This window comes from Hemitrygon akajei, chromosome 5, assembly GCF_048418815.1.
Source record: "Hemitrygon akajei chromosome 5, sHemAka1.3, whole genome shotgun sequence".
NCBI lineage: Eukaryota > Metazoa > Chordata > Chondrichthyes > Myliobatiformes > Dasyatidae > Hemitrygon > Hemitrygon akajei.
In genome coordinates this window covers 118,618,946-118,763,124 of record NC_133128.1, presented here as the reverse complement: position 1 = coordinate 118,763,124, position 144,179 = coordinate 118,618,946, and the positions used below count along the sequence as shown (strand labels likewise).

The 144,179-nt window shown below is 49.9% G+C and overlaps 1 protein-coding gene across 2 annotated transcripts; it reads left to right on the top strand.

Annotated features, from left to right (window-relative positions):
* The first annotated feature begins 47,825 nt into the window (after positions 1-47,825).
* Positions 47,826-120,173, top strand: LOC140728107 (uncharacterized). Of its 2 annotated transcripts, none has more exons than XM_073046306.1 (13): positions 47,826-48,159; positions 66,166-66,238; positions 74,671-74,777; positions 76,352-76,477; positions 79,538-79,644; positions 81,953-82,096; positions 85,019-85,144; positions 89,650-89,707; positions 91,345-93,309; positions 106,012-106,109; positions 106,923-107,057; positions 116,230-116,357; positions 118,819-120,173. In XM_073046306.1, the coding sequence occupies exons 2-12, from the start codon at positions 66,187-66,189 to the stop codon at positions 116,339-116,341; spliced, it is 3,030 nt and encodes a 1,009-aa protein (XP_072902407.1). In that variant the 5' UTR covers positions 47,826-48,159; positions 66,166-66,186; the 3' UTR covers positions 116,342-116,357; positions 118,819-120,173. The 2 variants fall into 2 exon arrangements, with proteins under 2 accessions (XP_072902407.1, XP_072902406.1); XM_073046305.1 differs by having other exon boundaries at positions 105,985-106,109.
* Positions 120,174-144,179: the final 24,006 nt, after the last annotated feature.

Genomic DNA, 144,179 nt, shown 5'->3' with positions numbered 1-144,179 from the left:
GGACACCGAGCCGGGACTCGAACCTTGGACACGGAGCTGGGACTCGAACCTTGGACACGGAGCTGGGACTCGAACCTTGGACACGGAGCCGGGACTCGAACCTTGGACACTGAGCCGGGACTCGAACCTAGGACTCGGAGCTGGGACTCGAACCTTGGACACTTAGCAGGGTCTCGAACCTTGGACACGAAGCCGGGACTCGAACCTTGGACACGGAGCCGGGACTCGAACCTTGGACTCGGAGCCGGGACTCGAACCTTGGACTCGGAGCCGGGACTTGAAGCTTGGACTCGGAGCCGGGATTCGAACCTTGGACACTAATCCGGGACTTGAACCTTGGACTCGGAGCCGAGACTCAAACCTTGGACTCGGAGCCGGGACTCGAACCTTGGACTCGGAGCCGAGACTCGAACCTTGGACACGGAGCCAGGACTCGAACCTTGGACTCGGAGCCTGGACACGAACCTTGGACACGGAGCCGGGACTCGAACATTGGACACGGAGCCGGGACTCGAACCTTGGACTCGGAGCCGGGACTCGAACCTTGGACTCGGAGCCGGGAATCGAACCTTGGACTCGGAGCCAGGACTCGAACCTTGGACACGGAGCCGGGACTCGAACCTTGGACACGGAGCCGGGACTCGAACCTTGGACACCGAGCCGGGACTCGAACCTTGGACACGGAGCCAGGACACGAACCTTGGACTCGGAGCCGGGACTCGAAACTTGGACAAGGAGCCGGGTCTCGAACCTTGGAATCGGAGCCGGGACTCGAACCTTGGACACTGAGCCGGAACGCGAACCTTGGACACTGAGCCGGGACTCGAACCTTGGACACTGAGCCGGGACTCGAACGTTGGACACCGAGCCGGGACTCGAACCTTGGACACGGAGCTGGGACTCGAACGTTGGACACCGAGCCGGGACTCGAACCTTGGACACGGAGCTGGGACTCGAACCTTGGACACCGAGCCGGGACTCGAACCTTGGACACGGAGCCGGGACTCGAACCTTGGACACGGAGCTGGGACTCGAACCTTGGACTCGGAGCCGGGACTCGAACCTTGGACACTGAGCCGGGACTCGAACGTTGGACACCGAGCCGTGACTCGAACCTTGGACACGGAGCTGGGACTCGAACGTTGGACACCGAGCCGGGACTCGAACCTTGGACACGGAGCTGGGACTCGAACCTTGGACACCGAGCCGGGACTCGAACCTTGGACACGGAGCCGGGACTCGAACTTTGGACAGGGAGCTGGGACTCGAACCTTGGACTCGGAGCCGTGACACGAACCTTGGACTCGGAGCCGGGACTCGAAACTTGGATAAGGAGCCGGGTCTCGAACCTTGGAATCGGAGCCGGGACTCGAACCTTGGACACTGAACTGGGACGCGAACCTTGGACACTGAGCCGGGACTCGAACCTTGGACACTGAGCCGGGAATCGAACGTTGGACACCGAGCCGGGACTCGAACCTTGGACACGGAGCTGGGACTCGAACGTTGGACACCGAGCCGGGACTCGAACCTTGGACACGGAGCTGGGACTCGAACCTTGGACACCGAGCCGGGACTCGAACCTTGGACACGGAGCTGGGACTCGAACCTTGGACACGGAGCTGGGACTCGAACCTTGGACACGGAGCCGGGACTCGAACCTTGGACACTGAGCCGGGACTCGAACCTAGGACTCGGAGCCGGGACTCGAACCTTGGACACTTAGCTGGGTCTCGAACCTTGGACACGAAGCCGGGACTCGAACCTTGGACACGGAGCCGGGACTCGAACCTTGGACACGGAGCCGGGACTCGAACCTTGGACTCGGAGCCGGGACTCGAACCTTGGACTCGGAGCCGGGACTTGAAGCTTGGACTCGGAGCCGGGATTCGAACCTTGGACACTAATCCGGGACTTGAACCTTGGACTCGGAGCCGAGACTCAAACCTTGGACTCGGAGCCGGGACTCGAACCTTGGACTCGGAGCCGAGACTCGAACCTTGGACACCGAGCCGGGTCTCGAACCTTGGAATCGGAGCCAGGACTCGAACCTTGGACACTGAGCCGGGACGCGAACCTTGGACACTGAGCCGGGACTCGAACCTTGGACACTGAGCCGGGACTCGAACGTTGGACACCGAGCCGGGACTCGAACCTTGGACACGGAGCTGGGACTCGAACATTGGACACCGAGCCGGGACTCGAACCTTGGACACGGAGCTGGGACACGAACCTTGGACACCGAGCCGGGACTCGAACCTTGGACACGGAGCTGGGACTCGAACCTTGGACACGGAGCTGGGACTCGAACCTTGGACACGGAGCCGGGACTCGAACCTTGGACACTGAGCCGGGACTCGAACCTAGGACTCGGAGCCGGGACTCGAACCTTGGACACTTAGCCGGGTCTCGAACCTTGGACACGAATCCGGGACTCGAACCTTGGACACGGAGCCGGGACTCGAACCTTGGACACGGAGCCGGGACTCGAACCTTGGACTCGGAGCCGGGACTCGAACCTTGGACTCGGAGCCGGGACTTGAAGCTTGGACTCGGAGCTGGGATTCGAACCTTGGACACTAATCCGGGACTTGAACCTTGGACTCGGAGCCGAGACTCAAACCTTGGACTCGGAGCCGGGACTCGAACCTTGGACTCGGAGCCGAGACTCGAACCTTGGACACGGAGCCAGGACTCGAACCTTGGACTCGGAGCCTGGACACGAACCTTTGACACGGAGCCGGGACTCGAACATTGGACACGGAGCCGGGACTCGAACCTTGGACTCGGAGCCGGGACTCGAACCTTGGACTCGGAGCCGGGAATCGAACCTTGGACTCGGAGCCAGGACTCGAACCTTGGACACGGAGCCGGGACTCGAACCTTGGACACGGAGCCGGGACTCGAACCTTGGACACCGAGCCGGGACTCGAACCTTGGACACGGAGCCAGGACACGAACCTTGGACTCGGAGCCGGGACTCGAAACTTGGACTTGGAGCCGGGTCTCGAACCTTGGAATCGGAGCCGGGACTCGAACCTTGGACACTGAGCCGGGACGCGAACCTTGGACACTGAGCCGGGACTCGAACCTTGGACTCGGAGCCGGGACTCGAACCTTGGACACTGAGCCGGGACTCGAACGTTGGACACCGAGCCGGGACTCGAACCTTGGACACGGAGCTGGGACTCGAACCTTGGACACCGAGCCGGGACTCGAACCTTGGACACGGAGCTGGGAATCGAACCTTGGACACGGAGCTGGGACTCGAACCTTGGACTCGGAGCCGGGACTCGAACCTTGGACACTGAGCCGTGACTCGAACGTTGGACACCGAGCCGGGACTCGAACCTTGGACACGGAGCTGGGACTCGAACGTTGGACACCGAGCCGGGACTCGAACCTTGGACACGGAGCTGGGACTCGAACCTTGGACACCGAGCCGGGACTCGAACCTTGGACACGGAGCTGGGACTCGAATGTTGGACACCGAGCTGGGACTCGAACCTTGGACACCGAGCCGGGACTCGAACCTTGGACACGGAGCCGGGACTCGAACCTTGGACACGGAGCTGGGACTCGAACCTTGGACTCGGAGCCGGGACTCGAACCTTGGACACTGAGCCGGGACTCGAACGTTGGACACCGAGCCGGGACTCGAACCTTGGACACGGAGTTGTGACTCGAACCTTGGACACGGAGTTGTGACTCGAACGTTGGACACCGAGCCGGGACTCGAACCTTGGACACGGAGCTGGGACTCGAACCTTGGACACCGAGCCGGGACTCGAACCTTGGACACGGAGCTGGGACTCGAACCTTGGACACGGAGCTGGGACTCGAACCTTGGACTCGGAGCCGGGACTCGAACCTTGGACACTGAGCCGGGACTCGAACGTTGGACACCGAGCCGGGACTCGAACCTTGGACACGGAGCTGGGACTCGAACGTTGGACACCGAGCCGGGACTCGAACCTTGGAGCTGGGACTCGAACCTTGGACACCGAGCCGGGACTCGAACCTTGGACACGGAGCTGGGACTCGAAAGTTGGACACCGAGCCGGGACTCGAACCTTGGACACGGAGCTGGGACTCGAACCTTGGACACCGAGCTGGGACTCGAACCTTGGACACGGAGCTGGGACTCGAACCTTGGACACGGAGCTGGGACTCGAACCTTGGACTCGGAGCCGGGACTCGAACCTTGGACACTGAGCCGGGAATCGAACCTTGGACTCGGAGCCGAGACTCGAACCTTGGACACGGAGCCAGGACTCGAACCTTGGACTCGGAGCCAGGACACGAACCTTGGACTCGGAGCCGGGACTTGAGACTTGGACAAGGAGCCGGGTCTCGAACCTTGGACACGGAGCTGGGACTCGAACGTTGGACACCGAGCCGCGACTCGAACCTTGGACACGGAGCTGGGACTCGAACCTTGGACACCGAGCCGGGACTCGAACCTTGGACACGGAGCCGGGACTCGAACCTTGGACACGGAGCTGGGACTCGAACCTTGGACTCGGAGCCGGGACTCGAACCTTGGACACTGAGCCGGGACTCGAACGTTGGACACCGAGCCGGGACTCGAACCTTGGACACGGAGTTGTGACTCGAACGTTGGACACCGAGCCGGGACTCGAACCTTGGACACTGAGCCGGGACTCGAACCTTGGACTCGGAGCCGGGACTCGAACCTTGGACACTGAGCCGGGACTCGAACGTTGGACACCGAGCCGGGACTCGAACCTTGGACACGGAGCTGGGACTCGAACGTTGGACACCGAGCCGGGACTCGAACCTTGGACACGGAGCTGGGACTCGAACCTTGGACACCGAGCCGGGACTCGAACCTTGGACACGGAGCCGGGACTCGAACCTTGGACACGGAGCTGGGACTCGAACCTTGGACTCGGAGCCGGGACTCGAACCTTGGACACTGAGCCGGGACTCGAACTTTGGACACCGAGCCGGGACTCGAACCTTGGACACGGAGTTGTGACTCGAACGTTGGACACCGAGCCGGGACTCGAACCTTGGACACGGAGCTGGGACTCGAACCTTGGACACCGAGCCAGGACTCGAACCTTGGACACGGAGCTGGGACTCGAACCTTGGACACGGAGCTGGGACTCGAACCTTGGACTCGGAGCCGGGACTCGAACCTTGGACACTGAGCCGGGACTCGAACGTTGGACACCGAGCCGGGACTCGAACCTTGGACACGGAGCTGGGACTCGAACGTTGGACACCGAGCCGGGACTCGAACCTTGGACACGGAGCTGGGACTCGAACCTTGGACACCGAGCCGGGACTCGAACCTTGGACACGGAGCTGGGACTCGAACGTTGGACACCGAGCCGGGACTCGAACCTTGGACACGGAGCTGGGACTCGAACCTTGGACACCGAGCCGGGACTCGAACCTTGGACACGGAGCTGGGACTCGAACCTTGGACACGGAGCTGGGACTCGAACCTTGGACTCGGAGCCGGGACTCGAACCTTGGACACTGAGCCGGGACTCGAACCTTGGACTCGGAGCCGAGACTCGAACCTTGGACACGGAGCCAGGACTCGAACCTTGGACTCGGAGCCAGGACACGAACCTTGGACTCGGAGCCGGGACTTGAGACTTGGACAAGGAGCCGGGTCTCGAACCTTGGACACGGAGCTGGGACTCGAACGTTGGACACCGAGCCGGGACTCGAACCTTGGACACGGAGCTGGGACTCGAACCTTGGACACCGAGCCGGGACTCGAACCTTGGACACGGAGCCGGGACTCGAACCTTGGACACGGAGCTGGGACTCGAACCTTGGACTCGGTGCCGGGACTCGAACCTTGGACACTGAGCCGGGACTCGAACGTTGGACACCGAGCCGGGACTCGAACCTTGGACACGGAGTTGTGACTCGAACGTTGGACACCGAGCCGGGACTCGAACCTTGGACACGGAGCTGGGACTCGAACCTTGGACACGGAGCTGGGACTCGAACCTTGGACTCGGAGCCGGGACTCGAACCTTGGACACTGAGCCGTGACTCGAACGTTGGACACCGAGCCGGGACTCGAACCTTGGACACGGAGCTGGGACTCGAACCTTGGACACCGAGCCGGGACTCGAACCTTGGACACGGAGCTGGGAATCGAACCTTGGACACGGAGCTGGGACTCGAACCTTGGACTCGGAGCCGGGACTCGAACCTTGGACACTGAGCCGTGACTCGAACGTTGGACACCGAGCCGGGACTCGAACCTTGGACACGGAGCTGGGACTCGAACGTTGGACACCGAGCCGGGACTCGAACCTTGGACACGGAGCTGGGACTCGAACCTTGGACACCGAGCCGGGACTCGAACCTTGGACACGGAGCTGGGACTCGAATGTTGGACACCGAGCTGGGACTCGAACCTTGGACACCGAGCCGGGACTCGAACCTTGGACACGGAGCCGGGACTCGAACCTTGGACACGGAGCTGGGACTCGAACCTTGGACTCGGAGCCGGGACTCGAACCTTGGACACTGAGCCGGGACTCGAACGTTGGACACCGAGCCGGGACTCGAACCTTGGACACGGAGTTGTGACTCGAACGTTGGACACCGAGCCGGGACTCGAACCTTGGACACTGAGCCGGGACTCGAACCTTGGACTCGGAGCCGGGACTCGAACCTTGGACACTGAGCCGGGACTCGAACTTTGGACACCGAGCCGGGACTCGAACCTTGGACACGGAGCTGGGACTCGAACGTTGGACACCGAGCCGGGACTCGAACCTTGGACACGGAGCTGGGACTCGAACCTTGGACACCGAGCCGGGACTCGAACCTTGGACACGGAGCCGGGACTCGAACCTTGGACACGGAGCTGGGACTCGAACCTTGGACTCGGAGCCGGGACTCGAACCTTGGACACTGAGCCGTGACTCGAACGTTGGACACCGAGCCGGGACTCGAACCTTGGACTCGGTGCCGGGACTCGAACCTTGGACACTGAGCCGGGACTCGAACGTTGGACACCGAGCCGGGACTCGAACCTTGGACACGGAGTTGTGACTCGAACGTTGGACACCGAGCCGGGACTCGAACCTTGGACACGGAGCTGGGACTCGAACCTTGGACACGGAGCTGGGACTCGAACCTTGGACTCGGAGCCGGGACTCGAACCTTGGACACTGAGCCGTGACTCGAACGTTGGACACCGAGCCGGGACTCGAACCTTGGACACGGAGCTGGGACTCGAACCTTGGACACCGAGCCGGGACTCGAACCTTGGACACGGAGCTGGGAATCGAACCTTGGACACGGAGCTGGGACTCGAACCTTGGACTCGGAGCCGGGACTCGAACCTTGGACACTGAGCCGTGACTCGAACGTTGGACACCGAGCCGGGACTCGAACCTTGGACACGGAGCTGGGACTCGAACGTTGGACACCGAGCCGGGACTCGAACCTTGGACACGGAGCTGGGACTCGAACCTTGGACACCGAGCCGGGACTCGAACCTTGGACACGGAGCTGGGACTCGAATGTTGGACACGGAGCTGGGACTCGAACCTTGGACACCGAGCCGGGACTCGAACCTTGGACACGGAGCCGGGACTCGAACCTTGGACACGGAGCTGGGACTCGAACCTTGGACTCGGAGCCGGGACTCGAACCTTGGACACTGAGCCGGGACTCGAACGTTGGACACCGAGCCGGGACTCGAACCTTGGACACGGAGTTGTGACTCGAACGTTGGACACCGAGCCGGGACTCGAACCTTGGACACTGAGCCGGGACTCGAACCTTGGACTCGGAGCCGGGACTCGAACCTTGGACACTGAGCCGGGACTCGAACGTTGGACACCGAGCCGGGACTCGAACCTTGGACACGGAGCTGGGACTCGAACGTTGGACACCGAGCCGGGACTCGAACCTTGGACACGGAGCTGGGACTCGAACCTTGGACACCGAGCCGGGACTCGAACCTTGGACACGGAGCCGGGACTCGAACCTTGGACACGGAGCTGGGACTCGAACCTTGGACTCGGAGCCGGGACTCGAACCTTGGACACTGAGCCGTGACTCGAACGTTGGACACCGAGCCGGGACTCGAACCTTGGACACGGAGCTGGGACTCGAACCTTGGACACCGAGCCGGGACTCGAACCTTGGACACGGAGCTGGGACTCGAACCTTGGACACGGAGCTGGGACTCGAACCTTGGACTCGGAGCCGGGACTCGAACCTTGGACACTGAGCCGTGACTCGAACGTTGGACACCGAGCCGGGACTCGAACCTTGGACACGGAGCTGGGACTCGAACGTTGGACACCGAGCCGGGACTCGAACCTTGGACACGGAGCTGGGACTTGAACCTTGGACACCGAGCCGGGACTCGAACCTTGGACACGGAGCTGGGACTCGAATGTTGGACACTGAGCTGGGACTCGAACCTTGGACACCGAGCCGGGACTCGAACCTTGGACACGGAGCTGGGACTCGAACGTTGGACACCGAGCCGGGACTCGAACCTTGGAGCTGGGACTCGAACCTTGGACACCGAGCCGGGACTCGAACCTTGGACACGGAGCTGGGACTCGAACGTTGGACACCGAGCCGGGACTCGAACCTTGGACACGGAGCTGGGACTCGAACCTTGGACACCGAGCTGGGACTCGAACCTTGGACACGGAGCTGGGACTCGAACCTTGGACACGGAGCTGGGACTCGAACCTTGGACTCGGAGCCGGGACTCGAACCTTGGACACTGAGCCGGGAATCGAATCTTGGACTCGGAGCCGAGACTCGAACCTTGGACACGGAGCCAGGACTCGAACCTTGGACTCGGAGCCAGGACACGAACCTTGGACTCGGAGCCGGGACTTGAGACTTGGACAAGGAGCCGGGTCTCGAACCTTGGACACGGAGCTGGGACTCGAACGTTGGACACCGAGCCGCGACTCGAACCTTGGACACGGAGCTGGGACTCGAACCTTGGACACCGAGCCGGGACTCGAACCTTGGACACGGAGCCGGGACTCGAACCTTGGACACGGAGCTGGGACTCGAACCTTGGTCTCGGAGCCGGGACTCCAACCTTGGACACTGAGCCGGGACTCGAACGTTGGACACCGAGCCGGGACTCGAACCTTGGACACGGAGTTGTGACTCGAACGTTGGACACCGAGCCGGGACTCGAACCTTGGACACTGAGCCGGGACTCGAACCTTGGACTCGGAGCCGGGACTCGAACCTTGGACACTGAGCCGGGACTCGAACGTTGGACACCGAGCCGGGACTCGAACCTTGGACACGGAGCTGGGACTCGAACGTTGGACACCGAGCCGGGACTCGAACCTTGGACACGGAGCTGGGACTCGAACCTTGGACACCGAGCCGGGACTCGAACCTTGGACACGGAGCCGGGACTCGAACCTTGGACACGGAGCTGGGACTCGAACCTTGGACTCGGAGCCGGGACTCGAACCTTGGACACTGAGCCGGGACTCGAACGTTGGACACCGAGCCGAGACTCGAACCTTGGACACGGAGTTGTGACTCGAACGTTGGACACCGAGCCGGGACTCGAACCTTGGACACGGAGCTGGGACTCGAACCTTGGACACCGAGCCGGGACTCGAACCTTGGACACGGAGCTGGGACTCGAACCTTGGACACGGAGCTGGGACTCGAACCTTGGACTCGGAGCCGGGACTCGAACCTTGGACACTGAGCCGGGACTCGAACGTTGGACACCGAGCCGGGACTCGAACCTTGGACACGGAGCTGGGACTCGAACGTTGGACACCGAGCCGGGACTCGAACCTTGGACACGGAGCTGGGACTAGAACCTTGGACACCGAGCCGGGACTCGAACCTTGGACACGGAGCTGGGACTCGAACGTTGGACACCGAGCCGGGACTCGAACCTTGGACACGGAGCTGGGACTCGAACCTTGGACACCGAGCCGGGACTCGAACCTTGGACACGGAGCTGGGACTCGAACCTTGGACACGGAGCTGGGACTCGAACCTTGGACTCGGAGCCGGGACTCGAACCTTGGACACTGAGCCGGGACTCGAACCTTGGACACTGAGCCGTGACTCGAACGTTGGACACCGAGCCGGGACTCGAACCTTGGACACGGAGCTGGGACTCGAACCTTGGACACCGAGCCGGGACTCGAACCTTGGACACGGAGCTGGGACTCGAACCTTGGACACGGAGCTGGGACTCGAACCTTGGACTCGGAGCCGGGACTCGAACCTTGGACACTGAGCCGTGACTCGAACGTTGGACACCGAGCCGGGACTCGAACCTTGGACACGGAGCTGGGACTCGAACGTTGGACACCGAGCCGGGACTCGAACCTTGGACACGGAGCTGGGACTCGAACCTTGGACACCGAGCCGGGACTCGAACCTTGGACACGGAGCTGGGACTCGAATGTTGGACACCGAGCTGGGACTCGAACCTTGGACACCGAGCCGGGACTCGAACCTTGGACACGGAGCCGGGACTCGAACCTTGGACACGGAGCTGGGACTCGAACCTTGGACTCGGAGCCGGGACTCGAACCTTGGACACTGAGCCGGGACTCGAACGTTGGACACCGAGCCGGGACTCGAACCTTGGACACGGAGTTGTGACTCGAACGTTGGACACCGAGCCGGGACTCGAACCTTGGACACTGAGCCGGGACTCGAACCTTGGACTCGGAGCCGGGACTCGAACCTTGGACACTGAGCCGGGACTCGAACGTTGGACCCCGAGCCGGGACTCGAACCTTGGACACGGAGCTGGGACTCGAACGTTGGACACCGAGCCGGGACTCGAACCTTGGACACGGAGCTGGGACTCGAACCTTGGACACCGAGCCGGGACTCGAACCTTGGACACGGAGCCGGGACTCGAACCTTGGACACGGAGCTGGGACTCGAACCTTGGACTCGGAGCCGGGACTCGAACCTTGGACACTGAGCCGTGACTCGAACGTTGGACACCGAGCCGGGACTCGAACCTTGGACACGGAGCTGGGACTCGAACCTTGGACACCGAGCCGGGACTCGAACCTTGGACACGGAGCTGGGACTCGAACCTTGGACACGGAGCTGGGACTCGAACCTTGGACTCGGAGCCGGGACTCGAACCTTGGACACTGAGCCGTGACTCGAACGTTGGACACCGAGCCGGGACTCGAACCTTGGACACGGAGCTGGGACTCGAACGTTGGACACCGAGCCGGGACTCGAACCTTGGACACGGAGCTGGGACTCGAACCTTGGACACCGAGCCGGGACTCGAACCTTGGACACGGAGCTGGGACTCGAATGTTGGACACCGAGCTGGGACTCGAACCTTGGACACCGAGCCGGGACTCGAACCTTGGACACGGAGCCGGGACTCGAATCTTGGACACGGAGCTGGGACTCGAACCTTGGACTCGGAGCCGGGACTCGAACCTTGGACACTGAGCCGGGACTCGAACGTTGGACACCGAGCCGGGACTCGAACCTTGGACACGGAGTTGTGACTCGAACGTTGGACACCGAGCCGGGACTCGAACCTTGGACACTGAGCCGGGACTCGAACCTTGGACTCGGAGCCGGGACTCGAACCTTGGACACTGAGCCGGGACTCGAACGTTGGACACCGAGCCGGGACTCGAACCTTGGACACGGAGCTGGGACTCGAACGTTGGACACCGAGCCGGGACTCGAACCTTGGACACGGAGCTGGGACTCGAACCTTGGACACCGAGCCGGGACTCGAACCTTGGACACGGAGCCGGGACTCGAACCTTGGACACGGAGCTGGGACTCGAACCTTGGACTCGGAGCCGGGACTCGAACCTTGGACACTGAGCCGGGACTCGAACGTTGGACACCGAGCCGGGACTCGAACCTTGGACACGGAGTTGTGACTCGAACGTTGGACACCGAGCCGGGACTCGAACCTTGGACACGGAGCTGGGACTCGAACCTTTGACACCGAGCCGGTACTCGAACCTTGGACACGGAGCTGGGACTCGAACCTTGGACACGGAGCTGGGACTCGAACCTTGGACTCGGAGCCGGGACTCGAACCTTGGACACTGAGCCGGGACTCGAACGTTGGACACGGAGCTGGGACTCGAACGTTGGACACCGAGCTGGGACTCGAACCTTGGACACGAAGCCGGGACTCGAACCTTGGACACGGAGCTGGGACTCGAACCTTGGACACCGAGCCGGGACTCGAACCTTGGACACGGAGCTGGGACTCGAACGTTGGACAACGAGCCGGGACTCGAACCTTGGACACGGAGCTGGGACTCGAACCTTGGACACGGAGCTGGGACTCGAACCTTGGACTCGGAGCCGGGACTCGAACCTTGGACACTGAGCCGGGACTCGAACCTTGGACTCGGAGCCGAGACTCGAACCTTGGACACGGAGCCAGGACTCGAACCTTGGACTCGGAGCCAGGACACGAACCTTGGACTCGGAGCCGGGACTTGAGACTTGGACAAGGAGCCGGGTCTCGAACCTTGGACACGGAGCTGGGACTCGAACGTTGGACACCGAGCCGGGACTCGAACCTTGGACACGGAGCTGGGACTCGAACCTTGGACACCGAGCCGGGACTCGAACCTTGGACACGGAGCCGGGACTCGAACCTTGGACACGGAGCTGGGACTCGAACCTTGGACTCGGAGCCGGGACTCGAACCTTGGACACTGAGCCGGGACTCGAACGTTGGACACCGAGCCGGGACTCGAACCTTGGACACGGAGTTGTGACTCGATCGTTGGACACCGAGCCGGGACTCGAACCTTGGACACGGAGCTGGGACTCGAACCTTGGACACCGAGCCGGGACTCGAACCTTGGACACGGAGCTGGGACTCGAACCTTGGACACGGAGCTGGGACTCGAACCTTGGACTCGGAGCCGGGACTCGAACCTTGGACACTGAGCCGTGACTCGAACGTTGGACACCGAGCCGGGACTCGAACCTTGGACACTGAGCCGGGACTCGAACGTTGGACACCGAGCCGGGACTCGAACCTTGGACACGGAGTTGTGACTCGAACGTTGGACACCGAGCCGGGACTCGAACCTTGGACACGGAGCTGGGACTCGAACCTTGGACACCGAGCCGGGACTCGAACCTTGGACACGGAGCTGGGACTCGAACCTTGGACACGGAGCTGGGACTCGAACCTTGGACTCGGAGCCGGGACTCGAACCTTGGACACTGAGCCGTGACTTGAACGTTGGACACCGAGCCGGGACTCGAACCTTGGACACGGAGCTGGGACTCGAACGTTGGACACCGAGCCGGGACTCGAACCTTGGACACGGAGCTGGGACTCGAACCTTGCACACCGAGCCGGGACTCGAACCTTGGACACGGAGCTGGGACTCGAACGTTGGACACCGAGCTGGGACTCGAACCTTGGACACCGAGCCGGGACTCGAACCTTGGACACGGAGCCGGGACTCGAACCTTGGACACGGAGCTGGGACTCGAACCTTGGACTCGGAGCCGGGACTCGAACCTTGGACACTGAGCCGGGACTCGAACGTTGGACACCGAGCCGGGACTCGAACCTTGGACACGGAGTTGTGACTCGAACGTTGGACACCGAGCCGGGACTCGAACCTTGGACACTGAGCCGGGACTCGAACCTTGGACTCGGAGCCGGGACTCGAACCTTGGACACTGAGCCGGGACTCGAACGTTGGACACCGATCCGGGACTCGAACCTTGGACACGGAGCTGGGACACGAACGTTGGACACCGAGCCGGGACTCGAACCTTGGACACGGAGCTGGGACTCGAACCTTGGACACCGAGCCGGGACTCGAACCTTGGACACGGAGCCGGGACTCGAACCTTGGACACGGAGCTGGGACTCGAACCTTGGACTCGGAGCCGGGACTCGAACCTTGGACACTGAGCCGGGACTCGAACGTTGGACACCGAGCCGGGACTCGAACCTTGGACACGGAGTTGTGACTCGAACGTTGGACACCGAGCCGGGACTCGAACCTTGGACACGGAGCTGGGACTCGAACCTTGGACACCGAGCCGGGACTCGAACCTTGGACACGGAGCCGGGACTCGAACCTTGGACACGGAGCTGGGACTCGAACCTTGGACTCGGAGCCGGGACTCGAACCTTGGACACTGAGCCGTGACTCGAACGTTGGACACCGAGCCGGGACTCGAACCTTGGACACGGAGCTGGGACTCGAACCTTGGACACCGAGCCGGGACTCGAACCTTGGACACGGAGCTGGGACTCGAACCTTGGACACGGAGCTGGGACTCGAACCTTGGACTCGGAGCCGGGACTCGAACCTTGGACACTGAGCCGTGACTCGAACGTTGGACACCGAGCCGGGACTCGAACCTTGGACACGGAGCTGGGACTCGAACGTTGGACACCGAGCCGGGACTCGAACCTTGGACACGGAGCTGGGACTCGAACCTTGGACACCGAGCCGGGACTCGAACCTTGGACACGGAGCTGGGACTCGAATGTTGGACACCGAGCTGGGACTCGAACCTTGGACACCGAGCCGGGACTCGAACCTTGGACACGGAGCCGGGACTCGAATCTTGGACACGGAGCTGGGACTCGAACCTTGGACTCGGAGCCGGGACTCGAACCTTGGACACTGAGCCGGGACTCGAACGTTGGACACCGAGCCGGGACTCGAACCTTGGACACGGAGTTGTGACTCGAACGTTGGACACCGAGCCGGGACTCGAACCTTGGACACTGAGCCGGGACTCGAACCTTGGACTCGGAGCCGGGACTCGAACCTTGGACACTGAGCCGTGACTCGAACGTTGGACACCGAGCCGGGACTCGAACCTTGGACACTGAGCCGGGACTCGAACGTTGGACACCGAGCCGGGACTCGAACCTTGGACACGGAGTTGTGACTCGAACGTTGGACACCGAGCCGGGACTCGAACCTTGGACACGGAGCTGGGACTCGAACCTTGGACACCGAGCCGGGACTCGAACCTTGGACACGGAGCTGGGACTCGAACCTTGGACACGGAGCTGGGACTCGAACCTTGGACTCGGAGCCGGGACTCGAACCTTGGACACTGAGCCGTGACTTGAACGTTGGACACCGCGCCGGGACTCGAACCTTGGACACGGAGCTGGGACTCGAACGTTGGACACCGAGCCGGGACTCGAACCTTGGACACGGAGCTGGGACTCGAACCTTGCACACCGAGCCGGGACTCGAACCTTGGACACGGAGCTGGGACTCGAACGTTGGACACCGAGCTGGGACTCGAACCTTGGACACCGAGCCGGGACTCGAACCTTGGACACGGAGCCGGGACTCGAACCTTGGACACGGAGCTGGGACTCGAACCTTGGACTCGGAGCCGGGACTCGAACCTTGGACACTGAGCCGGGACTCGAACGTTGGACACCGAGCCGGGACTCGAACCTTGGACACGGAGTTGTGACTCGAACGTTGGACACCGAGCCGGGACTCGAACCTTGGACACTGAGCCGGGACTCGAACCTTGGACTCGGAGCCGGGACTCGAACCTTGGACACTGAGCCGGGACTCGAACGTTGGACACCGATCCGGGACTCGAACCTTGGACACGGAGCTGGGACACGAACGTTGGACACCGAGCCGGGACTCGAACCTTGGACACGGAGCTGGGACTCGAACCTTGGACACCGAGCCGGGACTCGAACCTTGGACACGGAGCCGGGACTCGAACCTTGGACACGGAGCTGGGACTCGAACCTTGGACTCGGAGCCGGGACTCGAACCTTGGACACTGAGCCGGGACTCGAACGTTGGACACCGAGCCGGGACTCGAACCTTGGACACGGAGTTGTGACTCGAACGTTGGACACCGAGCCGGGACTCGAACCTTGGACACGGAGCTGGGACTCGAACCTTGGACACCGAGCCGGGACTCGAACCTTGGACACGGAGCCGGGACTCGAACCTTGGACACGGAGCTGGGACTCGAACCTTGGACTCGGAGCCGGGACTCGAACCTTGGACACTGAGCCGTGACTCGAACGTTGGACACCGAGCCGGGACTCGAACCTTGGACACGGAGCTGGGACTCGAACCTTGGACACCGAGCCGGGACTCGAACCTTGGACACGGAGCTGGGACTCGAACCTTGGACACGGAGCTGGGACTCGAACCTTGGACTCGGAGCCGGGACTCGAACCTTGGACACTGAGCCGTGACTCGAACGTTGGACACCGAGCCGGGACTCGAACCTTGGACACGGAGCTGGGACTCGAACGTTGGACACCGAGCCGGGACTCGAACCTTGGACACGGAGCTGGGACTCGAACCTTGGACACCGAGCCGGGACTCGAACCTTGGACACGGAGCTGGGACTCGAATGTTGGACACCGAGCTGGGACTCGAACCTTGGACACCGAGCCGGGACTCGAACCTTGGACACGGAGCCGGGACTCGAATCTTGGACACGGAGCTGGGACTCGAACCTTGGACTCGGAGCCGGGACTCGAACCTTGGACACTGAGCCGGGACTCGAACGTTGGACACCGAGCCGGGACTCGAACCTTGGACACGGAGTTGTGACTCGAACGTTGGACACCGAGCCGGGACTCGAACCTTGGACACTGAGCCGGGACTCGAACCTTGGACTCGGAGCCGGGACTCGAACCTTGGACACTGAGCCGGGACTCGAACGTTGGACACCGAGCCGGGACTCGAACCTTGGACACGGAGCTGGGACTCGAACGTTGGACACCGAGCCGGGACTCGAACCTTGGACACGGAGCTGGGACTCGAACCTTGGACACCGAGCCGGGACTCGAACCTTGGACACGGAGCCGGGACTCGAACCTTGGACACGGAGCTGGGACTCGAACCTTGGACTCGGAGCCGGGACTCGAACCTTGGACACTGAGCCGGGACTCGAACGTTGGACACCGAGCCGGGACTCGAACCTTGGACACGGAGTTGTGACTCGAACGTTGGACACCGAGCCGGGACTCGAACCTTGGACACGGAGCTGGGACTCGAACGTTGGACACCGAGCCGGGACTCGAACCTTGGACACGGAGCTGGGACTCGAACCTTGGACACCGAGCCGGGACTCGAACCTTGGACACGGAGCTGGGACTCGAATGTTGGACACCGAGCTGGGACTCGAACCTTGGACACCGAGCCGGGACTCGAACCTTGGACACGGAGCCGGGACTCGAATCTTGGACACGGAGCTGGGACTCGAACCTTGGACTCGGAGCCGGGACTCGAACCTTGGACACTGAGCCGGGACTCGAACGTTGGACACCGAGCCGGGACTCGAACCTTGGACACGGAGTTGTGACTCGAACGTTGGACACCGAGCCGGGACTCGAACCTTGGACACCGAGCCGGGACTCGAACCTTGGACACGGAGTTGTGACTCGATCGTTGGACACCGAGCCGGGACTCGAACCTTGGACACGGAGCTGGGACTCGAACCTTGGACACCGAGCCGGGACTCGAACCTTGGACACGGAGCTGGGACTCGAACCTTGGACACGGAGCTGGGACTCGAACCTTGGACTCGGAGCCGGGACTCGAACCTTGGACACTGAGCCGTGACTCGAACGTTGGACACCGAGCCGGGACTCGAACCTTGGACACTGAGCCGGGACTCGAACGTTGGACACCGAGCCGGGACTCGAACCTTGGACACGGAGTTGTGACTCGAACGTTGGACACCGAGCCGGGACTCGAACCTTGGACACGGAGCTGGGACTCGAACCTTGGACACCGAGCCGGGACTCGAACCTTGGACACGGAGCTGGGACTCGAACCTTGGACACGGAGCTGGGACTCGAACCTTGGACTCGGAGCCGGGACTCGAACCTTGGACACTGAGCCGTGACTTGAACGTTGGACACCGAGCCGGGACTCGAACCTTGGACACGGAGCTGGGACTCGAACGTTGGACACCGAGCCGGGACTCGAACCTTGGACACGGAGCTGGGACTCGAACCTTGCACACCGAGCCGGGACTCGAACCTTGGACACGGAGCTGGGACTCGAACGTTGGACACCGAGCTGGGACTCGAACCTTGGACACCGAGCCGGGACTCGAACCTTGGACACGGAGCCGGGACTCGAACCTTGGACACGGAGCTGGGACTCGAACCTTGGACTCGGAGCCGGGACTCGAACCTTGGACACTGAGCCGGGACTCGAACGTTGGACACCGAGCCGGGACTCGAACCTTGGACACGGAGTTGTGACTCGAACGTTGGACACCGAGCCGGGACTCGAACCTTGGACACTGAGCCGGGACTCGAACCTTGGACTCGGAGCCGGGACTCGAACCTTGGACACTGAGCCGGGACTCGAACGTTGGACACCGATCCGGGACTCGAACCTTGGACACGGAGCTGGGACACGAACGTTGGACACCGAGCCGGGACTCGAACCTTGGACACGGAGCTGGGACTCGAACCTTGGACACCGAGCCGGGACTCGAACCTTGGACACGGAGCCGGGACTCGAACCTTGGACACGGAGCTGGGACTCGAACCTTGGACTCGGAGCCGGGACTCGAACCTTGGACACTGAGCCGGGACTCGAACGTTGGACACCGAGCCGGGACTCGAACCTTGGACACGGAGTTGTGACTCGAACGTTGGACACCGAGCCGGGACTCGAACCTTGGACACTGAGCCGGGACTCGAACCTTGGACACTGAGCCGGGACTCGAACCTTGGACTCGGAGCCGGGACTCAAACCTTGGACACTGAGCCGGGACTCGAACGTTGGACACCGATCCGGGACTCGAACCTTGGACACGGAGCTGGGACACGAACGTTGGACACCGAGCCGGGACTCGAACCTTGGACACGGAGCTGGGACTCGAAACTTGGACACCGAGCCGGGACTCGAACCTTGGACACGGAGCCGGGACTCGAACCTTGGACACGGAGCTGGGACTCGAACCTTGGACTCGGAGCCGGGACTCGAACCTTGGACACTGAGCCGGGACTCGAACGTTGGACACCGAGCCGGGACTCGAACCTTGGACACGGAGTTGTGACTCGAACATTGGACACCGAGCCGGGACTCGAACCTTGGACACGGAGCTGGGACTCGAACCTTGGACACCGAGCCGGGACTCGAACCTTGGACACGGAGCTGGGACTCGAACCTTGGACACGGAGCTGGGACTCGAACCTTGGACTCGGAGCCGGGACTCGAACCTTGGACACTGAGCCGGGACTCGAACGTTGGACACCGAGCCGGGACTCGAACCTTGGACACGGAGCTGGGACTCGAACGTTGGACACCGAGCCGGGACTCGAACCTTGGACACGGAGCTGGGACTCGAACCTTGGACACCGAGCCGGGACTCGAACCTTGGACACGGAGCTGGGACTCGAACGTTGGACACCGAGCCGGGACTCGAACCTTGGACACGGAGCTGGGACTCGAACCTTGGACACCGAGCCGGGACTCAAACCTTGGACACGGAGCTGGGACTCGAACCTTGGACACGGAGCTGGGACTCGAACCTTGGACTCGGAGCCGGGACTCGAACCTTGGACACTGAGCCGGGACTCGAACCTTGGACTCGGAGCCGAGACTCGAACCTTGGACACGGAGCCAGGACTCGAACCTTGGACTCGGAGCCAGGACACGAACCTTGGACTCGGAGCCGGGACTTGAGACTTGGACAAGGAGCCGGGTCTCGAACCTTGGACACGGAGCTGGGACTCGAACGTTGGACACCGAGCCGGGACTCGAACCTTGGACACGGAGCTGGGACTCGAACCTTGGACACCGAGCCGGGACTCGAACCTTGGACACGGAGCCGGGACTCGAACCTTGGACACGGAGCTGGGACTCGAACCTTGGACTCGGAGCCGGGACTCGAACCTTGGACACTGAGCCGGGACTCGAACGTTGGACACCGAGCCGGGACTCGAACCTTGGACACGGAGTTGTGACTCGAACGTTGGACACCGAGCCGGGACTCGAACCTTGGACACGGAGCTGGGACTCGAACCTTGGACACCGAGCCGGGACTCGAACCTTGGACACGGAGCTGGGACTCGAACCTTGGACACGGAGCTGGGACTCGAACCTTGGACTCGGAGCCGGGACTCGAACCTTGGACACTGAGCCGTGACTCGAACGTTGGACACCGAGCCGGGACTCGAACCTTGGACACGGAGCTGGGACTCGAACGTTGGACACCGAGCCGGGACTCGAACCTTGGACACGGAGCTGGGACTCGAACCTTGGACACCGAGCCGGGACTCGAACCTTGGACACGGAGCTTGGACTCGAACGTTGGACACCGAGCCGGGACTCGAACCTTGGACACGGAGCTGGGACTCGAACCTTGGACACGGAGCTGGGACTCGAACGTTGGAGACCGAGCCGGGACTCGAACCTTGGACACGGAGCTGGGACTCGAACGTTGGACACCGAGCCGGGACTCGAACCTTGGACACGGAGCTGGGACTCGAACCTTGGACACCGAGCCGGGACTCAAACCTTGGACACGGAGCTGGGACTCGAACCTTGGACACGGAGCTGGGACTCGAACCTTGGACACCGAGCCGGGACTCGAACCTTGGACACGGTGCTGGGACTCGAACGTTGGACACCGAGCTGGGACTCGAACCTTGGACACCGAGCCGGGACTCGAACCTTGGACACGGAGCCGGGACTCGAACCTTGGACACGGAGCTGGGACTCGAACCTTGGACTCGGAGCCGGGACTCGAACCTTGGACACTGAGCCGGGACTCGAACGTTGGACACCGAGCCGGGACTCGAACCTTGGACACGGAGTTGTGACTCGAACGTTGGACACCGAGCCGGGACTCGAACCTTGGACACTGAGCCGGGACTCGAACCTTGGACTCGGAGCCGGGACTCAAACCTTGGACACTGAGCCGGGACTCGAACGTTGGACACCGATCCGGGACTCGAACCTTGGACACGGAGCTGGGACACGAACGTTGGACACCGAGCCGGGACTCGAACCTTGGACACGGAGCTGGGACTCGAACCTTGGACACCGAGCCGGGACTCGAACCTTGGACACGGAGCCGGGACTCGAACCTTGGACACGGAGCTGGGACTCGAACCTTGGACTCGGAGCCGGGACTCGAACCTTGGACACTGAGCCGGGACTCGAACGTTGGACACTGAGCCGGGACTCGAACGTTGGACACCGAGCCGGGACTCGAACCTTGGACACGGAGTTGTGACTCGAACGTTGGACACCGAGCCGGGACTCGAACCTTGGACACGGAGCTGGGACTCGAACCTTGGACACCGAGCCGGGACTCGAACCTTGGACACGGAGCTGGGACTCGAACCTTGGACACGGAGCTGGGACTCGAACCTTGGACTCGGAGCCGGGACTCGAACCTTGGACACTGAGCCGGGACTCGAACGTTGGACACCGAGCCGGGACTCGAACCTTGGACACGGAGCTGGGACTCGAACGTTGGACACCGAGCCGGGACTCGAACCTTGGACACGGAGCTGGGACTCGAACCTTGGACACCGAGCCGGGACTCGAACCTTGGACACGGAGCTGGGACTCGAACGTTGGACACCGAGCCGGGACTCGAACCTTGGACACGGAGCTGGGACTCGAACCTTGGACACCGAGCCGGGACTCAAACCTTGGACACGGAGCTGGGACTCGAACCTTGGACACGGAGCTGGGACTCGAACCTTGGACTCGGAGCCGGGACTCGAACCTTGGACACTGAGCCGGGACTCGAACCTTGGACTCGGAGCCGAGACTCGAACCTTGGACACGGAGCCAGGACTCGAACCTTGGACTCGGAGCCAGGACACGAACCTTGGACTCGGAGCCGGGACTTGAGACTTGGACAAGGAGCCGGGTCTCGAACCTTGGACACGGAGCTGGGACTCGAACGTTGGACACCGAGCCGGGACTCGAACCTTGGACACGGAGCTGGGACTCGAACCTTGGACACCGAGCCGGGACTCGAACCTTGGACACGGAGCCGGGACTCGAACCTTGGACACGGAGCTGGGACTCGAACCTTGGACTCGGAGCCGGGACTCGAACCTTGGACACTGAGCCGGGACTCGAACGTTGGACACCGAGCCGGGACTCGAACCTTGGACACGGAGTTGTGACTCGAACGTTGGACACCGAGCCGGGACTCGAACCTTGGACACGGAGCTGGGACTCGAACCTTGGACACCGAGCCGGGACTCGAACCTTGGACACGGAGCTGGGACTCGAACCTTGGACACGGAGCTGGGACTTGAACCTTGGACTCGGAGCCGGGACTCGAACCTTGGACACTGAGCCGTGACTCGAACGTTGGACACCGAGCCGGGACTCGAACCTTGGACACGGAGCTGGGACTCGAACGTTGGACACCGAGCCGGGACTCGAACCTTGGACACGGAGCTGGGACTCGAACCTTGGACACCGAGCCGGGACTCGAACCTTGGACACGGAGCTTGGACTCGAACGTTGGACACCGAGCCGGGACTCGAACCTTGGACACGGAGCTGGGACTCGAACCTTGGACACGGAGCTGGGACTCGAACGTTGGAGACCGAGCCGGGACTCGAACCTTGGACACGGAGCTGGGACTCGAACGTTGGACACCGAGCCGGGACTCGAACCTTGGACACGGAGCTGGGACTCGAACCTTGGACACCGAGCCGGGACTCAAACCTTGGACACGGAGCTGGGACTCGAACCTTGGACACGGAGCTGGGACTCGAACCTTGGACACCGAGCCGGGACTCGAACCTTGGACACGGAGCTGGGACTCGAACGTTGGACACCGAGCTGGGACTCGAACCTTGGACACCGAGCCGGGACTCGAACCTTGGACACGGAGCCGGGACTCGAACCTTGGACACGGAGCTGGGACTCGAACCTTGGACTCGGAGCCGGGACTCGAACCTTGGACACTGAGCCGGGACTCGAACGTTGGACACCGAGCCGGGACTCGAACCTTGGACACGGAGTTGTGACTCGAACGTTGGACACCGAGCCGGGACTCGAACCTTGGACACTGAGCCGGGACTCGAACCTTGGACTCGGAGCCGGGACTCAAACCTTGGACACTGAGCCGGGACTCGAACGTTGGACACCGATCCGGGACTCGAACCTTGGACACGGAGCTGGGACACGAACGTTGGACACCGAGCCGGGACTCGAACCTTGGACACGGAGCTGGGACTCGAACCTTGGACACCGAGCCGGGACTCGAACCTTGGACACGGAGCCGGGACTCGAACCTTGGACACGGAGCTGGGACTCGAACCTTGGACTCGGAGCCGGGACTCGAACCTTGGACACTGAGCCGGGACTCGAACGTTGGACACCGAGCCGGGACTCGAACCTTGGACACGGAGTTGTGACTCGAACGTTGGACACCGAGCCGGGACTCGAACCTTGGACACGGAGCTGGGACTCGAACCTTGGACACCGAGCCGGGACTCGAACCTTGGACACGGAGCTGGGACTCGAACCTTGGACACGGAGCTGGGACTCGAACCTTGGACTCGGAGCCGGGACTCGAACCTTGGACACTGAGCCGGGACTCGAACGTTGGACACCGAGCCGGGACTCGAACCTTGGACACGGAGCTGGGACTCGAACGTTGGACACCGAGCCGGGACTCGAACCTTGGACACGGAGCTGGGACTCGAACCTTGGACACCGAGCCGGGACTCGAACCTTGGACACGGAGCTGGGACTCGAACGTTGGACACCGAGCCGGGACTCGAACCTTGGACACGGAGCTGGGACTCGAACCTTGGACACCGAGCCGGGACTCAAACCTTGGACACGGAGCTGGGACTCGAACCTTGGACACGGAGCTGGGACTCGAACCTTGGACTCGGAGCCGGGACTCGAACCTTGGACACTGAGCCGGGACTCGAACCTTGGACTCGGAGCCGAGACTCGAACCTTGGACACGGAGCCAGGACTCGAACCTTGGACTCGGAGCCAGGACACGAACCTTGGACTCGGAGCCGGGACTTGAGACTTGGACAAGGAGCCGGGTCTCGAACCTTGGACACGGAGCTGGGACTCGAACGTTGGACACCGAGCCGGGACTCGAACCTTGGACACGGAGCTGGGACTCGAACCTTGGACACCGAGCCGGGACTCGAACCTTGGACACGGAGCCGGGACTCGAACCTTGGACACGGAGCTGGGACTCGAACCTTGGACTCGGAGCCGGGACTCGAACCTTGGACACTGAGCCGGGACTCGAACGTTGGACACCGAGCCGGGACTCGAACCTTGGACACGGAGTTGTGACTCGAACGTTGGACACCGAGCCGGGACTCGAACCTTGGACACGGAGCTGGGACTCGAACCTTGGACACCGAGCCGGGACTCGAACCTTGGACACGGAGCTGGGACTCGAACCTTGGACACGGAGCTGGGACTCGAACCTTGGACTCGGAGCCGGGACTCGAACCTTGGACACTGAGCCGTGACTCGAACGTTGGACACCGAGCCGGGACTCGAACCTTGGACACGGAGCTGGGACTCGAACGTTGGACACCGAGCCGGGACTCGAACCTTGGACACGGAGCTGGGACTCGAACCTTGGACACCGAGCCGGGACTCGAACCTTGGACACGGAGCTGGGACTCGAACGTTGGACACCGAGCCGGGACTCGAACCTTGGACACGGAGCTGGGACTCGAACCTTGGACACGGAGCTGGGACTCGAACCTTGGACTCGGAGCCGGGACACTCGAACCCTAACCCTAACCCTAACCCTAACTTTGGATATGGTTCTATAACTCTTTCCTGATGGTGATAGGAAGAAGGGAGTATGCCCTGTATGGTGGTGGGTGGTGGTGGGGGTGTGGTTCTTCCTACCAAGGGAAACCCTTTGCATGAATGGTAGTGATGCTTCGCTACCAGATAAACTCAACGCTTTCTATGGCCGCTTTGGAAAGCAGAATGTAACTACAGCTGTGAAGATCCCTGCTGCACCTGATGACCCTGTGATCTCTGTCTCAGAGGCCGATGTTAGGCTGTCTTTAGAGAGGGTGAACCCTCGCAAAGTGGAAGGTCCTGTTGGAGTACCTGGTAAGGCTCTGAAAGCCTGTACCAACCAACTGGGGGGAGTATTCGAGGACATTTTCAACCTCTCACTGCTATGGGTGAAAATTCACACTTGCTTCAAAAAGGCAACAATTATACCAGTGCCTAAGAAGAATAATGTGAGCTGCCTTAATGACTATCGCCCGGTAGCACTCACATCTACAGTGATGAAATGCTTTGAGAGGTTGGTCATGACTAGACTGAACTCCTGCCTCAGCTAGGACCCGGACCCATTGCGATTTGCCTATCACCACAATAGGTCAATGGCAGATGCAATATCAATGGCTCTCCACACAGCTTTAGAGCACCTCGACAACACAAACACCTACGTCAGGATGCTGCTCGTCAACTATAGATCAGCATTTAATACAATCAGTCCCACAATCCTGATTTAGAAGTTATAGAACCTGGTCCTCTGTACCTCTCTCTGCAATTGGTTCCGCAACTTCCTAACTGGAAGACCGCAATCTGTGTGGATTGGTAATAACATCTCCCCCTCGCTGATGATCAACACTGGTGCACCTCAGGGGTGTGTGCTTAGCCCACTGCTCCACTCTCTATATACACAATTGTGTGGCTAGGCATAGCTCAAATACAATCTATAAATTTGCTGATGATACAACCATTGTTGGTAGAATCTCAGGTGGTGACGAGAGGGTGTACAGGAGTGAGATATGCCAACTAGTGGAGTGGTGCCGCAGCAACAACCTGGCACTCAATGTCAGTAAGATGAAAGAGCTGATTGTGGGCTTCAGGAAGGGTAAGACGACGGAACAAATACCAATCCTCATTGAGAGATCAGAAATGGGGAGAGTGAGCAGATTCAGGTTCCTGGTCCCAACATATCGATGCAGTTATAACGAAGGCAAGACAGCTTCATTAGGAGTTTGAAAAGATTTGGTATGTCAACTTCCATAGATGTGTTGTGGAGAGCATTCTGACAGGCTGCACCACTGTCTGATATGGAGGGGCCAATGCACAGGACCAAAAGAAGCTGTAGAGGGTTGTAAATCTAGTCAGCTCCATTTTAGGTACTAGCCTACAAAGTACCCAGGACATCTTTAGCAAGCAGTGTCTCAGAAAGGCAGCGTCCATTATTAAGGACCTCCAGCACCCAGGACATGCCCTTTTCTCACTGTTACCATCAGGTAGGAGGTACAGAAGCCTGAAGGCACACACTCAGCGATTCAGGAACAGCTTCTTACCCTCTGCCTTCTGATTCCTAAATGGACATTGAACCCTTGAACACTACCTCAGTTATTTTATATATATAATTTCTGTTTTTTGCATGATTTTAATCTATTTAATATACATATTCTGTAATTGATTTACTTATTTGTTTATGTTTACTTTTTTTTCTTCTATACTATGTATTGCATTGAACTGCTGCTGCTAAGTTAACAAGTTTCAGGACAGATGCCGGTGATAATAAACCGGATTCTGACTCTGATGGTGGATGCTGCTCTCTCGTGGCAGTGCTCCGTGTAACTGTTCCAAAACCTGGTGGTGTGGGACCTGAGGCTCCTGTACCTCCTGCCTGATGGAGAGAGTATAGCCCGGACGGTGGTGGTGGGAGAGTGGTTGATGGTGGATGCTGCTCTCTCGTGGCAGCGCTCTGTGTAAATGTGCTGAGGAGGGCTTTGTCCGAGATGGACTGGGCTGTATCCGTCACTTCCTGTAGATTTTTCCGATCCTGGGCATTGGTGAGGTAAACAGATCGGATACCCTCCATGATGTAAGTTTGTCAAAGTTTTTGGTGCTGTGCTGAAACTACATATGCAGTGCCACTGCTGTAATTCTACGACACAACACTTACGTGCTGGTCCCAGGACAGAACATCTGATATAACACCAAGAATTTTAAGTTACTGAACCTCTGCACCTCTGACCCCTGATGAGGACTGGCTCATGGTCCTCAGATTTCTTCCTCTTGAAGGCAATAATCAGCCCATTGTTTTGCTGATGTTGAGTGAGAGGTTGTTGGTGCGACACCATTCAATCAGATTTTCAATCTCCCTCAGAACAAGGATAATAAACAGAATCAGGACAGTAATTGTGGGCCAAAGGGCCTGTATTGTGCTGTAGGTTTTCTAAATAATAAATCTAACAAGGATTTCCGGAGAAATCTGTTGAGTGGAGACGTTGGAACATGATCCCTCGGGGAGTGATGGATGTAGTTGCTCTAGAAGGGAAGATGGCTAAAATCAGTCCATTCAGCCCTTTGACCCTGCTCTATCATCACTTTGATCATGTCTGATATTCTGTCTCAATATCATATTTCTAGTTTCTCCCTCAGCCCGTTTATATGCAGAGTTGTGGACACAGTGCAGCACATCACAGGAACCAGTCTCCCCTCCACAGATTCTGTCTACACTCCTCACTGCCTCAGTAATGCCGCCAACATAATCTACCCACGCTGGACAATTTCTCTTCTCCCCTCTCTCATCAGACAGGGTACAAACGCCTGAAAGCACATATCACCAGGTTCAAGAACAGCTTCCCCCCTGCTGTTATAAGACTATTGACCAGTTACATAGAACGCAGAGCATAGAACATTACAGCACAGTACAGGCCATTCGGCCCACAATGTAGTGCCACCCTTTTAACCTACTATAAGATCAATCTAACCTTTTCCACTCTTGACCTCAAAATCTAACCTCTCATGGCCTTGCACTTTATGATCTATCTACACCGCACTTTCTCTGCAGCTGTTACACTTTATTCTGCATTCTGTTATCGTTTTACCTTGTTCTATCTCAATGCACTGTGTAATGATCTGATCTGTATGGACAGTATGCAAGACAAGGCTGTCACGGCATCTTGGGAAATGTGACAATATTAAACCAATACCAATTCCAGTTTATTCCTGGTTGGATTCCTGTCTGTGAAGCTATGAGTCCATTTGAGGCTGGAGGCCAAGGATGGCCTGTAGTGGGGTTGGAGGACTGTGGATGTTCATGGGAGGAATGGGCTTTGTTTTGCTGTTGTTGCCTTGTTGCTTGTCATCTCTGTTCTGTTGAGCTCTGTGTTGTTCACCCAGCGCTGTGGGCATGCTGCTTTGGTGCCAGAACGTGTGGGGTCCTGTGAGTCCGGGGCCAAGGACTGGGGGTTGGAGGTCTGCAGACAGTCTGTCCTGAGGTTGGGGGTCTGTTTGTGTGTGTGACGGAGGGGTGTGAAAGGAGCTTGTTGTGTTGTTTTTGCTTGTGTAGTTCTGCTGAACATGGTAGGCATGCTATGTTGATGCTGGGTTGTGTGGTAAGGTTTGCAGGCTGCCCCCAGCACATCCTTCAGTTATGTTGGTTGTTAATATTATTGATGCATTCACTATATGCTTTGACATACACGTGGCAAATAAATGAATTTGAATCCAAGTCTGACTCTGAATCGGAATCTGAATCCAGGGTAACAGCAGATTTCAGACTTGCTGTGGAATGGCTGTCCCACCCTGTGAGCTTCTAGACTCACTGGTGTCCTCCCCCCCCCCCCACCCCCACGACTCCCACCTCACCCTTGGCACAGTGCAATGACCATACACCTCCTGACACTGTATTCCATTTGCTATTCCTTTGCCCATTCTCCCAAACTGTCTAAGTCATTCAGTCGCCCCTCCACCTATCTTCGTATTGTCTGCAAACTTGGCCACAAAGCCATGAATTCCATCATCCAAATCATTGACGTATAACCTAATAATAATCCGTCCCAACACAGACCCCTGTGGAACACCCCTAGTCACTGGCAGCCAACCAGAAGAGGCTCCCTTTACTCCCACTCTTTGTCTCCTGCCAATCAGACCCTGCTTTATTCATGCTAGAATCTTTCCTGTAACACCTCATAGTTTTTTGAGCAACCTCGTGTGTGTCACCTTGTGAAATGCCTTAGGAAACCCAAACATTATCCGATTCTCCTTTGTCTATCCTGCTTCTTGTTTCTTCATAGAATTCCAATAGATTTGTCAGGCAAGATTTTCTCTTGGGGAAACCATAGAGACTACAGCCTATTCTATCATGTACCTCCAAGTACCCCGAAACCTCATCCTTAACAATCGACTCCAACATCTTCCCAACCTCTGAGGTCAGACTAACTGGCCTATAGTCTCTTTTATTCTGCCTCCCTCCCTTCTTGAAGAGTGGAGTGATATTTGCAATTTTCCGGTCTTGCGGAACCATTCTAGAATCTAGTGATTCTTGAAAGATCATTCCTACTGCCTCCATAATCTCTTCAGCCACCTCTTTCAGAACCTTGGGTCGTACAACATCTGGTCCAGGTGACTTATCTACCTTCAGACCTTTCAGTTTCATAAAATGGTGTAGAGGAAGCTTCACTCTTTGTTTGATCCTGGGAGTGTTTGATGGGATAGTGTTAGGATAGCGTTGAGAGAGCTTCACTGTGTTTGATTCCCAGGTGTTTATGACGGGACATTGTAGGGGGAGCTTCAATCTGTGTCTGACCTTTTTTTTTTAACAAAATATCTTTATTACAAATTCAGTGCTTCAAATATATACAAAAACCAGTGACTAACATAATTACAACACAACTGCTAGACAAATTACATCAAAATAAAATGTTTCGATCTTTATCAATGATGGCACGAAACCCTACGGAGCCCAACGGTCCCGGAATGGCACTATGGTCCCTGTGGACAGCATGTGCTCACTGTCAATAGTTACCCGGGCACGGACATACCCCCAAATATTGCCAGGCAGTCTGCCTTGGCAGATCCTTTCGCCACCCATTTACAGGACCCACAGATAACTGTTTCAGCCAGCCCCAGGAGCAAGTTGACAAGTCAAGTCAAGTCAAGTCACTTTTTATTGTCAATTCGACCATAACTGCTGGTACAGTACATAGTGAAAACGAGACAACGTTTTTCAGGACCATGGTGTTACATAACACAATACAAAAACTAGACTGAACTACATAAAAAACAACACAGAAAAAAAACACTAGACTACAGACCTACACAGGACTGCATAAAATGCACAAAACAGTGCAGGCATTACAATAAATAATAAACAGGACAATAGGGCAAGGTGTCAGTCCAGACTCTGGGTATTGAGGAGTCTGATAGCTTGAGGGAAGAAACTATTACATAGTCTGGTTGTGAGAGCCTGAATGCTTCGGAGCCTTTTCCCAGATGGCAGGAGGGAGAAGGGTTTGTATGAGGGGTGCGTGGGGTCCTTCATAATGCTGTTTGCTTTGTGGATGCAGCGTGTAGTGTAAATGTCTGTGATGGCGGGAAGAGAGACCCCAATGATCTTCTCAACTGACCTCACTATCCACTGCAGAGTCTTGCGATCCGAGATGGTGCAATTTCTGATCCAGGCAGTGATGCAGCTGCTCAGGATGCTCTCAATACAACCCCTGTAGAATGTGATGAGGATGGGGGGTGGGAGATGGACTTTCCTCAGCCTTCACAAAAAGTAGAGACGCTGCTGGGCTTTCTTTGCTATGGAGCTGGTGTTGAGGGACCAGGTGAGATTCTCCACCAGGTGAACACCAAGAAATTTGGTGCTCTTTACAATCTCTACCAAGGAGCCGTCGATGTTCAGCGGGGAGTGATCGGTCTGTGCCCTCCTGAAGTCAACAACCATCTCTTTTGTTTTGTTCACATTCAGAGACAGGTTGTTGGCTCTGCACCAGTCCGTTAGCTGCTGCACCTCCTCTCTGTAAGCTGACTCGTTGTTCTTGCTGATGAGACCCACCACGGTCGTGTCATCGGCGAACTTGATGATGTGGTTCGAGCTGTGAGTTGCAGCACAGTCGTGGGTCAGCAGAGTGAACAGCAGTGGACTGAGCACGCAGCCCTGGGGAGCCCCCGTGCTCAGTGTGATGGTGTTGCAGTGTGGGTAGGAAATGCTCCCAACTGCTAGTACACACTGGGAGGACGATGGGGGCTTTATGTGTGCTGAGGGGGTGAAAGGAGATACATTTGATAGTGAGACGATGGACATCCTCACCCCTCCCGAGAAGTCCCCATTGATACTCGTTCAGATCAGAGAGTTTATTCTCAGCTCTGAGGGTGCAAAGCATTGGCCGAAACTAGCGTCCCTGTGCTGGTCTAGCATGCCGAGGGTGATTAAGTTCTTGTGTGTCATCGTCAGATGGAAGGGGAAGGGGAAGAGGAATGCTGTGTCTGGGAATGATAGGCGACAGCTTAAATCCTTCCTAGAAAATCTGGTGAGAGACATCAGGGTGGGAAGCAGCCTCACTCCTTCGGAGGATGATGCGTCACGGAGTGGCATTGGCACCACTTGAGCCCATAGAGGAGAAAGCATTCCTGTTTTTTTTCCTGGAACGTATGGTTAAGGGCTCCTCCACTCTCATTGGGAAGGGTGCTGAGCTCACCGTAGCTAGTCCAAACGTGAATGGTAGCGGGGTTCTCTCCGCAGATGTAACAATCTCTCAGTCCTCAGGGAAGGGAGATATGTGGCGAATTTCCTTCAGGAAACCCCTACCATCCCAGAAGATGATTCCACTTGGCTCCTGAAGTGGCAAGGGCAGGTCTACATGGGCCACCTCAGTTCCAGCTCTGGTGATCCTGTTTGCCCCACATTCCAAACGGAAATCATAGAAGTCCAAGATATCTGTTGTGTTCTTTATACATACCAAGGGTTTCTAATAACAAAACATATTCTGCAAGAATAGAACTAGAACTTTATTTACAACAGCAACAACTACACGTGTGTCTTACAACACCATGCTGCTCGATGTTTCTAGATCATTCCATCATTTCTGCGCATGCTCATAACTTTGTCCAATCACGCTCTGACTCGTGACACGCGATATCACCACGTCTTCCTTTCCTTAAAAAGAAAAACAATTAGCAACATTAATCAAAACAAATGCATAATTTAACATGTCTCTATCAGTTTCTCTGAGGGTTTACGAACACAAGTAGACCTTCTCAGTGGCTCACGCAGTTCCTGTGTTTTGTTGTTATTTCCATGTTTTGTCTGGTCTGCATCAGTTAACTGAAACTCTGAAGTTGGCTCTTTCTTTGCGATTTCTTCTTAACACTGTTCCTTCTTCTGTTTGGACCATGTATGATCTGGGTTGTACTTCTTCAAGTACTGTAGCTTTCTTAATTCCTTCCACTTCCATTTGTAATGAAATACGAATCTTCTTCATCTAATTCATTCATTAACTGTGCAATCTCTTTTTTACGCTGAGATTTCATCATTTCAATAAAACTTCTCAATTCCTTCACTTGTGCTTTCACTTCTTCAATTGGGTCCTGATTCTTGTCACTCTTTGGCTTCAGATCCATATTGTACTGTACCTGCAAGTTTGGTTTTGGTGGCAATGCTTTGTCAGATGCTGGAAACAAAGGGATGGGTCTGAGGGCTTTCCTTATGACTTCTTTTACTTTTACTGTGTTAGAATCAAATTCTGTTCTCTCTCTCTCTCTCTCGCTCTCTCTTTCATCAAGTCACTGTATTCTGACTCTGTGTCACTATCCAGGACTAATACTTTCACCAAATTCAGTCTCTCACAGGCAGATAAACCCAGTACTGACTGTACATTTTTGGCCCAACCACAAATGAAAGCGTATGTTCAATATTTTTGTGTGATACTTTCACCACACGTGTTCCTTTAACTGGAATGTCTGCACCTGAATACCCGGTCACTTTTATATTTGTCTGATGTAACTTTGGTCTTGGCTTTAATGCATTAACTCAGATTCTGCAAGAACATTTACTTGTGCTCCAATATCCAGTTTAAACAGAATATTGTTTTGGTCACTTACAGAGGAATAGTCCAGTCATTCTTACTTTGTTTGTTTTCATAAAGCACATCGATATAAAACAGTGTGAAAAATTATTACTCTTACCACAGTGACTGCACATTTTTCTATATGCTCCCACCCACAGCGATCACTAAGACTTTTTCTTTCAGACGATGTCTTGCTCTCTGTCGGTTTCATTGCTGTTTCATTATTTTTTCTAATATGTTTGCGGTTATTCACAGCATGTATGCTACAGTTCTCAATAAAAAGCTCTTTAGCTTGCGACTTTACTGTTTCTGACGCTTAGTAGAGAATTAAAGCTTTTTCCAAATTTACGTCTGGTTCTCTTAAGAGTCTTTCTCTCAGACCATTATCCAGAATGCTGTAAACATTTCTGTCTTTAATGAGAGAGTCCGTTAGCTCTGCAAACTTACATGTTTACTGTGGTTTCTCAATTCCGTAACAAATTGATCAATCGCTTGACCAGCTTTCTGCTTACATGTAAAGAATTTGTACCGTTCATACGTCACATTGCACTTTGGTATACAAAATGCTTCAAACTTGTCGATTATCGTGTTTAGATACAAATTATCTCCATTTTCAAAAGTAAAATGGTTATACACCTCAGCTGCGTTGTCCCCTATTACATGGAGTAGGATCACTGCTTTTGTTTTTTTCGATCTTTATCTGCTCCGATCGCCGATAAATAATTTCAAAAAGCTGTTTGAATTCTTTCCAGTTTTCAGCTATGTTTCCAGTCAGCTGAAGGTTTTTTGGAGGTTGCAACCCTTCCACTTGTAAAGCTGTTAGCAAACGCTAAAAAACTTTGTGCTTTTTTCGATTACCTTCGCTTCTCCCCTGTTTAGCGAACGTATTATATTTCCAGACTGATTACTGACACCATATTGTGTTCCTTATACGTACCGTGGGTTTCTAATAACAAAACATATTCTGCAAGAATGGAACTAGAACTTTATTTACAACAGCAACAACTATGCATGTGTCTTACAGCACCATGCTTCTCGATGTTTCTAGATCATTCCATCATTTCTGCGCATGATCATAACTCTGTCCAATCACGTTCTGACACGACATGTGGTATCACCACAATATTGTTCCCGGGTGTGCACCTGGATGGTGTATCACTGCACTTTATTGGCATGAATGCCTCTAATGAGAGCAACATAAAACAGTGCCTTCCCCAGATAAAACAGTGCCTTCCCAAACTCCTGCTCAGAGGCTAAGATACCACCTTCCCCAACCAAGTCCTCCACTATTCTAGAGTTATTCCAGGGTGCAAAATACGTTGCCCCTCGCATTCATCCTCTTCTGACCAAAACAGTGCATTAAGAACATAAGAAATAGGAGCAGGAGTCGGCCATCTGGCCTGTCGAGTCTGCTCCACCATTCAATAAGATCATGGCTGATCTCGGCATAGTCTCAGCTCCAGCTACCTACCTTTTCCCCATAACCCTTAATTTCCCTGCTATGCAAAAATCTATCCAACCTTGTCTTAAGTATAATTACTGAGTTAACCTCCACTGCTTCATTGGGTCAAGAATTCCACAGATTCACCACTCTCTGTGAAAAGCAGTACCTCTTCATCTCTGTCCTAAATCTGCTCCGCTGAATCTTGAAGCAATGTCACTTAGTTCTAGTCTCACCTACCAGCAGAACATTCCATTTGCCTCCTTGATAGCCTGCTGCACCTGCAAACCAACCTTTTGTGATTCATGCACAAGCACTCCCAAGTCCTTCTACACACCAGCATGCTGTGGTCTTTTACCATTTAAATAATCTGCTCTTTCCTTTTTCCTTCCAAAGTGGATGACCTTGCGTTTACCAACATTGTACTCCATCTGCCAGACCCTTGCCCACTCACTTAACCTATCGATATCTCTCTGCAGACTCTCTGTATCTTCTGCACAATTTGCTTTTCCACTCAATTTAGCATCATCAGCAAGTTTAGATACACTACGCTCTGTCCCCTCTTCCAGATCGTCGATGTGTATCGTGAACAGCATCAACTCCTGTGGCACACCGCTCACCACTGATTGCCAACCAGAGAAACACCCATGTATCCCAACTCTCTGCTTTCTATTGGGTTGCCAATCCTCTATCCATGCTAATACATCACACCTAACTCTATGCATCCTTATCTTATGGATATGTCTTTTATGCGGCACCTTATCTAACACCTTCTGGGAATCGAAGTAGATAGTGTCCATTGGTTCCCTTTATCCACTGCGCTCAATGTCCAAGGCTGGAGAAGCAGCTGCCTTTGTATAACTCCCTGGAGACTGATACCATATGGTGGCACTATGTCCAAAGCAAGAAACATCTGCAGTGGTGTCAGCCATAAAGTCCTGGAGCAAGTAGATGGAAATGTTTGGAACTTCCCGCAGCTCACCCGCTCCTACAACATCGACAAATCCTGTCGATCTGATCGGCCTAACGTTCTGGGTCCCAAGAAGCTGGAACATGTTACAGACAGTTCAAGCTCCCATTAAACAGAAGGAATGGAGAGGAATCTTCTGTTGCTGGGGCAATAGGAAGATACCCCGCCCTCTCAAGTAAGTTTCTGGCACGGCACCTGAAATCTCAACATCAAGAAAGGCTCCATCAGTCACGAAGAACTCCCAGGCCATGAAAGGTCGCAATGTCTAAAACACTCCGACACCCACACCAAACCAGAAACAGGACAGCACAGGCGGAAGAGTTAATGCCCCTACGTTAGTGGGGCAAACAATGGTGTTTCACTCACTGCTTTTGGAGTGAAACGGTTTCCTGGTGAGATGTCAGAGGCCCCACAAGATGCTACACAGTTAGCAGCCACCAACAAATGCAGAAAATTGGCAGAAAACCTCTGAAAGGAGCCTATACACTAAAACAACCACTCACTCAGATGTCCAAGAGACCCTCACCATTTCCTCCAAAGTATCTCACGAACTCTATGCAGCAGCACTTGATGGGACAGTGTAGAGGGAGCTTCACTCTGTGTCTGACCCTGGGAATGTGTGATGGGACGGTGTAGAGGGAGCTTCACTCTGTGTCTGATCCCGGGAGTGTGTGATGGGACTGTGTAGAGGGAGCTTCACTCTGTGTCTGACCCTGGGAATGTGTGATGGGACGGTGTAGAGGGAGCTTCACTCTGTGTCTGACCCTGGGAGTGTGTGATGGGACAGTGTAGAGGGAGCTTCACTCTGTGTCTGACCCTGGGAGTGTGTGATGGGACAGTGTAGAGGGAGCTTCACTCTGTGTCTGACCCTGGGAGTGTGTGATGGGACAGTGTAGAGGGAGCTTCACTCTGTGTCTGACCCCGGGAGTCTGTGATGGGACAGTGTAGAGGGAGCTTCACTCTGTGTCTGACCGACCCTGGGAGTGTTTGAGGTGAAGGAGACTCACCCTATGTGATGCACCATCAATAACTCTCTCTGAAACGTAAAGGCGAGGTATCGGCTTTTATTGACTGGAAGAAGGAACAAGCAGTGATTGACCACCATACTACATCCTGGAGACAGAGAGGCCGGGCTCAGACCTCAATCGCCTTTATACAGGGGTCTGTGGGAGGAGCCACAGGAGCAGTCAGCAGGGGGCGTGTCCAGACAGGTATATGTAGTTCACCACATTCACCACCCCCCCCCACCCTTTGTTTGAAAAAGAGTCCCCAGGTGGCGAAGTTTCTTACAAGTATATTTACAGGTTAAGTCTATCAGGTGGTCGAATCTGTCGCTGCGATCTACGTAGCACCGGCTGTGATTGCACAGGTGCCGGTGGTGGTGATTGCACAGGTGCCGGTGGTGGTGATTGCACAGGTGCCAGAGGTGGTGATTGCACAGGTGCCGGTGGTGGTGATTGCACAGGTGCCGGTGGTGATTGCACAGGTGCCGGAGGTGGTGATTGCACAGGTGCCGGTGGTGGTGATTGCACAGATGCCGGTGGTGGTGATTGCACAGGTGCCGGTGGTGATTGCACAGGTGCCGGAGGTGGTGATTGCACAGATGCCGGTGGTGGTGATTGCACAGGTGCTGGTGGTGGTGATTGCACAGGTGCCGGTGGTGGTGATTGCACAGGTGCCGGAGGTGGTGATTGCACAGGTGGTGGTGATTGCACAGATGCCGGAGGTGGTGATTGCACAGGTGCCGGTGGTGGTGATTGCACAGATGCCGGTGGTGATGATTGCACAGATGCCAGAGGTGGTGATTGCACAGGTGCCGGTGGTGGTGATTGCACAGGTGCCGGTGGTGGTGATTGCACAGGTGCCGGTGGTGATTGCACAGGTGCCGGAGGTGGTGATTGCACAGGTGCCGGTGGTGGTGATTGCACAGGTGCCGGTGGTGGTGATTGCACAGGTGCCGGAGGTGGTGATTGCACAGGTGGTGGTGATTGCACAGATGCCGGAGGTGGTGATTGCACAGGTGCCGGTGGGGGTGATTGCACAGGTGCCGGTGGTGGTGATTGCACAGGTGCCGGAGGTGGTGATTGCACAGGTGCCGGAGGTGGTGATTGCACAGGTGCCGGTGGTGGTGATTGCACAGGTGGTGGTGATTGCACAGATGCCGGAGGTGGTGATTGCACAGATGCCGGTGGTGGTGATTGCACAGATGCCGGTGGTGGTGATTGCACAGGTGCTGGTGGTGGTGATTGCACAGGTGGTGGTGATTGTATAGGTGCCGGAGGTGGTGATTGTACAGGTGCCGGTGGTGGTGATTGCACAGGTGCCGGTGGTGGTGATTGCACAGATGCCGGTGGTGGTGATTGCACAGGTGCCGGAGGTGGTGATTGTACAGGTGCCGGTGGTGGTGATTGCACAGATGCCGGTGCACAGGTGCCGGTGGTGGTGATTGCACAGATGCCGATGGTGGTGATTGCACAGGTGCCGGAGGTGGTGATTGTACAGGTGCCGGTGGTGGTGATTGCACAGATGCCGATGGTGGTGATTGCACAGGTGCCGGAGGTGGTGATTGTACAGGTGCCGGAGGTGGTGATTGCACAGGTGCCGGTGGTGGTGATTGCACAGGTGCTGGAGGTGGTGATTGCACAGGTGCCGGTGGTGGTGATTGCACAGGTGCCGGTGGTGGTGATTGCACAGGTGCCAGTGGTGGTGATTGCACAGGTGCTGGCGGTGGTGATTGCACAGGTGCCGGTGGTGATTGCACAGATGCCGGAGGTGGTGATTGCACAGATGCCGGTGGTGATTGCACAGATGCCGGTGGTGGTGATTGCACAGGTGCCGGTGGTGATGATTGCACAGGTGCCAGTGGTGGTGATTGCACAGATGCCGGTGGTGGTGATTGCACAGATGCCGGTGGTGGTGATTGCACAGGTGCCGGTGGTGATGATTGCACAGGTGCCAGTGGTGGTGATTGCACAGGTGCTGGCGGTGGTGATTGCACAGGTGCCGGTGGTGATTGCACAGATGCCGGAGGTGGTGATTGCACAGATGCCGGTGGTGATTGCACAGATGCCGGTGGTGGTGATTGCACAGGTGCCGGAGGTGGTGATTGCACAGGTGCCGGAGGTGGTGATTGCACAGGTGGTGGTGATTGCACAGATGCCGGTGGTGGTGATTGCACAGGAGACGGTGGTTGTGCTGGTTCCGGCCTAACTGGAGGTGTCAGCCCACTAGGCGTCAGTGATCCCTCATGCGTGTGCGAGGCGCCTGGTATATACGCGTACGAGACGCCCGGTATATGAGTGTCGTGAGGAGTCTGTGTAGGGCTTGGTGTGCGCGGTGTCACCTCGGGTACAGGGTTCATAGTTACCGTGGAGTGTTCGGGGTAGTGGTCTGCTGCTCCTGCGGGTGCCAGGTCGCGGACGGAGACCGTGTCCTCCTGCCCATCAGGCAAGACCACGTAGGCATACTGCGGGTTTGCATGTAGAAGGTGAACCCTCTCGACCAGCGGGGAGTATTTATTACTCCTCACATGTTTCTGGAGCAGCACTGGCCCTGGGGACGTCAGCCAAACTGGTAGGGTGGTCCCAGTGACAGACTTCCTGGGAAAAGAGAATAGGCGCTCTTGAGGGGTGGCATTGGTGGACATACATAACAGGGAGCGGATAGAGTGGAGTGCCTCAGGGAGGACCTCCTGCCATTGAGAGACCGGCAACCCTTTTGACTTAAGGGCTAAAAGTGTGGCCTTCCACACTGTGGCATTCTCCATCTCCACCTGTCCATTTCCCCAGGGATTTTAACTCGTGGTTCGACTAGTAGCAATGCCCCTAGCTAGCAGGTACCGGCGCAGCTCGTCACTCTCTTTTCTTTCTTTTCAAATCTTTTTATTAGTTTTTTAAAAAAAAACAGAAGAAAAATATTGTTACAAGACATTTGAGAGTACATAATAGATTGATAAACATTCAAATATATATTGATCCATACATAGAATCTCTCAAACTCATATAATAATATAAATGATTAAGAGAAACCCCCCCCCCAAAAAAAAAAACAACAACTAAATAGAAAAAAACTAACCAACATGGGCAATCGCATAATGTTATATATATACAGTAGTGCCTATGACTCCCAACCTCCATCCACACAATTCAGGATAGTGACAATAAGGTTCAGGATCAGACCGTTTAATTCATATGAAAATGCTGAATAAATGGTCTCCAAGTTTCCTCAAATTTAACTGAAGAATCGAAAACCACACTTCTAATTTTTTCTAAACTTAAACAGGAAATAGTTTGGGAAAACCACTGAAATACTGTTGGAGGATTGGCTTCTTTCCAATTCAGTAAAATGGATCTTCTAGCCATTAGTGTAATAAATGCAATCATTCGTTGGAATGAAGCGGATAAGCACTTATTATCTATCATTGGTAGGCCAAAAATTGCAGTAAAAGGATGTGGTTGGAGATTAATATTTAAAACTCTTGAAATAATATTAAAAATATCTTTCCAATAGTTTTGTAAGCAAGGACAGGACCAAAACATATGAGTCAACGAAGCTATATCAGAATGACATCTATCACAGGTTGGATTAACATACGAGTAAAATCGAGCAAGTTTATCTTTAGACATATGAGCTCTGTGTACGACCTTAAATTGTATTAGAGTATGTTTAGCACATATAGAGGATGAGTTTACCAATAATAAAATTTTTTCCCATTGCTCAGTAGAAATAGGGCAATGCAGTTCTTCCTGCCATTCCTTCTTAATTTTTTCAGATATATCTGGTTGTAGATTCATAATCATATTATAAATGATAGCAACAAGACCCTTTTGACAAGGATTAAGAGCTAAAATTCTTTCTGTAATGTCCAATGGACATTCTTTCGAAAAAGACTTTAGTTCATTATATAAAAAATTTCTAACTTGTAGATATCTAAAAAAATGGGTTTTAGATAAATTATATTTATTAGATAATTGTTCGAAGGACATAATGTTATCATCCAAAAACAGATCACAAAAACATGTTATACCTTTTGTTTTCCATAAATAAAAGGCTTGATCTATGGAAGATGGTCGAAAAAAGTAATTAGCTGTTATAGGACTTGACAGTATAAACTTATTCAAACCAAAAAATTTACGAAATTGAAACCAGATTCGTAATGTATACTTGACTATAGGATTAGTTATCTGTTTATTCATTTTAAATAACGAAAAGGGAAGTGAAGATCCTAAGATTGAAATCAATGAGAAATCTTGCACAGATTTACATTCCAAATTTACCCATTGTGGGCCAGCAACTGTAGTCGATTCTTGTGTCCAAAATATCAAATACCGTATATTAACTGCCCAATAGTAAAATCTTAAATTTGGTAGAGCCAAACCGCCCTCCTTCTTAGGCTTCTGTAAATATTTTTTAGCTAACCTAGGATTTTTGTTCTGCCACAAATACGACGATATTTTAGAATCAACTGTATCAAAAAAAGATTTAGGAATAAAAATTGGTAATGCTTGAAATAGGTATAAAAATTTAGGTAGTATCATCATCTTAATGGCATTAATTCTACCTACCAAAGACATAGATAGTGGAGACCACCTATTAGCAAGTTGCTTAATTTGATCTATTAAAGGCAAAAAATTAGTTTTAAATAAATCTTTATGTTTTTTAGTAATTTTAATACCTAAATAAGTAAAATAGTCTGTAACAATTCTATATGGTACCCGATTATAAATTGGAGTATGCATATTTAATGGAAAAAGTTCACTCTTATTAAAATTCAATTTATACCCAGAGAAGTTACTAAATTGAGCAAGCAAAGAAGAAATAGCAGGAATAGATCTTTCAGGATCAGATATATATAATAACAAATCATCTGCATATAATGATACCTTATACATCGTCTCCCCACGGGTAATACCTAAAATATTGGGTGATTCACGAATAGCTATAGCCAAGGGTTCCAAAGCAATGTCAAATAATAAAGGGCTTAAAGGACAACCTTGCCTTGTACCCCGAAATAGCTGAAAAAAAGGGGATCTTTGATTATTAGTGAAAACCGAAGCTAAAGGTTTCTGATATATTAATTTAATCCATGATATAAATTTTGAACTAAAATTAAAATGTTGCAAAGTATTAAATAAATATGACCATTCGACTCTATCAAATGCTTTTTCGGCATCTAAGGAGATGACACATTCTGGGATTTTAGATGAAGAAGTATAAGCAATATTAATTAATTTTCTAATATTAAAAGATGAATAACGATTTTTAATAAATCCAGTCTGATCCTCAGAAATAATCCGAGGCAATATATTTTCTAATCTAATAGCCAAGATTTTACTAAAAATCTTAAAATCCATATTCAGCAAAGATATAGGCCGATAAGATGCACATTCAGTGGGATCTTTATCTTTTTTAAGAATTAAAGAAATAGAAGCTTCATAAAAAGATTGTGGTAGTTTACCTATACTTAATGCATCTTTAAAAATTTTACAAAGCCAAGGAGAAATTATAGAAGAAAAGGATTTAAAAAATTCTGCAGAAAAACCATCTGGGCCCGAAGCTTTACCCGAGTTCATTAAGAAAATGGCCTTTTCTATTTCAGACTCCGTAATAGGTGTATCCAAAAATACACTATCCTCAGCAGTTACTTTTGGAATATTCAATTTCCTTAAAAATTCACTCATTATAGAAGAGTCTTTAGTACATTCTGATTGATATAAAGAATTATAAAAATCTTGAAAGGCTGTATTTATCTCTTTGTGATCAATCGTCAGAGTACCATCTTGTTTACGAATCTTAGTAATTTGTCGCTTATCCGAAACAATTTTCAATTGGTTAGCTAGTAATTTACCAGACTTATCTCCATATGTATAAAATTGAGCTTTCGATTTAATTAACTGACTTTCAATCGAAGAGGTTAATAATAAACTATGCTCCATTTGAAGTTCCACCCTTTCTTTATAAAGTTCTTTACTAGGGGTCAATGCATAAATCTTATCAATTGCCTTAATTTTATCAACTAATGTTGATATTTTAGAATTAGTTCGTTTCCTAACTCCGGCAGAATATGAAATAATCTGTCCACGAATATATGCCTTAAAAGTATCCCAGAGAGTTCCACTAGAGATGTCTGCTGTGGAATTTATTGAGAAAAACAAATCAATTTGCTGTTTAATAAAGTTAATAAAGTCAGAGTCCTGCAGTAAAACAGAATTAAACCTCCAACTTTTAGTACTAATATGTGAATCCGTCACCTTAATAGATAACTTCAAAGGTGCATGATCAGATATAACAATAGAGTCGTATTTGCAATCCATGACATCTGTAAGGAAGTGCTGATCAATGAAAAAGTAGTCAATCCTTGAGTAATTATGATGCACATGGGAAAAGTATGAGAACTCTTTATCATTAGGGTGTAGAAAACGCCAGATTTCACAGATAGCTGAATCAATCATAAAAGAATTAATAAGAGAAGCCGATTTGTTCGGAAAAGTTTGAATGGGTTTGGATCTATCCATCAAAGGGTTTAAACAACAATTAAAATCCCCGCCCATTATCAATCTGTATTGATTCAGATTAGGAAAGGATGTAAATAAACATTTAAAAAATTCAGGACAGTCAGTATTTGGAGCATAAACATTAACTAAAACAACTTTTTGATTAAAAAGCAACCCAGTAATAAGCAAAAATCTACCTTGCGGGTCTGAAATTGTTTCATAATGTATAAAAGCAGTTGATGAGTCTATAAAAATAGAAACACCTCTCACTTTGGCTTGCGAATTTGAGTGATACTGTTGGCCCTTCCAAAACCTAAACAACCTCTGACTATCCACCTTCCTAACATGAGTCTCTTGTACAAAAATAACATTCGCATTCATTCTATGGAATACTTTGAATACTTTTTTCCGTTTAATCGGATGATTTAAACCATTAGTATTCCAAGAAACAAAGTTAATAGTCTTATCCATATTGACAATACATATTACAGTTAACATATAGGTTTAAAAGAAAAGTGAACTCATGAACTCGGAAGGGGGAAGTAAGTTCAAAGGGAAGCCGGAAGTCACAGCACCGCAGCCATTTTAGTAGTTTCATATAAGCCCATGAAGTAAAACTAAGCAAAAAGCAAGCAGAAAAAAGAAAAAAAAGAAAAATCTCCCTCCCACCACCCTCAAAACCCCAGGAAAAAAGCCAAACAGAGGCAAGCGAGCGATCTAATACTAAAATTACCCCCTTGTCTCAAGACGGCAACTCAGACGTAACAAAGTTAAAAAAAAATACAAACAACCCACATTATAAAAAAAGGGTTGATATAGGAAAAATTAAAATATAAAATTAGTGTTATAAATGTATATTATCAAAAGGGTTAAAAAAATTAAAACAATAAATGAAGGTTTAACACTTTCGAACAGATCAAAACAGTTATGACGCTACAGACACTGGAGTCTGTCGGGAAGAAGAAACGCCATTTTATTCTTCCAAATCTTAATATTCAAATGCTAAAAATGTAAAAAAAGAGCGTATATCGATTAAAAAAAAGAAAAAAAAAATAACCCTAATAGGTCATCTTCAACATTAATCGGTTAGTAATATATAAAAATATGAAATCGGAATAAACCCGGTAGAAAAAAGAGAGCTTTAATCGTATATAGGAAATACATATGAACCGTATCAAAAAAGAACCCAAACGTCAATCTATAACAGATCCAAATCTATAGGCTAGATTACATTGATCAGCCCGATCAAATGTCATTGTTCCAGGAAACCTTGAGCATCCGCTGGCGATTTAAACAGCCGAAAAGATCCATCTTGAAGGGTGACTCTCAGGTGTGCTGGAAACAGCAACGCTTGCTTGTAGCCTTTCTGGTGAAAATTCGACATAACCGATCTGAAAGCCAGCCTAGCCCGTAGTACTTCGGGGCTATAGTCCTCCAGAATGCGAAAATTAAAATTTTGATAGGTTATCATACCTTTTTTACGAGCCGCACGAATCAGTCGTTCTTTGATGTGAGGATAATGGATCCTGAGAATTATGTGCCGTGGTTTCAGACTTGAATCTGCCCGATATCTGGATACTCTGTGTGCCCGATCGATTAACGGGGGGTTATCCAGGACTTCTTCGCCCAGGACATCCACTAGAAATTTGGAGAAGAAAACGGTCAGATCACCGCTTTCAAATTTTTCCGGGATTCCAATTAACCGAAGATTTTGTCTTCGAGAACGATTTTCCAAATCAGTAATTTTAGCTTTATAGCGATCCATCTGTTGGATCGTCGAAGTTTGCTCTTCTTGCATTTTTTCGATTATACGATCCTTCTTACGAGCAGCTTCTTCAAGAACCAAAATGCTTGCATGTTGTTCATTTGATTCCCGTGAAAGGGTCAGGAACTTATCTTCGAGTGATCTCAAACGATTGTCATACTGTGAGAATCTTCCAAGTAATTTTTTCTCCAATTCATCAAATCTAGCGTCTATAAACTTCACAACAACTTCTAAAGTTAACGGTTCTCTCGTCTGTTTCGGTTCTTTTGCTTTAGACATTTCAGCGAGTTGAGAGTAATTCAGATAGTTTTTAAAAAAATTCTATATGTTTAGACCCCTTTAAAATAAGTTTAAGGGGTGTTTGTAGGTTAAAAAAAACGTAAAAGGTTTGGAGCAAAGCCTAGATGCGGTTTACTCCATGAGCGCCATCTTGAGACTCCAGCTCGTCACTCTCAACTTGGAAGGAAATGGTCTCGTCCACCGCATGCATCGTTGCTTTGGCAATGTCCCCTTTAATGCAGCTGAAGGCCGCGCGGGCCTCAGCAGAGAGGGGAAATGTGGTAGACTTGACCGGGGGGGCGGGCCTTGCCTGCGTAATGGGGGACCCATTGGGCGTAATAGGAAAAGAAGCCCAGGCACCGTCTGGGGGCTTTGAGGGTGGTGGGAAGAGGGAGTTCTAACAGGGGGCACATACGGTCGGGATCAGGGCCAATGACCCTGTTCTCCACGACATACCCAAGGATAGCGAGTCGGGTGGTTCCGAACACACACTTGTCCCTATTATAAGTAAGGTTCAGGGCTTTGGCCACTTGGAAAAATCATTGGAGGTTGGCGTTGTGATCCGACCAGTCGTGACCACAGATGGTGATATTATCCAGATAGGGAAATGTGGCCTTCAGTTGGCACTGGTCCACCATCCAGTCCATTTCCCTCTGGAAGACTGAGACACCATTGGTGACACCAAAGGGGACGTGCAGGAAGTGATAGAGCCTGCCGCCTGCCTCGAAGGCGGTGTAGGGGTGGTCCTCTGGGCGGATGGGGAGCTGGTGATAAGCGGATTTCAGATCTATTGTCGAGTACACCTTGTACTGAGCTATCTGGTTGACCATATCCGTGATGCGGGGTAGGGGGTACGCGACAAGCTGCGTGAACCTATTGATGGTATGACTATAGACCACGACCATCCTATTTTTCTGCCCGGTCCGAACAACAACCACCTGGGCCCTCCAAGGGCTTGTGCTTGGCTCAATGATCCCCTCCCCGAGTAGCCGCTGCACCTCTGACTGAATGAAGGCCCTGTCCCCCGCGCTGTACCTCCTGCTTTTAGTTGCCACCGGTTTACAGTCGGGGGTCAGGTTGGCGAACAGCGGTGGGGGAGGGATCTTGAGGGTGGAGAGGCTGCAAGTGGTGTCAGTAGCGCAGCTGTCGGCATGGTGCTGGGCGGGACGTGTGGTTCGGTGTGTGTGTGTGGTCAGTAGCGGGTTATATGGCGAAGTCCCACAAAACTGAGGATTCCTGACAGTGAGTGGTGGGAGGGGCCCGTCATATGCCATAGTCACACTTTCGAGGTGGCTCTGGAAGTCCAGCCCCAATAGCACAGACGCGCACAGTTGAGGCATGACCAGTAGCGCAAAGTTCCGATATTCTGTGCCCTGCACCACCAATGTTGCTACACAACCCACCCAGATGTCTGTAGAATGCGACCCAGAAGCCAAGGTGACCCTCTGACTTACCAGCCGTGTCAAGAGTCCACAGCGTTGCACTGTGTCCGGGTCAATAAAACTCTCAGTGCTGCCCATGTCAAACAGGCAGCTAGTCCTGTGTCCCTCCACCAGGATGTCCATCATTGACCTTGCAAGCTGGTGTGGGGCGCTTTGGTCGAGGGTTACGGTGGCCAGAGTTGAACTGCCGTCTTGGTGCCCGGTAAACACCGGCGAGTCGGGGGCGGGGCATGTTGACGCCGACAAAGATGGCCGCCCACATCCGGGCATGCAAGATGGCAGCCCCCATGTCTCACACGGGTAGGGGGCGGGGCATGTTGACGCCGACAAAGATGGCCGCCCACATCCGGGCATGCAAGATGGCGGCCCCCATGTCTCACATGCAGTGCTGCTCGACCCCGCTCGTGGTTTAGACTTACAGACCTTGGCAAAATGGCCCTTCTTCCTGCAGCTGGAGCAGGTCGCTTCTCGGGCCGGCAGCGTTTTCGGGGGTGCTTTTCGAGTCCGCAGAAGTAACACAGCTCGGGCTTTCGCCTGGCCGCAGCCGTGGTCGGGTTCGGGGAGTTCGTGGAATCACGACTGGCAGCGGCGTTGGCGAATTCGCTCGCGGGAACCGGCGGCGGCGGGGTCTGAGGTGTCCACGGAACCGGCGGGGAATCGCGCGGCTGGACAGCATCAGCGTTGTGCAGAGCAGCCTCCAGCGTGTCGGCCGTCTCGATCGCCGAGCGTAAGGTAAGATCGGCATTTTCCAGCAGCCACTGGCGCACATACACTGACCTAATTCCTGTAACGAAGGCGTCTCGTACTAGCAGCTCCGCATGCTGTTCCACTGTGAGTGTTTTGCAGTCACAAGTTCAGACGAGTGTCTGTAGGGCTCGGAGAAATTGGGCGCTCGACTCTCCAGGCTGCTCCCGTCGGGTAGCTAAGCGATGTCTTGCGTAGATGGTGTTCACCGGCTGCAGGTACTGTCTTTTGAGGGCGTCCAGTGCCCCTTCGTAGGTTGACAGGTCCCTGATAAATGAATAAACTTTTGGGGTGATCCTCGAGAGGAGAATTCGGTGCATAACAGTGGGGTCAGTTGCACGAACCTCCTCCAAGTATGAGTGGAAGCATGCAAGCCAGAGTTCAAAGGCAAGAGCTGCTTCAGGGTCTTGGGGGTCCAAATCCAATCTTTCTGGACGTAAAATGGTTTCCATGTTTTAAAACTTCCAGTCAATAAAATTGATGCACCATCAATAACTCTCTCTGAGACGTAAAAGCGAGGTATCGGCTTTTATTGACTGGAAGAAGGAACAAGCAGTGGTTGGCCACCATACTACATCCTGGAGACAGAGAGGTTGGGCTCAGGCCTCAATCTCCTTTATACAGGGATCTGTGGGAGGAGCCACGGTCAGTGGGAGGAGCCACAGGAGCAGTCAGCAGGGGGCGTGTCCAGACAGGTATATGTATAGTGTCCAGACAGACACTATGTTTGACTTCAGGAGTGTTTGATGGGATTGTGTAGAGGGAGGTTCACTGTGTGTTTGACCCTGGAAGTGTTTGATGGGACAAATTAAGGGAAGTTCACTCTGTGTTTGACCTTGGGAGTACCTGATGGGATGGTGTAGAGGGAGCTACACTCCATTCACTCTTCTCTGCAGTATTTTATTGTTTACAAACTGGGAGTATTACAGACATTTGCATCTTGCTGAAAATTGCTCTGCAGAGAGGAATGGCTGTGGGCTGGAAAGAGTTAAGAAACCAATGATTCATTGTAGACACACTCTCCCTGCTCAAAGTTTTAAAGCGGATCACTTCCTCTGCCTGCGAGGGAACTTCTGCAAAAGAGGCAGACGCCGCGAGAAGCAGTCGGTGGGAATGGCGTTGCCAGGAGTCTGATGGTGAATTGTAGCCCCCTCCAGATTCAGGCAGGGTCGGCATTCCAGGGAAGGAGACAAAACAGGTGAGCAGGAGGTCAGGTGAGGATCGGTCACCTCTCCCCCACCAAACAGAATGTCGTTCTATCCGCTGTGCAGGTGGGTTCTGCACAGACCGATTCTATTCGTCAGACGGGGCACAATTACTCCAACACATGCAAGCACAGACAGAGTCCGGGAGTGACTGGGATTGAGTGACAGACAGAGTCCGGGAGTGACAGACACAAGTCACATGCAGAGTTAGGCAGCTACCAGACAGATGAGTTCTGAGTTCACAAGGGAACCAAAGGCAGCGAAACTGGTGTGGGGTATACTGTGCATTTGTAGCATAGTTAGAGATGACGTTGTGGGGTTCACTGAATCTTGGTCAAAAGAAAATCATTGTTGGGAGCTCAACAAGAATGCACATTGTATCAAAATGAGAGGCAGGTAGGCAGAGGGTGTGGGGTGGCTCTGTAAGTATAAAATTATATCAATTCCTTAGAAGGGGATGCCATGGGATTGGAAGAATCCTTGTGGGTAGAGTTAAGAAACTGCAAGGGTAGAAAGACCCTGAATGGGAGTTAAATACAGGCCTCAGAACATTAAGCAGGATGTGGGATATAAATTAAAACAGAAGATAGAAAAGGTAGATAAGAAGGGCATTGTTACAATAGTCATGGAGGATTTCAATACGCAGGTAGATTGGGAAAATCAGGTTGGTGCTGGATCCTAAGAGAGGGAATTTGTAGAATGCCTACAAGATGGCTTTTCGGATCATCCTGTGGTTGGGCCCACTTGGGGAAAGGCAATTCTGGATTGGGTGAGATTTGATTTGGGATCTGAAGGTAAATAAATCCTTGGGAAGCAGTGATCATAATATGATAGAATTGACACTGCAGTTTGTGTTTGGGTTTGGGTGTTTGATCCTCCACAATATTCCATGTGGGAATTTAAACAGGAGGTGGCAGTGTTTTATTTTAACGAGGTCGAGTTGCGAGCTCAACATCAACGCAGCACAGATGGAGAGCACGTTCGGGAACAAACTTGGAAACCTCCATTCTCAAGCCCAGTGCTGATCTCACTGCACCACCAGCTGACCTATTCAAGCCAGATCCTTGAATAATCAGGATATAAAGGGATATGGGGAGAAGGCAGGAGATTGGGGCTGAGAGGAAAATTGGATCAAGCCATGATGAAATGGCAGAGCGGACTCGATGGGACAAATGGCCTAATTCTGCTCCTATATCTTATGGTCTTATGATATTAGAATGGAACAGAGTTTGAGAGGATGAAGATAAATTCAGATGTATCAGTATTAAAGGATGATAGAATTGATAGCTTTGTTGCAAAGTCTGCAGACAATATGAAGATAGGTGGAGTTTCAGGTAGTTTTAAGGGAGTAGAGAGGCTACAGATGGACTTAGATTCGTAGAATGGAAAAAGTAGTGGCAGATGATTGGGGAATGCAGTGTCGGGGAATGTATGGTCATGCACTTTGGTAGAAGAAATGAAAGGGTTGACTATTTTCAAAGTGGAAAGAATTAGAAAAGAAAAAAACAAGGTGCAAAGAGTCTTGGGAATCCTTGTGCAGGATTCCCTAAATGTTAGTTTACAGATTGAGTCTGTGGTGAAGAAGGCCAATGCAATGTTAGCTTTAATTTCAAGAGGACTAGAATATAAAAGCAAGGATGTAATGTTGAGACTTTATAAAGCACTAGTGAGGTCTCGCTTGGAGTATTGTGAGCAGCTTTGGGCCCCTTATCTTAGAAAGGGTGTGTTGTAACTGGAGAGGGTTCAAAGCAGGTTCACAGAAAATGATGCGAGGATTGAATGACTTGTCATATGATGACCGTTTGATGGCTCTGGGCCTATATTCAATAGAATTCAGAAGAATGAGGGGTGACCTCCTTGAAACCTGTCGAACAGTGAAAGGCCTTGATAGATCACATGTGGAGAGGATGTTTCCTATGCTGGGAGAGTCTAAAACCAGAGAACACAGCCTCAGAATAGAGGGGTGTCCTTTTAGAATAGAGACAAGGTGGGATATCTTTAGCCATGCAGTGGTGAATATGTGGAATTCTTTGCCACAGGTAGCTGTGGAGGCCAAGTTTTTGTGTACATTTAAGGCAGAGGTTGACAGATCCTTGAATGGTCAGGATATGAAGGGATATGGGAGAAGGCAGGAGACTGGGGCTGAGAGGAAAATTGGATCAGCCATGATGAAATGGCAGAGCGGACTCGATGGGACAAATGGCCTAATTCTGCTCCTATATCTTATGGTCTTATGATATTAGAGTGGAGTAAAGGAAACTTCAGAGGATCTGGCCAAAGTTGATTAGAAGGGGACACCAGCAGGGATGATGGCAGAACAGCAATGACTGGAGTTTAATATGGAAAATTGGGGAAGGTACAAGATGCATCCTAAAGATGAAGCATTCTAAAGGGAGGATGAGGCGACCGTGGCTGACAAGGGAAATCAACTACAGCATAAAAGTAAAAGAGAGGGTATATAATATAGCAAAAAATATTGGAAAGGTGGAGAATTGGGAAGCATTTAAAAATCAACAGAAGGCAACTGAAAAAAAACCATGAGGAGAGAAAAGATGAAATATGAAGGTAAGCTAGCCAACGATATAATAGAGGATAGCAAGGTTTTCAGTTATATAAAGAGTAAAAGAGAGATGGGAATGGATATTGTATTGCTGGAAAATGACACGAGAGAGGTAGTAATGGGGTATAAAGAAATGTTAACTTGATAAGCTTTTTGCATCAGTCTTCACTGTGGAAGACACTAGCAGAATGTCAGAAATGCAAGAATGTCAGAGGGCGGAAGTGAGCGTAGTTGCTATTATTAAGGAGACGATACTTGGGAAAAGGTCTGAAGGTAGGTAAGTCACTTGGTCCAGACAGACTCCACCCCAGGGTTCTGAAAGAGTCTGCTGAAGAGTTTGTGGATATATTAGTAATGATCTGTCAGGAATCACTAAATTCTGGAATGGTTCCAGAGGAATGGAAAACTGCAAATGTCACACCACTCTTTAAGAAGGGAGAGAGTCAGAGAAGAAATTATAGGCCAGTTATTCTGACTTGAATGTTTGGAAAGATGTTTGAATCTATGATTAAGGATGATGTTTTGGGGTACTTGCAAACACATGATGAAGTAGGCCAAAGTTAGCATGGTTTTCTAAAGGATAAAATCTTGCCTGACAGATCTATTGGAATTTCTTGACGAAATAACAGGCAGAATGGACAAAGAAGGGTCAGTACATGTTGTTTACTTGGATTTTCATAAGGCCTTTGGCAAGGTGACACACGTGGGGCTGCTTAACAAACTAAGAGCCTATGGTATTACAGGACAGATACTAGCATAGATAGTGTATTCTTCTTCTTCTTCAACTGTCCATCGACTTCGATGTTGACTGAGGCCTAGGCAAGGTTGTATGGAAAACCAGCAGTTACCCATGCTGCAAGTCTCCCCTCTTCACGCCACCGACATTGTCCAGGGCAAGGGCACTAGGCCGATACCGCTTGGCACTGGTGTCGTCACAAAGCAATGTGTTGTTAAGTGACTTGCTCAAGGACACACGCTGCCTCAGCTGAGGCTCGAACTAGCAACCTTCAGATCACTAGATCAACGACTTAGCCACTTGGCCACACGCCAACACGGATAGGGTATTGGCTGACTAGCAGGAGGCAGAGTAGATATGAACGGGGCCTATTCTGGTTTGCAATTAATGACTAGTGGTGTTCTGCGGAAGTCGATGTTGGAACTGCTTCTTTTCACATTATACGTCAACGATCTGGATGATGGAATTGATGGCTCTGTTGCCAAATTTGCAAAATGATACAAAGATAGGTGGAGTTGAGGAAGCAGGGAGTCTGCAGATGGACTTAGTCAGATCAGAAGAATGGGCAAAGAAGTGGCAGATGGAATAGAGTGTAGGGAATTGTGTGCTCTTGCACTTTGGTAGAAGGAAGAAAGACATGGACTAAATGGTGAGAAAATTCAAAAAGTAAAGGTGCAAAAGGACTTGGGAATCCTTGTGCAGGATTTCCTAAAGGTTATCTTGCAGATTGAGCCAGTGCTAAGGACAGACATCCCACCCTGCAAAAACTCATTTCACGGAGGTAGCACCATCAACTTACGGGAGACTCCTGGGAGAGGTAGGATGTCTGCAACAGAATAGCTCCTTAGCAGCTAGCCGGCTAGTTTAAATAATGTTAGCTATGCTAATAAATGAATGACACCTGTTAAACTCACCTCAACATGTCTTTTACATTTTAACCCACCATGGGCAATACAAAAGTTACTGTTGCAAACAGTGCAGTGAGCAACTCTCTCATTATTTTTGACCCCTATTAGACCCCTCTCGCTCTCTTTCTCTCTCTCTATCTATCTCTCGCTCTCTGTCTGTCTCTCTCAAAAAAAATCGATTTCCGGGATATCATATATAATTTGCGGGCATCAGGGAGCCGCTATCAATATGTGGGAGTCTCCCGGAACTTCCGGGAGAGGTGGGGTGTCTGTAAGGAAGGCAAATACAATGTTAGCATTCATTTTGAGAGAACTAGAAAATGAAAGCAAAGGTGTAATGCTGAGGTTTTATAAGACTCACTTAGAGAATTGTGAATAGTTTGGGCCCCTTTATTTAAGAAAGGAAGTGCTGGCTTTGGACAGGGTCCAGATAAGGTTCACAAGAATTATGCCAGTAATGAAAGGGTTAACTATGAGGAGCGTTTGATGGCTCTGGGCCTGTACTCACTGGAGTTTAGAAGAATACGGTGCGGGGGAGGGGGAATCTCATTGAAACATACTGAACATTTAAAGTCCAGAAAGAGTGGATGTGAAGAGGATGTTTCCTATAGTGGGCATGTCCAGGAACAGATGACATAACCTCAGCACATAAGGACATTGACCTGAAACAGAGAAGAGGAGAAGTTTCTTTAGTGATGAATCTATGGAATTCATTCTTTACTCTCTCTGGGTCAGAGTACACATACAATCACCACTGTGGAAGTCAAGTACCTGGCAGTAGGTCTATGGTACAGTTGTAGAGCTGGTGCAGTGGAATAGTCAAGGTCTTTCCCTTGCTGTAGGCCTCTTCCAAAACCTTGTAGATGGAGTGGATTTCTATCAGCTTGGATGTTGCAACTACCCTCGAAAATCCCTCTGAGGGGGACTCCTGAGGCTCCTTAGGTAGCAAGGGTAATTCAGCAGACCCTGGAGTCCCTTGTCGAAACAGCATGTAAATCAGAGACCTTATCCAACTCCAGAGACTTGACCAAATCAGAACCAAAAATCTTCATTCATATCCTCAAATGATGGCGCCAAAAATAGTCTTTGTCCTCCTGGGATTAGGTTTGGAGGATCTATCTACACTTAGATGGGCCCTGGCAACTGGTTCCCCTAGGCTTGGCTACTAGGGCTCCAGAGTTCTTGGGCACTTCCTTGGTGGGTTTCTTGGCTTGCTCATGAACTAAAGACCCTTTTTCTCCTATTCCAGGACACCCCCACTAGACAGGGACTCACATGGTCTTGGTGACTAGGGCTGGCTTGTCCACCCTTGGAGGTAGGACTGGGTTTCCCAAAGCCTATGGATTACCCTGAGCAAAGGTCTGCCTCCTCATCGGCTACTGGACTCAGGAGAGTCTGGAGGTCAGAACATCAAACCGAAAACTCTCCTTCTTACGAAGACTTGACCATGTGATGATTCTCACTTTTCCCAGTTCACAGAAGGGTTACGCTTGGACAGCCAAGGGTGCCCGAGGATCAGAGGTATCCGAGGAAAATCTATGACGTGAAAACAAATGCCCTCCACGTGTTCCCCTATCCTCATTTGCAAAACTAATATGCTGGCTCAACTCCTGCAGAGGTATGTTGAGCTGACAGGCTATCCCCAAATCCGGGAAATTACCAACTGCCCCGGAGTCCACAAAGGCGTTCACCTTTCACTGGTTCTTTCCTAAGGAGATCTCTGCCTTCAGTGTGACCCCAGAATCAGTAGGGTTAGGAGTAATGGCTGCCACTGTCACAATGGTCTCAGCAGTTTACACAACGGCTGCAGCTTTGGACATTCGTCCCTGCATACAGACAGACAGATACCTCATTGATCCCAAAGGAAATCACAGTGTCACAGTAGCATTACAAGTGCACAGATATAAGTATTAGAAGAGATGTAGAAAGAATAAAAATAAGTTACCACGAACAGTCTAACAGGAGGGGGTCATCACTTCCCCGGCTAAAGCTTTCATCATTATAAATCTAATGGTCGAGGGTAGTTACCTTTGGAGCAGCGCAGTTGTCTTAGTCTATTACTGAAAGTGCTCCTCTGTTCAGCCAAGGTGGCACCCAGAGGGTGGGAAACATTGTCCAGAATTGCCAGGATTTTCCGTAGGGTCCTTTGTTCTACCAGAGCCTCCAGTGTGTCCAGTTTGACTCCTGAAACAAAGACAGCCTTTCTAATCAGTTTATTGAGCCTGTTGGCATCACCCGTGTTGATGCCATTGCCCCAGCACACCACCACATAAAGATTATACTGGTGACAACAGACTGGTAGAGCATGTGAAGGAGAGGCCTGCACACTCCAAAGGACCTCAGTCTCCTCAGGAAGTAGAGGTGACTCTGGCCCTTCTTGTACACAGCCTCTGTGTTGGTGCTGCATTCAAGTCTGTCATCCAGGTTCACCCCCAGGTACTTGTAGGTCCTCACCACATCCACGTCCTCGCCATCGATAGTAACAGGGAGCAGTGCAGGCTTGGTCTTCCTAAAGTCCATCACCATCTCCTTTGTCTTACTGATGTTCAGCTGCAGATAATTCAGCTTTCACCATTTGACAAAGTCCTCCACCAGGACCCAATACTCATCCTCCTGTCCTCCCTTTATACACCCAACTATTGCTGAGACATCAGAGAGTTTCTGCCGATGAGATGACAGTGTTTTATCTAAAGTCCGAGGTATCCAGGGTAAACAGGGAGTCAGTACAGTCCCCTGTGGGGCCCCACTGCTGCTTATAACCATATAACAATTACAGCACGGAAACAGGCCATCTCGGCCATTCTAGTCCGTGCCAAATGCTTACTCTCACCTAGTCCCACTGACCCGCACTCAGCCCATAAATCTCCATTCCTTTCCTGTCCATATACCTATCCAATTTTACTTTAAATGACAATACCGAACCTGCCTCTACCACTTCTACTGGAAGCTTTTTCCATACAGCTACCACTCTCTGAGTAAAGAAATTCTCCCTCGTGTTACCCTTAAACTTTTGCCCCCTAACTCTCAACTCTCAGCTTATAGCCATGCCTGACACACAGCTCTGAAGCTGCATAAACTGTAGTCTGTCAGTCAGGTAGTCCATCATCCAGGATACCGTGGAAGTGCCACTGTGCTTTGAATGGAGCTTTTCCCCCAGTAATGAGGGCTGTATGGTATCAAAGGCACTTGAGAAATCAAACAACATGGTCCTCACAGTGCTACCCTGCTTAGGCTCTGTTCAGCAGGTAGGTTTCAGCATCGTCAACTCCAAGGTGCCGCTGGTAGGCAAACTACAGGGAACCAAGGTCTGATCTGACCAGGGGTCAGAGGTGAGCCAGGACCGGCCTCTCTAGGGTCACCGTGCTGAGTGAGGTCAGGGCCACTGGATGGTAGTCATTCAAGACTTTTGGTACTAGCAGCAACCTGGACTCCAGTGCCGGGACCTCTCATCGGCAGAGAGCCTTGGGAAGTGGAACTACGATGGGCTTGGGCTAACCCTCTTTGACCTCCTGAGATGGTCCCACTTTCGCTCTGCCAGGTGATTATCAAGGTGGATGGAGACATCAATCAGAGTGTCTAAGTCCTCTACCAAAGCAAAGACATCCGTTAGTTTGCCTTGGAGTCTGTAGTGGCACAGAATTGTCAAGGCCTCCCTGTTCCAGCCACGCACTTTGGCCAAATCCGACACTCAATTGCATAGTTGGCTGCTTACTGACTATCTTGACCCACCTTCATCAGATGGTCCGAGGATCTGTCAGCTCTGGCGGGATGATAGAACACCTTCTTCATGATGTTCATGAATTTGTCCAAGTCAGAGCAGATCTCCATCTCCCGCTCCGGCCCAGGCCAGAGCTCTCCGGTCAGAAGAGAGACCATGAAGGCCACCTTTCTGCGCTCCATAGGAAGCCAGGACAGCTGGGGTCCAAACACAACGAGCACCGTGTGAGGAAGCCGCGGCAAGACTCCGGGACACTGCTGAACTCCTCTGGGGTCAGGGGAAGGTCTGACTCCACAGAGCAACCCACAAGCTCTCCCGATGGACTCGAGCTTGCTCCTTGCGACAGCTGGCACATGGCCACCTGCATGTGGAGTATTTCCAGGCTCTGTCTTGGAATTTCTTTGCTGTGTCTGGCCACAGCTGTCAAGAGGCTCTGATAGTCCACTGGGTCCATGTTAGGCTCAATCATACTGTGGCGAGAGCCCCAGGTGAGGAGGGTAAAGACCCAAGTGGTGGAATCGAATCCAAGGCACAATTTCGAGACTGAGACGAGAACAGGGTTCTTGACTGGATGCTAGGTCAGAATCCAAACAAGACAGAAGTACAAAAATGGAATCGCAGACTGAACTAAAGTTGTACTGATGACTGAGCACCAAACCTGAGTTCACGTGCTTTTTAAAACATTGAAATCCTGACACCAAAATATGGCCACCAATTAGCGGGGTGGGTGTGAATCTTTAAAGGGGCCACGCCAGCTCTCCACATTCCGGTGAATCTGAGAGTCTAAACCCCAGGGTCACCTGAGGTCAAGGGAGCAGGTGAAGGATGGTCATATGAGTAGCTGGTGCATATCACAAGTCCTGGCTGATTATGGGACCACTGACACCAGGCAGATAATCTCTGAATAGTATTGAAAAATTTGCCAAGAACAATCATGGTCAAGACATGGAAACATAGAAACATACAGCACAATACAGGCCCTTCGGCCCACAAAGCTGTGCCGAACATGTCCCTACCTTAGAACTACCTAGGCCTTACCCATAGCCCTCCATTCTTCTAAGCTCCATGTAGCCATCCAGGAGTCTCTGAAAAGACCCTGTCGTTGCTGCCTCCACTACCGCCATCGGCAGCAGCCCATTCCACGCACTCACCACTGTGTGAAAAAACTTACCCCTGACATCTCCTCTGTACCTTCATCCAAGCACCTTAAAACTGTGCCCTCTTGTGATAGCCATTACAGCCCTGGGGAAAAGCCTCTGACTATCCACACGATCAATGCCTCTTATCATATTGTACACCTCTATCAGGTCACCTCTCATCCTCAGTCACTCCAAGGAGAAAGGGCCAAGTTCACTCAACCTATTCTCATAAGGCATGCACCCCAATCCAGGCAACATCCTTGTAAATCTCTGCACCCTTTCTATGGCTTCCACTTCCTTCCTGCAGTGAGGCGACCAGTGAGACATTGATCGCCCACCTCAGACGACCTCAGTGAACATAAACATGATGCATCATTTACATTAACAACCAATACAACTGAAGGATGTGCTTGGGACAACCCAGCACACAACCCGGCATCAACAAAGCATGCCTACCATGTTCAGCAGAACTACACAAGCAAAAACAACACAACAAGCTCCTTTCACACCCCTCCGTCACACACACAAACAGACCCCCAACCTCAGGACGGACTGTCTGCAGACCTCCAACCCCCAGTCCTTGGCCCCGGACTCACAGGACCCCACACGTTCTGGCACCAAAGCAGCATGCCCACAGCGCTGGGTGAACAACACAGAGCTCAACAGAACAGAGATGACAAGCAACAAGGCAACAACAGCAAAACAAAGCCCATTCCTCCCATGAACATACACAGTCCTCCAACCCCACTACAGGCCATCCTTGGCCTCCAGCCTCAAATGGACTCATAGCTTCACAGACAGGAATCCAACCAGGAATAAACTGGAATTGGTATTGGTTTAATATCGTCACATTTCCCAAGATGCCGTGACAGCCTTGTCTTGCATACTGTCCATACAGATCAGATCATTACACAGTGCATTGAGATAGATCAAGGTAAAACGATAACAGAATGCAGATTAAAGTGTAACAGCTGCAGAGAAAGTGTGGTGTAGATAGATCATAAGGTGCAAGGCCATGAGAGGTTAGATTTTGAGGTCAAGAGTGGAAAAGGTTAGATTGATCTTATAGTAGGTTAAAAGGGTGGCACTACATTGTGGGCCGAATGGCCTGTACTGTGCTGTAATGTTCTATGCTCTGCGTTCTATGTAACTGGTCAATAGTCTTATAACAGCAGGGGGGAAGCTGTTCTTGAACCTGGTGATATGTGCTTTCAGGCTTTTGTACCCTGTCTGATGAGAGAGGGGAGAAGAGAAATTGTCCAGCGTGGGTAGATTATGTTGGCGGCATTACTGAGGCAGTGAGGAGTGTAGACAGAACCTGTGGAGGGGAGACTGGTTCCTGTGATGTGCTGCACTGTGTCCACAATTCTGCATATAAACGGGCTGAGGGAGAAACTAGAAATATGATATTGAGACAGAATATCAGACATGATCAAAGTGATGATAGAGCAGGGTCAAAGGGCTGAATTGTCTGATTTTAGCCATCTTCCCTTCTAGAGCAACACCGTCCATCACTCCCCGAGGGATCATGTTCCAACGTCTCCACTCAACAGATTTCTCCGGAAATCCTTGTTAGATTTATTATTTAGAAAACCTAGAGCACAATACAGGCCCTTCGGCCCACAATTACTGTCCTGATTCTGTTTATTATCCTTGTTCTGAGGGAGATTGAAAATCTGATTGAATGGTGTCGCACCAACAACCTCTCACTCAACATCAGCAAAACAATGGGCTGATTATTGCCTTCAAGAGGAAGAAATCTGAGGACCATGAGCCAGTCCTAATCAGGGGTCAGAGGTGCAGAGGTTCAGTAACTTAAAATCCTTGGTGTTATATCAGATGTTCTGTCCTGGGACCAGCACGTAAGTGTTGTGTCGTAGAATTACAGCAGTGGCACTGCATATGTAGTTTCAGCATGACACCAAAAACTTTGACAAACTTACATCGTAGAGGGTATCCGATCTGTTTACCTCACCAATGCCCAGGATCGGAAAAATCTACAGGAAGTGACGGATACAGCCCAGTCCATCTCGGACAAAGCCCTCCTCAGCACATTTACACAGAGCGCTGCCACGAGAGAGCAGCATCCACCATCAACCACTCTCCCACCACCACCGTCCGGGCTATACTCTCTCCATCAGGCAGGAGGTACAGGAGCCTCAGGTCCCACACCACCAGGTTTTGGAACAGTTATTACCCTTCGACCATCAAGCTCCTGAACTGGGGTGGACAATTTCATTCACCACAACTGTGAACTGATTCCACAACCTACAGACTTGCTTTTCAAGGACACTACGCCTCACGTTCTCAATACTATTTTCTTTTTATTTATACGTTGCTTGTTTGTCAGTCTTTGTTTCTGTATGGTTGCTCAGAAATCCTATTGTAATTCTTTACTTTTCCTGTAGATGTCTGCAAGAAAATCAATTTCAGAATAGTATATGGCAACATATATGTACTTTGAAAATAAATTTACTTTGAATCAATTCCAGTGTTTACCCAGCCAAGCCCCATCCTCCAGTCTTCACCTCCCCTGGCGGTCAGAGTTGTCACCGGCCTGTGCCCTAATGCTCTCTCTCTGACAGCGTCCCCTGCACCACCACCGGCCGTGTCCAGCTTTACAATCGATGCAATTCTGACAGCAGGGCAATGCCTCAGCAGACTGCAGTGAGGCGAGCGTACTGCAGATATTATCTGCTGGAAACCTCAGTGTTTTTACTGGATCTTTGACCTTATGTGTCACATGTGGATTGAAACATCAGAACCTACAGTGAAGTGCGATGTTTGCGTCAGGAGTTCTCCTGGTCGGTCTGCTCCTGGGCATGTCCAAACTGGCCATTTGCAGGTCTAGGTGGTGGGCAGACGAGGGCTCTGCCCAACCCAAATGCATGCCCTTCCTTTGGGGTTATGTATGTGCATGGATGCCCTTGGAGAGGGAGCACGTGGTAGTCCTGTGTACAATGGGGAAGTTTTGGGAACAGTGGGCCCTCATGGAATTGAGTCTATAATTGATAATCAAATTTGTATTTTAACTTCAACTGTAGTAATGGAGAAACTTAAGTTCATACAGCGTTTTGTACTGTTTTGGAGTAAACTTTTAGATGTAAAAAAACGACCAACATATGCTGGGGGGCAGCCCAAACTGTCACCACACTTCTGGGTCAACAAAGACTAACTCTGTCCTGTGTTGGAATGAGGGAGGAAACAGAGCTCCTAGAGGAATCCCGTGCAGTCACGGGGAGAACGTGCAAACTCCTTACCATCAGTGATGGGAATTGAACCCTGAGCAGGCTGGCCTTGTCAATTAATGTGTTAAATGTCATGCACCTTACACTACCTGACTTTGCACTTCCCATTCCAGTCTAACCCCTTCATGCCCAAGCAGTTTCTGTTCCTCTTCATTCCCTCAACTAAACCTCATACCAGGCTTGTTTCTGAATGCATCAGGGTTTGTGCTGAGTGAGAGAGATGAGGAGACTACTGCCTGTCAGATTAGCCAGCTGAAAACAACAGACTTTAGCAGTTTCTGTTTGCCCCCGGTGCACTGCCTCAGTCGTGAAGAAGGGTGTTAGTCCAAAATTTCGATGCCGCCTGACTGGCTGAGTTCCTCCAGCATTTTGTGTGTGTGTTGCTCAAGATTTCCAGCATCTGCAGGGTCTCACGTGCTCAGATTCCAGGTGTCTGAACCGCCTCACGTTCTGGGACGGTTGAAAGGGAGGGCGGGAGAGATAGAATAAAGCATGCATACAAAAACAAGGTTCAGGATTAAGTCTGCAGATTCCCAGTGAGCGCAAGGTGGTTATGAAATAAGTGCTGTTGTAGGAATCAAGCATTCCATAAGCTGTTTAGCCAAACACCTATCTGCCCTTGGAGATTGACACAAAAGATCCCTTGTCCTATTTAAGAGAGGAGTTTTCCACTTTGACCCAGGGACAAAGTTGCTATCGTGTCTGCGTATATGTGTTCCTCACCCCACACCTGAAGAACGCAGGGAAATATGATGCCACGTGGAACCTGTGCAGCTTGTTTATTTAAACCTTAATCCTCTTCCCAGGCATTCCCGTAACATCAAGGGTTCAAATTTCAAAGTTCAAAGTAGATTTATGTATTATCAAAGTATGTACAGTGCCTATAAAACATATTCACTTCTCTTAGAAGTTTTCATGTTTTATTGTTTTACAACATTGAACTACAGTATATTTAATTTGGGTTTTTTGACATTGATCAAAGGAAAGGACTCTTTCGCATCAAAGTAAAATCAGATTGCTATAAAGTGAGCTAAATTAATTACAAATATAAAACACAAAATAATTGATTGCATAATTACTCACCCCTTTCAAGTTAGTATTTAGTAGGTGCACCTTTGTTAGCAGTTACAGCCTCAAGTTTGTGTGGATAGGTCTCCACCAGCTTTGCACATTGCAAATTTTCCCCATTCTTCTTTGCAAAACTACACAAGCTCTGTCAGATTGAATAGGGATCATGAGTGAACAGCCCTTTTCAAGTCCAGACACAAATTCTCAATTGGATTGACGTCTGGACTCTGATGTGGCCACTGCAGGTCATTAATTTTGTTGTTTTTAAGCCATTCCTGTGTAGCTTTGGCTTTGTGCTTGGGGTTACTGTCTTGCTGGAAAACAGGTCTTCTCCCAAGTCGCAGTTCTCTTGCAGACTGCATCAGGTTTTCCTCCAGGATTTCCCTGTATTTTGCTGCATTCATTTTACCCTCTACCTTCACAAGCCTTCCAGAGCCTGTTGCAGTGAAGCAGCCCCACAGCGTGATGCAGCCACCACCATGTTTCATGGTAGGGATGGTGTTTTTTTTGATGATGTGCGGTGTTTGGCTTATGCCAAACATAATGTTTAGTCTCATGATCAAAAAGCTCAATTTTGGTTTCATCAGACCTTCTTCCAGCTGACTTCAGAGTCTCCCACGTGCCTTCTGGCAAACTCTAGCTGAGATTTCATGTGACTTTATTCCAACAGTGGCTTTCTCTTTGCCACCCTCCCATAAAGCTGTGACTGGTGAAGCACCCGGGCAACAGTTGTTGTATGAGCAGTCTCTCCCATCTCAGCCGCTGAAGCTTGTAACTCCTCCAGAGTTGGCTCTTGGTGGCCTCCCCCTCGAGTCCCCTTCTTGCACGGTCACTCAGTTTTTGAGGATGGCCTGCTCTAGGCAGATCTACAGCTGTGCCATATCCTTTCCATTTCTTGCTGACTGACTTAACTGTACTCCTAGGGATATTCAGTGTCTTGAAAATTTTCTTGTATCCATCTCCTGACTTGTGCTTTTCAGTAACCCTTTCACAGAGTTGCATGGAGTGTTCCTCTGTCTTTATGGTGTATTTCTTGCCAGGATACTGACTAACCAGCAGTTGGACGTTCCAGATACCGGTGTATTTTTACTGCAATCAATTGAAACACCTTGACTGCGCACGGTGATCTCCATTTAACTAATTATGTGACTTCTAAAACCAATTGGCTGCACCAGTGATGATTTGGTGGGTCATATTAAAGGGGGTGAATATTTATGCAATCAATTATTTTGTGTTTTATATTTGTAATTAATTTCGATCACTTTGTTTTCTGTTTTCACTTTGACACGAGTTTGTTTTCTGTTGATCAGTGTCTAAAAAGCCAAATTAAATCTATTGTGGTTCAATGTTGTAAAACAATAGAACATGAAAACTTCCGGGGGGGGGGGGGGAGTTCTTTTTATAGGCACTGTATTTGTTTCCATTTACTGCCCTGAGATTCATTTTCCTGTAGGAATTCCCAGTAGAACAAAGAGCTTCCATACAATCAGAGAAGTACTACACACTAAAAAAGACTGACAAACACCCAATGTGCAAAAGGCAAAAAAAACATGTAGACAGATAAATAAAAATAAATTAACAAACAGACAAATAATACTGAGAACATCAGTTTTAGAGTCCTTCAAAGTGAGTGTATAGATTGTAGAATCAGTTCAGTGTTGTGGTGAGTGAAGTTATCCACACTGGTTCAGGAGCCTGAGGGTTGTAGGGTAATAACTGTCCCTGAACCTGGTGCTGTGGGACCCAATGCTCATTGTGGTGAGTGAAGTTATCCACACTGGTTCAGGAGCCTGATGGTTGTAGAGTAAAACTGTTCCTGAACCTGTTGGTGTGGGACCCAAGGCTCATTGTGGTGAGTGAAGTTATCCACACTGGTTCAGGAGCCTGAGGGTTGTAGAGTAAAACTGTTCCTGAACCTGTTGGTGTGGGACCCAAGGCTCATTGTGGTGAGTGAAGTTATCCACACTGGTTCAGGAGCCTGAGGGTTGTATGGTGATCTTGGTCCCACTCTGGTTCCATAGGTGCAGTAATGACAAATGCAGGCTCTTTCACAACAGGGCAGGGATGATGTGAAGGGTTGAAGGTGGTATCCCACTTCCATCTCCTCTGCGATCTCCCAATCACAGACATCAGGTTCTCTATCCAGCCCCCAATGTTCCTACCCAAAATGAGTGGTGGTGGGACACGGATCCCAAGGGTCAGTGGGGTTTGTGTCATTGGATCAGGTGCCATAGGCTGAACAGTTTCTATTTTGTCCAGTAGATCAGCTTTACACCCTGCAGACATTCAGTGAAGATGAGGAAAGACATTTTGGTGAGAATGTGAAACTGAGAAAAGAGTATTGAGTTCAGAAGATGGGATGTCATGTTGCAGTTATGTAAGACATTAATGAGTCTACTCTTGGAGTATTATGTACACTCATGGGCACCACGTTTTAGGGAAGATGGTATTAAACTAGAAATAGTGCAGAAAAGATTTTGAAATATCGACTGTACTTTTTTCTATAGATGCTGCCTGGCCTGCTGAGTTCCTCCAGAATTTTGTGTGTGTTGCTCGGATTTCCAGCACCTTGTTTACAGTGAAGATTTGCCAGGATGTTGCCAAGATCTGGGGACCTGAGTTATAAGGAGAGATTGTGTAAACTAAGACTTTATTCCCTGGAATGAAAGAGGTGACTTGATAGAGATCAGGGTATAAAAGTGCATAGACAGGGTGAAGGCACGTAACCTACACAATCTTTTCTCCCAGGGCGGGGTGGCTAAAAGCCAGAGAGCATCGCTTAAAGTTCAGAGGCGAGAGATTTAAAAGGAACATCAGTGACAGCTTCTGCACACAAAGGTTGATAAAAACACAGAGATTCTGCAGACGCTGGAAATCTCGATGAAAGATCTCTGACCGAAACATCGACTGTTTATTCCCCCCCGTAGATGCTGCCTGATTTGCAGGGTTCCTCCAGCATTTTGTGTGTATTAAGCGTGGTGAAAAATGTGCTCACATCACTCTGACGTTTCTTATGGTCACGGGCAGAGCAGCTGCCGTACCAAGCCGTAACACACCCAAATAAGATGCTTGCTGCAGTGCATTGGTAAGATCAGGGAGGAGGTAGATAGGGTGAGTGCTCATAGACTTTTTTCTCAGGGAGGGGGTATTAAAAACAAGAGGGCACATGTTTAAAATCAGAAGTGAGAGATTTAAAAGGGACACCAGAGGGAGCTTCTTCACGCAAAGGTACTTGGAATGATCTGGCACATTAGGAAAGGCATCATAAGTACGTTGATGGAGAAATTTAGAAGGCTATGGGTCAAACATGGGCAGATGGACTAACTCGCTGGCCAGTACAATTGGCATAAATGAGTTGGGTTGAAGGGCCAATTTCCAAGCTGTTTGACTTTAAGGCTTTAGGTGTTGGGCTGATGATGCAGTTGCTTGACGATGATGTGCATTCATTGGTTAACGTCAAATGAAGTCCTGCAACATTAACTGATTCTCCTTCCCCAGATGCTGACTGACCTGCTGAGTATTTGTATGATTTCCTGTTTTTATTCAGATTTTCATCATTTTTTATTTTTTTTCATCATGGGACAATGCCTCTACTTCCCACCTGCAGATATCTGGGTTCGATCCCAACCTCCACCACTGTCTGTATGGAGTTTGCATGCTCCCACAAGGACTCTGGTCTCTTCCCACCTCCCAACAACTTGCAGGGCCAGTCATTAATTAGTGGCTGTAAGTTGCCCCTAGTATGTGGGTGAGGGGTAGAATCTGTGGGAGGGGGAGTGTTGGGGCGGAGGCGAGAGGGGATAGAATAAAAACCTACAACACTGAAACAGACACTGTGGCTCACCTAGCCTATGCCAAACTGTTATTCTCCCCAGTCCCATTGACCTGCACCTGGTCCATAGCCCTCCATACCCCTCCCGTACATGTAAGTATCTATATTTCTCTTAAATGTTAAAATTGAAACCAAATTCACCACTTCCTCTGGCAGTTTGTTCCACCCTCTCACCACCCTCTGAGTATAGAAATTCTCCCTCATGCTCAACTTTCACCCTCAACCTATGGTTCTTGTCTCACCAAAACTCAGTGGAAAGAGGCTGCCCTTGCACATACCCCATCTATACCCATCATAATTTCGTAGACCTCCCTCAAATCTTCCCTCATCCGCCACACTCCAGAGAACAAAGCCCCAACACAAGAGATTCTGCAGATGCTGGAAATCCAAAATAACACACTCTAAATGCTGGAGGAAATTAGTAGGCCAGGCAGCATCTGTGGAGAGGAATAAAGTGTTGACATATTGACCAAGACTGGTCACCAGGACTGGAAAGGAAGGAGGAAGAGGCCAGAATAACAAGGTAGGGGAGGGGAAGGAGTACAAGCTGGCAGGTGATAACTCAGGTCCTCAAGTCAGGGCACCATCCTCGTAAATTTTCTCTGAGCTCTTTCAATCTTATTGCTATCTTTCCTGTAGGAAGTATATGTTGCAGGGGTAGGGAATGGTGAGATAGATCTACTGGAAGCCGCTATGGATATGAGGGGCTGAATGGCCTCCCTCCTGTGGATGGCCTGGCCCTGTTTGTATTCCCGGCAGCCTGGTCACTAACAGACACATCTGCTTGCAGGTGAGGCCAGGCCCTGCAACAATGGCAGCCCAACCTGATGCTCAGCTGCTACCGGTGATCAGGGACCTGTATGGTGAGTCAACCTAAATCAGATTCATTTATCACACGTACATCGAAACACACAGCGAAACAACCGACACCACCTAAGGGTGTGGTGGGGGCAGCCCACAAGCATCACCACACCTTCCAGCACCAACGCAGCAGGTCGACAGTGTTCAACAGAGCAACAACAGCAACCCACCCCCTCACACACACAGACAGAATCCAAATCAGCTTTAATATCACTGACATACGCGGTGAAATTTGTTGTTTAATGGCAGCTCTACAGTACGAGACATTAAATATACTACAACTCACAAATAGAAATATATATAAATGTATTTAAATCGCAGCAAGAGGCGGAGAGGGAAGAGGTAAAAGAAGCTCGGAGAGAAGCTGTTTTTTTTTTAACTGATCGGGGCAAAGAGGCTAGACTGCGCAGGCGCGTGACATAGCGCGCCAAAGGTTTAAAAAGAAAGACCGCCATATACAGCGGCCATTGTCGGAGTGGACTGAGGCAGAGTGGGTCGGCTTTGGCTCAATCAGGCTTCAGCGAGAACAGGCAGAGGCGAGGTTTGAACAGGGCACAACTGCGCAAGCGCATGAAAGTGAGGCAGCGGGAGAATTTAAATAGCGAGCAGAGGCTGAGTACGAGCTTCACTCTAGGTGAGGTAAGGCCGGGTAAGCTCCTTTAATTAATCTGATTAGATTAGGGAGATCCAGTGGATGTAGTGTACCTCGATTTTCAGAAGGCATTTGATAAGGTCCCACATAGGAGATTGGTGGGTAAAATCAAAGTTCAGGGCATCGGGGGGAAGACATTGACATGGATAGAAAACTGGTTGGCAGATAGAAAGCAAAGGGTAGCAGTGAATGGGTGTTTCTCAGAATGGCAGGTGGTGACTAGTAGGGTGCCACAGGGCTCGGTATTGGGACCACAGCTGTTTACGATTTACGTCAATGATTTAGATGAAGGCATTGAGAATAACATCAGCAAATTTGCTGATGATACTAAGCTGGGTGGCAGTGTGACATGTGATGAGGATGTTAGGAGAATTCAGGGTGACTTGGATAGGCTGGGTGAGTGGGCAGATACTTGGCAGATGACGTTTAATGTGAATAAGTGTGAGGTTATCCACTTTGGGAGTAAGAACAGGAAGGCAGATTATTATCTGAACGGTGTAGAGTTAGGTAAGGGAGAAATACAAAGAGATCTAGGAGTCCTTGTTCATCAGTTACTGAAGGTGAATCGACAATAGACAATAGACAATAGGTGCAGAAGTAGACCATTCGGCCCTTCGAGCCTGCACCACCATTTTGAGATCATGGCTGATCAATTCCTATCAATACCCGGTTCCTGCCTTGTCCCCATATCCCTTGATTCCCCTATCCATAAGATACCTGTCTAGCTCCTTCTTGAAAGCATCCAGCGAATTGGCCTCCACTACCTTCCGAGGCAGTGCATTCCAGACCCCTACAACTCTCTGGGAGAAGAAGAAGAACTCTCTGGAAGAAGTTAGCCTTCTTCACTGCCTGCTGCACTTGCTCATTCACCTTCAGTGACTGATGAACAAGGACTCCGAGATCTCTTTGTATTACTCCCTTACCCAACTCTATACCGTTCAGATAATAATCTGCCTTCCTGTTCTTACTCCCAAAGTGGATAACCTCACACTTATTCACATTAATCGCCATCTGCCAAGTATCTGCCCACTCACCCAGCCTATCCAAGTCACCCTGAATTCTCCTAACATCCTCATCACATGTCACACTGCCACCCAGCTTAGTATCATCAGCAAATTTGCTGATGTTATTTTCTATGCCTTCATCCAAATCGTTAACGTAAATGGTAAACAGCTGTGGTCCCAATACCGAGCCCTGTGGCACCCCACTAGTCACCACCTGCCATTCCAAGAAACACCCATTCACCGCTACCCTTTGCTTTCTATCTGCCAAACAGTTTTCTATCCATGTCAATGCCTTCCCCCCGATGCCCTGCGCTTTGATTTTACCCACCAATCTTCTATGTGGGACCTTATCAAATGCCTTCTGAAAATCGAGGTACACTACAACCACTGGATCTCCCCCGTCTAACTTCCTGGTTACATCCTCGAAAAACTCCAACAGATTAGTCAAGCATGATTTCACTGCAGCAGGCAGTGAAGAAGGCTAATGGAATGTTGGCCTTTATTACAAAGGGAATTGAGTGCAAGAGCAAGGAAATCCTCTTGCATTTGTACAGAGCCCTGGTGAGACCACACCTGGAGTATTGTGCAGTTTTGGTCTCCAGGGTTAAGGAAGGACATCCTGGCTGTAGAGGAAGTGCAGCGTAGATTCACAAGGTTAATTCCTGGGATGTCTGGACTGTCTTACGCAGAGAGGTTAGAGAGACTGGGCTTGTGCACGCTGGAATTAAGGAGATTGAGAGGGGATCTGATTGAAACATATAAGATTATTAAGGGATTGGACAAGATAGAGGCAGGAAATATGTTCCAGATGCTGGGAGAGTCCAGTACCAGAGGGCATGGTTTAAGAATAAGGGGTAGGTCATTTAGGACAGAGTTAAGGAAAAACTTCTTCTCCCAGAGAGTTGTGGGGGTCTGGAATGCACTGCCTCGGAAGGTAGTGGAGGCCAATTCTCTGGATGGTTTCAAGAAGGAGCTAGATAGGTATCTTATGGATAGGGGAATCAAGGGATATGGGGACAAGGCAGGAACCGGATGATCAGCCATGATCTCAAAATGGTGGTGCAGGCTCAAAGGGCCGAATTGTCTACTTCTGCACCTATTGTCTATTGTCTACTGTAATGGAGGCTGCAGTTAGGGCAGTTGAGTGCTCCGGTTGCAGTATGTGGGAAGTCAGGGCGAGCACAGCTGTCCCTGATGACTACACCTGCTAAAGGTGCATCCAGCTGCAGCTCCTGACAAACCATGTTAGGGAACTGGAGCTGGATGAACTTTGGATCATTCGGGAGGCAGAGGCAGAAATAGACAGGAGCTTCAGGGAGATAGTCACCCCTAAAAGTCAGGAGACAGGTAGTTGGGTGACTGTCAGGGGAGGGAAGGGGAATAGACAGGAAGAGCAGAGCACCCCTGTGGCCGTTCCCATCAACAATAAGTATACCGTTTTGGATACTGTTGGTGGGGACGACCTACCAGGGACAAGTTCCAGTGGTTGCATCTCTGGCACTGAGACTGGACCCTCAGCTCAGAAGGGAAGGAGGGAAAAGAGGAGAGCAGTAGTGATAGGGGATTCGATAGTTAGGGGGACAGATAGGAGGTTCTGTGGAAGAGATCGAGAATCCCGGATGGTCTGGTGCCTGGGTCTGCAATATCTCAGATCGAGTTCTCAGTATTCTCGAGAGGGAGGGTGAGCAGCCGGATGTCGTCGTCCATGTAGGGACCAATGACGTGGGTAGGAAGAGTGAGGAGATCCTGAAAGGTGAGTGTAGGGAGCTAGGTGCCAAGTTAAAGGACAGAACATCCAGGATAGCAATCTCAGGATTTCTACCAGTGCCACGTGCAGGTGGGTTTAGAAATAGTAAGATTGTGCAGATCAACACTTGGCTGAAGACATGGTGCAGGAGGGAGGGCTTCAGATTTATAGATAATTGGGCAGTTTTCCAGGGAAGGTGGGACCTGTTCCGACGGGACGGTTTACATCTGAACTGGAGGGGGACAAATATTCTTGCAGGCAGGTTTGCTAGAGAGGCTCCAGTGGATTTAAACTAGATATGAGGGGGGAGGGGAACCAGAGTGTAAGAACAGATGTATGGGAGAAGGAAGAAAAAGAAGACAGTAAAGTTCTTTGTACTGTTAGAGATAAACAGAGAGGAAGAGGTGGAGAATTTCTCAAGTGCATTTATTTTAATGCTAGGAGCATTGTAAGAAAGGTGGACGAGCTTAGAGCATGGATTGATACCTGGAAATATGATGTTGTAGCTATTAGTGAAACATGGTTGCAGGAGGGGTGTGTTTGGCAAATAAATATTACTGGATTTCGTTACTTCAGGTGTGATAGAATTGGGGGGACAAGAGGGGGAGGTGTTGCATTGTTTGTCAGAGAAAATATTACAGTGGTGTTCTGGCAGGATAGACTAGAGGGCTCATCTAGGGAGACTATTTGGGTGGAATTGAGGAATGGGAAAGGTGTAGTAACACTTATAGGAGTGTATTATAGACCATCTGATGGGGAGCGAGAATGGGAGGAGCAAATTTGTAAGGGGATATCAGATATTTGTAGTGAGCACAGGGTTGTGATTGTGGGAGATTTTAATTTTCCGCACATAGACTGGGAAGCCCATACTGTAAAAGGGCTGGATGGTTTGGAGTTTTATAAAATGTGTGCAGGATAGTTTTTTGCAGCAATACATAGAGGTACCAACTAGAGAAGGTGCAGTGTTGGATCTTCTGTTAGGGAATGAAATAGGTCAAGTGACAGAGGTATGTGTTGGGGAGTACTTCGGGTCCACTGATCACAATACCATTAGTTTCAATATAATCATGGAGAAGGATAGGACTGGACCAAGGGTTGAGATTTTTGATTGGAGAAAGGCTAACTTTGAGGAGATGTGAAAGGATTTAGAAGGAGTGGATTGGGTCAATTTATTTTATGGGAAGGATGTAATAGAGAAATAGAGGTCATTTAAAGGTGAAATTTTGAGGGTACAGAATCTTTATGTTCCTGTTAGGTTGAAAGGAAAGGTTAAAAGTTTGAGAAAGTCATGGTTTTCAAGGGATATTGGAAACTTAGTTAGGAAAAAGAGAGATATCTACAATAAATATAGGCAGCATGGAGCAAATGAGATGCTCGAGGAATATAAAGAATTTAAGAAGAATCTTAAGAAAGAAATTAGAAAAGCTAAAAGAAGATACGAACAAACACGAGGAAATCTGCAGATGCTGGAAATTCAAATAACACACACAAAATGCTGGTGGAGCACAGTAGGCCAGGCAGCATCTATTAGGAGAAGCACTGTTGACGTTTTGGGCCGAGACCCTTAATCAGGACTAAATGAAAGGACAGATACTAAGAAATTTGAAAGTAGTGGGGGGAGGGGGATATGCGAAATGATAGGAGAAGACCGGTGGGGGTGGAATGAAGCTAAGAGCTGGAAAGGTGATTGGCGAAAGTGATACTGAGCTGAAGAAGGGAAAGGATCATGGGACGGGAGGCCTCAGGAGAAAGAAAGGGTGGGGGGGAGCACTAGAGGGAGATGGCCTCCTCTACTGTCAAAATGAATCCAAACTCAGGTTGGAGGAACAACACCTTATATACCGGCTGGGTAGCCTCCAACCTGATGGCATGAACATTGACTTCTCTAATTTCCGTTAATGCCCCTCCTCCCCTTCTTACCCCATCCCTAACATATTTAGTTGTTTTTTTTTCTCTCTCTCTGCCCATCACTCTGCCTGATCTCCATCTCCCTCTGGTGCTCCCCCCACCTTTCTTTCTCCTGAGGCCTCCTATCCCATGATCCTTTCCCTTCTCCAGCTCTGTATCACTTTTGCCAATCACCTTTCCAGCTCTTAGTTTCATCCCACCCCCTCCGGTCTTCTCCTATCATTTCGCATTTCCCCCTCTCCCCACTACTTTCAAATCTCTTAGTATCTCTCCTTTCAGTTAGTTCTGATGAAGGGTCTCGGCCCGAAACATCGACAGTCATTCTCCTTATAGATGCTGCCTGGCCTGCTGTGTTCCAAGAAGATACGAGGTTGCTTTGGCAAGTAAGGTGAAAATAAATCCAAAGGGTTTCTCCAGTTATAATAATAGTAAAAGGATAGTGAGGGATAAAATTGGTCCCTTAGAGAATCAGAGTGGACAGCTATGCATGGAGCTGAAAGAGATGGGGGAGATTTTGAACAATTTCTTTTCTTCAGTATTCACTAAGGAGAAGGATATTGAATTGTGTAAGGTAAGGGAAACAAGTAGGGAAGTTATGGAAACCATGACGATTAAAGAGGAGGAAGTACTGGCACTTTTAAGGAATATAAAAGTGGATAAATCTCCGGGTCCTGACAGGATATTCCCTAGGACCTTGAGGGAAGTTAGTGTAGAAATAGCAGGGTCTTTGACAGAAATATTTCAAATGTCATTAGAAACGGGGATGGTGCCGGGGGATTGGCGTATTGCTCATGTGGTTCCATTGTTTAAAAAGGGTTCTAAGAGTAAACCTAGCAATTATAGGCCAGTCAGTTTGACGTCAGTGGTGGGTAAATTAATGGAAAGTATTCTTAGAGATGGTATATATAATTATCTGGATAGACAAGGTCTGATTAGGAACAGTCAACATGGATTTGTGCGTGGAAGGTCATGTTTGAAAAATCTTATTGAATTTTTTGAAGCGGTTACGAGGAAAGTTGATGAGGGTAAAGCAGTAGATGTTGTCTATATGGACTTCAGTAAGGCCTTTGACAGGTTCTGCACGGAAGGTTAGTTAGGAAGGTTCAATTGTTAGGTATTAATATTGTAGTAAAATGGATTCAACAGTGGCTGGGTGGGAGATGCCAGAGCGTAGTGGTGGATAACTGTTTGTCAGGTTGGAGGCCGGTGACTAGTGGTGTGCCTCAGGGATCTGTACTGGGTCCAATGTTGTTTGTCATATACATTAATGATCTGGATGATGGGGTGGTAAATTGGATTAGTAAATATGCAGATGATACTAAGGTAGGTGGCGTTGTGGATAATGATGTAGATTTTCAAAGCTTGCAGAGAGATTTAGGCCAGTTAGAAGAGTGGGCTGAACGATGGCAGATGGAGTTTAATGCTGATAAGTGTGAGGTGCTACATTTTGGTAGGAATAATCCAAATAGGACATATGTGGTAAACGGTAGGGCATTGCAGAATGTAGTAGAACAGAGTGATCTAGGAATAATGGTGCATAGTTCCCTGAAGGTGGAATCTCATGTGGATAGGGTGGTGAAGAAAGCTTTTGGTATGTTGGCCTTTATAAATCAGAGCACTGAGTATAGGAGTTGGGATGTAATGTTAAAATTGTACAAGGCATTGGTAAGGCCAAATTTGGAGTATTGTGTACAGTTCTGGTCACCGAATTATAGGAAAGATGTCAACAAAATAGAGAGAGTACAGAGGAGATTAACTAGAATGTTATCTGGGTTTCAGCACCTAAGTAACAGGGAAAGGTTGAACAAGTTAGGTCTTTATTCTTTGGAGTGTAGAAGGTTGAGGGGGGACTTGATAGAGGTATTTAAAATTATGAGGGGGATAGATGGAGTTGACATGGATAGGCTTTTACCATTGAGAGTAGGGGAGATTCAAACAAGAGGACACGAGTTGAGAGTTAAGGGGCAAAAGTTTAGGGGTAAAATGAGGGGGAACTTCTTTACTCAGAGAGTGGTAGCTGTGTGGAATGAGCTTCCAGTAGAAGTGGTAGAGGCAGGTTCAGTATTGTCATTTAAATTAAAATTGGATAGGTATATGGACAGGAAAGGAATGGAGGGTTGTGGGCTGAGTGAGGGTCAGTAGGACTGGGTGAGAGTAAGCGTTCGGCATGGACTAGAAGGGCCGAGATGGCCTGTTTCCATGCTGTAGTTGTTATATGGTTATATGGTTTTTTAAATATATATATATATATATACATACACACACAATTAAATTAAATTAGTACAAAAAGAGCAAACATAATCCGTTCATGGATTCATGGACGGTTCAGAAATCTGATGGCAGAAGGGAAGATGCTGTTCCTAAACCGTTAAGTGTGGGTTTTCAGGCTCCTGTAATGAGAAGAGGGCATGTCCTGGATGGTGGGGGTCCTTAATGATGGATACCACCTTCTTGAGGTGCTGCCTCCAGAACACTCTGGCGGTGAGGTTAAACTTCAAGAGCAGCCGCCTCCGGGCCTCCAGCATCTAGTCCTTGATCCTGGTCTCGCAGACTTCAGGCCTCCAACTTTCAGAACCCTCGGCCATCAGGCCTTGATTTCTGGTGACACCAACTTCGATCTTTAATCTTCAGGCTTTGACCCTTAGTATCAACCCCAGGCCTCACAGTCCACAGTTTTATTGAATTCCATAAGTTGCCTCCTGTGTGTAAATGAGGGGGGGAATGTGGAAGTATGTGCATCATGGGAGTGCAGCAGTTTAGTTCATCAGAGTTCGGAGTTCAGTTCCTGACACCATCTGTAAGGAGTTGTATGTTCTCCCCGTAACTATGTGGGTTTCCTCCAGCTACTTTGGTTTTCTGTTACAGTCCAAAGATGTACCGGTTTGTAGGTTAATTGGTCATTGTAAATTGTCCTGTGATTAGGCTAATGTTAAATAATTGGGTTTCTGGGCAATGTGGCTCATTGGGCCAAAAGGGCCTCTTCCACACTGCGTCTCTAAATAAGTAAAACAAATAAAATCATTTAAGATGTGATTGCATTAAAGAACAATATTTCTGAAGCCTGCATCCCACACCCTCCACGCCATTGCCACACACAGTCACTGACCTTCTTCTGTTCCCCAGCATCCATCCAGGAACTCTGTGACCACCAGGGCAGAGATGGATGTCCCATCACCGACGGCGTCCCTGCTCTCCACAAGCTGTGCACGAAACTGGAGTACCTGTTGCAGGTAGGAATCCTCAAGCTCAGTCTGTTCCACACTTACCCCTGTGTGTAGGCACTCCCATTGGTAAATGATGCAAGAGAGATTACCCTGGCTCTCTGCCTCGATCCCTGTGCCGACCTCTGCCTTCATCTTTACCGCCAGTCCACCTGTTCTTCCATCTCTAACATTGTCCAGTCAGAGACACAGAGCCTTCAAATTCAAAGTTCAAAGTACATTTATTATCAAAGTACGTATGCTGTCTACAACCTTGAGATTCATCTCCTTACAGGCAGCCACAAAACAAAGAAACCTCATAATAAGGGCCTTCAGAAGGCTTTTCATCTTGAATCTGTGTGCCCTCTGGTTTTTGATATCTCCACCCTGGAAAAAAGATTCTGACTACAAAGAACATTACAGCACAGTACAGGCCCTTTGGCCCACGATGTTGTGCCAGCCTTTTAATCTATTCCAAGATCAATTTAATCATCCTTCCTACATAATTCTTACATCCTTGTGCCTATCTAAGAGTCTCTTAAATGTCTCTAATGTATCTGCCTCTACCACCACCCTGACCGCACGTTCCACACACCCACCAGTCTCCATGTAAAATTCCTACCTTTGACATCCCCCCCTGTATTTTCCTCCAATCATCTTAAAATTCTGTCTCCTCATTTTAGAAATTCTGCCCTGGGACATCATCTCTAGCAATCTGTTTTGTGTATGCCTCTTATCATCTTGTACACCTCTATCAAGTCACCTCTCATCTTCCTTCACTCCAAAGGGAAAAACCCTAACTCTCTCAAACAATCCTCATAAAATGCAAACACGAGAAAATCTGCAGATGCTGGAAATTCAAGCAAGACACACAAAATGCTGGTGGAACACAGCAGGCCAGGCAGCATCTATAGGGAAAAGTAGAGTCGACGTTTCGGGCCGAGACTCTTCATCAGGCCTGAAACGTCGACTGTACTTCTTCCTATAGATGCTGCCTGGCCTGCTGCGTTCCACCAGCATTTTGTGTGTGTTGCTATCCTCATGAAACATGTTTTCTATTTATTATCTACTTTATCTATGTCTCATATATTTTTATCTACCTCTATGAGGTCTCCCCTCAGCCTCCTTCACTGTAGGGTAAGCAAGTCTAGTCTATACAATCTCTGCCTATAACTGAGGTGCTCCTATCCAGGTAATATCCCAATGAATCTACTCCACACTCTCTCCAACACAACGACATCCTTTCTATAATCCTATAATTTCATCTAGGATCTAACTGGTGTTTTGTAAATTTGCAACGTAACGTCACAGCTTTTAAGTTCTATACCCAGACCTATGAAGACAAGGGTATCATCTGCCTCCTTCAACATCCTGTCTTTGTTAAGCTGTTACTTTCAATAAACTACAGACGTGACTCTTCGGAAGTTAAGCTGAGGTTTGATATGGTGGAACAGACTTGATGGGCCAAATAGCCTGATTTGCTCCTATATCTTATGGTCACGTGGTCACATGTACATATCTGTGCTCTCACCTCCCTCATTCACTGAGGTGGTCACCCAGTCCTCCATTTCAAGATGAATTTATCCTGACCTCCCTCTCCGCAGTATGACCAGAAGGAGAAGAAATCCATACTCGGCACTCGGAAGGGTTACTGGGATTATTTCTGTGTTTGCTTCAGTGATCACAAGCGTGGGATGCAAGTCCTGAAGTTTGTGAACGACATGCTAAAGGTGAGTCTGATGGAGTCCATTCTACTGAAGCTTTCTTTCTTCGAGCACTACAGCATGGAAGCAGTTGCTTCTAGACCATGCTGAACCGTTATTCTGCTGATTCCATCGAAGCTGGATGAAGTTATCTGTGTGAGAACTCTACATATATGCTCCATACAGGACAGTGTAAAGTACAGGACATTATAACTTGCATTATGAAAGGGAAGGAGGCCATTTGGCCCATTGGGTCCATGCCAGCTAACAGGTGAGCAATTCCACCATCCAATGCGCCCTCGTCATTTCCCCCTCAATTTATTCTCTATCACATTCCCATCTCCTCACCCACACCCTAGCAGACAACTTCCGATGGACAAGTATCCCACCAATCTACAGATCTTTGGGACGTAGGAGAAAACGAGAGCACCCTTGGGGAATCCCACACAGTCACAGGGAGAACATGCAAACTCCACACAGACAGCACTGGAAGATAGGATTGAACCAGGTGTTTAATCTTGGTGATTTTCCAATGAGGCATAGAACTTGCTCCTTATAGTCATTTTATTAAGTGTTACAAAAACAGTAGTGGATACAGGCCAGTCCTATCCTGGGTAAAGCCCTCCCCACCACTGAGCACAACTACATGGAGTGCTGTTGCAGCGAAGCAGCATCCGTCATCAAGAATTCATCCTTCCAATAAAAGTCTTAAATTTGTCCAAAAAGGTTGAATTTTAGAACAAGACCATGTAGAATGTAAAAATGTACCAGTTTCTTGGTTACATCGGAAACACTGATCAGATAAACTTGGATTTAATTTATTTATTTTTTGTGGTGTAATATATAATTGATGTAAAAAGTTATATTGCACTAATCTTAACCGAACATTTATTGTATTTGTCATACTATCAAGACATAGTCTTGACCAATTTGTTTCTTCAATTTTAATATTCAAATCACTTTCCCATTTTTGTCTTGACTTATGGATTCCTTGTTTAGTTGCCTGTTTTTGAATCAAATTATACATACAAGATATAAATTTTTTAATATTTCCTTTATGAATTAAAATTTTTACATTCTTACATTCTACATGGTCTTGTTCTAAAATTCAACCTTTTGGACAAATTTAAGACTTTTATTGGAACAAATTACGGGAATACAACTTCCTCATAATCCAATATTACTTTTACTAGGTGATATTGAAGGGACAAAACCGAAACTCAAACTAAATAAATATCAGAAAGAATTCATAAAAATTGCACTGGCTGTAGCCAAAAAGGCTATTGCAATTACTTGGAAATCAGATACATATTTAAGTATAGATTGTTGGAAAAAAGAAATCTATGGCTGTATTCCATTAGAAAAAATTACTTATAATTTAAGAGATAAATATGAAACATTTTTGAAAATTTGGGGCCCTTATTTACAAAAGACAGGATTAAATATATAGGTGCTCTGAAGAGGAAATAAATGGTTACTTGGGGAAAGAAATAAATATATATACTAAAGTTATTAAGAACTCCACGGAGCATGTGGAGACCTTCCAACAACCAGGCACTCTTTCTTTCTTTTTTTTTCTTTCTTAATTTTTTTTATATAGGGAAGTTAGGGGGGAGGGGTTAAGGGGAGGGGGGAAGGGACACATACTTTTTTTTTCTACACTTGTAATCATTTAAAAATGCAATTAAATAAAATTTAAAAGAAAAGAATTCATCCTTAGACCACGTTGATTGTAAGTTTTGATGCCTCAATGTTCAAATGACAAATAAAGCTAATTTTTCATCTCACACTATCCTGGTCTGAGCCCATTAACACTCCTAAAAGAAGGTTAGGACTGCAAGTCTAGGCTGATGGTTGTGAGGCCCAACGTCTGCAAGGATTAGAGTCTGGGGTCAAGGGCTAGAGGCTCAGAGGTGGTTTATCCTGGGGTTGGTGCCCTCTGTGTGTGATGGGCTGGGTGAGAAAGTGGGAAATGGACCTGTTTTGCTGTTGTTGTTACTGCTGTTTGTGTTATGCTGTGTTGTTGGACACAGTGGGCATGCTACGTTGATGCCAGAATATGTGGCGACACTTGTGGGCTGCCCCCAGCACATCCTTGGCTGTGATGATGTTAACACAAGCGACACTTTTCACTGTATGTTTTGAGGTACCTGTGATAAATAAATCTGGTAGGAATCTGAAGAGGCCATCCATTTAAGGTGAGTAGAGGAAAGTTTTGGGAAAATGCCAGAGGTAAGTTTTTAACACAGAGAGCTGTAGGTGACTAGAAGACACTACTGGGGCTGATGATGGAGGCTTTTACTTTAGAGACATTTAAAGGGCTGTAAGATCGGCACATTAATGAAAGAAAAATGGGGGGCTCTGGGCTGTGTAGGAGGGAGGGGTTAGATTGACTGTGGAAATGGTTTCTATAAATTGGCATAACATTGGGGGCTGGATAAGTCTGAGATTAAAGATTAGTTTTAATCTTGAACATGTACATCAAAACATACAGTGAAATGAGTCACCAACAGTCAACACGGTCTGAGGAAATGCTGGGGGCAGCCCACAAGTGTTGCCAGGCTTCCGGTGGCAACATAGCACGCCCATAACTCGCCAACTCTAAACCATGCATCTCAGGAATGTGGGAGGAAACTGGAGCACCGACAAAAACCCCATAGGTTACTGGGAGAACGTACAACTCTTTACAGACGGTGTTGGGAGTTGAAGCCAGATCGTTAATTGCGCCATGCTAATGACTACGCTACTGTGCAATAGGTCACTAGGTGAACGTACAAAATCTTTACAGACGGTGATGGGAATTGAACCCAGATCGGTAATTGCTGGTGCTGTAAGGTGACGTGCTAATGGCTACACTACCGTGTAATAGGTCACTGGGAGACCGTACAAACTCTTTACAGACAGCAATGGGAATTGAACATCGGTCGTTGGCACTGTGAAGCATTACGATAACTGCTGCACTACCACGGCGCCTGTTCTGTGTGGACAACTTGGGACAGGGATGGTCTTTGTTCTACGATGGTCCCCCCACATCGTCCGATCCATACTCCCTGCACCACGTGGTGACCTTTCAGCTTTCGCCAACAGCTGAGCACCTCGCTGGGAAAAGGGCGCGCATTCATCCGGTTCTGCCTGGTACAGCAACAACTTGCCGACTCCATCCAGTTCTGCTTCCACAACAAGAATATGGTCAGGTAAGGAGAGGGTTACCTCAACAGAAAGATGGGCTGGCACTGGAGAGGGAGTTCACAAGAATGATCGTGGGAATGAAAGGATTAACGTATGAGGAGTGTTTATTAGCTCTGGGCCTATACTCTCTGGAGTTTAGAAGAATGAGAGGGGTTTCGACGACACCTGTCTAATATTGAAAGACCTAGATAGAATTGACGTGGAGAGGATGTTTTCTATAGAGAGGGAGTCCAGAGCCGGAGGGCACGGCCTCAGAATAGAGGAATGTCCCTTCACAACAGGGATAAGGAAGATGGTGGCCGATCTGTGCCACAGACGGCTGCTGAGGCCAAGTCATTGGGTGCACTTAAAGCAGATGCTGTTAGGTTCTTGCTTAGTCAGGGCATCAACGGTTACAGGGAGAAGGCAGGAGAATGGGGTTGAGAGGGGTAATAAATTAGCCATGATTAAATGGCAGAGCAGACTCAATGGGCTGAATGACTTAATTCTGCTCCTATATCTTATAGTCTTATGAGTTACCACAGGGCACCCTGCCTGGAGTGGGGGCTGTTGGCAACCGAAAGACCCTATTCCTGGGGCACCAGCTCACTCACAGTTTACTGCCAGCGAATCCTCATTAGACAATCCCTCAGCCTCTGCACATCCATCCCTCCTTCCCTCTTTACCTGGACTCATGAGTGCAGGGTGCTGGCAATTTTAAACTTAATTATTTACAGACACAGCATGAAACAGGCCCTTCCAGCCCAACGAGCCTCACCGCCCAGCTACCCACTGATATAGTCCAGCATAACCACAGGACAGTTTACAATGATCAACTAACCTACTTTGGAATGTGGAAGAAACCACGGGGATCACGGGGAGAACACACTAAATTCTTACAGACAGTGTCACATTTGAACTCCAGACTCCAATGGGCTGAACTGTAACCACAATGCTCCTGTGGGACCGCTACCATCCAGGCCAGGCTCTCTTCTCACTACTACCGTCAGGCAGGAAGTACAGGAGCCTTAGTTCCCACACCTCCACATTCAGGAACAGTTATTACCTGACAACCAACAGGATCCTGGACCAGTGTGGATAACTTCACTCACAACCCTAAACTGATTCCATAACCTACAGACTCACTTTCAAGGACTCTTTACAACTTATGTTCTCAGTACTATTAATCTTTTTAGATTTTCAATATTTGTCTTCTTTTGCACATCGGTTGTTTGCCAGTCTTTGTTATTTATAGATTCATCATTTTTCATAAATTCTATAATATTCCTACGTTGTCCTGTGAATGCCTGCAAGAAACTGAATCTCAGGGTAGTATATAGTAGCATACACTCTGATAATAAATTCCCTTTGACTTTGACGCCTGCACATCCAGACACAAGGCTCAGTCTAGGAGCAAAGGATCAGCCATTGGAGCTGTCTTGGGAGGGGAATGTCTCACTCATAAAGTGAATCTCTCTCTCTGCTAATTCTTATAGAACATAGAACACTTCACCTCATGATGCTGTTTCAACCTTTTAACCTACCCCAAGATCAGTTAAGTCCTTCCATCCCACACAGCCCTCCATTTTATCTGTCATCCATGCGCCTATCTAAGAGTCTCTTAAATGTCCCTAATGTATCTGCCTCCTGCACTATTGGCAGTGCGATTCGCGCACCCAGCACTCTTCATATGTAGCAACACGTATAAAACCCAGCAGGTCAGGCAGCATCAATGGAGGGGAATAAACAGGGGGAATACATGTTTCAGGGCAAGAATCCTTCATAGGGACTGGAAAGAAAGGGGGCAGAAGACACAACTGGAAGTTGGAGGGGGAGGAAGAAGTACAAGCTGGCCTGTGATAGGTGAGGGAATAGGTGGGTGGGTGAGCAAGGGGGGAGAAGTGAGAAACTGGCGGGTGGACAGGTAAAGGGCTCGAGATTGAGAAATCTGATAGGAGACGAGATGGGCCATGGAAGAGAGGTAAGGGGGAGGAGAACCAGAGGGAGGTGATGGGTAGGAGAGGAGAAGATAAGGGGTTAAATGGGAGCCAGAATGGGGAATGGAAAAAGAGAGAAGGAGGAGGGGAAGAAATTACCAGAAGTTAGAGAAATTGCTGTTCATCCTGATATTCTGCAGTATCCAGTCAGAATATGAAGTGGAAGAGATGTCAGAGATGGACCAAGTAAATTTCTGAGGCCGACTGGGAGGTTCAGGTGTGCGAGCTACACACCACAGTTGTACAGTGACTCCAGCGAACAGGAGATAGTGTGTTGACAAGGAGCCAGGATTTCTCCATTTTTCCCACACCCTGTACATGGTCCTCACTCTTTCAGTAAATGGTATTATGCCAGGAGCCCCTTCCTGTCGGACACCCTCAGGTTGGACATCGTGGAACACCTGTACGCACTGAACGAGGTCACCTTTGAACTGCCTTTGATCGACGTTGATCTGGACATGTCGTGGCCCATTGCCAGATGGTGAGAACCAAAGAACATAAAGGAAAACAACTTATCATCCTGTGAAATATCACCATAGTTTAATTACACACACACTAACCCTCACCGAGAGATGGGCCCACACACACACGCTGACCCTCACTGGGGGGATGGTCCCACACACACATTGACCCTCACTGGGGGACGGTCCCACACACACACTGACCCTCACTGGGGAACGGTCCCACACACACACTGACCCTCACTGGGGGACGGTCCCACACACACACACTGACCCTCACTGGGGGACGGTCCCACACACACTGACCCTCGCTGGGGGACAGTCCCACACACACACTGACCCTCACTGGGGGACGGTCCCACACACACTGACCCTCGCTGGGGGACAGTCCCACACACACACTGACCCTCACTGGGGGACGGTCCCACACACACTGACCCTCACTGGGGGACGGTCCCACACACACACTGACCCTCACTGGGGGACGGTCCCACACACACACTGACCCTCGCTGGGGGACAGTCCCACACACACACACTGACCCTCACTGGGGGATGGACCCACACACACTGACCCTCACTGGGACACGGTCCCACACACACACTGACCCTCACTGGGGGACGGTCCCACACACACTGACCCTCACTGGGGGACAGTCCCACACACACACTGACCCTCACTGGGACACGGTCCCACACACACACTGACCCTCACTGGGGGACGGTCCCACACTCACACTGACCCTCACTGGGGGACAGTCCCACACACACACTGACCCTCACTGGGGGACGGTCCCACACTCACACTGACACTCACTGGGACATGGTCCCACACACACACTGACCCTCACTGGGACACGGTCCCACACACACACTGACCCTCACTGGGGGACAGTCCCACACACACATTGACCCTCACTGGGGGACGTTCCCACACTCACACTGACCCTCACTGGGGGACAGTCCCACACACACACACTGACCCTCACGGGGGGACGGTCCCACACACACACTGACCTTCACAGGGGGACGGTCCCACACACACACACACTGACCCTCACTGGGGGACAGTCCCACACACACACTGACCCTCACTGGGGGACGGTCCCACACCCACACTGACCCTCACTGGGGGACGGTCCCTCACACACACTGACCCTCACTGGGGGACAGTCCCACACACACACTGACCCTCACTGGGGGACAGTCCCACACACACACTGACCCTCACTGGGGGACGGTCCCTCACACACACTGACCCTCACTGGGGGACAGTCCCACACACACACACTGACCCTCACTGGGGGACAGTCCCACACACACACTGACCCTCACTGGGGGACGGTCCCTCACACACACTGACCCTCACTGGGGGACAGTCCCACACACACACACTGACCCTCACTGGGGGACGGTCCCACACACACACGACCCTCACTGGGGGACGGTCCCACACACTCACTGACCCTCACTGGGGGACAGCCCCACACACACACTGACCCTCACTGGGGATGGGCCCTACACACACACTGACCCTCACTGGGGGACAGTCCCACACACACACTGACCCTCACTGGGGGACGGTCCCACACACGCACTGACCCCCACTGGGGCACGGTCCCACACACACACTGACCCTCACTGGGACACGGTCCCACACACACACTGACCCTCACTGGGGGACTGTCCCACACACACACTGACCCTCACTGGGGGACGGTCCCACACACACACTGACCTTCACAGGGGGACAGTCCCACACACACACTGACCCTCACTGGGGGACGGTCCCACACACACACTGACCCTCACTGGGGGACAGTCCCACACACACACTGACCCTCACTGGGACATGGTCCCACACACACACTGACCCTCACTGGGGGACAGTCCCATACACACACTGACCCTCACTGGGGGATGGCCCCACACACACACTGACCCTCACTGGGGGACGGTCCCACACACACACTGACCCTCACTGGGGGACAGTCCCATACACACACTGACCCTCACTGGGGGACGGTCCCACACACACACTGACCCTCACTGGGGGACAGTCCCATACACACACACTGACCCTCACTGGGGGACAGTCCCACACACACACTGACCCTCACTGGGGGATGGCCCCATACACACACTGACCCTCACTGGGGGACAGTCCCACACACACTGACCCTCACTGGGTGACAGTCCCATACACACACACTGACCCTCACTGGGGGACAGTCCCACACACACACTGACCCTCACTGGGGGATGGCCCCATACACACACTGACCCTCACTGGGGGACAGTCCCACACACACACTGACCCTCACTGGGGGACAGTCCCATACACACACTGACCCTCACTGGGGGACGGTCCCACACACACACTGACCCTCACTGGGGGACAGTCCCATACACACACACTGACCCTCACTGGGGGACAGTCCCACACACACACTGACCCTCACTGGGGGATGGCCCCATACACACACTGACCCTCACTGGGGGACAGTCCCACACACACACTGACCCTCACTGGGGGATGGCCCCATACACACACTGACCCTCACTGGGGGACAGTCCCACACACACTGACCCTCACTGTGGGACGGTCACACACACACACTGACCCTCACTGGGGGACGATCCCACACACACACTGACCCTCACTGGGGGACAGTCCCACACACACACTGACCCTCACTGGGGGATGGCCCCATACACACACTGACCTTCAGTGGGGGGGGGGAATGATCCTCCACACACTCACACTGACCCTTGTTTTGGTATAGACACACACACACACACACACACACACACACACACACACACACACACACACACACACACACACACACACACACACACAACAACAACTGCAGATAAATTGACAGATGTCTCCTGAACTTATTGTTTTTTTAATAAATGCTCCTTTTATTTTGGAAATAGGGAAACTAAATCCCACAAATTGACGATCAAGGCGTCACTGAACCGTTCCGAATCGCAAGTGTCAGAGAGAGATACTGGTGTTCAGAGGACCCAGTGCCCGGCAGGACACACAGACACAGAGACAGAGTGAGTCAGTACTTAAATCAGACTCTGTGCTGGTTGCTTGTTTGATATAATTCCTGAATGCCTTGACTGGTTTATCACTAAACTTTCCACTTCCAAGTAACCTTATGGAGTCATAGTCTTCACTAGTCAGGAGGTACTGGATCCGAGGGATCTTTGTGTTCAGAATTGCCTTGCCCATAGAAAGCAGTGGGTCGTGGTAGATGGAGGTTGGCGACCAGTAGTGCTCTGCAGGGATCTGTTCTGGTATCCCTTTGTGAATTTATAAATGATTTGGATGGGGAAGTGGAGGAGTGGGTCGGTAAGTTTGCAGAAGACACAAAGGTTGGTGGAGTTGTGGATAGTGTAGAAGGTTGTCAAAGGTTACCGCAGGACATTGACAGGATGCAGAGCTGGGTTGAGGATTCAACCTGGAAAAGTGTGAAGTGATTGACTCTGGAGGTGGAATTTGAAGGCAGGGTGCAGGGTTAGTGGCTGGATTCTTTACAGTTTGGAGAAACAGAGGCGGTCTTGGAGTCCATGTCCATAGATCCCTCAACGTTGTCACGCAAGTTGATAGGGTGCGTAGGAAGGTGTGTTGGCCTTCGTTAGACAGAGTATTGAGTTCAAGAGCCATGAGGTGACGTTGCAGCTCTATAATGCCCTGGTTACGAAACACTCAGAATGTTGTCATCAGTTATGGTTGCCTCATTTTAAGAAAGACTTAGAAGCTTAAAAAAGGTGCAAAGAAGATTTACCAGGATGCTGCCTGGATTAGAGAGCATGTCTTAGGAGGAGAGGTTGAGCGAGCTAGGGCTTTTCTCTTTGGAACAGAGGATGAGAGGTGATTTGATAGGAGTGTACAAGATAATAGGAGGCATGAACCCAGCGGACAGCCAGATACATTTTCCCAGGGTGCAAATGACTAATAAGAGGGGCATAATTTGAAGTTGATTGGAGCAAGGTATAAGGAGGACATCAGAGGTAGGTTATTTTTTACATAGAGTGTATGGGTGTGTGGAAAACCCTGCCAGGGGTGGGACGAGAGGCAGATACATTAGGGACATTTAAGAGTCTCTTAGATAGGCACATATGTCATAGAAAAATGGCGGGTTGTGTGGGGGGGAAGGTTTAAATTGATTTTGGAATTGTTTAAAAGGTGGCAGAACTTCATGGGCCAAAGATCCCCTACTGTGTTGTACTGTTCTATGTTCCACATAACATAAAAACAGGCCCTTCGACCCATGATGTTGTGTTGAATCAATTAAGATAATGCTGCCTAATCTCTTCTCCCAACACAATATCCATTTCTCTATATTATCCGCGTTCATGTGCCTATCTATTATCTTCTTAAATGACTCTATCGTATCTGCCTCCACCACCAGCTGTTCCACTCACCTACCACTCCTTAAAAAACTTGCCCCTCACATCTCCTTGCAGAACCTGGGCCTCTGTATCTCCCTCTGCAATTGGATCCTTGACTTCCTAACCGGAAGACCACACTCTGTGCGGATTGGTGATAACATGTCCTCCTCACTGATGATCAACACTGGTGCACCTCAGGGGTGTGTGCTTAGCCCACTGCTCTACTCTCTATATGCCCATGACCGTGTGGCTAGGAATAGCTCAAATACCATCTATAAATTAGCTGATGATGCAACCATTGTTGGTAGAATCTCAGGTGGTGACGAGAGGGCATGCAGGAGTGAGATATGCCAACTAGTGGAATGGGGCCGCAGCAATAACCTGGCACTCAATGTCAGTAAGACGAAAGTGCTGATTGTGGACTTCAGGAAGGGTAAGATGAAGGAGCACATACCAATCCTCATAGAGTGATCAGAAGCAGAGAGAGTTTCAAGTTCCTGGGTGTCAAGATCTCTGAGGATCTAACCTAGTCCCAACATATGGATGTAGTTATAAAGAAGGCAAGACAGCGGCTATACTTTATTAGGAGTTTGAAGAGATTTGGCATGTCAACAAATACACTCAAAAACTTCTATAGTTGTACCATGGAGAGTATTCTGACAGGCTGCATCACTGTCTTGTATGGGGGGGGGGGGGGGGGGCTACGGCACAGAACCGAAAGAAGCTGCAGAGGGTTGTAAATCTAGTCAGATCCATCTTGGGTACTAGCCTACAAAGTACCCAGGACATCTTCAAGGAGCAGTGTCTCAGAAAGGCAGTGTCCATCATTAAAGACCTTCAGCACCCAGGACATGCCCTTTTCTCACTGTTACCATCAGGTAGGGGGTACAGAAGCCTGAAGGCACACACTCAGCGATTCAGGAACAGCTTCTTCCCCTCTGCCATCTGATTCCTAAATGGACATTGAACCCTTGGACACTACCTCACTTTTTTAATATATAGTATTTCTGTTTTTTGCACAATTTTTAATCAGTTCAATATACCTATTCTGTAATTGATTTATTTATTTATTTATTTATTTATTCTATATTATGTATTGCATTGAACTGCTGCTGCTAAGTTAACACATTTCACAACACATGCCGGTGATAATAAACCTGATTCTGATTCTGATACACCTTAAATGCATGGCCTTTAGTAGTCAGACATTTTTAACGTGGCATTCTGTCTACTCTATCTATGCCTTACATAATCAGAACTGAAAATACACGTGGACTAAGATGTTAACTGTCCTGTGCTATCATCAGTGGGATCATCAGTTGATCTGCCACCTGTCCTCAGGAGTTTCGGCCCGCTTATGATCAAGACTCCCTCGAGGTGGTGGGCCAGCAGTGCTAAAGCACCACCTCCCACTGATGAGCTTAACAACTTGGCACCTGCCTCTATCAGAGTTGTTAGTCGCTTCCATCCAACAGATAGTCTACTCTTCAGGTGTCTGTGCAGCTACTGAAGAGTTTACAAAAGATGGATACACTATCCGACTATCTGCCCCTCTGGACGTACTTAGTCCACACCCATGATGATCCTGCCTCTGCTGCCTCAGCTACAGCCCTGCTGGTTGACTTGATCTCTCTTCTAGTGAAGCCAAGGTCACGCAGCCACTTCTGGAAAGTGAACGCAATAAAGCCACGGCACCCTACTTCGAATGGATAGCATGAGACCTTCCACCCTCTGTCTCTGCACTCTGATCTTAATTCTGCATACTTGGTTAACTTGCGCTCATGGGCTTCATCGATGTTGTCTTTCCAGGGGACTGTGAGTTCACTAATAACCACTTCTCTACTGGTGTCAGACCAGACGATTATATCTGGACGCAATGTGGTGAAAACTATTTGCTCCGGGAAACTTCCTTTCCCATCCAGGTTGGCCTTGACACACCAATCATTGGCTGAAGAAAGTATGCTTGATCGTGGGCCTGCGCTGTACGCCCTTGACTTGGAGCCTTCTTTCACAAATGATATGCGATGTTCTGTGTAGCATGGGGCATGAGATAAGTTGTGCTGCAGTACCTTCTGCTCAACTGATTCTGTTACAACTTTGAGAACCCTATCATATAAACCTCTGTCAGCTATTGCCTCAGTCTCCACCACTCCAGAGAAAACAACCCAAGTTTGTCCAACCTCTCGTTATAGCACATGTGCTCTATTCCAGATGCCATCCTGGTAAACTTCTCATACACCCTCTCCACATCCTTCTTATAACAGAGCAACCAGAACTCAATGCAATACCTCGAATGCTGTCTAACCAGAGTTTTATAAAGCTGCAGCACAAACTCATGAATTCAATCAATAAAGGCAAGCATGCCATATGCCTTCTTAACCACCCTGTCAACCAGTGTTGCCACTTTCAGGGAGCAATGGACTTGGACCCCAAGATCCCTCTGCTCAATAACGATCATTAATAATGTATTATCCATTTATGTTTGATCTTCCATAGTAAAACACAGCAGAGGTCCTGGTACAAATCACAGTCTACAGTCACAGATCTACAGCCAAGTCAGACCCAGTGACCACTGCCTTCCACCTTTGTAGTTGGGCTGAGGTGGTGTGTGTGTCTGCCCCATACAAAGTACATTCAGGGATGCAGCACAAACGGTAGGCAGCAGAGTAGAGGAAGTAAATTAAGGAGATTAATTTTATTTGACATTGAACCATTGGTACATAGAGTAGAATACATCATTTGCATCAAATCAAATCAGTGAGGATTGTGCTGGGCAGCCACAAGATGTGCCTCATGTCCCAGTGCCAACCTGGCATGTCCACAACTTACTAACCCTAAGCCGTGTGTCTTTGGAATGTGGGAGAAACTGGAGCACCCGGGGGAAACCCAGGCAGTCACGGGGAAAACGTATAAACTCCTTACAGACAGTGGCAGGATTCAAACCCTGTGCTAACCACTACTCTACCATTCCTCCTTTTCTTTATTATTAGTTTTTTTTTAACAGGTTGGTGTTAATGAAGAGGCTTGGAAGGGTAATCTGGCTTTAAGTGACACGAAATATTTTGGATCAAAAGAAGAATTCAATTGTTGTTAAATTAACATTTAACATATGTGTCAGTAATATGAAACTCATGTCACATATTCTCCCAATTCTCTTCATACAGTAAATTTAAAACTTTCTCAAGGATATTGAGGAGAATTCCATGGAACAGCTTCTTACAGGTACAGTACAGCCTCAAAATGACTTCCACTTCAATGTCCTCGATAGCTGGGTGAGGTAAAGTCTAAATTTAAACTCCTAATTCATAATGTTCACTACAGGTCAGACACAGAGTGAAGCTCCCTCTGCACCATCCCATCACACACTCCCAGGGTCAGAAACAGAGTGAAGCTCCCTCTGCACCATCCCATCACACACTCCCAGGGTCAGACACAGAGTGAATCTCCCTCTGCACCATCCCATCACACACTCCCAGGGTCAGACACAGAGTGAAGCTCCCTCTGCACCATCCCATCACACACTCCCAGGGTCAGACACAGAGTGAAGCTCCCTCTGCACCATCCCATCACACACTCCCAGGGTCAGACACAGAGTGAAGCTCCCTCTACACTGTCCCATCACACACTCCCAGGGTCAGACACAGAGTGAATCTCCTTCCACATCATCCCATCACACACTCCCGGGGTCAGACACAGAGTGAAGCTCCCTCCACATCATCCCATCACACACTCCCAGGATCAGACACAGAGTGAAGCTCCCTCTACACTGTCCCATCACACACTCCCGGGGTCAGACACAGAGTGAAGCTCCCTCCACATCATCCCATCACACACTCCCAGGATCAGACACAGAGTGAAGCTCCCTCCACATCATCCCATCACACACTCCCGGGGTCAGACACAGAGTGAATCTCCTTCCACATCATCCCATCACACACTCCCGGGGTCAGACACAGAGTGAATCTCCCTCCACATCATCCCATCACACAATGCAAGGGTGAGACACAGTTAAATTGTACACAATGCTCCGTGCAGCCTCACCGATCATAAGCAAGAGCCTCTGCAGATGCTGGAAATGCATAGCAACACACACAAAATGCTGAAGGAACTCAGCAGGTCAGGCAGCACCCATAGAAACTAATAAACAGTTGACAGATCAGGCCAAGACTCTTCACCATGAACTGAGCATTTGAGTCCTTATGAAGAGTCTCAACCGAAAATGTCAGATGTAAATTCATTTCCATAGATGCTGCCTGACCTGTTGAGTTCCTCCAACATTTTGTGTGCTTTGCTCAGCCTCACCAATGTCTTGTACAGTGTAACTAAGCAACAAGTCCTGCCAAAGGGTATTGGCCCGAAATGTCGACTGTACTTTTTTCCATAGATGCTGCCTGGCCTGCTGAGTTCCTCCAGCATTTTGTATGTGTTGCCTGGATTTCCAGCGTCTGCAGATTTTCTGTTTGTGATTGGATTCCAGTATAACTACATCAGTGTGTTAAGAGTCCTGCCATTTACTCTGTACTTTCAATAGACAATAGGTGCAGGAATAGGCCAATCGGCCCTTCTAGCCAGCACCGCCATTCACTGTGATCATGGCTGATCATCCACAATCAGTACCCCGTTCCTTGTGTTTGAACTACTAAAAGTGCAACACCTCCCACTTGTCCAGATTGAGAGAGCTCATGAGCATAAAACATAGAACATAGTATATTACAGGCCTTTTGGCCCACAATGTTGTACTAACATTTTAACCTACTCCAAGGTCAATCTAACCCCTCACTCCCACGTAGCCCTCCATTTTCCTATCATCCATGTAAACCTCATGGGAACTCTTACCTATCACATTTGCTTCCCCTCAGGAGGTGTCCAAGAACACACGTTATGACCCCGCTGAGGTCACTGAAGAGTCCAGGAAAGCCAATGTCGGAGGAGAAGCCGAAACAGCCAGTGCCTCAGACATTGACAGTCATCCACCAGGAAGCCAAGTATTAACCCTGAAAACAGCAGAATCTGCCTCTGGCCCAGAGCAACCTCCACAGAGTGACCATGATGCACCAGTGTACCAGTGTCAGGCAAGGGCTGCATCAGAGGGAAACCATCTTGGTGGTCCAAGGGAGGGCCAAGGAGACCCGACTATCTTAGCTGTGGGCAAGCACAGGGAGGATGAACTCAGCAAGCAAGCAGAACGGCAAGCAGTGGAGGAACTCAAGAGGGCACTACTGGAGAAAGAGTGCGTCATTGAGGAACTCCAGGAGCTTCTCCAAGAGATGGCAAATACTAAGGCGGAAGAGTGCTCCAACCACCCGCAAGAGACCGCAGCCTGGGAGGTGCAGGAGGAAAGCGCAGAGAAGTTGGGGAGGCTGGAGCAGCTGGAGGACAGTAACAGGTTCCTGAACGAGACCGTCGAGGAAATGGACAGCATGCTTGATGGACTGAGGCAAGCTCTGGCCACAAAAGAGCAGGAGGTGACCCTGCTGAGGATGGAGAAGCTGGCTGCAGCCGAGCAAGTCCACATGGAGGAGGCAGAGAGGCTGAAGGTGGAGCTCAGGGGGCAGACTGAGCCGGATAGCCACCGTGACGCTGAGGAGTCAGAGCTGAGCTTCGGTTGGCGTGGGCAGGTACTGCAGTCAGCAGAGACGGAAAATCATCAGAGCAAGCTTCAGTGCCTGGAGTCACTCAACAAGTCACTGGAGGACAAATACCATCAGAGCCAGCAGCAGGTCAGAGAGCTAGAGATGTCTGTCGTTGCACTTCAGTCTGAGCTCAGCAGACTCCAAGGCTCCAAACCTCGGCCCCAGGACAGCACCCTCCCACCCGAAAGGTGTTCACGGGAGGCTGGTGAGAATCTGGAGAGCAAGGTGCAGGACGAGCAGCGGCTGGGGAGGGAGGACCCTGCACGGGAGAAGGCTCTGCTCTCGGACTCCCTCGCTGACATGAAGCCAGCAAGCCAACAAGCCCAGGAGAAAGTTTCCCAGCTGGATCAACAGCTGGTGCGACACAGAGCGGGCGAGCTGAGCTGTGAGGAGACCACCAGCGTGACGGCAAAGAACGGTCAGGGTCTGAACATCCTGAAGGGGAAACTTGAGGAGATAATTCTGAAAATAGAGCGTAAAGAGAGGCCCAATATTGATATCAAACTAGTAGAAGCTCTTGCCCAATTGCACCTGTTAACAGCCAAGCAGATAGGCATGGAGAATGGGGCTGCAGGGTCAGAAGACCAAGGAGAGAGTCCTGCAGAGGAGAAGACGCCTCAGGCTGAGGATACCAAAATGGAGTACAGTTTACAAGAAGCTGTCCTGGAGGAAAGACCCACCCAGAGGAAACCAGAATGTATACCTGACCACCAGCAGCATGCTGGAATGAGTAAGCCCTCCTCCCAGCTTTCCACCCGGGACAAATCTGCTCAGGGGGTTGCCCAATTTGAGAGGCAGATGGAAGAACTGGAGAACAGGCACAGACAAGTGGTTCAGACCATGGAGGGGAGAATTGAGAGCCTCAAAGCCGAGAGGGAGGCCGTGGAGTGCCAGAGGGCCGATCTGGAGGAGCAGGTCCAGGCCCTGGAGGAGGACCTCAGGCAGTTGAGGGACGCTGTCGGTAGGCTGGAGCTGGAAAACAGGACGATGCAGAGAGAGCTGCAGGAGGCCCGGGCGGCGGCAGAGGGGTTGTGTGCCCAGACCGCCTGTCTGACCACTGGTGCCACGCTGGAGCAAGCGGATGCCGGGGCAGGGCAGCGGCGAGAGGAAGATATGGCCGGGTGGAAGCTGCCACCTGAAGCAGAGCTGCCGTACACCCCGCAGGAGGAGGAGAGTGTGTCCGCCCTCCACGTAAGTACAGCGGGGCAAACGGGACCGTGGTCACTCACAGTCCCAACACAGGGGTGGCAGGCTGACCCACGTACTCACAGGGGACCGTTGTCACTCACGATGCCAGCGTGGAGGTGGGAGGCTGACCCAGCTCAGGACAGCAAGATCCCAGGTCTGCAAGCGACTTTAGCAGGTCAGGCAGCTTCCGTGGTGGGGATGATCTGGACCGAGATCCTTCATCAGGGCAGTGAATGATCGGCCATAAAGTGGAGGAACAGTCCCAAATGGGCTGAAGGGCCTCATTTCCTGCTCTTATTTTCATTCCTCCACTTCAAACAATGGTCAGGCAATGGACATGGTGGCGGGGGGAATGGATCATCAACTTTTCAGGTCAACACCCTTCATCAGGACTGAAAGAGAGAGGGAGACAGAACAGTACAGCACAGTACAGGCCCTTCAGCCCACAATGTTGTGCCAAACTTCTAACCCTCTCACTGATCAATCTAACCCTTCCCTCCTACACAACTGGTATAAAAAGGAGAGGGAAGAGATGGAGCAAGAGCTGGCCGGTGATGGGTGGATCCAGGTGAGAGGGGAGTGTGACAGGCAGGTGGGAGAGCGGGGACTGGGAGGTGGCAAAGGGCTGCAGAGGATGAGAGGACAGTGGAGAGTGGATCTAACAGAGGGGAACCGCGAGAGAATCCGTGTGAGTGATGAATAAATGTTGAGTGGGGGAGGGGGGGAGAGAAGCTGTGATACGATAAAGATTAGCTTCATTTGCCACATGTACATCGGAACATCAAAATATGAAACGAGTGAACAGCTGACACAGTCCAAGGATGCGCTGGGGGCAGCCTGCAAGAATTGCCATCCTTCTGGTGGCAACATAACATGCCCACAGCTCACTAACCCTAACCCTGCTGCCTGGCCTGCTAAGCTCTTTGGAGCGTGAGACCCACGCGGTCACGGCGAGAACGTATAAACTCCCTACAGGCAGCGGCAAGAATTGAACCCACAGGGACTGAAAAAGTGATTGCGCTAACCATTACTCTGCCACGCCACCCTCATGCATATGTATGTACATAATTGCAGTAAAACCCCCTCCCTCTGTACCCCACCCGTATCTCCAGAATCTGTGATCCCAAATCCCCCAAAGAAAATCTGCAGACGCTGCAAATCCGAGCAACACACACAAAATGCCGGAGGAAGCCAGCAGGCCCGGCAGCATCGAGGAAAAGAGTACAGTCGACGTTTCAGGCTGAAACTTTCTTCCATGGCCTTCTGTCTCTTTCACCAATCTTCCTCTCAGCTCTTTACCTCATATCCCTCCCTCTTCTGGTTTCTCCTATCACCTGGTGTTTCTCTCTCCGCTCCCACCACCTTTTAAATCGACTCCTCAGCTTTCTCTCTCCGGTCCTGCTAAAGGGTCTCAGCCCAAAACATCGACTGTACTCTTTCCTGGATGCTGAGTTCCTCCAGCGTTTTGTGTGTGTTGTGTGCCTTCTCCCAGATCACCGTTCCCTCAGGTTTCTGCCTCTTCCCCTGGACAACATCGCACACCCGCACACAGTGCCCGACCCTCTTCATTCACTGACTGTCGTCTGCAGGATTGAGAGGGCATGATGGGTGTGTGAAGTGAGAGGGAAAGAAGGGAAGTGCGAGTATGTGCAGAAAGTGAAGTTAGGAATGAGGGGACGTGAAGGAGTGAAGGCACCATGGAACATCACCAGGCCATGTGACTTAAGGAGGGATCATGAGGGAGGGTGTACCATTCAAAACAGCTCTTTGTCAAAATAATGGCTGCTCCTAATGTACAAGGAGCGTTTGATGGTTCTGGGACTGTACTCACTGGAGTTTAGAAGAATGAGTGGTATCACATTGAAACCTACTGAATATTGAAAGGCCTAGACAGAGCGGATGTAAAAATGATTTTGCCCTTAGTGGTGGAGTCCAGGACTAGAGTAAACAACCTCACAATACAAGGATATCCATTTAGAACAGAGATGAGGACAAATTTCTTTAGTTAGTGGGTGGTGAATCTGTGGAATTCATTGCCATAGATGGCTGTGGAGGCCAAGACATTGGGTGTACTTAAAGAGAAGTTTGATAGGTTGTTGACTAGTAAGGGCATTGGAGTTATGGGGAGAAGGGAGGAAAATGGGGTTGAGAGGGATAATAAATCAGCCATGAGGGATGGGCAGAGCGGAATCAATGGACTAATTCTGCTCCCATGTCTTATGCTTCTCCACCTCAGCACCCTTTCCTGCATCATCATGTTGCAAAGTGTAGGTATACTATAAATATTTTCTAAGTATAAATCCACTATTATGTGTAAACTTTTGAACAGACCACACTTGGACCATGGTGTAGAGCTCTGGCCATCACATTACACGAAGGGTGTGGGGGTTTTGGAGAGGGTACAGAAGAGATTCACAGGATGCTGCCTGGACTAGAGGGTATGAGCTATGGAAGGAGGGGTTGACAAATTTGGCTTGTTTTCTCTGGAGCAGTGGAGACTGAGAGGAGATCTGACAGAGGTTTATAAGATTATGAGAGGCATAGAGAGAGCAGACCGACAGTACCTCTTCCCAAGGTGGAAATGTCAAAACTAGAGGATATATATTTTTTAAAAAGGAGAAAAGTTTACAGGAGGTGTGTGGGACAAGTTTTATCCACAGTGAGCAGTGGGTGCCTAGAACAGACTGCCAGGAGTGGTGGTGGAGGCAAATATGGTGGAAGCATTTAAGAGTCTGCTTAAACCTCTGCCTTCTAGTTTTTGATTCACTTTCCTTGGGTGAAAGACTGTTACCACCCACCTCTCATGGCTTATAATTCTCTATCAGGTCACCCCTCATCGTCCTGTGCTCCAAGGAATGAAGACCCAGCCTGGCCTCAGGCCCTCTATTCCTAGCAACATCACTGTAAATCTTGCCTGCACTCTTTCCATTTTAATTTCGCCTTTGCTATAACTGGTGACCAGAACTGGATAAAGTCTCTAAGTGCAGCCTCACTAAAGAGAAAAGCCCGAGCTCACTCAACTTATCCTCATAAGACATGTTCTCCAATTCAGACAACATCCTGCAATTTTCCACCTCCTTCCTATAATGAGATGACCAGAACTGAACACAATATTTTAAGCGTAGTTTAACTAGGAGCTGCAACATTACTTCGAGGCTCTCAAACTCAATCCCCTGACTAATGGAGGCCAACACACCAAAGTCTGACTTTCCAAAATGCATCATGTCACATGTATGTGTATTGAAATCCATTTTCCACCCCTCAACACACATCTCTAACTGACCAGAGTCCCTTGTAAACTATGGAACTTTCTTCATTATTAACAACACGGCCTAGTTTTGTGTCATCCACTACCACTAGGCTTCTCTGCACTTCTTCCGGTTCAGTAACACTTCCATCAGACTCCTGCTGACCAGAGCCAGCACGAACAGTGGTCCTCATCAGGGGTGACCCGTCCAAGTGGGAGTCAGTGTGCTCAGGGACAGGGCAGACCCGTCCAAGTGGGAGTCAGTGTGCTCAGGGACAGGGCAGACCCGTCCAAGTGGGAGTCAGTGTGCTCAGGGACAGGGCTGACTGTGCATCAGGGCTGACCCGTCCAAGTGGGAGTCAGTGTGCTCAGGGACAGGGATGACCCGTCCAAGTGGGAGTCAGTGTGCTCAGGGACAGGGATGACCCGTCCAAGTGGGAGTCAGTGTGCTCAAGGACAGGGCTGACCCGTCCAAGTGGGAGTCAGTGTGCTCAGGGACAGGGCTGACGGTCCATCAGGGCTGACCCGTCCAAGTGGGAGTCAGTGTGCTCAGGGACAGGGATGACCCGTCCAAGTGGGAGTCAGTGTGCTCAGGGACAGGGATGACCCGTCCAAGTGGGAGTCAGTGTGCTCAGGGAAAGGGCTGACCCGTCCAAGTGGGAGTCAGTGTGCTCAGGGACAGGGCTGACGGTCCATCAGGGCTGACCCGTCCAAGTGGGAGTCAGTGTGCTCAGGGACAGGGCTGACCCGTCCAAGTGGGAGTCAGTGTGCTCAGGGACAGGGCTGACCCGTCCAAGTGGGAGTCAGTGTGCTCAGGGACAGGGCAGACCCGTCCAAGTGGGAGTCAGTGTGCTCAGGGACAGGGCTGACCCGTCCAAGTGGGAGTCAGTGTGCTCAGGGACAGGGCTGACGGTCCATCAGGGCTGACCCGTCCAAGTGGGAGTCAGTGTGCTCAGGGACAGGGCAGACCCGTCCAAGTGGGAGTCAGTGTGCTCAGGGACAGGGCTGACCCGTCCAAGTGGGAGTCAGTGTGCTCAGGGACAGGGCTGACGGTCCATCAGGGCTGACCCGTCCAAGTGGGAGTCAGTGTGCTCAGGGACAGGGCTGACGGTCCATCAGGGCTGACCCGTCCAAGTGGGAGTCAGTGTGCTCAGGGACAGGGATGACCCGTCCAAGTGGGAGTCAGTGTGCTCAGGGACAGGGCTGACCCGTCCAAGTGGGAGTCAGTGTGCTCAGGGACAGGGCTGACCCGTCCAAGTGGGAGTCAGTGTGCTCAGGGACAGGGCTGACCCGTCCAAGTGGGAGTCAGTGTGCTCAGGGACAGGGCTGACCCGTCCAAGTGGGAGTCAGTGTGCTCAGGGACAGGGCTGACCCGTCCAAGTGGGAGTCAGTGTGCTCAGGGACAGGGCTGACTGTGCATCAGGGCAGACCCGTCCAAGTGGAAGTCAGTGTGCTCAGGGACAGGGCTGACTGTGCATCAGGGCAGACCCGTCCAAGTGGAAGTCAGTGTGCTCAGGGACAGGGCAGACCCGTCCAAGTGGGAGTCAGTGTGCTCAGGGACAGGGCTGACCCATCCAAGTGGGAGTCAGTGTGCTCAGGGACAGGGCTGACCCGTCCAAGTGGGAGTCAGTGTGCTCAGGGACAGGGCTGACTGTGCATCAGGGCAGACCCGTCCAAGTGGAAGTCAGTGTGCTCAGGGACAGGGCAGACCCGTCCAAGTGGGAGTCAGTGTGCTCAGGGACAGGGCTGACCCATCCAAGTGGGAGTCAGTGTGCTCAGGGACAGGGATGACCCATCCAAGTGGGAGTCAGTGTGCTCAGGGACAGGGCTGACTGTCCATCAGGGGTGACCCGTCCAAGTGGGAGTCAGTGTGCTCAGGGACAGGGCAGACCCATCCAAGTGGGAGTCAGTGTGCTCAGGGACAGGGCAGACCCATCCAAGTGGGAGCCAGTGTGCTCAGGGACAGGGATGACCCGTCCAAGTGGGAGTCAGTGTGCTCAGGGACAGGGCAGACCCGTCCAAGTGGGAGTCAGTGTGCTCAGGGACAGGGCAGACCCATCCAAGTGGGAGTCAGTGTGCTCAGGGACAGGGCTGACTGTGCATCAGGGCAGACCCGTCCAAGTGGAAGGCAGTGTGCTCAGGGACAGGGATGACCCGTCCAAGTGGGAGTCAGTGTGCTCAGGGACAGGGCAGACCCATCCAAGTGGAAGTCAGTGTGCTCAGGGACAGGGCTGACTGTCCATCAGGGCAGACCCGTCCAAGTGGGAGTCAGTGTGCTCAGGGACAGGGCAGACCCGTCCAAGTGGGAGTCAGTGTGCTCAGGGACAGGGCTGACTGTCCATCAGGGCTGACCCGTCCAAGTGGGAGTCAGTGTGCTCAGGGACAGGGCTGACTGTCCATCAGGGCTGACCCGTCCAAGTGGGAGTCAGTGTGCTCAGGGACAGGGCTGACTGTGCATCAGGGCTGACCCGTCCAAGTGGGAGTCAGTGTGCTCAGGGACAGGGCTGACCCGTCCAAGTGGGAGTCAGTGTGCTCAGGGACAGGGCTGACCCGTCCATGTGGGAGTCAGTGTGCTCAGGGACAGGGCTGACCCGTCCAAGTGGGAGCCAGTGTGCTCAGGGACAGGGCTGACCCGTCCAAGTGGGAGTCAGTGTGCTCAGGGACAGGGCTGACCCGTCTAAGTGGGAGTCAGTGTGCTCAGGGACAGGGCTGACTGTGCATCAGTGCTGACCCGTCCAAGTGGGAGTCAGTGTGCTCAGGGACAGGGCAGACCCGTCCAAGTGGGAGTCAGTGTGCTCAGGGACAGGGCTGACTGTGCATCAGTGCTGACCCGTCCAAGTGGGAGCCAGTGTGCTCAGGGACAGGGCAGACCCGTCCAAGTGGGAGTCAGTGTGCTCAGGGACAGGGCTGACTGTGCATCAGGGCTGACCCGTCCAAGTGGGAGCCAGTGTGCTCAGGGACAGGGCTGACTGTGCATCAGTGCTGACCCGTCCAAGTGGGAGTCAGTGTGCTCAGGGACAGGGCTGACTGTCCATCAGGGATGACCCGTCCAAGTGGGAGCCAGTGTGCTCAGGGACAGGGCAGACCCGTCCAAGTGGGAGTCAGTGTGCTCAGGGACAGGGCTGACCCGTCCAAGTGGGAGTCAGTGTGCTCAGGGACAGGGCTGACCCGTCCAAGTGGGAGTCAGTGTGCTCAGGGACAGGGCTGACCCGTCCAAGTGGGAGTCAGTGTGCTCAGGGACAGGGCAGACCCGTCCAAGTGGGAGTCAGTGTGCTCAGGGACAGGGCTGACCCGTCCAAGTGGGAGTCAGTGTGCTCAGGGACAGGGCTGACCCGTCCAAGTGGGAGTCAGTGTGCTCAGGGACAGGGCAGACCCGTCCAAGTGGGAGTCAGTGTGCTCAGGGACAGGGCAGACCCGTCCAAGTGGGAGTCAGTGTGCTCAGGGACAGGGCAGACCCGTCCAAGTGGGAGTCAGTGTGCTCAGGGACAGGGCAGACCCGTCCAAGTGGGAGTCAGTGTGCTCAGGGACAGGGCTGACCCGTCCAAGTGGGAGTCAGTGTGCTCAGGGACAGGGCAGACCCGTCCAAGTGGGAGTCAGTGTGCTCAGGGACAGGGATGACCCGTCCAAGTGGGAGTCAGTGTGCTCAGGGACAGGGATGACCCGTCCAAGTGGGAGTCAGTGTGCTCAGGGACAGGGCTGACCCGTCCAAGTGGGAGTCAGTGTGCTCAGGGACAGGGCTGACTGTGCATCAGTGCTGACCCGTCCAAGTGGGAGTCAGTGTGCTCAGGGACAGGGCTGACCCGTCCAAGTGGGAGTCAGTGTGCTCAGGGACAGGGCTGACGGTCCATCAGGGCTGACCCGTCCAAGTGGGAGTCAGTGTGCTCAGGGACAGGGCTGACTGTCCATCAGGGCTGACCCGTCCAAGTGGGAGTCAGTGTGCTCAGGGACAGGGCTGACCCGTCCAAGTGGGAGTCAGTGTGCTCAGGGACAGGGCAGACCCGTCCAAGTGGGAGTCAGTGTGCTCAGGGACAGGGCTGACTGTCCATCAGGGCTGACCCGTCCAAGTGGGAGTCAGTGTGCTCAGGGACAGGGCTGACCCGTCCAAGTGGGAGTCAGTGTGCTCAGGGACAGGGCTGACCCGTCCAAGTGGGAGTCAGTGTGCTCAGGGACAGGGCTGACTGTGCATCAGGGCAGACCCGTCCAAGTGGAAGTCAGTGTGCTCAGGGACAGGGCAGACCCGTCCAAGTGGGAGTCAGTGTGCTCAGGGACAGGGCTGACCCATCCAAGTGGGAGTCAGTGTGCTCAGGGACAGGGATGACCCATCCAAGTGGGAGTCAGTGTGCTCAGGGACAGGGCTGACTGTCCATCAGGGGTGACCCGTCCAAGTGGGAGTCAGTGTGCTCAGGGACAGGGCAGACCCATCCAAGTGGGAGTCAGTGTGCTCAGGGACAGGGATGACCCGTCCAAGTGGGAGTCAGTGTGCTCAGGGACAGGGCTGACCCGTCCAAGTGGGAGTCAGTGTGCTCAGGGACAGGGCTGACTGTGCATCAGGGCAGACCCGTCCAAGTGGAAGTCAGTGTGCTCAGGGACAGGGCAGACCCGTCCAAGTGGGAGTCAGTGTGCTCAGGGACAGGGCTGACCCATCCAAGTGGGAGTCAGTGTGCTCAGGGACAGGGATGACCCATCCAAGTGGGAGTCAGTGTGCTCAGGGACAGGGCAGACCCATCCAAGTGGGAGTCAGTGTGCTCAGGGACAGGGCAGACCCGTCCAAGTGGGAGTCAGTGTGCTCAGGGACAGGGCAGACCCATCCAAGTGGGAGTCAGTGTGCTCAGGGACAGGGCTGACCCGTCCAAGTGGGAGTCAGTGTGCTCAGGGACAGGGCTGACTGTCCATCAGGGCTGACCCGTCCAAGTGGGAGTCAGTGTGCTCAGGGACAGGGCAGACCCGTCCAAGTGGGAGTCAATGTGCTCAGGGACAGGGCTGACTGTGCATCAGGGCAGACCCGTCCAAGTGGAAGGCAGTGTGCTCAGGGACAGGGATGACCCGTCCAAGTGGGAGTCAGTGTGCTCAGGGACAGGGCAGACCCATCCAAGTGGAAGTCAGTGTGCTCAGGGACAGGGCTGACTGTCCATCAGGGCAGACCCGTCCAAGTGGGAGTCAGTGTGCTCAGGGACAGGGCAGACCCGTCCAAGTGGGAGTCAGTGTGCTCAGGGACAGGGCTGACTGTGCATCAGGGCTGACCCGTCCAAGTGGGAGTCAGTGTGCTCAGGGACAGGGCTGACCCGTCCAAGTGGGAGTCAGTGTGCTCAGGGACAGGGCTGACTGTGCATCAGGGCTGACCCGTCCAAGTGGGAGTCAGTGTGCTCAGGGACAGGGCTGACCCGTCCAAGTGGGAGTCAGTGTGCTCAGGGACAGGGCTGACCCGTCCAAGTGGGAGTCAGTGTGCTCAGGGACAGGGCTGACTGTGCATCAGGGCTGACCCGTCCAAGTGGGAGTCAGTGTGCTCAGGGACAGGGCTGACCCGTCCAAGTGGGAGTCAGTGTGCTCAGGGACAGGGCTGACCCGTCCATGTGGGAGTCAGTGTGCTCAGGGACAGGGCTGACCCGTCCATGTGGGAGTCAGTGTGCTCAGGGACAGGGCTGACTGTGCATCAGGGCTGACCCGTCCAAGTGGGAGTCAGTGTGCTCAGGGACAGGGCTGACCCGTCCAAGTGGGAGTCAGTGTGCTCAGGGACAGGGCTGACCCGTCCATGTGGGAGTCAGTGTGCTCAGGGACAGGGCTGACCCGTCCAAGTGGGAGTCAGTGTGCTCAGGGACAGGGCTGACCCGTCCAAGTGGGAGTCAGTGTGCTCAGGGACAGGGCTGACTGTGCATCAGGGCTGACCCGTCCAAGTGGGAGTCAGTGTGCTCAGGGACAGGGCTGACCCGTCCAAGTGGGAGTCAGTGTGCTCAGGGACAGGGCTGACCCGTCCATGTGGGAGTCAGTGTGCTCAGGGACAGGGCTGACCCGTCCAAGTGGGAGCCAGTGTGCTCAGGGACAGGGCTGACCCGTCCATGTGGGAGTCAGTGTGCTCAGGGACAGGGCTGACCCGTCCATGTGGGAGTCAGTGTGCTCAGGGACAGGGCTGACCCGTCCAAGTGGGAGTCAGTGTGCTCAGGGACAGGGCTGACTGTCCATCAGGGCTGACCCGTCCAAGTGGGAGTCAGTGTGCTCAGGGACAGGGCTGACCCGTCTAAGTGGGAGTCAGTGTGCTCAGGGACAGGGCTGACCCGTCCAAGTGGGAGTCAGTGTGCTCAGGGACAGGGCTGACCCGTCCAAGTGGGAGTCAGTGTGCTCAGGGACAGGGCTGACCCGTCCAAGTGGGAGTCAGTGTGCTCAGGGACAGGGCAGACCCGTCCAAGTGGGAGTCAGTGTGCTCAGGGACAGGGCTGACCCGTCCAAGTGGGAGTCAGTGTGCTCAGGGACAGGGCAGACCCGTCCAAGTGGGAGTCAGTGTGCTCAGGGACAGGGCTGACCCGTCCAAGTGGGAGTCAGTGTGCTCAGGGACAGGGCTGACCCGTCCAAGTGGGAGTCAGTGTGCTCAGGGACAGGGCAGACCCGTCCAAGTGGGAGTCAGTGTGCTCAGGGACAGGGATGACCCGTCCAAGTGGGAGTCAGTGTGCTCAGGGACAGGGCTGACCCGTCCAAGTGGGAGTCAGTGTGCTCAGGGACAGGGCTGACCCGTCCAAGTGGGAGTCAGTGTGCTCAGGGACAGGGCTGACCCGTCCAAGTGGGAGTCAGTGTGCTCAGGGACAGGGCAGACCCGTCCAAGTGGGAGTCAGTGTGCTCAGGGACAGGGCAGACCCGTCCAAGTGGGAGTCAGTGTGCTCAGGGACAGGGCAGACCCGTCCATGTGGGAGTCAGTGTGCTCAGGGACAGGGATGACCCGTCCAAGTGGGAGTCAGTGTGCTCAGGGACAGGGCAGACCCGTCCAAGTGGGAGTCAGTGTGCTCAGGGACAGGGCTGACTGTGCATCAGTGCTGACCCGTCCAAGTGGGAGTCAGTGTGCTCAGGGACAGGGCTGACCCGTCCAAGTGGGAGTCAGTGTGCTCAGGGACAGGGCTGACGGTCCATCAGGGCTGACCCGTCCAAGTGGGAGTCAGTGTGCTCAGGGACAGGGCTGACCCGTCCAAGTGGGAGTCAGTGTGCTCAGGGACAGGGCAGACCCGTCCAAGTGGGAGTCAGTGTGCTCAGGGACAGGGCTGACCCGTCCAAGTGGGAGTCAGTGTGCTCAGGGACAGGGCTGACGGTCCATCAGGGCTGACCCGTCCAAGTGGGAGTCAGTGTGCTCAGGGACAGGGCTGACCCGTCCAAGTGGGAGTCAGTGTGCTCAGGGACAGGGCTGACTGTGCATCAGGGCTGACCCGTCCAAGTGGGAGTCAGTGTGCTCAGGGACAGGGCTGACCCGTCCAAGTGGGAGTCAGTGTGCTCAGGGACAGGGCTGACCCGTCCATGTGGGAGTCAGTGTGCTCAGGGACAGGGCTGACCCGTCCAAGTGGGAGCCAGTGTGCTCAGGGACAGGGCTGACCCGTCCAAGTGGGAGTCAGTGTGCTCAGGGACAGGGCTGACCCGTCCAAGTGGGAGTCAGTGTGCTCAGGGACAGGGCTGACCCGTCCATGTGGGAGTCAGTGTGCTCAGGGACAGGGCTGACCCGTCCAAGTGGGAGCCAGTGTGCTCAGGGACAGGGCTGACCCGTCCATGTGGGAGTCAGTGTGCTCAGGGACAGGGCTGACCCGTCCAAGTGGGAGTCAGTGTGCTCAGGGACAGGGCTGACTGTCCATCAGGGCTGACCCGTCCAAGTGGGAGTCAGTGTGCTCAGGGACAGGGCTGACCCGTCTAAGTGGGAGTCAGTGTGCTCAGGGACAGGGCTGACTGTGCATCAGTGCTGACCCGTCCAAGTGGGAGTCAGTGTGCTCAGGGACAGGGCAGACCCGTCCAAGTGGGAGTCAGTGTGCTCAGGGACAGGGCTGACCCGTCCAAGTGGGAGCCAGTGTGCTCAGGGACAGGGCAGACCCGTCCAAGTGGGAGTCAGTGTGCTCAGGGACAGGGCTGACTGTGCATCAGGGCTGACCCGTCCAAGTGGGAGCCAGTGTGCTCAGGGACAGGGCTGACTGTGCATCAGTGCTGACCCGTCCAAGTGGGAGTCAGTGTGCTCAGGGACAGGGCTGACTGTCCATCAGGGATGACCCGTCCAAGTGGGAGCCAGTGTGCTCAGGGACAGGGCAGACCCGTCCAAGTGGGAGTCAGTGTGCTCAGGGACAGGGCTGACCCGTCCAAGTGGGAGTCAGTGTGCTCAGGGACAGGGCTGACCCGTCCAAGTGGGAGTCAGTGTGCTCAGGGACAGGGCTGACCCGTCCAAGTGGGAGTCAGTGTGCTCAGGGACAGGGCTGACCCGTCCAAGTGGGAGTCAGTGTGCTCAGGGACAGGGCTGACCCGTCCAAGTGGGAGTCAGTGTGCTCAGGGACAGGGCAGACCCGTCCAAGTGGGAGTCAGTGTGCTCAGGGACAGGGCAGACCCGTCCAAGTGGGAGTCAGTGTGCTCAGGGACAGGGCTGACCCGTCCAAGTGGGAGTCAGTGTGCTCAGGGACAGGGCTGACCCGTCCAAGTGGGAGTCAGTGTGCTCAGGGACAGGGCTGACCCGTCCAAGTGGGAGTCAGTGTGCTCAGGGACAGGGCAGACCCGTCCAAGTGGGAGTCAGTGTGCTCAGGGACAGGGCTGACCCGTCCAAGTGGGAGTCAGTGTGCTCAGGGACAGGGCTGACCCGTCCAAGTGGGAGTCAGTGTGCTCAGGGACAGGGCAGACCCGTCCAAGTGGGAGTCAGTGTGCTCAGGGACAGGGCTGACCCGTCCAAGTGGGAGTCAGTGTGCTCAGGGACAGGGCTGACCCGTCCAAGTGGGAGTCAGTGTGCTCAGGGACAGGGATGACCCGTCCAAGTGGGAGTCAGTGTGCTCAGGGACAGGGCTGACCCGTCCAAGTGGGAGTCAGTGTGCTCAGGGACAGGGCTGACTGTGCATCAGTGCTGACCCGTCCAAGTGGGAGTCAGTGTGCTCAGGGACAGGGCTGACCCGTCCAAGTGGGAGTCAGTGTGCTCAGGGACAGGGCTGACGGTCCATCAGGGCTGACCCGTCCAAGTGGGAGTCAGTGTGCTCAGGGACAGGGCTGACCCGTCCAAGTGGGAGTCAGTGTGCTCAGGGACAGGGCTGACCCGTCCAAGTGGGAGTCAGTGTGCTCAGGGACAGGGCTGACTGTCCATCAGGGATGACCCGTCCAAGTGGGAGTCAGTGTGCTCAGGGACAGGGCTGACCCGTCCAAGTGGGAGTCAGTGTGCTCAGGGACAGGGATGACTGTCCATCAGGTGCGATGTCTCTCTAACCCACAACGTTCAATTCCAGGTGAATTCTCTTTTGTCTCCTTGCCAGAACGACTGTAATTCCCGAACGGATGAGACCAGGGTTATGGAGGAGAAGATGAACTCCAGGGATGCTGAAATGAACTTACTGGTGGCATCACTGGCACAGTAAGGAAAGTCAGTGGCGCACACACACACACGCACACACATGTAAACAGATGGACAGACACATTTGCACGCGCACGCAAACACACAAACACAGGCACACTCGCACACACATATGTACGTTCATGCAGAAAGACACGCAGACTCACATATACACACACACTCGCACATACAGAGTACAGACTACGCATAAACATACAGTAACCAGCACACCACAAGCACAGTACATAAAGCACAGCAGTAGTTATTCCAGACTCTAGTCACACGTACATCAACCGTACAATGGAGACACCTTGCTTACAGGAGCCTTTAACAGATCGTGACCATGTCCTAACCCATCACTGATGCTCACTCTGTCTATGCCTCTTGTCATTTTATATGATTAAAAAGGCGTAGATCAGGTTATCGTTCATCCTCCTTCGGTCTGGAGAGAAAAGCCACTGCTCACTCAACTTTTCCTCATAAGACATGATAAATCTCCTCTGCACACTCTCTAAAGCTTCCACATCCTTCCTATAATGAGGTGATCAGAATTGAACACAATATTCCAAGTGTGGTCTAACCAGGGTTTTATGGAGCTGTAACATTACCTCATGGCTCTTGAAATCAAACCCCTAAGGTCACCACACTACATGCCTTCCTAACCACCCTACCAACGTGCATTGCAAATCTGAGACAGCTGTAAACATTGACCCCAAGGTTCCTCTGTCCCTCCACACTGCTAAGAATCCTGCCATTAACCGTGTACTCTGTCAGGAGGGGAAGGGTTTGTGTGCTCCGTACTGGAGGCATTTACCTTCCCATATCTATTCACAGAGCCAAGGTGGCTGAGGAGGAACTGAGGGGGCTGCTGAAGGAGGCACAGGAAGATGCAAAGAGCAGAGAGGAGGAAAGCAAGGTCCTCAGGGAGATGGTGGTGTCGCTGAAGGAGAGGACAATCGAGCTCGTCAGGTGAGATTGGGAACAGGGAGCGGAGGGTGAGAACCTGCTGCAGGGAGACACCATGCCCAGCTGTCACATTGGTATAACGCGAGGTCTGATAGAGAGAGACAGCATGGCTTTGTGCATGAGAGATCATGTCTCACATATATGATGGGGTGTTTTGAAGAGGTGACCAAGAGGAACATTCAGGACATAGTGGTAAATGTATCTACCTACACCACAGCTTAACAACACCATGGCCACTTTGATCATAGGGGTGGCACAGTAGCATAGTGCGCTATGCTTTATCGCACCAGCGATTCAGGTTCAATCCCTGCTGCCGTCTGTGAGGAGTCCCTACGTTCTCGCCTTGTCCCTGTCGATTTCTTCCACCGCACCCCAAAGACCTTGCCAATCATTATCTTTATCTTTAAACATAAGCTGTGCATGATGTTTACAATAAAGAACACAATTAGGACAAATAAAGTCCATGTTAATGCAAAGCGATAAGATTTGATTTATTTGTCACATGAACATCGAACGTACAGTGAAATGTGTTGTTTTTGCTTCAGTGACCAACACAGTGCAAGGGTGAGCTGGGGGCAGCCCACAAATGTGGCCAGGCTTCTACCACCCACACAGTAGGCCCACAACTCACTAACCCTAACCCATGTGTTTGGAGGAAACCCGCTCGGTCATGGGGAGAACAAACAAACTCCTTACGGGGAGTGACGGGAACCGGGCAACAACGCTCCTGCTGCCACACCGTTGTGCTAACTGCCGCATTACGTAGTCCTTGCAGATGCTGCTGATCTGATGCTCTCTGCCTGTGAGGTAGCTGCATGTATCTGTGACCCAAGGTCTTGCGCATCTGACAATAAACAACTTTGTCTTTGACTATCTCCATAGACTTCAGCAAGGCTTTTGACAAATCCCCACAAGGCAGGTTTGTCAAGAATTTGAGATCACATTGGGTCCAGGGTGGGTTAGACAATTGGATACTAAGTTGGACTGGTGGAAGGAGGCAGAGGACGATGGTAGGAAGTCATTTATCATGTTGGAAGTATAGATGAACCATAAGACATAGGAGCAGATTTAGGCCACTCAGCCCATTGAGACTACTCCAGCATTCCGTTATGGCTGATTTATTACCCTTCTCAAACCCATTCTCCTGCCTTCTCCCCAAACCTTGGAGGCCCTCACTAATCAAGAAACTTTCAACCTATGCTTTAAATATGCCCAATCACATGGCCTCCACAGCCATCTGTGGCAATGAATTCCACAGATTCACCACTCACTGGCTGAAGAAATTCCCCCTCATCTCTGTTCTAAAGCAAAACATCCTTCTATTCTGAGGCTGTGCCACTATGGGAGGCAGCCTCTCCATATTCACTCTATTTCGGCTTTTCAATATTTCATACATTGCAATGAGATTCCCCCTTATCGTTAACCCCTTCATTCCCCAGATCCTTCCTGAACCTCCTTTGGATGCTCTCCAATGCCAAATATTGTTGGATTGAGTGTAGATTTGTTATTTTTTTCTTGTACTCTAGTTTCCTATGTTTGCATTTTTTATATAATCACCAATATACGTGCAATTGTTCAGTGAATATCCCAGTGCTATGATACAGTTCCTTCTGTGTTTTTCTAAAAAAAAGCTCCTTACTTTACAGTGGCAGGTGTCACACTACTTGAATCTGGCTATGCTATGGGTTAATTGTCATTACAGGGATTTTTATTATCTCTAGTCTGAGTCTGAGATGAACACATCTGCTTTTTCCTTTGTCATTTCTTTGTTCTCTCTTGTTCAATGTTTATTCTTATAACAAAGTCATAAAATAGCACAGCACAGGAGAAGGCTCTTTGGCCCATCCAGACCATGCCGAACTATTTAAATTGCTCCCAGACCACAGCCCTCCATACCCCTGCCATCAATGAACCTATCCAAATATTCTCTTAAATGTTGAAATCAAGCTCACATGGACTACTTGCGCTGGCAGCTCGTTCCACACGCTCAAGACCTTCTCAGTGAAAAAGTTTCTATTCATATTCCTTTAAACTTTTCACTTTTCAAACTTTTTGCAATCCCACCCAATCTCAGTGGAAATTCCAATCCCAATCTAGTGCACTTACCCTATCTATACCCCTCATAATTTTGTACACCTCTGTCAAATCTCCCTCAATCTTCTATGTTCTAAGAAATAAAGTCCTAAACTTTTCAAACTTTCCTTATAACTCAGGTCCTCCAGACCCAGCAACATCCTTGTAAATTTTCTCCACACTCTTTCAATCTAATTTACACTTTTCCTGTAGGTAGGTGACCAAAACTGCACACAATACTCCAAATTAGGCCTCACCAACATCTTATACAACTTCAACAAAACATCCCATCTCCTGAATACATTGATTTTTGAAGGCCAATGTACCAAAAGCTTTCTTTACAATCCTATTTACATGTAACGCCACTTTCAGTGAATTATCGACCTGTATTCCCAGCTCGCTGAGTCCTATCGCACTCCTCAGTGCTCTACTGTTCACTGTGTGAGATCTACCCGGGGGTTGGTCCCACCAAAATGCAACACTTTGTCCGCATTAATCTCCATCTGCCATTTTCCAGCCCACTTTTCCAGCTGGTCCAGAACCTGCTGCAAGCTCTGATAATTTGCCTCATCGTCTACTACACCCCCAATCTTGGTGTCATCGGCAAATTTGCTGATCCAGTTAACCACATTATCATCCAGATCATTGATATAGATGACCCAGCACCGATCCCTGTAGCACTCCTAGTCACAGGCCTCCAGTCAGAGGGGCAACCGTCCACAACCATTCTCTGGCTTCTACCACAAAGCCAATGTCTAATCAAATTTATGCCTCATCTTGTATGACAAGCAACTGAACCTTCCTGACCAGCCTCTCATGCAGGAGCTTGTCAAGTGCCTTGCATGTAGACCATGTAGACAACTGCCTTGCCTTCATCAAAACCTTCCTGGTAACTGCCTCAAAAATCTCTACGATTGGATAGACACAACCTACCATGCACAAAGCCATGTTGGCTTCTACATAATAATTCCTTGTGTTGATCCATGCCCAGCTCATCTGTCTTTCCTACTCTACTTTTTGCATTGAAATATATGCAGCTCAAGACATTAGTCACACCATGATCAACCCTTTGAATTCTGATTTTGTCTGCAGTCTTAACAACATCTGTCTCCACAGCCTCCCCACTACCCGTTCTGGAACTCTGGTTCCCATCCTCCTGCAACTCCAGTTTAAACCCACAACCTTCCCCGTGCAGCACTGGGAAACCCTCCCCCTAGGATATTAGTCCCCTTTCAGTTCTGCGTGCAAACCGTCTCTTCCCTGGAAGAGAGCCCAATGATCCAAAAATCTGACACTCTGCCTCCTACACCAATTTGTTAGCCACACATTAAGCTGTCTAATCTTCCTATTTCTGGCCACGCTGGCATGTGGCATGGGTAGCAATCCTGAGATCACCAACCCTGGAGGGGCTGTGTTTAACTTAGCAGCTAACACCCTGAACTCCCTATGCAGAGCCTCGTCACTCATCCCACCCATACCGTTGGTACCTGCATGGACCATGACCTCTGGCTGCTCACTCTCACACTTAGGAATGCCAAAGAGATGTACCTGACCCTGGCACCTGAGAGGCAACATACCATCCGGGAATTTCCTTCTCAGCCAAAGAACCTCCTTTCTGTTCCCCTAAATATCAAATTCCCTATTACCACAACTCACTTCTTCTCCCAACTTCCTATCTGAGTCACAGGGCCAGAAAACTTTCCACTGCTAGGTCATTCCCCATCACCCCCCACCCCCCACCCCCACTGCCAACAGCAGGATCGAAAGTAGTACACCTGTTGTTGAGGGGGTTGGCCACAGGGTTCTCTGCACTGGCTGTTTAACCCCTTCCTGATTGCCACCCGGTTTCCTGTGTCCTGCACCTTGGGTGCAACTACCTCTCTATATGCCCTATTATTCACCCCCTCAGCCTCCCGAGTGATCCGGTGCTCATCCAGTTCCAGCTCCAACTCCTGAATGCAGAGTGTTAGAACCTGCAGCTGGAAGCACTCCTTGCCAGTGTAGTCGTCGGGGACACAGTATGTCTCCCTGCCTTCCCACATCCTGCAAGGTAAGGATTCAACTATCCTGCCTGGCATCCCTACTGTTCTAACTCTGCAAGTATAAAGAAGGAAAACAACAAACAAACTGGGGGAAATAAAAATCTACCTGTGGCTTTTTCACCTTCTCTCACTCAAGCCTCTCCTCGCTGAATCCTTGAAGAGCTAAAGCCTCAAAGTCCCACACTCTAGCATGGTCCACTCCAGCAAAGGGCAGGACCAACAGGCTCCGGGACAGCTTCTTCCACCAGGCCATCAGATTTATCAATACACATTGACCTGATTGCATATCTGACTGAATATGCATGATAAGAAAACACCTATGTATACAATCTTAGTGTTTGGGCAATATCTTCCCCACATTTCCCTTCATTATTTCTTGTACATAGCGACAGAGACACGACCTAAAGACTTTTATTCCCTTGTGCTGTGAAATGGATGCAAAAACTAAAATTCTAATTCTAATTCTACTTCTAACCGATGCCTTATGCAGTCGATCAGCGAACCTGAGTGAGCTACGTCTTCTCACACTTCAGATCGCGGATTGACTGCTGCTCAAAAAGCACTTAATAAAACGGCCGTACCAACAAGTTCAAAGTTCAAAGTGCATACACTGTACACAACCTTGAGATTCGTCTTCTTGCAGGCAGCCAGGAAAGAAATAAATGGAATAGAACCCATTTAATTCCCTCCGCTGACTGTAAGGAGCTTGAATATGTGGGTTTCTTCTGGGTGTTCCTGTTTTCACCCACATTCCAAAGGTTAGGGTCCGTACATTATGGGCACGCTATGTTGGCGCCAGGAGCATAGTGACACTAACAGGCTGCCCCCAGCACAATCCTCAAACTGTGTTGGTCATTGATGCGAATGATGCATTGCAACTTTGTGACAATGAAGCTAATCAATCTTATCATTTAGCATTATGTAACCTGGATTAATTAAACCCAAAGACGTAATGTTAGAAAGCTCCACCTGTGGAGGGACGAAAACAAGGTTTACCGAAATTAAAGAAAAAGAACTTTCTTTTCTTTTTCAATCTTTTTATTAGTATTAATAATATTATGAACAAAATACAATTAATATATTAATAAAGAGATTACAAACATACAAATTCTCATTACACATGAAAGAATACATAAGCAATGAATACAGTATAAATAATTTTTCCCGAAACATGAACCATATAGTATATATATGAACAAGGTAAATCTAGATATTTCATAATATATAATATAAAAAAAGAAAAAAATATATATATGCAAAGTTGACTAACCCTATTTGTAACAGATGTCAATTGGAAATCGCGTCTTTAACTCATATGTTTTGGTCATGTCCGCTTTTGAAAAAATATTGGAAAGATACTTCTGATATTATCTCTGCGGTACTGAACATCAATTTACAACCCCATCCTATTACCGCAATTTTTGGTTTACCGATGATGGACTCACTCCATTTATCTCCTTCCGCCTGTCGAATGATTGCTTTTCTCACTTTGATGGCTAGAAGATCTATTTTGTTGAATTGGAAGGAAATTAATCCTCCCACGGTATTTCATTGGCTTTCTCAAACTATGTTATGTTTAAATTTAGAAAAAATTAGAAGTGGTGTATTCGATACCTATTAAATTTGAAAAGATATGGAGACCATTTATTCAATATTTTCATATGATGTAATGGCCCTGTGCCAAGCTTATTGGTTTTTTCAGCTTTAATCGTATTTATGTTGAGAGGATCGGAGTTGACGACATTGATGTTTATGTATTCTTGTGAGATACTATAAACAGCCCTTTTTTTCTCTCTTTTTTTTAGTTTTTCTTTTTTTTTCTTTTTTTGCTTCCTTTTTTCCCCTTAGATACTAGATTAGTAGGTTAAAGAAAAAGAACTTGGAAAAAAACTATGCAAGAACGAGGTGTGGCTGACGCAATGCGGGAAAGCAAGAGAAATGCAGCGAACTATTAGAAACTAAAGATATAAACTGTTAAAAGAGGAATTAGTAGTGAGTATCTGTACCCTACTTACTTGAAAACTTCAGGGTGAAACTTCTGGAGGAGAGACAACAGATCTATTACAGCTACTACTATAACAAGCAGCAGCTGTAACAAGACAATATCAACAGAGACGAGAGTCCAAGATCTCGACTGTAAACCGGGAATTAGTTCTGTTAAATCACACCAAGGGATTTGGCCGTGTTTTTTTCTAAGTGCTGTGAATCGAATTTCCATGGATGATCAATTATTTCATCCAACGAAACAAGAAACAAGGTGGCGAGCCACCCAAGATCAAAGAACCGGCAGGGGAACGAAATGTTTCATGATGTAGAGGATTTAATATGCTTGGATGTATGCGTTTAGTTTCATTCGAAGGACCTGAATTTGATTTTCTGCAAGGACTGATTATTTTTCCAAAGACTTGGATAAGCTACTGAATGAGATTTACTTTGTTTAAAAGTTGTGATATTGGAAAATTGCTGTGAATGGAGTTAAGCTTGAATTTGAATTTGTAGACACACTGACCTGGAACTGAAACTGAGGTTAACCATAATACTTCAGAATAGGAATTCAATTAGTTTTCTAACTAACTAGGGATAAATAAAAGGAGAGGTTAGTCTGTAAACCTTTAAATAGGGAATAACACTAGATCTAATAAGTTAGAGAAATTGGAGCAATAAAGGTTATTCTGATGAAAATCACTGATTCTAACTGAAAGCAGTTGTTTTTGTTGGTATCTGAGATTTGGAACCTAAACAGAATATTAGAAGTTGTATATCTTGTTTTATTTTTATAAAAAAACTTACCTCCAGAAGTGTGTGTTCTCTATTCACTGCCTCCTTCCGATATCTAGAGCGTCTGATGCCCAACTAGCACATTGTAATTTGATTTTTCGCATAAAGAGTCATATGGGATAAGACAAGCGCTACACAGGTGCTACAATTAACATGGACCTTATTTCTACTAATTATGTTTTTTGTTGTAAACATGGTGTACAATTTATATTTGAAGATAAGGATAATGATTAGTAGGTTACTATCCGTAAACGTACGTCTTTGGAATGTTGTGTAATTTAGAGGACTCAGAGGAAACCCACACAGTCATGGGGAGAACATACAAACTCCTTTGTGAAGAGAATCAAACAATGAGCTCCCTGCTGGCCTGCCGTGAAGTTTGTTGCGTTCTTTTTGTCAGTGCTGTTTACCTGATGCTCCTGTTTGTGTCTGTGAGGCTGCTGCAATTCAGTTTTCCATTGTACTTGTGCATTGACAATGAACTTAACATTAACTATCTACTTGGACTTTAGCAAAAGGGTTTTGACAAGGGTTTTGTAGGCTCGTCCTGAAGTTGAGATCACACAGGGTGAGTGACGGAAGGAAGCAGAGGGTGATGGTGGAGGTTGTGCATCATATTGGAGGCCAATATCGTATGGACTGGTATGGGTCCATTGTTGCTTGTCATCTATATTAATAGTTTGCATGACAATGTTGTTAACATTGTTCTTTAGAGAGGGTGCAGAGGAGATTTACCAGGATGCTGATTGGATTAGAGAGCACGTCTTATGAAGAAAGATTGAGTGAGCTAGGAATTTTCTCTCTGGAGTAAAGGAGGATGAGGGGTGACTTGATAGAGGTGTACAATATGATAAGAGGCATAGATTGAGTGGGCACCCAGAGGCTTTTCACAGGGTGCAAATGGCTAAAATGAGGGGACATAAATTTAAAGTGATTGGAGGAAAGTATAGGGGGATGTCAGAGGTGAGTTTTTTTGCACAGAGAATGATGGGTGCACAGAATGCCCTGCCAGGGGTGGTGATAGAGGCAGATACTTTATGGACATTTAAAAGCCTCTTAGATAGGCGCAGGGATGATAGAAAAGTGTAGGGTTATATGGAAGTGAATTGGTCATAGAATAGATTGAAACATTGGCACAGCAACATGTGTCAAAGGGTTTGTTCTGTTCTGTGTTCTCTGTTCAATGCATGAACGTTTCTGGCTGACACCAAAGCTGGTGCAGTGGGCAGTGAAGAAGGTTATCTAAGATTGCAACCAGAAGTGGATGAACTGAGGAGGTCGGCCAAGGAATGTGACTCGGATTAGTGTGAAGGTATAGAGACACAAGAGAATGGTGATGCCGGAGCACCATACAAAGTGCGGGGAACCTCAGCCAGAGTCTACGGAGAGAAATCCACAGTCGATGTTTCTGCTCGAAACCCTTCCTTTGGATTCAGTTCAAGCAGCGGCAGGACATGCACAATGAACGGCAGGGTCCTGCAGAATGTTGCAGAACAGAGACAATAAAGTTAAACCGGTAAATTGGTTTGCTATTGTCACATGAACCAAGATACGGTGGAAAACTTGTCTTGCAGACTGTTCATAGAGATCGAATCATTACACAGAGCATTGAGGTAGAACAAGGGAGAACAATCACAGAGTGCAGAATAAAGTGTCACAGTTACAGACGAAGTGCAGTGCAGGTAAACAATAAGGTGCAAGGTGGTTGTGAGGGCTGAATGTGTGTAGGTGTGAGGGATATTTGTGTGGGTGTGAGAGGTGAGTGTGTGGGTATGAAGGGTGTTTGTATGGGTGTGATGGGATGAGTGTGCATATGTGAGGGGTGTTTGTGTGTGTGTGTGTGTGAGAGAGGGGTGTTTGTGTGGGTATGACGGTGTGTGTGTGGGTGTGAGGGTGTGTGTGGGTGTGGGAGGTGTGAGGGATGTTTGTGTAGGTGTGAGGGGTATTTGTGTGGGTGTGAGGGGTGTTTGTGTGGGTATGATGGGTGTGTGTGGGTGTGAGAGGGAAGTGTGTGGGTGTGAGGGATATTTATGTGGGTATGAGGGGTGTGTGTGGGTGTGAGAGGTGAGTGTGGGTATGAGGGGTGTGTGTGTGAGAGGTGAGTGTAGTTATGAGGGGTGTTTGTGTGGGCATGATGGGTGAGTGTGGGTGTGAAAGTTTTGGGTGTGTAGAAGTGAGCAGTCAGTCTGAGTAGGTTTGAGGGGTAAGGATGTGTGCAGATGTGAGGGGTGTGGTGTACAGGTCACTGCGGTCCCCCTGACATCTCCCATTGTTTCTCACAGGGAGAAGGACCAGCTGTGGAAGAAGGCAGAGAAGATGCAGATGAACGCAGAACCGGACAGTCAGAGGGCGACCCTGAGGAGGAATCCATTCGGGAGCAGGAAAAGGATTTGAGTGACAAGCTGTTGCTGTAAAGATCTGAGACCCTTCTGTACAGATCCTTGCTTTGTCTGAAACTGTCTCCCCAGACCCCTCCTTGCATGAGACCCTCTCCCGATTCCCCTGCTTGTCTGAGACCCCCTTCCAATACCTGTGCCAGTATCCTGCTTTATCCAGGACTATTTCCACAGACCCCTGCGTTGTCCAAGATCCTCTCCAACACCCCTGCGTTGCCCAAGACCATTTCTTGGACCTTCAGTTATCCAGGAATTGGAACTGGATTTGGAATTGGTTTATTATTGTCACATGTACCAAGCGAGAGTGAAAAGCTTGTCTTGGATACTGTTCATACAGATCAGTTCATTACACAATGAACTGAGGTTGAAAACTGTATTACAATCCTCTCCCAGAACCCCAGCTTTGCTGGAACTCTGCTGCCGTTCAGAGCTCTGCCAATGCATAGCCCAAACGTCAAAGATCAAAATCTGCTAGTCCAGGGGTAGAGGCGCAAAGGTCGGGTCCGCAAGTCCGGGCCAGGAACTGGAGGTTGTCGGCCTGATATCTGAGAGCCCAGATGTGGCCTGTCCCAAGGTTTGAGGCCTGTCGGTCTATTGCATCTTTTGTATTCCTTATTTTTCCTGTGAATGCTTGAAAGAAAATGAATCTCAAAGTAGTATGTGGTAATATATATGTACGATGAGAACAAATTTACTTTGAATTTTGAACCAAGGGTTTGAAGAGGTATTGGATGAAGGAGACTGAGTTCACATTATTTCATGTTGGCTCAGATGAGGGACAGAATGGCCTCTTCAATCAGTCACTCAGTGATGAAGGCTCTGTCAGACAGGTATTCAAGGGTCCAACCACACCACATTGGTACTCAGCACAGGTCCAGACAGTTAAGTTGCTAGGAGTTCAGGTTAAGATAGTAAATTGGATTAGGCTTTGGCTTTATGGGAGAACAGACAGACAGACATACTTTATTGATCCCAAGGGAAATTGGGTTTCATTACAGCCGCACCAACCAAGAATAGTGTAGAAATATAGCAATATAAAACCATAAATAATTAAATAATGATAAGTTAATCATGCCAAGTGGAAATAAATCCAGGACCAGCCTATTGGCTCAGGGTGTCTGACCCTCCAAGGGAGGAGTTGTAAAGTTTGATGGCCACAGGCAGGAATGACTTCCTATGCCGCTCAGTGTTACATCTCGGTGGAATGAGTCTCTGGCTGAATGTACTCCTGTGCCTAACCAGTACATTATGGAGTGGATGGGAGTCATTGTCCAAGATGGCATGCAACTTGGACAGCATCCTCTTTTCAGACACCACCGTCAGAGAAGCCAGGGAAGATAATAATAAGATTGAAAGAGGGCAGAGAAAATTTACAAGGATGTTGCTGGGACTTGAGGACCTGAGTTACAGGGAAAGCTCGAATAGGCTAGGGTTTTATTCCCTGGAGCGTAGGAGAATGAGGGGAGATTTGATTGAGATATACAAAATCACTGAGGTTGGGTGAGATTACAACGAGATGTCATGGGTTAAGGGTGAAAGGTGAAATGTTTAAGTGGAACCTGGGGGGAAACTTCTTCACTCAGATGGTGGAGCGAGTGTTGTATCAACCACTGGTGGAAGTGTGGCATGTAGGTTTGATTGTGACATTTAAGAGAAGTTTTGATCATCAATGGATGGGAGAGTTATGGAGAGCTAGATCCAGGAGCAGGTCGATGGGACTGGGCAGAATAACAGCTTGGCGTGGACTAGATGGGGTGGAGAGCCTGTTTCTGTGCTGTAGTGCTCTGTGGCTCCATGACCCCAGCCAGCGAACGACCGACCTCACCCACACTGAGTTCCTCCAGTGGACAGCTTGTTGCTCTGATCACACACTGGACAATATTTCATCCTTCACCTCCCATGCCCCACGGCTGCACTAAACCCCACCCCCATCTCCTGAGCAGATACCCCACTCTGTAGCTCCCATCCTCCTGTTCCGTCAACCCACTCCTGCCAATGGAGGCATTCGATCCAAGAGTGTTTCTCTGGATTATGCGCTCTGCCCAGTATCAGATGACCTCTGGAATTAAACAGGTAAGGCCAGAGATACTCTAAAGACCAGGCAGCATTCGCAGAGGGAGGAATATATTCACAACATTTCACCAGGTTCCTCTTCCTGATTCCCTCTTTCCAAGCCGAAAGCTGAAACACCAGCTGGCCTCTGGAATTGAGCGGGGAACCTCGAGCATAGAACACAGAACAGTACAGATTAGTACAGGTCTTTTGGCCCACCTTGTTGTGTCTCTAAGATCAATCTAACCCTTCACTCTTACATGGTCCTCCATTTTCATTTCATAAATGTGCCCATCTAAAAGTCTTTTAAATGCCTCTAACACCACCCGGCAGGACTTTCTACTCACCGTCCACTACTGTACCTCTGACATTCCTCCTATAATTTCTTCCCTTAAAGTTATGGCCCCTTGTATTCCCTTGCAGGGAAGGCTGGAGATATTCAACAGGCCCAGCAGCATCTGGGGGAGGAGAATTTGTACTGATGCCAAACACAAGATTCTGCCGAAACTGGAAATCTTAAGCAACACATAGAAACGCTGGAGGAACTCAATAAGTCAGGTAGCATCTATGGAGGGGAATAAACAGTCGATATTTCTTGAGGTAATTTACAGCGATCCATTAACCCACAACCTGCACGTCTTGGAATGCGGGAAGAAACTGGAGCATCTGGGAGAAACTCAGATTATTACAGTGAGAACGTGCAAACTCCACACAGACAGCGATGGACTTCAGGATTGAACTGTGCTTTATGGAGGTGGGAGGCAGTGGCTCGACCCACTCTGCCACTGGGCCACTTCTGGTTAACAGCAGCAGGAACAGATAATAAACACAAGAGATTCTGTAGATACCAGAAAACTTGAGCAATGCACACAAAATGCTGATCTCAGCAGATGGCAGCATTGATGGAAGGGAATAAACAGCTGCCTTTTTGGGGTGAGACTCTTCATCTGGAGGCATAACAGTTTAGTATCGAGCAGGTGGGCTGAAAGACCTGTTGCTGTGCTGGTAACGCTCTATGCCTCTGTACCTATGACTCTCATTTTCCTGCTCTTTGAGGAACCAAGTCCCAAACACTCACAAACCCTTTACTTTTAAATACTGACTTATCGTGCTGAGTTCTAGATTCTGCCTCAAGAGGAAATACCCTCTCTGCATCCACCCTGCAAAGATGGCGGAATAAAACGGAAGAGGTGTAACAGGGTTAGTTGTATACCATCAGCTGTTTAGCTTTCTGGAGTCTCAGTCCCAACTAGACCACAGGAAGAGGCCATTTCCTGTGACTGGCCCCACCGTGAACCAGGGCAGGACTCACTCCAGCACAAGAGAGATGGACTATCCACATTTATAGTTACAGATATGTCATTCTATGGGGGGAGAGCCTCCTGACAAGCTGGATCACTGCTTGGTACAGAAACTGCACAGCCACAGACAGGAAGGCCCCACCACAGGGAGTCAAAACTACCCAACCCATCGCTGGCACCACCCTACCGCCACAAATGACATATATATAGAAAGATGCCAGAAAAAGGCCGGTAACACCATGAAGGATGTCACCCGGCCTGCTCATGTTTCACTCTCATCAGGAAGGAGGCTACGTAGCATCCACGCCAGAATTAGCAGGCTCACATTTACTCTCTCCAACAGCTTACCCACCCCTCCATGCCCCCAACCACCTCTACTTTATCATTTCCTGTCAGAGTCACCTTATGTACAGACACTCCTGTGCCTAATGTCACTTTATGGATATAAGATAAGATAAAACTTTATCCCAAAGTAAATTATTGTTTCAAGGTTTCTCAGTCGGAAATAGATACTTTAAAATATAAGCTGTAATCACTGAGGTATGAAAAAATACAAAGTGTGCATTAAAAAGTACCAGTACAAAATACAGATATGCAATGAAACCATATTCTTATATACTTAAGGAGGAGCTGTAGAGTCTTGTAGCCACAATCAGTCTATCTATAAATGTATTTATATTTATTGTGTTCTTTATCTTACTGTGTTGTTTTGTACTGCAGCAGATCTGGAGTAGCAGCTACTTTGTTCTCCTTTACACTTGTGTACAGGAACTAACATAAAACAATCTGGAATCTTGAATCTTCATTCTTCCAAACTCCAGCAAGTACAGGCCCAGGGCCATTAAACGCTCCTCTTGCATTAACCCTTTTGTTCCCGGGATCATTCTCGTGAACCCCTCCAATCCCAGCACATCCTTTCTTAGATAAGGGTCCCAAAACTGCCCTCAATACTCCAATTGCAGTCTGACTAATGCCTTATATACCCTTGCCATGTGTATTAGGGTTCACATTTCTGTCCACATTTGCGGTGAGGTACTGGGACAACAGACATCCCACCCTGCAAAACCTTATTTCAGCACCACCACCCCCGACCCCCGTAACTCCATATCCCCTTCCCCCCCCCCAATCGACCTCCAAGGGTTTATGAAAACAGGGCATTTGATTATGAAAGAACACAACAATTTATTTGATCTCATGTTGAAACAATATACACACACACACACACACACACACACACACACACACACACATTCCTTGATGAGTATTTTGTTGGCAGACTCAATGCTAATAGCTAATGCTGAATTTGTTAATTTTGCAAGACATCAGATTCACAAGTGTTTTGTGAGACAGCTGACTTCTGAATTCTGTCTCAATGTGACGCACCATGCTGAATGCCCTTTCTACATCACAATTAGAACTTGCCAGCACCAAAAGCAGCTTCATCAACTGGCAGAGCTCTTTGAATCTCAACTGCCCTGTGCTCACAGATTTGACTTTAGACAGCTTCCCCCAGAACTCATCAACTGGCAAACCTTTGTAGTTTGGCACATCCTTCAAGGTTAGTTGAGACGCTAAACTGAACTGACGGATGATGAAAGAGAGAGAGATCGACTGTAAAGCCCGCCCACAGAGAAAACTGATAGGTCTACTTAGCACAAAGAGAGACCAATCAGGATGCTCTCTCGCTACATCTGTCACACACTCTCTCTCTCTCTCTCTCTCTCTCTCCCCCCTCGCTTGCTTACTCTGAAAAAATCAATTTCTAGGATATTGTATATAATTTGCAGGCATCAGGGAGCCACTATCAACATGCGGGAGACTCCCAGAACTTCCAGGAGAGGTGAGAAGTCTGGGACAATGAAAAAACTTGATTGCAGCAGCATCACAGGCATATAGGTACGGACAACACACAGAACATACGTTACATAAGAATGGGAAGAGAGAGAGATAAAGACTGTTCAAAAACACGACCTTAGTCCAAAATCAAAGACACAATCAGAGGCAAGCCAGTGGTAATGCAAGGGGTGGTCTGTAGTGGTGTGTTGCTGAGGCGGTGATGAGGATTCTACAGGTTGGGTCAAGAACTGAACGAGTGAAGGGAAGCAGCTGTTCCTGAACCTGGTGACGTGGGACTTCATTGCCCAGTGGTAGCTGTGAGAAGATGGTATGGCCCGGACGGTGGGATCTTTGATAATGGATGTTGCCTTCCTGAGATATTGCCTCCTAAGACCATAAAGACATAGGAGCAGAATTAGGCCATTCAGCCCATCGAGTCAGCTCTGCCATTCCATCATGGCTGATCCATTTCCCTCCCAGTGGTTCAATGGATCAATTTAATGTCAGAGAATATATACAGCATACAACCTGAAATCTTTTCTCATCGCAGACATCCTCGGAACAGAGAGAAAAAGATCCCAAAGAATGAATGATAGAAAAATATTAGAACCCCAAAGCCCCCCCCGCCACACCCAACTAGCAGCAGCAAAAGCATCTACCCTACCCCTTCCCATTTGCTCCAGTAAAAGCATCAACACCCATCATGCAAGCAATAGTAAACTCCCGCCCCCCCCCCCCCACCCCAGAGACCATGATCTGGAGTCCATCAAAAACTACAGTCTATCCCAAAACTTCAACATCTCAGACAGGCTCTCAACCTCACTATCAAGGAGCAGAGGTAGAGGCAGGTTCGGTATTGTCATTTAAAGTAAAATTGGATAGGTATATGGACAGGAAAGGAATGGAGGGTAACGGGCTGAGTGCAGGTCGGTGGGACTAGGTGAAAGTAAGTGTTCAACACGGACTAGAAGGGCCGAGATGGCCTGTTTCCGTGCTGTAACTGTTATATGGTTATGGTTATATGAGCAGGGGCTAGAGGGAACAACAGAAGTTTACTGTTTCAATGTTACAATCTCCAGTGTGCTTATTCAAATTCCCCCAACTTAAGAACCAGCCAACCCCGTTTTGCTGCCCTCTCCCAGTAACCTTTCATACCCTCACTAATCAAGAACCTATCAACCTCTGCCTTAAATACACTCAATGACCTGGTTTCCATGGCCACCTGTGGTAATGAATTCCACAGATTCACCACCCTCTATCTAAAGAAACTCCTCATCTCCATTCTAAATGGATGTCCCTCTATTCTGAGGCTGTGTCCTCTGGTCCTAGACTCCCCCACTATAGGAAACATCCTTTCCATGTCCACTCTATCTGTGTCCTCTGGTCCTAGACTCCCCCACTATAGGAAACATCCTCTCCATATCCACTCTATCTGTATCCTCTGGTCCTAAACTCCCCCGCTATAGGAAACATCCTCTCCACATCCACTCTATCTGTGCCCTCTGGTCCTAGACTCCCCCACCATAGGAAACATCCTTTCCACATCCACTCTATCTGTGTCCTCTGGTCCTAGACTTCCCCACTATAGGAAACATCCTCTCCACATCCACTCTATCTGTGCCCTCTGGTCCTAGACTCCTCCACTATAGGAAACATCCTCTCCACATCCACTCTATCTGTGCCTTCTGGTCCTAGACTCCCCCACTATAGGAAACATCCTCTCCACATCCACTCTATCTGTGCCTTCTGGTCCTAGACTCCCCCACTGTAGGGAACATACTCTCTACATCCACTCTATCTGTGCCTTCTGGTCCTAGACACCCCCACTCAACTCAACCTGCAAATTAACCTTTTAGAAATCCTGCATGAAGACTCACAAGACCCTTTGCACCTCGGATTTTGAATTATTCCATCGTTTAGATATTAGTCTATGCTTAAATTCCTTCTACCGAAGTGCATGACCATATACTTCTCTACTGTGTATTCCATCTGCCACTCTTTGCCCAACCTCCTAATCTGTCCAAGTCCTTCTGCAGCCTCCCTGCTTCCTCAACCCTACCTGCCCCTCCACCCATCTTCATATCTTCTGGAAACGTGGCCACAAATCCCTCAATTTTGTCATCCAAATTATTAGCATACAATGTGAAAAGAAGTGGTCTGACCACTGACCCCTGTAGAACACCGCTAGTCACTGGCAGCCTACCAGACAAGGATCCTTTTGTTCCCGCTCGTTACCTCCTGCTTTATCCATGCTAGAATCTTTCCTGTAATACCACAGGCTCTTATTTTGTTAAGCAGCCTTGATAAAATTCAAGTACACGACATCCACTGATTCTCCTTTATCTGTTCTGCTTGTTATTTCTTCAGAGAACTCCAAAAGATATGTCAGGTGAGATTTTCCCTTAAGGAAACCATGTTGACTTTGATCCATTTTTATTATGTTCCTCCAAGTACCCTGAAACCACATCCTTAAAAATTGACCCCAACATCTTCCTAGCCACTAAGGTTAGACTAACTAGCCAATAATTTCCTTTCTTCTGTCTCTCTCGCTGCTTGAAAAGTGGTGTGACATTTTCAAATCCTGTCTTCTGGAACCATTCCAGAATTTAGTGATTCTCAAAAGATTATTACGAATGCCTCCACAATTTCTTCTGCTACCTCCTGCAGAACCCTCAGGTATAGTCCATTTGGACCAGGTGACTTAATCACATTAAGGCCTTTCAGCACCTTCTCCCTGATACTCTCAAACTTCCTGTACACTGCTAATGCCTTCCATATTGTAGACTAATGCAAAATACTTATTCAGTTTGTCCACCATTTCCTTGTCCTCCATTACAACCTCTCTAGTGTCATTTACCAGTGGTCCAATATCTATCCACGCCTCTCTTTTACTCTGTATAGGTCCGAAAAATGTTTGATATCCTTTCTGATATTGTTGGTTAACTTACCTTCAAATTTAATCTTCCCACCTTCTGGCTACCTTCTGTTGTTTTCTAAAAGTTTCCCAATTCTCTAACTTCCCATTCACTTTTGCTCTATTATATATGCCCTCTCTTTTGCTTTTATGTTGGCTTTGTCAGCTGCAGTTTATCACCCTGCCTTTAGAATACTTCTTCTTCTTTGGGATGTATCCATTCTGCGTCCTCTGAATCCACCCAGAAATTCCAGCCATTGCTGCTCTGCCGTCATCCCTGCTAGTGTACCCTTCCAATCAACTTTGGCCAGCTCCTCTCTCATACCTCTGTAATTCTCTTTACTCCGCTGTAATACTGATACATCTGACTTTAGAGTCTGCCTCTCAAAGTTCAGGGTAAGTTCTATCATGCTATGATCACCGCCTCCTAAAGGTTAATTTTGTGACAAGAATCCTTAATGAGGATGGCTTGGACCCACAAGCTGGAGAATCCAAAGCAAGGACTGAGACACAGTATCAAACTGGATCGAGAACTGAGCACAAAACGAACGCTCGACAAAATCGCTACTAGGGCTTATAATTGAGTGCCAAATCTCAGTTTAGGTGCCCTTTAACTACTCAATTTTTGGCAACCAAAGCATGATTGCCAATCATTAGGACCACCCAGAATACTTAAGGGGACCACACCAGCTAACCATACTCTAGAGAGATTGAGTGTCTGAATTCTGGAAGCTGGCGCATTGGGAGCATCTCATAACAGGACCCCCTGCCTAACCGCTGACTGCTAATGGCCCTGGCGGCTCAGAGGGATTGTAGTCGTGGACGAGAACTGGATCCAAAATGCCTCTCAGCACCCCTCCTCAGGTCCGAATCCTTCCCTGTTCACCCAAGAGAGTAGGTGAGTCCAAAAGTCTTCTCACCGTGAAGATCTGTTCCCCTTCGATAAACCTGGGTGGCAGTGGGGCTGATGGTGCAGACAGGTTTTAATTTGGAAACATGGAAATTGCGATTGATCTTGAGGATCTTGGGGAGCTGCAAGGTGTCGGCCACTGGGTTTACTTTCCTGAGAATCTCAGGAGTCCAATGAACTTGGGTGCCAATTTCCTGGACTCCACTTGGAGAGGCAAATCCTGAGTCAACAGCCAGATCTGTTGCCCAGGCTGCAAAACTTGTCCCTGTCTTCTCTTGCGGTTAAACTTTATTTCATCTTCTGGGTAGAGACTAACAAAATCTCCTTCGCCCTAGTGCATCTCTCCTTGCAATGTCGGATGAGCTCTTTGGCTGCAGGAACCCTCGACCTTGGCCTCCTGCTCAGGGAAGAGTGGTGGAGAATACCCAAAGGAGACATCCCATGCGCCAAATGCCGTAAAGTGTTGCAGGGGACCTCTGCCCGCATCAAATGGTCACTCCACTTGTCTGGTCTTTCAGAGGCCAGACGTCCTAGGGTACATTTCATATCTTGGTTCACCCACTCCGTCTGGCCGATAGACTGGGAGCGAAACCCAGAGGAAAGACTCGCTGTCGCCCCAAATTAGCATACAGAACGCCCTCCAGAAAAGTGACATGAATTGTGGACTCACAATCTGACACAATGTCCACCGGAAAACCATGAACCCTGAAGAACTGGTGCAAGCAATTTCGGCCGTCTCCATTGCAGATTGTAGACCGTCCAAAGCGATAAATTTGCAGGCCTTTGAAAAATGATCCACAGTTACCATGGTAACAGCCTTTCTCCTTGGAAGGAGGAAGACCCATGACAAAGTCCATGGAGATGTGCGCCCATGGTCTGTCCGGAATAAGTAGGGAGTAGAGAAGCCCTTGAGGTTGGGTACAGGGTCTGAATGCACACCCCGCATGCCAGCATGTACTGCCAAATTTGGGCCACCAATACCTCCTCTTGATAAACTCCCTGAGTGAGTGGTCATTCTTGATGATTGTCCCCGTTGGAGTACCTGGGACTGGATGGAACTTGGGATGGGACAAGGCATCCTACTTCTGATTCTTTGACCCCAGTCAACAGGTCAGGATGAAATTCAAGCAGCTAAAGAACAAAGACCACCTGTCCTGCCTGAAATTCAGCCTCTTGGCCTTCTGAGTATAAGCCAGGTTCTTGTGGTCTGTCCAAATGATAAAAAGGTTCTTGGCCCCCTCTAGCCAGTGCCGCCATTCCCCCAAAGCTAACCTAAACCGCAAGAAGCTCCCAAATCCTGATTCTCCCGATTCTCTAACTGCCTGTGTCTTACTAGGGTTCATCCTGAGATTGCCATTTGAGATGATGAAGCCCAAAAAAGAAATGGTGGATACATGAAATTCAAACTTCTCCAGCTTGGCGTGAAGTCTATGATCAAGGAGCCTCTTTAGGATGTCTCTGATGTGAATGACGTGCTCCTCTATGGACCTTGAGAAAATTAGGATGTCATCAAAGGCATACTTATGGAGAGCATCCCGGAGCACATCGTTTATAAAGGTTTGGAAAACTGCTGGCACGTTCACACAGCTGAAGGGCATGACCAGATACTCATAGTGCCTTGTCGGTGTGTCGAATGCACGCCGTCTTCCACTCATCACTCACCTTTATGCAGATCAGATTGTACGCGATCTGCAAGTCTAGCTTCGAGAATACTCTTGCCCCTTGGAGAATCTCAAAGGCAGTCTTCATGACTGGAAGAGTCACCACCATCTTGAAGTGACTGGAGCATGCAACGATCCTCCTTTCCTTTCAGTTCCTTTCATGCTGATACTGCCAAGGGTGCCCGAGGATCAGGGGTATGCGAGGAAACACAGTGATGTAGAAACCAATGTCCTCAGCATGATCTTTTATCCTGATCTGCAGGACCAATGTCTGCTGCCAGATCTGCCCAAAGCCAAACAGACGGCCGTCCAAAGCATGGCAGGTATTCGCGGACTCAGCTCCTGCAGTGGTACATTGCGCCAACAGCAGGTCCCCAAATCCAGAAAACCTCCTGCTGCTCCAGAATCCAAAAAAGCATTCACCTCTCGTTGGTTCATATCCCAGGCGATCTCTGCCCTCAGCGTGACCCCAAAATCTGTGAGGCTGGGGGTAGTGGTTGCTACCGTCACAGTCTTCCCAACACTGGATGGCCTGAATAGCTGTTCCGACAGCTACAGCTTTGGACGTTCAGCCAGCAGGTAACCTGCTTACCGGCAGTAACGGCAGCAACCTCAAATCTGAAGCCAGAACCTCTCATCAGCAGAGATTCTTATGCAGCCAGTTTGCATGGGACCAACAGGATCCTGAGCAGGAGATGGACTGGTCACGGTCTGAGATTTGAGATTAGGGTATGGAACTACAATACATTGAGTCCAGGCTCAGACTAGCCCTCTTCGACCTCTTCATGTTGTCCCACTTGTGCTCTGCCGGATGATTATCACGACTAATAGATCTGTCAGTCAGAACCTCTAAGTCTTCTGCTGGCTCTTCCAAGGTGAGGGCGTCCTTCAGTTCATCTCAGAGTCTGTGGTGGTATAGAGTGGCCAAGGCCTCCCTGTTTCAGCCACTCTCTTGGGCCAAAGACTGAAATTCAATTGTGTAGTCGGCTGCTGACCTTCTTCATCAGGTGGTCTGAAGCTCGGCTGGCACTGGCAGAGTGATGGAACTCCTTCCTTACGGTGGCCATGAATTTCTCAGAATCTGAGCAAATCTCCGACCTGCTTTCCCAGTGCTCGGCAGCCCAGGACAGGGCACTCCTGGTCAGAAGAGAGATAATGAAGGCCAACGTGCTGCTCTCCGAAGGGAACTGGGATGGCTGGAGTTCAAACACTAATGAGCATTGGAAGAGGAAGACAGGGCAAGAGCCCTGGTCACTGTCGAATCTCTCCAGGCTTGGAAGCTGGACTGGCTCCTCAGAGCAGCCAACAGCCTCACCCAAGCGACACACGACGACCTGCAGGTCGTGTATCTCCAGGCTCTGTCTGGGAGTTTTCTCTCTGTGGCTGGCCACAGCTGACAAAATGCTCTGCTACCCCATCGGTTCCATGTTGGCTCAATCGTACTGTGACAAGAGGCCTTGACGAAGAGGGCTTGGACCCAAATGCCGGAGTATCCGAAGAACGATTGAGACACAATATCAAACTGGACTGAGAACCGGGCACAAAACAAACACTAGGCAAGTTCACCTGTAGGGCTTACGACTGAGTGCCAAACCTCAGTTCAGATGCTCTTTAAATACTCAATTCTTGGTGCCCAAAACGTGATGGTCAATTAGCGGGACCATCCTGAACCCTTAAAGGGGCCGTGCCAGCAGACCATATTCTGGAGCAGGGTTTCTCAAGAGATTGTGATAAAAAAAATACACATTTTTATTTGAACTTTGCGCTATGTGCAATGCTAGCACTCGCAGTAGTGGGCAGTGACCGAGCAGACCCATTAGCAATCTCATTAGAGGTCTTTCATCTGGATATGGCAGTGTGCAGTAGGACCGCGTTTATTTGGTTGAGTCTGGAGGGGAGGACGGTAGTGTGGTGACCCACTTTCCAGCGAACTCGAACTGGCTCACAAAATGGCGCACGCCGACAGAGAGGCCGGTCCCAGGCCTTCTTCACCAGCAAGGGGAAAAGCCCACGTGCAGGAAGGGACCGTGAACATGTGAATTTCCGAGGAGGGCGGAAATGAGAAGGCTTAAAAGTGAGGCCGTGAAGTTTGAATAAATCTTTTATGCAACTGCAACTCACCGTCTGCCTGTCGTTGTTCCAGTTCTCTGCGTAGCACACCGCTACAGTAGACTGAAAATTGTTCAGCACTGTATTGCACGGAGGGGAGGACGATAGGCTGATGAGGAGCGTGAAGTACGTTTTCCGAGCATTGAATGAACTCACCCAACTTGGTCGGTGAAGTCAGCCTCTCCCTGTGTAAAATACACAGGGGTATTTTATTAACCCCTGTGTTTTAGAGACATGTCTGATGGTCCAGTGAGGTGACTTTGAAGAGGATGTGTGAGATGGAAGTGGAGGAAATTACAACCTAAAGAGTCATTTCACTGCACTAGTGCAACAACGGACACAAAAAAGTCCATCTTTCCAATGAAAGCCACTTATCAATGGGTTTTACATGGACTGGGGATCCGAGTTGTCCTGTTCCATTGTGCCCAGTCCGTGGCAAAAAACTTACTAATGTAGCAATCATTCCAGCAGAATTGAAAAGACACTTAGCTACAAATCACAGCCATATGACACGTAAAGTGCTGATTATTGTACAAACCCCATTTCCAGAAAAGTTGGGATATTTTTCAAAATGCAATAAAAACAAAAATCTGTGATATGTTAAATCACGTGAACCTTTATTTAACTGACAAAAGTACAAAGAAATGATTTTCAATAGTTTTACTGACCAACTTAATTGTATTTCGTAAATATACACAAATTTAGAATTTGACGGCTGCAACACACTCAACAAAAGTTGGGACAGAGTTAAAATAAGATTGAAAAGTGCGCAGAATATTCAAGTAACACCGGTTTGGAAGACTTCACATTAAGCAGGCTAATTGGTAGCAGGTGAGGTATCATGACTGGGTATAAAAGTAGCGTCCATCAAAGGCTCAGTCTTTGCAAGCAAGGATGGGTCGTGGCTCACCCCTTTGTGCCAAAATTCGTGAGAAAATTGTTAGTCAGTTCAAAAGGAACATTTCCCAACACAAGATTGCAGAGAATTTAGGTCTTTCAACATCTACAGTACATAATATTGTGAAAAGATTCAGAGAATTCGGAGACATCTCAGTGCGTAAAGGGCAAGGTCGGAAAGCACTGTTGAATGCGCGTGATCTTCGAGCCCTCAAGTGGCACTGCCTAAGAAACCGTCATGCTACTGTGACAATTATAGCCACCTGGGCTCGGGAGTACTTCAGAAAACCATTGTCACTTAACACAGTCTGTCGCTGTATCCAGAAATGCAACTTGCAAATGTATTACGCAAGGAGGAAGCCATACATCAACTCTATGCACAAATGCCAGCGAGTTCTCTGGGCCCGAGCTCATCTCAAATGGACCAAAAGACTGTGGAACTGTGTGCTGTGGTCAGATGAATCCACATTTCAGCTAGTTTTCGGAAAAAATGGGCGTTGTGTTCTCCGTGCCAAAGATGAAAATGACCATCCTGATTGTTGTCAGCGAAAGGTGCAAAAGCCAGCATCTGTGATGGTATGGGGGTGCATCAGTGCCCACGGCATGGGTGTGTTGCATGTATGCGAAGGTACCATTGACTCTGAGGTGTATATTAGGATTTTAGAGAGACATATGTTGCCATCAAGGCGACATCTCTTCCCGGGACATCCATGCTTATTTCAGCAGGACAATGCCAGACCACATTCTGCATGGGCTACAACAGCGTGGCTTTGTAGACACAGAGTGCGTATGCTTGACTGGCCTGCTGCCAGTCCAGATCTATCTCCTATTGAAAATGTATGATGCATCATGAAGAGGAGAATCAGACAACGGAGACCACGGACTGTTGAGCAGCTGAAGTCTTATATCAAGCAAGAATGGACAAAATTTCCAATTGCAAATCTACTACAATTAGTATCCTCAGTTCCAAAACGATTAAAAAGTGTTATTAAAAGGAAAGGTGATGTAACACAATGGTAAACATGCCTCTGTCCCAACTTTTGTTGAGTGTGTTGCAGCCATCAAATTCTAAATTTACAATTTACAAAATACAATTAAGTTGGTCAGTAAAACTATTGAAAATCTTTTCTTTGTACTTTTGTCAGTTAAATAAAGGTTCACGTGAATTAATATATCACAGATTTTTGTTTTTATTGCATTTTGGAAAATATCCCAACTTTTCTGGAAATGGGGTTTGTAAATGACTATTGGAATCTCAAAACAAACAGATTAAAGCTTTTGAAAATAAAGTCACAGTCAGGAAAAGGACTCGGGAGGCAAGTTATTTAGTAGCAGAACTTATTACCTAGAAAAGGAACAGTTGTTGCCTGCATGCTAATAATGCCAGCATGTAAAATTATAGTGATCAAATTGCTAGGACAAGATGCAGGACAAGAAATAGAAAAGGTTTCACTCCCAAACAGTATGATAAGTTGAGATATTGATGACCTGTCATGTGATGCTGAAGAGGTTTTGTGTGATAAGCCTGTCTTGGAGGAACTGTGTTGGCATCGATACAGATAATGCCCCATCAATTGTTGGCTCCATGAGAGGTTTCATTTCTCTGGTAAAAAGATAATATCCTGATATTGTCACAACATAATACTCTCTTTACAGAAGGTGCTGATGTCAAAACTCTTGGAGATGAAATTAAAAAAGTTCTAGATGATGCTACAGAAATGGTTAACTTTATTAAACAAAGACCAGTTCGCTTGGGAATGTTTTAAAAACTTTGTGAAAACCTGGACAAAGAGCGCACCAATCACCTACTACATACAGAAATCCAGTGGTTTAGCATAGGAAGAGTACTCAACAGGGTGTTTGAGCGAAAAGGTGAATTAAAGGAGTACTTTCAAGAAAATAGTAGGGCAGATGTTGCTGAGTGCTTTGAAGATGAAGAATGGCTGCAGAAACTAACCTAGTTTGCAAGAACTTTTTTATTCTATGAACCAGTTAAACAAGTCTCCGCAAGGCCCCGAAGAAAGTGTTTTGACTTCAAGTGACAAGATCCTTGGATTTAAAAGGAAGCTGAATCTTAAAAAAAATCATGTTGCAAAAGGAAATCTTGAAATGTTTCCACTGCTGCTTGGGTTTAAGAGTGGAAGAATGTCAGAAAGTTTCGAGTCTTATTGAAAACCACCTGGAAGAATTGCAGAACAAAATTGAACAGTATGTTTCTTCCTTTTCAACTCAAGTGTATGACTGGGTGAGGGACCCTTTCTCTGAATCTACTCCTCAGCCTGAGAACGTGACTTTGAGAGAAGAGGAAGAACTTTGTGAGCTGCACGCTGATCGTTTACTGACCTGCCCCTGGACAAGTTCTGGATTCCTGTGAAAGAAGAGTATCCTGCCATTCATAGGAAAGCAATGAACATTTTGCTGCAGTTTTCAACTTCTTACATGTGTGAACAAGTTTGTTTCTTGTTTAACAAGCATCAAGAAATAGTGTCATTTCAGTTGAAGGTGAAATTTGTGTGCATTTATCTCAAGTTCGACCAAGAATTGAGTACTTGTGCAGCAAAACACAAGCACAGTTTCACATGCTAGGCCTATATTTGAGCCAGATCATGTCACTTAGCAAGAAAATGTTTTTTCAAAGTCGTATAAAATTGTGTCTTAGGTTATATATTATTTATATTGCTTTGACTTATGGTTTTTAGTAACTTTACCATTCAACATTGTCAATAAATTTTAAGGTTATGAATAGCATTAATTAAAGTCAACTTACAACCTTTATTTAAATTAAATTTACCCGAGCCTACCTTCAGAAAAATTAAATCCCACTTTGGCATAAGCCAGTTATTTAATAGAAATGTATTATGTTTGCCTTATGAATTTTTAAAATTTATGAAAAAGAAAGAAAGAGATTAATTTCAAGAAAGGTAAGTTAAGCTTAACTACCTGTTTTTTTCAAGAAAGATTGGCTAAAAATTCATTCGCTACTCATTAGAGGTTTCACAATTATTTTTGGATTATTATATCTACAGTTTACTGACAACATTAATGTACGGTAACCTGTAGATTAAATAATTTTTATGCAGAGGCTCCCTGAGACCTGAAAATGATTTAAAAGATTCCTCCAAGGCAAAAGGATTGAGAAAGGCTGCTCTGGGGAGTTCGAGCATCTAATTCCTGGAAGTTGGAGCAGTTTGGAGCGTCTTGTAACACATTTATCTTAAGTTGCCTAATCATATCTGGTTGATCTGATTAGGGAGCCTACTGTAATGTACGTAGGGAGGGATTTGCCTGCAACGTGCTTAGCTGGGTCCACTACTCTCTGCAGTTTCTTACTTCCTGCACATTCTGATTGCCGTACCAGACCGTAGATCTGTAGAAATTAGTTCACAGCAGTGACTGCGTCTGACGCATTCAGGAATTGAAAGGTGAGAAGAGAAGCAGCCTGTACAACGGCAGCTGTAGAAGATGTTTCTCCTGTGGTAAAATACCACAGAAATTGTTTATGCCTGTGCTAATGTTCCCACCGGCATAGTGGAAGAAAGTGAGAGCAAGAACAAAATGTAACACACACCACTTTCCGGAAGAACGCCGCAGGTCAGGCACCATCTATGCAGAAAAGTGGGCTGAGACCCTTCGTCAGATCGGAAAAGGGAGAAGCCAGAATAAGAAAGTGGGGGAGGAGGAGGATTACAGGCTGGCAAGTGATGGGTGAAGCCAGGTGGGTGGGAGAGGAGATTGCACCCAGTGCAGCCTCCACCACATCGATGAGACCCAACATAGATTGGGGGACTGCTTTGTACAGAGCCCTCACTCCGTCACCGCAAAAGGCAGAATTTCCCAGTGTCCACTCATTTCACCCGCAGTAACAGGGCCGACTTATCACTCCATAAGACTATAGGTCTTAAGAGCAGAATCAGGTCACTTGACCCATCGAGTCTGCTCCACCATTCCATCATGGCTGATTTATTATCCCTCTCAAACCCATCTACCTGCTTTAAATACAGCCAACACACACAAAATGCTGGTGGAACGCAGCTGGCCAGGCAGCATCTATAGGGAGAAGTGCAGTCAAAGTTTCGGGCCGAGACCCTTCGTCAGGACTAATGGAAAAAAGAGATAGTAAGAGATTTGAAAGTAGGAGGGGGAGGGGAGACCTGAAATGATAGGAGAAGACCGGAGGGGGAGGGATGAAGCTAAGAGCTGGAAAGGTGATTGGCAAAAAGGATACAAGGCTGGAGAAGGGGGAGTATCATAGGACGGAAGGCCTTGGAAGAAAGGAAGAGGGAGGGGAGCACTAGAGGAAGATGAAGAACAGGCAAGGAGTTATTGTGAGAGGGAAAGAGAGAGAGAAAAAAGCTTAAAAATTAAAAATTAAAAATAAGGGATAGGGTAAGAAGGGGAGGAGGGGCATTAACAGAAGTTAGAGAAATCAATGTTCATGCTGTCAGGTTGGAGGTTACCCAGCCGGTATATAAGGTGTTGTTCCTCCAACCTGAGTGTGACTTCATTTTGACAGTAGAGGAGGCCATGGATAGACGTATCAGAATGGGAATGGGATGTGAAATTAAAATGTGTGGCCACTGAGAGATCCTGCTTTCTCTGGCGGACCGAGCGTAGGTGTTCAGCGAAACGGTCTCCCAGTCTGCGTCAGGTCTCACCAATATATAAAAGGCCACACCGGGAGCACCGGACGCAGTATACCACACCAGCCGACTCACAGTTGAAGTGTCGCCTCACCTGAAAGGACTGTCTGGGGCCCTGAATGGTGGTGAGGGAGGAAGTGTAAGGGCGGGTGTAGCAATTGTTCCGCTTACAAGGTTTTATCGGAATGAGAATGGGATGTGGAATTAAAATGTGTGGCCACTGGGATGTCCTGCTTCCTCTGTGGACAGTTCCTTCTGAATGCTCTGCTCTCCACTCCCTCCACACCAATCCTAACCTTACCATAAAACCCGTTGTTAAGGGGGGCACTGTAGTAGTCTGGCGTACTGACCTCTACCTTGCTGAGGCACAGTGACAACTCGCTGATACCTCCTCTTATTTACCCCTCAATCATGACCCCACTAAGGAGAACCAGGCCACTGTCTCCCACACCATCACCAACCTTATCAGTTCTGGGGATCTCCCATCCATTGCCACCAACCTCATAGTTCCCACACCCCACACTTCCCGTTTCTACCTCCTACCCATGATCCACAAACCTGCCTGTCCAGGTAGACCTATTGTCTCAGCTTGCTCCTGCCCCACCAAACTCATTTCTGCATACCTTGACACTGTTTTATCCCCCTTGTTCAATCTCTTCCCACCTATGTTCGTGACACTTCTCGCGCTCTGGATTTTTTCAATGATTTCAAGTTCCCTGGCCCCCACCGCCTTATTTTCACCATGGACGTCCAGTCCCTATATACCTCCATCCCCCACCAGGAAGGTTTCAAAGCTCTCCGCTTCTTTTTGGATTCCAGACCTAACCAGTTCCCCTCTACCACCAGTCTCTTCTGTCTAGCGGAACTAGTCCTTACTCTCAATAATTTCTCCTTTGGCTCCTCCCACTTCCTCCAAACCAAGGGTGTAGCCATGGGCACCCGCATGGGTCCCAGCTGTGCCTGTCTTTATGTTAGCTATGTGGAACAGTCCATGTTCCAAGCCTATACGGGTATCCGCCCCCCACTTTTCCTTCGCTACATCGACACCTGCATTGGTGCTGCCTCTTGCACACATGCTGAGCTCGTTGACTTCATTAACTCTGCCTCCAACTTTCACCCCACCCTCAAATTTACCTGGTCCATTTCCGACACCTTCCTCCCCTTTCTTGATTTCTCTGTCTCTGTTTCTGGAGACGGCTTATCTACTGATATTTACTATAAGCCCATGGACTCTCACAGCTACCTGGACTATTCCTCTTCCCACCCTGTTACTTGTAAAAAAGCCATTCCCTTCTCTCAATTCCTCTGTCTCTGCCGCATCTGCTCTCAGGATGAGGCTTTTCATTCCAGGACGAAGGAAGTGTCTTCCTTTTTTAAAGAAAGGGGCTTCCCTTCTTCCACCATTAACTCTGCCCTCAAACGCATCTCTCCCATTTCCCGCACATCTGCCCTCACCCCATCCACCTGCCACCCCACTCGGGATAGGGTTCCCCTTGTCCTCGCCTACCACCCCACCAGCCTCCAGGTCCAACGTATAATTCTCCGTAATTTTCGCCACCTCCAACAGGATCCCACCACCAAGCACATCTTTCCCTCCCCCCCTTTCTGTTTTCCACAGGGATCGCTCCCTACGCGAATCCTTTGTCCATTCGTCCCCCCACCATCCCTTCCCACTGATCTCCCTCCTGGCACTTATCCTTGTAAGTGGAACAAGTGCTACACCTGCCCTTACACTTCCTCCCTCAACCTTGGATACTGTTGGGGGTGGGGGGGATGTGACCTAGCTGAGGAAAGTCACAGCGGTCAGTCTGACTCTGCAGCTCAGAAGGTGAGCAAGGAGAAGAGGTGAGCTGTGGGGATAGGGGATTTGTTAGTTAGGGGAACAGAAAAGAAGTTCTGTGGATGAGAACAAGATTCCTGGATAGTATGTTGCCTCTTAGGTGCCAGGATTCAGATCAATCCTCAGCATTCTTAACTGGGAGAGAGAGCAGTCAGAGACCGAGGTCCACGTAGGTACCAATGGCATAGGTAGGAAGAGTGACGAGGTTCTATAAAGGGAGTTCAGGGAGTTAAGTGCTAGGTTAAGCACAGCACCTCCAGGGTTGTAATCTCAGATTTCTACACATGCCACGTGCTAATGTGGCCAGAAAACAAAGATTATACACTTTAACACATGGTTAAGGAGTTGGTGTAGGAGGGAGGACATAAGGTTTTTGGATCACTGGGCCCTCTTCCAGAGAAGGTGGGGCCTGTACAGAGCAGATGGTTTGCACCTGAGCTGGAAGGAGACTGATATCCCAGTGGGAAGGTTTGCAAGTGCTGCATGGTGGGGTTTAAACTAGAGATGCAGGAGGATGGGAACCAGAGTGCCAGAACAGTTAGTAGAGAGACAGCACGAGTGAATCTGCAGATGCTGGAAATAAATAAAAAACACAAAATGCTGGCAGAACTCAGCAGGCCAGACAGCATCTATGGGAGGAGGTAATAACGATGTTTTGGGCCGAAACCCTTCATCAGGAGTGAAGTAACATGGGATGGTTAAGGGGGGATATGAAGTGGGGGGAGGGATGAAATAGAGAGCTGGGAAGTGATAGGCTGGAGGGAAATGGGCTAGGGGGAAGGTGGAGAATTATGGGAAATAAAAGAGAAAGAAAGGTAGGGCTGGGGGGAGATTATAGTGAGGGGGGAAAAAGAGAGAGAAAGAGAACCAGACTAAAATTATAGATAAGGATGGAGGTAAGGGTGGGGGGGGCAGGGGTATCAATGGAGGTCAGTGCGTTGGATGTTCATGCCGGCAGGAAGGAGGCTTATCTCCCGCCTAGGTATCAATACCTTATCACCCGCCTAGGTATCTTCTTCCCTCACCACCATCCTAGGCCCCAGACTGTCCTTTCAGGTGAGGCACCACTTCACCTGCAAGTCAACTGGGGTGATATACTGTATCCGGTGCTCCCAATGTGGCCATTTATACATTGGGGAGACCCGCCACAGACTGGGAGACCGTTTCACCGAACACCGGCGCTCAGTCCTCCAGCAGTGGCGGGATCTCCCTGTGGCCACACACTTCAATTCCACAGACCACTCCCACTTCAACATGTCTGTCCATGGCCTCCTCTACCGTCAAGATGAGGCCACATGCAGGTCGATGGAGCAATACCTTATCTCCCGCCTAGGTAGCCTCCTACCTGCCGGCATGAACATCCAACTCACTGACCTCCGTTGATACCCCTGCCCCCTCCTTACCCCCATCCCTATCTATTATTTTAGTCTGGTTCTCTTTCTCTCTCTTTTCCCCCCTCACTATAATCTCCCCCCAGCCCTACCTTTCTTTCTCTTTTATTTCCCATAATTCTCCACCTTCCCCCAGCCCATTTCCCTCCAGCCTATCACTTCCCAGCTCTCTACTTCATCCCTCCCCCCACTTCTTATCCTCCCCCTCGACCATCCCATGTTACTTCACTCCTGATGAAGGGTTTCAGCCCGAAATGTCGTTATTACCTCCTCCCATAGATGCTGTCTGGCCTGCTGAGTTCTGCCAGCATTTTGTGTTTTTTAATAGTGAGACAGATGTTGGTAAGACATCATGCAAAGTCAGAAATCAAAAGGTTGAGCATGATGGGAGGGGATGGAGGGCTGTAGGCTGGGTACAGGTCAATGGGACTAGGCAGAGTAATAGCTTGGTGTGGAATAGATGGGGTAAAGAGCATTTTTCTGTGCTGTAGTGCTCTGTGACCCCATGACCCCAGCCAGCGAGCGACCGACCTCAGCCACACTGAGTTCCTACAGTGGACAGCTTGTTGCTCTGGCTACACACTGGAGGTTTCGCCTCCCATGCCCCAGAACTGCACTGCACCCCCCGAGCTCCCCCAGAGAAGTATTTTCTGAGCAGATACCCCACTCTGTAGCTCCCATCCTCCTGGCCCGCCAACCCCACTCCTGACTGGGACTGGAGACCGTGGGGGCATTTGACCTGAGAGTGTTTGTCTGGGTTATGCATTCTGTCCAGTATCAGCTGACCTCTGGAATTAAGCAGGAAAGCTCAGAGAAACTCAACAGGTCAGGCAGCATTCATGGAGGGAGGAATATATTCACAACATTTCACCAGGTTCCTTTTACCCCCCCCTCACATTCTCCAGACTGAAATCAGAAGCACCAGCTGGCCTCTGGAATCAAGGAGGGAACCTGGAGCACAGAACACAGAAGATGACAGCACAATTCAGGCCTTTTAGCCACCATGTTGTGTCAACCTTTTTACTTTCTTTAAGATCAATCTAACCCTTCACTCCCACATAGTCCAAAATTTCTCTTTAATCAATGTGCCTATCTAAAGGCCTCCTAATGTATCTGCCTCTAGCACCACCCCTGGCAGGGCGTTCCACTCACCCTCCACCCTCTGTAAGTAAAACCTCTGACATTCCTCCTATAATTTCCTCCCAACTCTTTAAAGTCATGGCCCCTCGTACTCCCTTGCAGGGAAGGTTGCAGATACTCAGCATCATCTGGGAGAGGGGAACTAGCGCTAATGTTAAACACAAGAGATTCTGCAGAAGCTGGAAATCTAGAGCAGCACTTACAAACTGCTGGAGGAGCTCAGCAAGTCAGGCAGCGCCTACGGCAGGGAGTAACGGCTGATGTTTCATCAGGAATCAGCATCGTTTGAGCTACTGTTTCAGCATAGAGACCCTTTGTCAGACACCTGAAACTTCCCTTCCCACAGAGGCTGCCTTACCTCCTGAGTGTTTGTAGCACTTTTCTTTAGATTTCCAGCATCTGCCGTCTTCCCGATTCCTCAGTCCTCCCAGGCTCCTGGAAGGGACCTGTCCAATAATTTCAACTGGCAGGAAGTTTATACTGCTTCAGATGGCTGAGTCCATGCTGACTCACCAACTTACACCAGACCCATTTCACTCTCCCCACTTCCCCAAGTGGCAACACAGCAACATAGCAGTTAGTGTAATACTTTACAGCACCAGCGACCCAGGTTCAGTTCCCACTGCTGTCTGTGAGGAGTTTGTACGTTCACCTGTGACCGTGTAGGTTTCCTCCAAGGACTCTGGTTCCCTCCCACATGTGCGGGATTGGGGTTGGTAAGTTATGTTGGTGCTGGAAGTGTGGCGACACTCAGGGGCTGGCCCAAACATCTTCAGACTCTGTAAGTTGTTAACTCAACATGATATATTTCATGCAAACACGAGGAAATCTGCAGATGCTGGAAATTCAAGCAACACACACAAAATGCTGGTGGAACGCAGCAGGCCAGGCAGCATCTATAGGGAGAAGTACGGTCAACGTTTCGGGACGAGACCCTTTGTCAGGACTTTGTTCATCCTGACGAAGGGTCTTGGCCCGAAACGTTGACTCTACTTCTTCCTATAGATGCTGCCTGGCCTGCTGTGTTCCACCAGCATTTTGTGAGTGTTGCATGATATATTTCATTGTATGTTTCAAAGTTTTGTGGTATATTTGACAAATAAAGCTGATCTTTAATTTTTATCTTTATAAAGTTTATACCCATCAACTATTCCCACTCACTAGGGGTAATTTACAGCCATCAGTTAACCCACCAACCGGCATGATCATGGGATGCAAGAGGAAACTGGAGAATTTGGGGAAAACTGGGATTGTTACAGTGAGAACGTGCAAACTCCACACAGACAGCGATGGACTTCAGGATTGAACTGTGCTTTATGGAGGTGGGAGGCAGTGGCTCGACCCACTCTGCCACTGGGCCACTTCTGGTCAACAGCAGCAGGAGCAGATAATAAACACAAGAGATTCTGTAGATACCAGAAAACTTGAGCAATACACACAAAATTCTGGAGGTTCTCAGCAGATCAGGCAGCATCGACGGAGGGTAATAAACAGCCAATATTTTGGGCTGAGTCCATTCACCAGGAGGAATAACAATTCAGTATGGACCAGATGGGCCGAAGAGCCTGTTGTTTTGCTTTAGCACTCTGTGACTCTCCCTTCACTATTATTCGAGGAACCAAGTCCGAAACACTCACAAACCCTTTATTTTTAAACACTGACTCATCTTGCCAAGTTCTAAATTCTACCCTAAGAAGAAATACCCTCTCCACGTCCACCCTGCTGATGTTGGAATAAAACATAAGGGTGATAGTGGGATTAGTCAGTGCAAATCAGCTGCTTGGCTCTCTGCAGGCTCAGTCTGGCCCAACCCATTTCCTGTCACTGACCCCATCCTGGACCAGAGCAAGACAGTCCAGAGGCTGAATCGTAATTAAATGTATGTACACCAGGTGGCAGTGTGGAGCCTCACAGGGAATCGAGTTGGCATCTATTGTCAAGTCAAGTTCATAAATAAGACCATAAGACGGAGGAACAGTCACTATTCCATCATGACTGATTTATTTACCCTGTCTTCTTCACATAACCTTTGATGCACTTACTAATCAAGAACCTATCAAACTCCACTTTAAATATACCTAATGACTTGGCCCCCACAACCCGCTGTGAAAATGAATTCTACAAATTCACTACCCTCTGGCTAAAGAAATTCCTCCTCATTTCTGTTCTAAGGGGACATTCCTGATTTCTGAGGCTGTGCCCTCTTGTCCTAGACTCACCACAACAGGAAACATCCTTTACACGTCTGTTCTATCTAGGCCTTTCAATATTCGATAGATTTCACTGAGATTCCCCCCCCCCCCCACCCCCGCACCCCAGGACGAGTACTTAGGGAGTGTGCACACCAACTCACTGACGTCTTCACAGACATCCTCAAGGTATCATTCATCCAGGCTGCTGTCGATGAGATGCTGAGACGGCCTACAGGGAAGAGGGGGAAGAGTTCAAGGCCAGGCAAATAATCTCTTCCTTAATGTCAGCAAGGCAAAAGAAATGATTATCGACTTCAGCAGAGCTCACACTCCTCTTTACAGCAGTGGAAACTATGAGCAGTTTCAGACCGCACACCTCACACAACCTCTCGTGCCCCATCGTGCACAACCAGGAGAGTTCCTAATGCTTCTGCTTTCCGCTGAGGCTGAAGATGGATGGACTAAGCACACATAGGCTCATGTGCTTGTACAGGTACGCAGTAGAAAGCATCTTGCAAGCTGCATCACTGTGGGTGCAGAAACTGCACCGCGGCAGCCAGGAAGTCTTTGCAACTGTTACTCAAACCTGTCTGATCCATCACCGGCGGCAGCCTACCCACCATGAAGGACATATATATGGAAAGGTGCCACTAACATCACGGAGGATCCCACCCACCCTGCTCATGGACTGTTTGTCCCACTCCCATCAGGGAGGAGGCTACATAGCATCCACACCAGGACCGACAGACTTAAAAACAGTTACTTCCCCCAAGTGGTAAGGCTGATCAACACCTCCACCCTCTAACCCACACCTCCACAGCCCCAGACCCCACTACTTTATCGTTTTCTGTCAGTCACCCAGTTGCTTCTGTACCTAGTGCCACTTAATGAATATACAATCAATCTACTATATGTATATGAGCTGCTTTACATGTTCAGGATCCTGAAGAAGTGTCTCGACCCCAAACATTGAATGTTCCTCTTTTGTCTGCAAAACATCTAAGCTGGAGAAAGGTCAATGTTGATGGTATCAGAAACGATCTGGCAAGTGTGGATTGGGACTGGCTGTTTTCTGGCAAAGGTGTAATTGGAAAGTGGGAAGCCTACAAAAACAACATTTTGAGAAAAAGGTAAATATAACAAGTGCAGAGAAGCTCGGTTTACAGGAGATATTGACGTCCTGGTTAAGAGAAAAAAGGAGATGCACAGTAGATATAAGCAAGTAGGAACAAATGAGATGCTTATGGAGAACAAGAAATGCAAGAGAACATCTAGAAAGAAATCAGGAAGGCTAAAAGAAGGCATGAAGTTTTTCTAGCAGACAAGGCGAAGGAGAATCCCAAGAGATTCTACAGATACATTAAGAGCAAAAGGGTTGCAAGGGACAAAACTGCTCCTTTGGAAGAGCAGAACGGTAATCCATGTGTGAAGCCAAAAGAGATGGGGGAGATCTTGAATGCATTCTTTGCATCTGCACCTACTCAGGAGATGGATACAGAGACTATAGAAGTGAGGCAAAGCAGAATCAACTTCATGGCCCCTGTACAGATTACAGAGGAGGTGGTGTCTGCTACCCTGAGGCAAATCATGGAGAATAAATCACCATGGCCTAACAAGTTGTTCCCTCAGACCCTACGGGAGGCAAGTGCAGAGATTGCCAGGGTCCTGGCAGAGACATTTAAAACATCCTTAGCAACAAGAGAGGTGCCAGAGGATTGGAGGATAGCCAATGCTGTTCCACTGTTCAAAAAAAGGTTCTAAACAGAAATCAGGAAATTATAGACCAGCGAGTCTGACATCAGTTGGTGGAAAGTTATCAGAAGGTATTCTAAGGGGCCGGATATATGAGAATTTGGATAGACAAGAAGTGATTAAGAATAGTCAGCATGGCTTCATGAATGGTAGGTCATATCTAACCAAACCTATAGAGTTTTTCCAGGAAGTTACCAGGAAAGTGGATGAAGGCAAGGCAGTGAATGTTGCCAACATAGACTTCAGTATAGCATTTGACAAAGAACCGCGTGGGAGGCTGGTCAAGAAGGTTCAGTCGCTCGGCATTCAGGATGAGGTGGTAAATTGGATTAGAGATTGGCTTTGTGTAAGAAACCAGAGAGTGAAGAAGGTTATCTCTCTGACTGGAGGCGTGTGACGTGCTGCGAGGATCAGTGCTATTTCCTCTATATCAATGATCGGGATGATAATGTGGTTAACTGAATCAGCAAATTTGCAGAAGACACCAAGACTAGAGTTGTAGTGGATAGTGAGGAAGGCTGTCACGGCTTGCAGAGGGATTTGTATCAGCTGGAAAATTTAATGCAGTCAAGTGTGAGGTGTTGTATTTCGGTACGACCAGCCAGGGTAGGTCTTACACAGTGAGGGGTAGGGCACCGAGGAGAGTTGTAGAACAAAGGGATCTGGGACTACAGTCCATAATTCATTGAAAGTGGTGTCACAGGTAGATAGGTTGTAAAAAATCCTTTTGGCACATTGGCCTTCATAAATCAATATATTGAGTACAGAAGATAGGATGTTATGTTAAGGTTTTATAAAATGCTGTTAAGGCCTAATTTGGAGCATTATGTGCAGTTTTAGTCACCTACCTACAGGAAAGATGAAAACAAGGTTGAAAAAGTACAGGGAAAATTTACAAGGGTGTTGCCGAGTCTGGAGGACCTGAGTTGTAAAGATGAAAGGGTTCGGACTATGTTCTTCAGAATGTAGAAGATAGAGGGAAGATTTGATAGAGGTATACAAAATTATGAGGGGTATAGATAGGGTAAATGTAAGCAAGCTTTTTCCGCTGAGATTGGTGGGTCTACAACCGGAGGTCAGGGCTTAAATGTGAAGGGTGAAAAATTTAACAGGAACATGAGGGGAAACTTCTTCACTCAGAGGGTCATGAGAGTGTGGAATGAGCTGACAGCACTAGTGGTGCATGCAAGCTTGATTTCAA

What these genes read in the sequence shown, in the direction of transcription:
- LOC140728107 (XM_073046305.1), top strand. Translation starts at nt 66,187, where the DNA reads ATGGCAGCCCAACCTGATGCTCAGCTGCTACCGGTGATCAGGGACCTG. An exon ending in TTGTGAACGACATGCTAAAG is followed by an intron (nt 76,478 to 79,537) that starts GTGAGTCTGATG and finishes TTTCGCCAACAG; the next exon opens with CTGAGCACCTCGCTGGGAAA. An exon ending in AGAGTGTGTCCGCCCTCCAC is followed by an intron (nt 93,310 to 105,984) that starts GTAAGTACAGCG and finishes GTTCAATTCCAG; the next exon opens with GTGAATTCTCTTTTGTCTCC.